The sequence below is a fragment of the Sebastes fasciatus genome, chromosome 17 (genome assembly GCF_043250625.1).
Source record: "Sebastes fasciatus isolate fSebFas1 chromosome 17, fSebFas1.pri, whole genome shotgun sequence".
NCBI classification, from domain to species: domain Eukaryota; kingdom Metazoa; phylum Chordata; class Actinopteri; order Perciformes; family Sebastidae; genus Sebastes; species Sebastes fasciatus.
In genome coordinates, this window is record NC_133811.1 from 15,435,025 (window position 1) to 15,572,524 (window position 137,500).

General features: G+C 41.2%; 7 protein-coding genes and 1 long non-coding RNA gene across 14 annotated transcripts; 2 read left to right on the forward strand and 6 right to left on the reverse strand.

Moving 5' to 3' along the window:
* Positions 1-14,401: 14,401 nt before the first annotated feature.
* Positions 14,402-18,381, reverse strand: polr1f (RNA polymerase I subunit F). The gene is made up of 4 exons (XM_074612770.1): positions 18,034-18,381; positions 16,236-16,377; positions 15,899-16,107; positions 14,402-15,745 (listed from the first exon to the last, which is right to left on the reverse strand). Exons 1-4 carry the CDS (start codon positions 18,342-18,344, stop codon positions 15,226-15,228), a joined length of 1,182 nt encoding a protein of 393 aa, XP_074468871.1. The 5' UTR covers positions 18,345-18,381; the 3' UTR covers positions 14,402-15,225.
* Positions 18,382-26,083: 7,702 nt separating this feature from the next.
* Positions 26,084-27,084, forward strand: LOC141754715 (uncharacterized). 2 transcript variants are annotated; one of them, XR_012590708.1, is made up of 5 exons: positions 26,084-26,254; positions 26,353-26,434; positions 26,556-26,630; positions 26,740-26,869; positions 26,981-27,084. It is a non-coding gene; the product is annotated as an uncharacterized LOC141754715 (long non-coding RNA). The 2 variants fall into 2 exon arrangements; XR_012590709.1 differs by having other exon boundaries at positions 26,366-26,434.
* A 12,067-nt stretch (positions 27,085-39,151) lies between these two features.
* On the reverse strand, positions 39,152-42,190 carry LOC141754727 (uncharacterized). 2 transcript variants are annotated; one of them, XR_012590712.1, is made up of 5 exons: positions 42,009-42,188; positions 41,829-41,910; positions 41,633-41,707; positions 41,394-41,523; positions 39,152-41,292 (listed from the first exon to the last, which is right to left on the reverse strand). XR_012590712.1 is itself a non-coding variant. In XM_074613989.1 (5 exons), exons 1-5 carry the CDS (start codon positions 42,022-42,024, stop codon positions 40,476-40,478), a joined length of 1,107 nt encoding a protein of 368 aa, XP_074470090.1. In that variant the 5' UTR covers positions 42,025-42,190; the 3' UTR covers positions 39,152-40,475. The 2 variants fall into 2 exon arrangements, 1 of the variants encoding a protein (XP_074470090.1); XM_074613989.1 differs by having other exon boundaries at positions 41,829-41,897; positions 42,009-42,190.
* Positions 42,191-43,792: 1,602 nt separating this feature from the next.
* On the reverse strand, positions 43,793-87,241 carry tmem196 (transmembrane protein 196). 4 transcript variants are annotated; one of them, XM_074612774.1, is made up of 6 exons: positions 87,071-87,241; positions 52,562-52,835; positions 48,289-48,345; positions 45,233-45,368; positions 44,669-44,787; positions 43,793-44,539 (listed from the first exon to the last, which is right to left on the reverse strand). In XM_074612774.1, exons 2-6 carry the CDS (start codon positions 52,724-52,726, stop codon positions 44,468-44,470), a joined length of 549 nt encoding a protein of 182 aa, XP_074468875.1. In that variant the 5' UTR covers positions 52,727-52,835; positions 87,071-87,241; the 3' UTR covers positions 43,793-44,467. The 4 variants fall into 4 exon arrangements, with proteins under 4 accessions (XP_074468875.1, XP_074468877.1, XP_074468874.1 ...); XM_074612776.1 differs by lacking the exon at positions 52,562-52,835; XM_074612773.1 differs by lacking the exon at positions 87,071-87,241 and having other exon boundaries at positions 52,562-53,029.
* On the reverse strand, positions 53,421-55,916 carry LOC141754020 (4-galactosyl-N-acetylglucosaminide 3-alpha-L-fucosyltransferase 9-like). The gene is made up of 2 exons (XM_074612771.1): positions 55,840-55,916; positions 53,421-55,540 (listed from the first exon to the last, which is right to left on the reverse strand). Exon 2 carries the CDS (start codon positions 55,531-55,533, stop codon positions 54,439-54,441), a length of 1,095 nt encoding a protein of 364 aa, XP_074468872.1. The 5' UTR covers positions 55,534-55,540; positions 55,840-55,916; the 3' UTR covers positions 53,421-54,438.
* LOC141754298 (4-galactosyl-N-acetylglucosaminide 3-alpha-L-fucosyltransferase 9-like) lies at positions 56,184-58,743 on the reverse strand. Its single transcript, XM_074613254.1, has one exon. It carries the CDS (start codon positions 58,741-58,743, stop codon positions 57,658-57,660), a length of 1,086 nt encoding a protein of 361 aa, XP_074469355.1. The 3' UTR covers positions 56,184-57,657.
* Positions 87,242-90,501: 3,260 nt separating the features above from the next.
* Positions 90,502-109,536, forward strand: itgb8 (integrin, beta 8). Its single transcript, XM_074613170.1, has 16 exons — positions 90,502-90,819; positions 92,831-92,916; positions 95,108-95,279; positions 95,442-95,548; positions 96,945-97,084; positions 97,468-97,633; positions 98,426-98,584; positions 99,981-100,076; positions 100,205-100,297; positions 101,341-101,481; positions 103,370-103,781; positions 103,885-104,107; positions 104,209-104,312; positions 105,383-105,499; positions 106,244-106,407; positions 107,769-109,536. The coding sequence occupies exons 1-16, from the start codon at positions 90,726-90,728 to the stop codon at positions 107,895-107,897; spliced, it is 2,403 nt and encodes an 800-aa protein (XP_074469271.1). The 5' UTR covers positions 90,502-90,725; the 3' UTR covers positions 107,898-109,536.
* A 1,023-nt stretch (positions 109,537-110,559) lies between these two features.
* sp8a (sp8 transcription factor a) lies at positions 110,560-115,757 on the reverse strand. 2 transcript variants are annotated; one of them, XM_074613918.1, is made up of 3 exons: positions 115,628-115,757; positions 112,359-113,394; positions 110,560-112,328 (listed from the first exon to the last, which is right to left on the reverse strand). In XM_074613918.1, the coding sequence occupies exons 1-3, from the start codon at positions 115,646-115,648 to the stop codon at positions 112,171-112,173; spliced, it is 1,215 nt and encodes a 404-aa protein (XP_074470019.1). In that variant the 5' UTR covers positions 115,649-115,757; the 3' UTR covers positions 110,560-112,170. The 2 variants fall into 2 exon arrangements, with proteins under 2 accessions (XP_074470019.1, XP_074470018.1); XM_074613917.1 differs by having other exon boundaries at positions 110,560-113,394.
* Positions 115,758-137,500: the final 21,743 nt, after the last annotated feature.

A 137,500-nucleotide genomic window follows, 5' to 3' on the forward strand; every position in this document is an offset into this window, starting at 1 on the left:
GAAGCTGGAGGGTCCCTGCCAATTGATGCTCTGTCCTCCTGGAGGCCCTTAATGAGCTTCTGAAGAACAGAGGCTCTCCACTGAGGGTCATACAGTCCTGTTTGCACTCTCCCCTCCGCTTCAGAGGCTAAATAATGACACTTTTATCACTTAAACAGGCCGGTGGAGAAGACCAAATAGAACATTCCCTAACAGTCACTATACACCACACGCTTTTCTGTTGCAAATTAAAGCAAATAACTGTCCGTTTCCATGGCAGGACAGAGTCCACACTGCAGAGAGACACTGCTGGTGTGTATCTGTGGGCTTTCTGCCTCTACAGAGAGTGCAGCTCTGCATTACTGAGACCAAACTTGTTGGTGATGATGATAGTGGTGATGAAAAAGATGCTGAGAAAAGAGTTGAGTCTGATCATCATCATCATCTGACCTGAATACAATTTGCTTTCTATGTTAAAGATTTACTGAGACTATAATTTCATGAACTCAGTCACTATAGGGCTGGGCGACGCGGAGAAAATCAAATATCACTATATTTTTTACCAAATATCTCGATGTTGAAGCGATATTGTAGGGTTGACCATTGGTGCTTTCACATAATAATATAATAATCATCATCAGTAATGTGGATATAATGACTGAAGTGTAAAAGGCAAATAATAGAACAGCTAGAAAAGTCTAGTAAGTTCAGAAAATAACATAACTTTACTGTAATGTAGCCTTTAAAACCAGAAAAGGCAACACTTATGCCATATTATGATATTACAATATTCATCTAGTCTCATGTCACGATATCAATATAATATCGATATATTGCCCAGCCCTATCAGTCACCCATTCCTATTGCTCATGCTTTTCTGAAAACCAATAATGACAAAAGTTCTTGATTAATTTATTGGTTGTTTGGTCTATAAAATGTCATAAAATGGTGAAAAATGTCGATCAGTCAGTGTTTCCCAAAGCCCAAGATGACGTCCTCAAGTGTCTTGTTTTATCCACAACTCAAAGATATTCAGTTTACTGTCATAGAGGAGTAAAGAAACCAGAAAATATTCACATTTAAGAAGCTGGAGTAAGAGAATTTTTGACTTTTTTTTCTTAAAGAAATACTTAAAACGATTAATTGATTATCAAAATAGCTTGTGATTAATTTAATAGTTGACAACTAATCGATTAATCGTTGCAGCTCTACACAATGTCCCCGCAACTTCACATGCTTCATGTGTGTACAGTAAGAGGCAATTTAGGGTGAAAGTAATACGCTGTGTCCATCTCCGTGGTTATGAGCAGGGAGACATTCAGACCTGCAGGGAGACTTTTATAGTGTTTCAGAGAGTTTATTTGAAATGTTTCACGTTGCTGTTGAGGTTATGTGGGGCGACACTGACTCCACATTTCACTTGCCAACTACATTTCCTTCTTGTTTTCCCCCCAAAAACGTTTTTCAAATTTAATTTTATTATACTAAAATCAGGCAGGTTGCATTTCATACATAAACACAGGTTCTGTCCAGAAGAAAAACAGTCTCCAGACTTTTAGTCTCTTGGGGTTAAATAACTTACTCGAGGGCAACTCCGGTGGTTTAAGGAGGGGAGACTGTGCTGTTCTAAAAGTTTCTGCGTAGTGCCGGTGGTTTTAAAGCCCACTCATGATGACAAATTGTTTCAGAGGAATGGAAAACCTAACTTTCAGCTTCACAGAACTAACTACTGTAACTGATCATATTAATACTGTAAAAATTGACTGATCCACGAGGATAACTTCTCCTTTGGTTGTGCTTCTGGGAGGTCAAGGGTTATGGTCGATCCCAGAACAATACCTCCGGGGCTGTTAGGTTTGAACGGTCATATTGAGAACTAGTTGTTGCTTTGGTTGCCTATTATGATGTTAGATTGCTTTATTAGCGTAAAATAGCAAGTTTGGTTTAATCCGCCATACATAACATTTATAAGCAGTGTTTGAAAAATGAATAAATAGTTTATGACCCATTATAACATGGTTGCAGACACATATAAGGTCACTTTTAAGTGTTTATTAATAAACAACTATATCCATTATTGGTGTATGAACAGTAATAATCTTATGTAGTGTTATGTCTTTATGGGTTTTGAATATATTTACGAGCAGTTTCAAACCTGTCTGTGAATGATTTGTATGTGTATGAACAATTAATAAATGCTTCAGACTGCGCTCATACGCTGCTAAGTAATTTGTATATACTGTATATCCCACGTAAAAAATGTGTTTGTAATCCTCGTAGTTGTAAACCAGGACAGGCGATAGTAGTATAAACTCCTAATATAAAGAGCAATAAAATCTGCGTAGGCCATAGGGAGGACGTCGGGGTCGATGGGTGGATCTAAAAACACCGGACTTTCAGCCAGGAGACTGTTGTTTGTGTCCAATGTGAAACCAGAAGTCAACGTTGACTTCTTTGTCACGTAACTTCTGTACTTAAGTAACACCATTTCTGTAGTTATTTTAACCCATACCGCAATCTTTTCCTAAACCTAACTAAGTAGTTTTGTTGCCTAAACACCACAGAGGCTTGCTCAGGCGCACTGATTGCTTGTGTTTTTGGACATTTGTAGGAAAACGCACAAAAAATGATTTCACACACACATACGGGCATTTGGGGTTGGCGCCATTGTTGTTGGAGGGCGGAGGGGCATGATATGCATTGTAGCCGGCGGCGGCGGCGGCGGAGGTGGCGGTGGCGGTAGAGCGTGGCGTCGCTGTGTGTAAAAGAATAGCAAAATAACTTTTCATAAGATTTCATACGAACTATTGTATAAGGATTCGTTGAATGCTTTATAAAACACTGTAAGAATTTGTCATATGTATTATTATACAGTATGTGTTTAAAGCTATGTTACACTTTGTTGCCAAGCATTCATTGACTCTTTATACCTTTGTTACGGATGCTCCGTTGCTATCATCAAACATATTAACAAACACTTAGAGATGCCTTAATATTTGCTTACAACAACATTATAGTGTTATAAACCATTAATCAATTCTTTAAACTCTGTTTATGAATGCTAAATAGAGGCAGGTTAAATTCCCTGGTTGAAGTATTAATCAACTTTCAGTAGCATGTTAGTGCTCCTGGTAGTGTGAACGTGCTCTGAAACCAACAGTAACTTTGTGCCTCCTGCATTCCTGTGTGATTATTCCATATACACAAGAGTGTGAGCGCACAAGTGTCCGTTTTGTATACACACTCCAACCTAAGTGTATCTTCTACATCTCCCTCCGCTGCCTCCTCTTCCTCCTCTCGCTCTCTGTTTTCCCGACAGGCAGATAAACATGATGGGACATTCCGCCGGTTGTCGTGGAAACGCTGAGAAAGCACAGCTGGGCGGGAGAATATGAGGTAATCTCACCCTGGGGCTGCTGGGTAAATATTGGTCTTAAATAAGGAGTAAAACCCCAAAAGAGGCACACAAACACACACACACACAGAGACACACACACACACACACACACACACACACACACACACACACACACACCTACAGGGGTTTATCGTCAGAGTGGAAACACACAGGACAGACCTTCACACAGAGACTCATAATGGCCCATTTCCTGCTCTGTTCTGTTATTATTGGTTACACGGAGTGAAATTAATGATAGTTTGTGGTGTGACTGAATGTTTGTGGAAGTAAACAGTGGTGGTTTGACGGAAACAAACCTCAGTGTGAAACCAAAAAGTCGGGATGTTCAATTCAGTAAAGTTTTTCTTCATCTTACAGAACAAGACTTAATGCCTCAATTTACGTTCTTCTGTACTTACACTTAATATTTTTAGTGCATAAGTGCATTCGCGCCGACAAGTATGGCAAAATACAGTCCACTATGAGAACCCGGATTGCACTCCCAAGCGAAAAAATCCCATTAACTTCTATTCAGTTTTAATACAATTGTCAAGTGAGTGGCAGATACTTTGGTGGGCAACAATCACGGTCAAATGTTGGTGGTCATGCTCCGTCCGGTTGCAATTTGAAGAAGAAGAAGAAGAAGAAGAAGAAGAAGAAGAAGAAGAAGAAGATCAAATGTTGCGATTGACATTTCCGATAAGTGCACAAAAGCCGTGTTCGATTTCAGACAACACTACCCTGTCTAAATTCACACACTACGCAAGTAATGCAGTAAAATGACACGCCTAAAGCAAGAACGGCGTTCTTATTGCACGCTTTTGCCTCAAGCATTATTGTGTCATTCATACGCCTTTTCGTGAGACTGGGCAGCCATTCTTATATCCAAATGCAACCTAGCACTTCGGTCCATAAATTGCATTGTTTTACAGCACACAGCAGAAAGACCATGTCAACACTAACCCCCTATTGGATGTTGGGTCCATTCATCATCATAATGCCACAGTCAAATCTAAGTATTGGTAGGCGGCTTGGGAAGAACGGGGGTTGGGAAACATGATTTCACTAATCTCACATGATGATTGAATGTGGAAAAAAAAAAAAAGTGTGGATTTCTAACATGCAAGTATCGTGTTTTCACGCTGAAGCAGTTGTCATTTAGTAGTTTTGTTTAAATATAGAGATCACTGGAGAAAAGTATGTGTCCAGAGTGCTGCTCCAGAGCAGCCAGAGCTGTTCTCACCATGTAAATCTGTCTTCCTACTCCTCCTCTGGCTCTGTCCTCAGTGTGCTGCAAGAGCACAGCCAAATCTCTCCCACCACCACTGTAAATCTGAAACTAGACACTCTCTCGTTCTCTTTCTTTCTTTCTCTTTCTCTCCCGTTGACACTGTGTCCTCCTCAGTTTCCCTGAGTTCTCTCCACATATCCCTCGTTCATCTCTTCTACAACCTTCACTCCTCCTCTGTTTTGCACATTATGGAGTGGAGAAAGACAGCTGACAAAGGCTAAGCAGAAGCAGATTAATATAGTTGTATAGTGACTGCATATACAGACTCAGATTTACATTGTAAACTTTGTATAACATTGGTAATACTGTCCTTTATCAGGGTCTTGCCAATAAAGCAAGGGAGGGAGTCAGTGGGAAGCAGTGGGAGTGAGGGAGATGAGTTTAACTCCTGACCTATCTGCCTCTTCTTCATTGTGTCACTGGGACTCTCTTGGCCTCTATTTCCTTCTCTCTCCACACCCAGAAGCTGACTCATTGGCTCACTTGTCCCACCTTCCTCTACATCCCGCCCTCTGATTGGCTTGGCACTTTAAGCCAACATCCAGTCATGGGGTGTTTACACGGCCGGGTGGCCAGCAAAATGTATGGGTTCATGCATGTGTGTGTGTGCTGAAGTTGGATAAACCCCAATACCACATCATATATCTCCTTGCTCCCCCCTCTTTCTCCAAACCTCCCACTCGCCAAACCGCTGCGTGCCCTCAGCTCCTCCTTTCAAAAATTACCCTCCTCCTCTTAATCCAACCTCTCAAACCTCTTAGCTCTCCCTCTCCACCGCCGCACTAAAAACATCACTGCGTGGCTCCCCCACCCACTGTCACCCATGTCAGCACCTTGCCTCAGCTCACACCCACCCACCCCCCTTCTGCAGTCTGAGTAATGTCTGTGTTTATTTTCTGAAAGAAGGTCACCCACTCTTTGCTGTGTATTTTAAAGGTGCCATGTTTCATTTGTTTTAACGCTCATATTCTGAACTCTGGTGTACGCTGAGAAGACTGAACGGCCGAAGAGACCGATGCCACTATTTGATGATGATGATGATGTTAATGATGATGATGACGATGATGTAGAGAGGAGCAGTGTGCCTTAAGCACTTTGGCACTACAGGTTTGTCCTCATGCCATAAATAGTGTTTTTGTCGGGGTTTGTCCTGGTGTAAGTCATCTGTTATCTGCCATTGCAAAAAGCAGTTACCAAAGTAAGCTCATCGAAGCTAATCAATAAGGTTATGAATAATGTGAATGCTAGCACTAGCTGAGTCGACGTTAACTGTGCTAAGTTTGGAAATAACTGAAAGGGTTAGGATTTGGGTTGGATGTTTTGATGTTGGGATTGTATGTATACTCCCGTGTTCTGCGAGGTAAAATTACTGCTTTTGTGAATGTAGTCTGGTGGCTTTGAAGAGAGCTATAGTTCCCCGACGGAAAGGGCTGTCTGACAGTGAGGTGGAGCGGCTGTGGACAATACAAAATATATAATTTTAAGTGTATATATATTTGGAATATTTTCAACGCTTTTTCTTGCTATCAGACAACCCTTTCCGACGGGGGACTGAAGCGGTTATATTGCGGTCTTCAATGCTACCAGACCAGACTCCATTCACAAAAACTTTAATTTTACCTCGCAGAACACAGGAGTTGTTGGTCGATCGGTTCGTTTGTTTGTGTTATTGTGTGACTTTCAGATCCGAACTAAAGTTGCATCCACACAGCAGTACATTGCTTAGCTTCCGTGTCGGTACTCTTATCTGCTTCTCCAAACTGGGAGCATGCTGACCGCCATCTAAGTTACTGTAATACACTGACTATGAGGATGTATATATACTGTACATGTAGCAGCGTTATCATGCAGAAACTTACGCCAGGTAATGAAGGCAAACGTTTTCAGAAGGGCTTGGGAAAATAGCCTTTTGACACTAAAACATATGTACTTCGACCAAAATTTGAAACATCACTGTGAAGCTACAGAATGATATACAAACCTAAAAAAACAGAAATAATGGACCCGCCCTTTAAGTCAGTGTTTTTTTCCTCTTTACACTGAGAGTGTTTATGTAAAATATGTTTACACATGACTGTTCCAGACAGATTCGACTTTTTTCTACTCACAGTGCCAGACCTACTAAGGACAGAGGTGAGTTGGAAAATATGGACGGCGCTGAGGAAAAATGTCACCAATTCTCACACAAACAATAAAACAAACCTTTTGAATCTGAATATTTATCTTCCCAGATGGATTTCTGATCATAGGCAGTTCCTGGAAGCCGCCCTGCTGCTTCAGCAAACCCCTCAAGTACTCCAGTCCAATTAAATGACAAAGTAAGAACTTGGGAAGAAGTAATTACGACTGAGCTGACAACGGTGCTTCGGTCACCAGCAAGTGCAGCTCCACGCTGTAAAAGTGACCATGATTCAGTATAATCAATTCAGTTTAAAGATCCTGTGTGTTCATACTGAACGCCTGTAGTGTGTGGATACCCAGCAAATGGAAATGTTTTTCTCTATCTGTATATGAGTGCAGGAGCCTCCAGGCAGATCACAGCACATTAGCTGGATTACAACTTGATGATTAACAGAGCTTCCCAAAGTCTTGGGAAATTCTTGGGAAATTCATGCTGGCATATCATATTTAAAATACGTGCTTACTTCTCTCATACAGCTTCAAAACGAAAGTGAATAAAGAGTTGGTGTTGTTTTGGAAAATTGCAAGACTTTGAAAAACCCCACAACAGCTCATGTTCACACTGACATGCTAATTACCAGAGCATATGCAGATGATTATAGTTGTTATTATAGATTAAAGATGTTTTATAGTTGCTTAGCTAACCCTAACCTGCGGCACAGGTTGATTATTTCCAATGCTGAACCTAGCTATAATTTCAAACATATTCCCTCGATTCTTATTATCGCCATGACAAAGTGTATCTCTCTAACTCTGTTTCAACAATGAAGAACTTGAGTTGCCTTCAATGACTTTGTTTACATGCACACTAATATTACACTATTATTCCGAATATGACATTATTCTGACTTTGATACGGGTCAACAGCATATTCCATTTGGATATTCAGAATTAGGCCTTATTCTCAATGCATTTCCGATAACGATGGGAGATATGCCGATATTATTCAGGTTTTAGGAGCGTTCTTTGGACATGTATACAGCGCATTCAGAATAGGAGTCCCAATTGGGATTTTTACCGCAGTTTGTGAGACACGGCCTCTTGCCTGTTTGTGGCCAGCTCTGTGCGTTGTGCACCAGCCCCCAGGAAGAGCGCCGGGCTTTGACGCAAATTTTAGTGGCCAAATGGTGGCATTATAACTTCTGTGTCCGTCGCCATTGGACCCAATAATACTTTTTCCCATAGATTTCAATTGATTTCCCAGAATGGACACCTGAATAGCCCTTATTTAAATCATTAGGTCCTAAAAGTTGTATAATAGCCGAATCCAGAGTTATTTCTCCTCCTCCGTTCATGTGACTGAGACCCAGACCGAGGCTGGAGCGAGAGCTGGGATAAGGAGTTAATCGGCAGTCGAGCCATTTTGGCTTCATGCGCTACTGAGCAACTCTCATAGCAATGAATGGGAGCCATGTACGGTTGTACACTGGTTTTACATAAACCAGCTTGCCGACAGTTTGCAGAGATGCGTGCCCAAAATAAGAGCCCACATATCTGGTCGGAAGGAGGAACACACCAACTTTTAAACATTATGAAAGACTTGGATATCAACAGGTTTTTGGATATGTGCAAATATCGCAACGGCGACCTTTTCAAGAAGGTAGCTGAAGGAAAGAAAGATGGAGGTTGTGTTCGCACAGTCAAACAAGTCCACCACTGGTTAGAGTCTATGCACGGCTGCATGTAAATAATATTAGGGGAATGTTAATTTTCATTAGCCATGTAAACAGTTTAGGAATATTGTCTTTTCCAGAATAAGGGCAAAAAACAGAACATTTTGTGCATGTAAATGTGCTGCCGTCTTTAGCGTGCATCTCTAAACTCACTGAGGAAAACTGGAAGAACTTTGTGTCTTTCTTTTAATATTAAACATATTTGTCAGATGTAGTCTTTGGTAATTAAAGCTATCCTGCTTGCCAGAGTCAGCGGACGGTTCACTGATCAGGGCAGTTTCTTTCATCTTCATGTCAATGACTTTATAAGTGCTTTTCCAGCAATCAGCTCTAACGTACACATCATCAGCAGCACTGTGGCCACCCAAGTTTCTCTCCCTTTCTTTCTTCTCTCTCTCTCTCTTGCCCTCTTTCCTATATGTACCTTCAGCTCTGCTCTGCAGTTTGACAAGGTTGTCATAAAAATATAATAATAAAATATTAAGTTGTGTCCTGGGTATTGTCCTGTAAAGCTACATGACTAAACATGAGATCATTTTTTCCAGACGCATTCAGGTTTTTTTTCTCTCCCGTTTGGCTTATTTATTTTTCTGTGGTTTTGGGAGGTTGAGGCTGAAAGTCTGATGATATGCTGTGTGTGTTCCTCTTCTTACCCCTCCCCACATTACTCCCCTCCTCTCGATTTATATGCAAAAGGTATAGGGAGTGATAAAAATACATTTTTTTACATTAGCTTGTTGTTCCAGAGTAAATCACTGTGTTGACTTTCACATGTATGTGTATGCTTTTATGATTTGGCCTCATTCTTTCAATATTAGCTTTGTCTCTGCGGCTGAAGTTACTATCATAATAGCTGCATACAGTTAAGATTAAAACTTCTTTTTTTTTTACCTTTTGTCCTTTCACTGCCATATTTCCTCAGTGTTTTTGGGTGTAGGAGTTTCAGTTTGGTCTGAACACTGTCTAGACGCCTATGAGCCTCCCATTACCTCCTGATTAAACTGAGCCCTATTAATCTCACTGGGCTGGCCGGCCAGGGCGGTACGCACACCCACACACACACACACACTCACACACACACAAATACACAGACACAGAAAATACAACGAAAACTCAAATAAACTAAAATATATGTGAGGACAATTAAGAATTGCAATGTTGTTTCTGTGTGCAAAAAAAGCTTAAAGGTGCAAATGCGAGATTGGGAACATTTGTATTGCCTCCGCACGGCTCTCAACATGGCGACGGCTGAGCCCGCAGCTCGCAGCTAACTGTGCTAACAGTGAAAACCAGGACGATAGTTCTGACAGAGCTAACAGTGTTAACCTGAGCAGGATCTGGAGGGTGGGTGCTACGCTTCCGCAACGTCAGCGTCAGTAGGGACGGCTTTATCAGCTGTAACCGCTGTATGAGAGCAGTGCAGATCGGCGGCCGTGAGCTAGCCAGTGGGGCACGCTCACATGCATAAACATGCACTAAAAGCAAAGACCGTATATTGCCAAGAAGTGAAAGTCAAATGTTCGTTCCATTGCAACATCAGCGCCCAAAAGCAAAGCTATGCTTCCGCCATTTTGGACTGAAAGCAACTACTGGACGTCAGTAAAAAGTCCGCCTAAAATGTGCCATACAAAAGTAAAACAAAATTATTTCTATTCTATTGTCATATTTTATCAAAATGGTCTGTGTTGAACAATAAAATATTATAAATATAATAAACGTTTTCAGTCCAAAATGGCGGCAGCTGTTGTCAATAAAACACCAGAGTTTCGTCTCTTTGCTTCTATACTCTTTGCTAAAAGGCATGCAAGGCCGGCCCGGCTTTGTCAACAAAGCACGGAGAAGCTCTGATTACAACACACACAGAAAGGGAGAGCGACTTCATTCTCTACTCAGGTAGACATTATTCCTTTATATCTTTACATAGTAAAGAGTTGTTTGCTGCTATATTAATGCTCTGGATATCATAGAGCACCTTTAATGAATGCTAGATTATGTAGATGTGAACAATGTGAATGGTTAAATATCATATATCAACATGAGATGTATTATGTGCATCACATTTAGTTCCAGTGAAAAGCATCGATATTAATAAACTATCATTACATTTGAGCAAAACAACATTTAACTGATCCGGAGAGCAAGCTTTTGACAAATACAGCTGATTTTGTTACCCTGCTCCCAATCTTCATGCTGACCTAAGCTTATCGTCTGCTGGCTGTAGCTTCATATTTAAAGCATCAGTATGCTTCATCAGACCTGCTTGTCAAATGATCGAAAAGCTTCGGGAGCCCCCTCCCTACACACCTTTCTTACGTCGGAATTCAAGATGACTGTGTCCAACCATTTCTGTAACTTTCCAAAACCGGCAATCCGACATTCACACCCAATTAGCCAGCTGTGTGGAGGTGAGAAAGCCAGCAGAGTTTGAACTTCCCTTTCCAGCCGTCCCTCTTCATTCTTTACATAAACAGTTCTTTCACTCTTCATGTGAACAACCCGAGTGCAACACTATACAGGAGGGACTGAAAATATTCTCTCTATTGTCACCGACTCTTCACTCCACCTTCCAGTGTGTGTGGCCTTTGCCATGGAAGCAAAAAGGCGAGACCTACCACCAAAACTACTCCTCCACCTACGAATACCATATCAATAGACCCTGTGGATCCAGGATTTGGATTTACAGCCATCTGAAGACCCACAAATAATCCATTTCACCTACAGGAGGACAATCATACTGAACCCCGAGTGATTGCTGATGATGATGATGATCACACACTTTTGATTTCTGACATGGTGGGACAACGAACCTTTTCTCTTCTAGCAATATTGAAAGCTCATCAGTACCTGAAACTTTTATTTATGTCGACTACTGTCCTTTAAAAAATTTATTTTGTTACTACCTCTGTCCACCTGCACAATCGTGACACAGAGAAGAAGAGGTCAGATGACCAGTGACTCTCTGAGGTATCTAAAAGATAATAAGTGTTTGAAATTGGACAAACACACACACACACACACACACGCACACGCACACGCACACACACACACAGACCCAAACACAATTCCCTTGAGCGAAATAGTGTCACAGGGTCGCCAGGGTTACCGAGGGAAGGACGGTGGGTGTCGGGTGCCAAGGAAACAAACTAACTATGGGAATCCAACTCACCAACCGTTTACTTTTGGGGTTAATAGTGTGTGTGCATGTGTGTGGACTCTGATCCCTTGGGAAAGAGTTTAATGCTCGAGCCAGTCTGACTCTGTGTGAGCTACCTGAGGGAGCATAAAAAACAGAGATGCAAAGCAGAAGTGCCAAAAATCTCTTAGAAATGCCTTTGAAAATGCCATAAAGGGATTTCGTGGATGTCAGTAGGCCTGTGAGAGATAGGCCTTGATACGACTCGAGCCCTGGCTGGGCCGCGTTGGAGGATATATGGCCACAGTTGCGCGGCTCTGACTGGTGGAACACTTAAGGTTTTATGACCCGCTGCCATTTGGGGCTCTGGGACGGAGCAGAGTGCCGACCACATAACTAATTAGGCCTGGCCAACGGGGGTGTGCAAGGATGGGGATTTGTGGATTGTGGGTTGTGGATGTGGTGTGTCTGCATGAGGGAATGAGTGAGTGTGTGGCATGGGTCGCTGTGTGTGTGTGTGTATGTGTCCTGAACCTGGAGCGTTTGTTCTCTATAAAGACTTCAGGGGCTCTTTCATGTCGGAGCCGTCAGGCCTGGAAACTTTGACACAGGAGATAGACACACAGCCAATCCACACACACATTAACACACACACACACACACATCAGAGACCACTCCCTGAGAGGCAGACAGAGGTGGATGAACAGATAGTCTGGCCCGCTGAATAAAAAACAACACTCCTCCTATTGTCTCATCTCTCTCGCCCTCCCTCCTCTTCTTCTCTCCGTCGGAGGATCATGAAGATGAACGACCGTGCCTAGATATGAGGGTCCAGTGGCAGGACGAGGGGGTGGGGGTGTCAGAAGTGGAATGTGTGTGAACTGCACACCGCCTCCGATAAATCAGGGAGACAAGTAGGAGGAAGAGAGAAAGCAGGATCGGGGAAGAGGGGGAGTCGGCGTGAGGGAGTGATAGGAGGAACGACAAGATAAATGAGTGGTGATGGAGGGAGGGGGCACAGGTGCAAGAAGAGAGGTGGTGCACACGGGCGAAAGAGTGATAATAAAGGCGGAGGCGGGTCATGGGAGGACAAATGACAGCGAACCGTTTAAAGTCCACTTGAACTGTTCAGATCACTGTTTTTAAATCTCTAAGTGTTTTGTATATTTGTACAGTTGAAACAGCACAATTTGAAGTGATTCAGAGCATCCTGGGAGCAATTTGTGATGACTATGTGATTACAAGCACATTGGATTGTCAAAAGAGTTTTAAATGGAGATAAAAATCTGCTAACATGAGCTTTTATCTGTTTATTCTGTGTGTTCTACTGGAAGCAGGTTTAGCCAATTTCAATGAGTTCATTAAGAGCTCAAATCTTATTTCAGTACTACTTTATAAAGTCCTTATAGTTTGTAACTATGTGTTTGTTAATAAGTAATTAACTGTTACTTGTAAGGCATTATTAAAGGAATACTTCACCCCCAAAATGACCATTTGTATATCAATTACTCACAATGTCTTACCTTGAATTCTTAAAGAGAAACGTGTTTTTCTCGCATGCATCCATGATGAAAGACGAATCAGAATATTAAGGAAAGTCTTGAAGTAAATGGAGGCCGCGTTAACAACAGACAAAACTATATTAAAACATCCATTTATAAACTCACACAACTCGTGCTGTATAATCCCAAGTTTCATGTATCCAGTCGTATGCTCACTACTTCCCAAGCACATGCAATTCGCTAAAACAAGTGACAAAAATCAAAAATCCTTTAATAATAATGCAGATATACATTTAGGGAACTACTGTATATGCTTTCATGCTTGAGAGTTAGAGGAGAAGTTTGATACCACTCCCATGCTTTAACCTTAAAAATATAAACAGTTTCTTGGCGGTGATGAGTTGCTCGGCCGACAGAGACTCCAGGAAGTTAGTCTTGAAGACAGACAACCCCCCATACAACAGCAAACTGTTGTATTTATACTAACACGAGATATAATGTGTTAGGGCTTAGAGTTTCTCCACAAAGAATGACACAAAAGCACCACTTTAAATCTTGTGTTTACCAGATACTGTGTGTGCTCATAAGTTTCTTGGAAATAAATCATTCAGCATGAAAAAAATCACAAAAAATGAATAATCAACTAAAGAAATCTTAATTGACTAAGACCAAAATGATTGATTAGTCGACTAAGAGGGGTCGGTCCTATAACATGTTAACTAGCTGGCTTTAGAGGTATAAGAAAATAAATGTACTCCGCAAAACTATTCATTTAATAAATACTTAGGGGTTGCTCACTTTCTAATAAGCCTTCAAGTCTGCAGTTATAAATGTGAAATCATTATTAAAGCACAGATGTGCATGCTCAGGTGTGACAGATGAAGATGAGCCATGTTAATTGCAGCTCCTTATCTGTCCTCTTAAGGCAGCTCCCGATAAGCTCTCTAACTCTTAGCACCTCTCGGCTAATGAGACTCCCCGCTGAAAGGCAGGGTGTCTCTGTGTGTGTGTGTGTGTGTGTGTGTGTGTGGAGGTGGGGGTAAAGAAAACATTAAGATCTTTAGGCCGTCTCTCAGCACTTTATCACTCGACACCCACTGGCCAGCATAAAAGAGTTTGTTGTGTGAGGGAATTTGCCATGAAACACAAGAGATCCTTATATTAACAATCATTACAGGGATGTGTTATGTGATCAAAAATCAAGGGTATGTCAAATGATTCTGAATGAAAACTGGAAGCAAGGTAAACATTTCAAAATATAGAGCTCTTTAATTGGGATGACAACTGAATATTTAATGTCCACATCTTCATGTGAAAACAGTCAATGCAACACTGGAAGGAAGACAGTGAAACGGCACAAATAAATCATGACTGCACAGTTTTGTCACCGTGCACGATGCATTTCTAGGATGCCGAGTGAATATTTGCAGCTATTATCAAAGACAACCTTTTCAAAGAGGCACATGAGGTATGAGAAAAGTTCCTTAAACTGAGCTCGGCAGTTTCAGTTGTCTAGCTTTCCTCTTTCAGTATCCAAGCAGAAGAAAATATACTCTACTTGACACTCCTCTGTGTTTTTGTGTCTCAGTGTTGACGTATGAAGCAGTTTTGCTCCCCCCTCAGGCTGTGTGAGGGATTTGCAATCCTTATGAGGACTGATCTGTGGAGCCTGTTTATATCCTCGTGTGCTTTTCCCAAGCTACAACATGTAAGGGATAATGTACAGGCAGAGTCCGACATCAGAACTGCACCCATAGCAACGGTCTGTTATACATAGCAACGGTCTGCTATAAAGAAATAAAAGACCGTAGAACGCCGTGATTGACCAATCAGATTTGAGTATTCAACAAAGCTGTGTAATAAGTGACTGTAGAAAGGCTCCTTCTGCAGGTCTGACCCTCTGTTTAAAGGATTTTAGAGGAGCTGAGAAGAATCCACCAGACATGTCACTTACTAAAACATGGTGTTTAATTGTTAAGGCACGTCTCCTCCAGGACCACTGATGTTATTAATGTTGTATCACCTCTACACACAATTAACCTGATTTCCAAACAGAATATGATACATTTTCAGGCAAACTGCTCAATGTCACTTTTCCTCTTCTTCTTGGACTTTGGCGGTTCACTAAGACTAGATGTGACATCTGTACCAGTCTCAAGTCTCCTCTTTTTGCTTGGCTTGTCACTATGGTAACCGCTGGAGTCGCTGCCGTGGACCTCCATGGCAGAGAGCTGAACCTGCTCCTCCTGCTCCTCCTCTTCTTCTTTCACATGTTCTTCCTTTTTCTTCTTCTTCTTCTTCTTCTTCTTTTTCTCGCCGGCTTCGTCGCCGTTTGCTTCGTTCATTGTTCCGTTCAGCTCTGGCGTTGCGTCGCCGTCCAACTGGCAGGAGGGTGCACTCGTCACCTCCTCTTCTCCCTCCTCTTCTTTGACTTTGTCTTTCTTCTTTTTCTTCTTCTTCTTTGGGGTTGCTTCAGGAGCCTCCTCCTCCTCCTCGGTGGGTTCTGGGTTCGGGTCTGTCTCTGGTGGTTCTGGTTTCTCGTCTGCAGGGACGCCGGCGCTCTCGCCCAAAGCCAGCAGCTCTTGAACCCTGAAACACACACGGATGAAACACAGAAATCAATCAGGGGTTAAACCACGCCTTTAAAATACATTTTACAACCAGCTCATACAACAAAAAACTCACACAGTCAATGTTATTAAAGTTTGATTTCATGAACATAAATCTCCACCACACACATACCTGGTCCTGTCCAGCCGTCCTCTGATCAGCAGCACCCCCGCAGTGTCAGCGTCGAGTGCAGTCACCTCAAACTCCAGCTCTGCTCCGATCCGCGGCCCTGCGTCCCGCCACGTTTCCACAGAAACCAGGTTGGGTTTGGGGATGCTGGCATTGAAGCAGCCGTGCACCAGGCAGCCAGCGTGGCTTACTCCGAGTTTATTCACTTCACCCTGGGAACAGAAACACAGGAGGAATAAAATGACATGCATACACGTGGGTTAGAAATAAACTGACTGGACTGTACTGCACATCATTTTTTTGTTTTTCACATACAGAGTGCAGTAAATGTAAATCTTACCAGCAGTTTCTGTCCTTTTTGGGGCTGGAAGAGAATAAAGTTGGCCTGTATGTCCATGTGGATGTAGCCGCTGTCGTCGTAGATGCCTCCATGCTGGCCCACTATCCTGATGTTTTCATAGGCCAGGGGAACTCCCTCTAAACTGCACGAGTCAAATAGGTCAAGTTGAATTACTTTGATACCGAACATTTTATATATTAGGACATTTATGGTCAGATGAAACATGCAAATTGTTGTCACACCAGCTCCATTTGAAAGACAGCACAGAAAAATCACATTTGCACATAATTACAACAGCAGGTCTGTCTTCAAGATGTCATCTTGCACTTAAACGAATAGTTGATTAATCAATTAGTCGATTGACAGAAACAATTCACAGAAGCTATTCGAAGATGTCATTCACTCTTTTGGATAAGTTCAACTATTGTCCACGGAGCCCCCCTAGACGAAAATTTTTATTATCTCGTTCCCCCGAGTTAGTAACTCGTTCCCTCGAGTAACTTCATACAGCACTTCTTCCAATCATTCCTGACTGTCCACACATTGCTGATGTACGGATCACCCCTGGATGATGTACTTTGGTAAAGTTGGAAAGATATTGACAGATTCAAACTTCCTGGATCAATAACTCATAACCAAAACATTGTTAAAACACAAACAACGGCTCTTCCTAACCGTAGTGAGGTAGACAACGAGCTACAGCCTCATTTTAATCAACACATAACGTTGGTCTCTATGTGCAGCCGGCTGAGAGAGGAGAGGTCAGGGACCGTCTACAAAATGCAACAAGAAAAGAGAAAAATATTCAATAACTTCAGTATCATACAGTGTAGTACCACCAAAATCACATCACACATCAATGGTCTCTTCCTGATTATACTTATTAAACTAATTAAGACATTTTGATGGCACTACACTTCATAAAAGTGAAACTATTAATTATTATTATTATTAATACTTTAAAGGGACTGTTTGTAACTTTTTAAGCGTATAAATGTACCGGGTCGGGGCACATGCGCGCTCACATGTGGCCGGAGTCTTCACTCATACAGCGCGCGTTCTCGCTCCACCTCTAGACGAGCATGCGCGCTAACTACACACTGCAGGAGTTAGTAGCTCTGAGAATATCTAGTGAATGTATAGTGGACGACAGACCAACAGAGGTTTTCCGTGTCTTGTGTAGTGACGGGGTTCCGCAGCGAGAAACGTTATCACCAGCACCCGGTCGGAGACGGTAACGTTTCTCATCCTGCAGCAGGGCTGAAGTAGGAAGAGAAACGTTACCGTCTCCGACCGGGTGCCGGTGTCTCCCCTGTTCTCTCCGGCTGCGGTCGAAGGCGATAGGTGAAATATAGAGTGATATTGTGGTTTTAGCTGACGTGTGTCGCCTCACTGTTTTGAGCGATGCTCGTTCATGTCTATTTAGAGCGAGCACAAGCGTGAGCCCGACGCTGACTTTCGTTGACTTAACGGCCACAGGTGTCGCTGTTAACAAGCATTTCTGAAAGATACAAACAGTCCCTTTAATTGCATTTTGCTTGTAGTGAAGTATTTTTTACCTAGAGTCACCTGCCAGGTGTGAATACTTTCTCCACTACAGCCAGAACCAACACTTGCTTTTAGTTCATTAACAGTGACAGGGAGGTGAAAACATGTCCAGTAACTACAAACCTTAACCTCAACTCAACAAACACAGTCTGACAGTCAGAGACAGGCTTAACCTCACACGATGTTCAAGCATGTCAACAGAGCTGAAGGAGTTGTGTGACATAAAATAAAACAGTCCAGATGTTGTTACCTCTGGGAGAACTTGAGCAGCTCTGCCTCCAGCTCCTCCTGGATACCTGTCCTCTTCTTGTTCAGGTACATGGGCGGCAGGGCGACGTGTCTCCGGTGTGTGTTCATGACCAGACAGGAGTACGGAGCTGACAGCAGCTCGGAGGCGGCGCTGAACGACGGGATGGAGCCGGTGAACGGGAGAGCACCGGGATCTCTGCCCGGTGCAGAGAGCTCCGAGGTCGGCTGGACTACTAAAGCACTGGAGGCGGAGATCTCACCGGACATGTTCACATGTTTTGGGTCGTCTTCTGCATGCTCTAAGTTCGCCATGCTGTTTTAGGAAGACAGGAAGAGGAAAGACAAGCGATTTCCGCTTTTAGGAAGGAAACATCTGTCAGAATATGTCTTTATATCGCCCCCTGCTGGTTAGGAGGTGCAATTACAGGTGAAAGAATAGTTAAATTAGTGACAGCATTCAAAAATTCACAAATACCTAATAAATTACAGCTATATTTGCATATATATAAACAAAAAGACTTGGACTCAATGATGAAAAATAATGATTTAATAATCATTGTTAGATATCATTCATTCTCACTGTGTAATATCATTTTCCACTATAGTGCAATTTTGTTAATAGTCTGTTTATTGTCAGTACTGTATATGCTGCTCCTATTTTTATACTTCCTTCTATTTAAATGGTTCATATCTTGTTACACTTTGTTTAGCTCTTTTTTACTGTGTTAGCTGATGCTTTTGTTTTTTGCACTATTCCCTTTGCTACTGTACACTGCAAATTTCCCCACTGCGGGACTAATAAAGGAATATCTTATCTTATCTTATCTTATCTTATTAGGGCCCGAGCACGAAAGTGCCAGGACCCCAACGGTGTCCTGGTACGAAAGTGCAAGGAAACCTATTGTTTTTCTAAAGATTATTATTTTTCTGCTGCGAGATCGCGTTTTTGACAACTTTAGCCATCCCCAAAACTCACCAAAATTGGAATATGCGTCAGAAGTGGCGAAAATTGCAATATTCTGTAGTGATTGGGCTCGGGTGTCACCAGGAGGCTCGATAGCGCCCCTTAATGAAGGCAGGTTGCCAGAAAAAGTTACTTCAATCTTCACGAAATTCAAGTATGTCATTGCTCACATCCTCATACCCGGATTAAATATTTTCTGGATTTTTTCGGCAAACAGGAAGTCAGCAATCTTGGACTTCCTGCGTTTTTTTTAATTTACGAACACAAAACTTATGTCTTTTATCCTTTGAACATGCCTTTGACGCCCTTGGGATACTCGAAAACTCATGAAAGTTGGCAAAAACATGGACACCTGTGAACTTTACGTGAACGTACAGTTTTTGGGTTCAGCATGTTTAGTGGGCTCTATAGCGCCCCCTTATGCGTGGAAGGCCGTAGTTTGGTCAAAGTTGATCCTATATTCATGAAACTTGGTATGCATATCCCACTCATTATTTCAAACATATTCCTCAATGGGTTTCATTAGCTCCGCCCACCCGGAAGTCGGCCATATTGAATTTTGTGTTTTTCATGTAATTTATGTATTTTATGCATACTTTTCCGAACTCCTCCTAGAGACTTAACCCGATCAACTTCAAATTTGGTCAGTAGTATCTTAAGACCTTTGTGATGAAAAGTTATCCAAAGATTAAAAAGTTATCGAACTATGTTGCCGTGGCGTGGCGGCGAATAACCGCCTTTCGCCAAAAAACAGGAAGTTGTTGTAAATTGACTATACATAGTCCAATCTGCTCCAAACTTCACAAGCTGGATAATAGTCCAGGCCTGAAGACATATATGTGGTATTATGAGTGAACGTCATAGCGCCCCCTACAGGAAACAGGAAGTTGTTGTAAATTGACTATACATTGTCCAATCTTCCCCAAATTTGACATGTTTTAAAAGAGTCTTGGCCTGTACGTGCCTGGACCCCCATGGCCCGCCCCTAACGCCGACACTGCTGACCAGACGACGGTCTCCCATGAATCAATGCTGATTCTAGTGTTGGCTTTTCCTGCCTCAGCCTCCCACCCGCGGCCGGAGGGAACAGGGGATCTCAGAGTTTTGGTCGGAGACGATAACCTTTCTCTCTGTGGAGCCCCGTCACTTCACAAGACACGGAAAACCTCTGTTGGTCTGGAGGAGCTGCAGCAGTTATTTCTGCACAAACGTCCACATTCACTAAATATTGTCAGAGCTAAACTAACTCTTCTGCAGTGTGTAGTGTGCGCGCATGCATGTGAGAGTGGAGCGAAAGAGTGAGAACAAGCGCGGTGTGTGAGTGAGGGCAGGCAAAGCAGGCAGAGGAGCAAAGGAGCAGAGACTCCGGTCCTGGAGACCAAATCTACGGTCTCTGTCCGCAGCCAACACTTTGTGGTTTTGGTGCTTCCGTGTAGTTTCTGTTGGAGTCTTGTCTGAACAGCGTAGCCACACGTGAGCGCGCATGAGACACCGACCCGCAATGATTTACACGTGTAAGAAGTTACAAACAGTCCCTTTAACTTTTATTAATGATACTATTAAAGTCAGAGAGAGACGGAGAGTCTGTCTGTCAGCAACAAACGCGTTTTACATTATTTATCGTCATTTCCATTCAGTCACATGTGAGGCTGATAATTCCTGAACGTCGGGTTTGATATGAGTTACATCATTTACATTTTCCCTGAAACATTCAGCCTAATAATTTGGTCTCCAGGACCATAGTCTCTGCTGTACTCTGCTCCTCTGAACTGCCTGCCTTCACTCAGCTGTATATTGTACTTATTATTCACATATACTTATAGGCAGGGTCTGAAATTAGCAACCGCCACCCGCCAAATGCAGGTAAATTGTTGGCGGGTAAAATTGGCAGGCCATCCGCCATTTTGGCAGACAGTAAAAAATGTTAGGGGAGGGAATAGAGAACAGACTCCTTATTGTCTGATTCCTTGGTATCTCAAGCCTCCGTAACTACTGATTCCTCTGTATTGATGCCCTTCCACAGTAACGCGTGCACAATGACGCATAAGCACATTGTATCATGTTGCTGTTTGTTTTGGACCGGAGACACTGCCTGAGGGACGCACCCTGTTTTTTCCTTGATAATGCAACACTGTGAACAACAAACCTGTTGGCCAGGAGGAGAGTTAGTAATGTTACCTGTTAGCAGCCGGTGGGCAGCACAGTCCTGCTTGGTTAAATAACAGATCTACTAATGTTAATGGAGGTGCCATTAGGCACACTAGGCATTAGGCAGTTGTTATTATTATGTGGCGTTCAAACTCAAGCTCAGGAAAAATGACTATTGGTAAATTACGTTATCGTCTTGTTCAAATGTAACCTCGTAAAATTATGTTTTTGGCGAGAAACTTGAATAAATCCAGTTGTTTGAAGGAGATGTTTTCACAGCAATATAAAATAGATAATAGAGAGGGAATTACAGTATGACCTGTTTAACATCCTAACACTAGCTCTCAACAGCTTGCCAAGATTTTTCTAATCAAAGCAAATATTTAAATAATCATAATCATTTGAATTGTGTGTTTTTATGCAAACAACCCCTATAGATGACAATAACAAAGTACAGTACAGTACTGTGTACAGTACCCTCCCTGCCCCGAAAAATAGGGCTCCCCGGAAGCCACGGTGTAATTCGAATATTGTAATTTACCATGCATATAATGTTTTTTGTGTAAAATATATTGAACATTGAATGACATCAGATCTAAGATGTTATTATACCCCCGTAAGTAGTTGGGGATATATAGCGTTCCACGTGCCCTTCCGTCCGTCCGCCCGTTCACCTGTCACATTTTCGTGTCCGGAGCAAAACTATTTAATTTAGGAACTTCAAATTTGGTATGATGGTTGACAGTGTGGTCTAGTTGTGCCTTTTGGGGGTTAGAAGTCCACGGTGCCCAAACCTTTTTTGAGTTTTTCCAAAATGGCAAAACCTTTGGTGTTACTTTAGTAGGGATCAAGCAGTGAGCGGGGGTATCTGAGCCATGCTCACTTTTGCCTTGTTCCTTCATTTGGCGCAGAGATTTCAAAAGTGGCAGATAACATTTCTGAGTGGCAGACAAAAAAAAAGGTACTTGTTTGCCACAGTGGCAGGCAATGAAAAAAGTTCATTTCAGAACCTGCTCATAGGTCATGGCTGCTGGAGTCGGACTACTTGATGTCTTTTGCACAAATAATTGCACAGTTCACTGTACACAGAAGTACACAGAAGCTATAATCTAAAATATTAACGTGACGCTTAAGAGGAAACAACGTCTCATTTCTCTTAAAACATGTGACTTCCTGTAAATTTAGTGAAGGCTGCTTCAAACTGCAAACTGTAGCTTTTAGTCACCGCCCTGCTGCTGCTGCCACCTGATCTCATCTACAGTTTGATTGTAATCTGAGTTCACATCAGTGAAAAATGTGTCTGAACTGGTCTGACAGCTTGGATCAACTTGACTGAGGTCGACCGGCGTCTCGCCAGTACCCCTAACGTGCAGGAAGGTGCGAGGGCCCGTTCATCGCTGCTTGCAGCTTTAATTAGGGCCCGAGCACGAAAGTGCCAGGACCCCAACGGTGTCCTGGCACGAAAGTACAAGGAAACCTATTGTTTTTCTAAGGATTATTATTGTTTTTCTGCCGGGAGATCGCGTTTTTGGGACCTTTCCCATCCCCAAAAACTCACCATAAGTGGAATATGCGTCAGAAGTGGCGCGAAATTCAATGTTCTGTCGTGACCCGGCTCGGGTGTGTCCAGGGGGCGAGATAGCGCCCCCTAATGTAGGCAGTTTTTCAGAGGAAGTTCCTTCGATCTTCACGAAATTCAAGTATGTCATAACTCACGCCCTCATACCTGGATTAAATATTTTTGAGATTTTTTCGGCCAACAGGAAGTCAGCCGTGTTGGACTTCCTGCGTGATTTTAAAATTAACGAACACATGTTTGAAGACTTTAGGATGCACAAAAAATTATGAAACTTTACACGCACATCCAAACTCGTAATTACTTTATTTTAGTGGTGAAATTTTGCTTGGGCGTGGCATGTTGGCTCACTAGCGCCCCCTTATGTCTTTTATCCTTTGAACATGCCTTGGATCAACTTGACTGAGGTCGACCGGCGTCTCGCACTTGGGATACTCGAAAACTCATGAAAGTTGTCAAAAAGATGGACACCTGTGAACTTTACGTGAACGTACAGTTTTGGGGTTCAGCGTGTTTAGTGGGCTCTATAGCGCCCCCTAATGCGTGGAAGGCCGTAGTTTGGTCAAAGTTGATCCGATATTCATGAAATTTGGTAGGTACATCCTGCTCATTATTTCAGACATATTCGTCATCGGGTTTCATTAGCTCCGCCCACCTGAAGACATGTACGTGCCCCGACGTGCGCGTTCCCCAGACGTGCCTGCAGGGGCGAGGGCCCGTTCATCGCTGCTCGCAGCTTTAATTACATTTTAGTTTTACTGTTGTGAGCAAACCCTTGATAGTAACAGAAAATATTTATAACTTTTCTCCTGTTAGTATGTATATCAAAAGACCTGTAATGGTTAAATTAATTATTAATTCATAATAAACATGTAGCTGCATTTAAATATATGTTTTTGTATTAGTGAGTTTTTGAAAACATTATATATTTTTTGACCTGTTTAATTCGCATGTCATCAGCTGAAGTTCGTGTGGTTTATTCTGAATGTTTTTTTCTTTTCTTTTTAGTGTGGTTATAAAATGTATGCATGGCTATATGTTAGTGTATGGTTGTATTTGTAAATGTGTATGTATGAGTATGTATGGTGCATGTGTGTATGAATAAATGTATCGTTTTTATTGATGTACAATCATGTATAGATTTCTATTTTTTTTTATCTGTGTAAATGCAGCTTCTATTCTGTTGTTAACTGTGAGCATAAATGCAAATAAAGCCAACTCTATGTCAAATGTTAATCTACAATGAAATGAAAGAACTCAAGTGAATAGTACCAATGCCTCAGAATTGTATTTACTCAACAGGCCAACAGGGAAAAGCGGGCAACTGACTCGAGGACCCTGAAAGCCCCAGGCTCACAGTATGGCAGTGGCAATGTAATTAATTGTAATTAAATCTAGATTTAAGACCATTATTTCAGGTGATGCTGTGCTTACTTGGTGCATATAATCACATTAACTTGTGTTTAATCAGACAGACAGAAAAGCTGGGGCCATGTAATATTCCTGCATAGTGATACTGTACACACTGCACAGAGAGAGGGCGGAACAGGGAGTTAATAGGAGCCCAGCAGGGCACACCCAGAAGGTAAATCCGGTGATTCTAAACCACATAAACCACATGCACACACACAGAGAAGGCTTCTCATACTCTTTAGGACATTTTACCAAAAGGGTTCCTGGAATTAAATGCTTGGGGCAGTATTTTAATATTATTTCTGTCATGAATCTTTCCTGTTATTATGCATTTACTCAACAACATGCCCTTTGTTAAGTGAACTGCAAGGTGTGCACCGACTACCCTGGCGAGGATGCTGTAGAGCTGTTCACCTGATAAGAGACGTTCATTGATTCTGTATCCTGTTCTCACCTACGATGGCACATTAAGATCATTAGGGTGACCTGAGGTGTCAATTAGTGCAACTAGTGCACACACAAATAGACACACAGTCTAATCTAGTGTTACTGTTTTCTGACAGAGCAGCACCACAGGAGGTCACATGATTCAGCATCTCTCAGGCGCCTTGGCTGACTCCTTTCTGTTGTCACGGTGATAAATTGTGACGTGGTTTCTTAGTCAGCAAGAGCTCCCAGCGGCTTCTGCTGCTTTGGGCCTATAGTTAACACACACACACACACATACACACCGACACACACTGTGCGGTGCTTCCTGGAGTAGGCAAACATCATAATGAGGTATTGAGCAGCATGATGTTGTCAGAGCAATTGTACATCTTCATTAAAGGTCAGAGGTGTGTGTCTGTCTGTGTGCATGCATGCGAGTGTATATGATACTGTTTATTATTGCTTGATAGGTGCCGTAAAACAGATTTACCTCCTCACTTAACTTTACGATGAGTGTGTGAATCTTGAACAGAGCCAACGGCATCGCTGAGTTAAACTGTGGTCCCGTAGGAAGGCAGTAACTTCCTAAATGTTGCTCCGCATTGATTATGTCGACAGTGTGGTGTGCAGGTTGCCAGTGTGTGATATTGTACATTTGGCATTTAAGATTTACTACATGCATTTATCGAAAATGTAACGTTTAGTGTGTTGATTAAAATGCTGTGAGAGTAGTATATAGATGGTGGCTTTGCGCGTGCACGTGAAAAGCGCGTGCACGTGCGTGCGTGTGTGTGCATGTGCGTACGTGTGTGTGTGCGTGCGTGTAATGTGCCTGTGTGTGTGTGTGTGTGTGGGGATGCAGGCGCACCCTGGTGACCCTGGTGACCTTTTTGTAACCCTAGGGCTGATGTTAATTATTGGTAGTTGACCAAAGGTGTCTGCTGTAGGTGTTATCAGTTGCTCCACAACAAAAAAAGAAGACCCCATCCTGTGGATCCTGATGTAGTTAAAAAATACAGTTGTATCCCAATATGTGTCTTTATTACAGTACCATTAAAAGTTCAAACAAACCCCTGGTTCCTGTGACCAAATGTTTTTGCCTTTTGATGTTGCCTCAGAAGACCCATACTGTTGATCCTGATTCAGATAAAAAAAAAAGTCGGTTGTATCCAAGATGTTATCAGTTTCTCCGTAAACAAAAGAAGACCCCCTCCTGTGGATCCTGATTCAGTTAACAAAATACAGTTGTATCCCAATATGTGAACTCAGTTGTATCCAAGAGGTGTCTTTTTATTACAGTACCCATAAAAGATCAAACAAACCCTAGTGTGCTGTGGTCAAAATGTTTATGTCTTTTGATGATGTGGTGGTTGGTACTGTTTGCAGGCTATATCAACATGGCTCCTGTAACCATATGTTTGTTTGTGAGAGGGTGTATGGGTTAGTGTTATTCGTAGAAAAAAAAAAAAAAATGTATGTAGTGTGAATGGGGCAACCTCAAGCCCTGTCAACCATGCTTATTCATGAGATGTCCTTAACTCCACCTTCATAGTAGGTGTGTATATATAGTCACCATTCAGCTGAGGTCGTGTTTACCAAACTTCACCAACTTTTGAAGAGGACACTTTCTCCTAACGCATCTCTTGCATTTTCACATCTCGGGGCAATTTCTACCAATGGCGTCTTTTCCCTGTAAGTATAACCATTTTTATTTTTTTTATCTACCACAGTTATTTTTTCTTCCAATAATACCAGTTTGTTTTTATAGTAAAAAATGTTGTTCTTAACAGTTTTATTTATCAGGTTACATGGCCAGTGGTAGCAACCGCCACGACAGAGGTATTGAAAACTTTCAACCTGGTGATAATGAAGGTATTTAATTCATTATACTTGTTTTGTATTTTGTTCATTATATAGAACTATTTTTTTATTTTGTTTTAGACTAAGTGTATGTTGTTTTTATTTATTTTTGTTCTGTTTTTTTTACATCTAGTGCCTTCAATCAGCTACTGGGGAACACCTTTTCAGCGGAGAGGGATCTTACAACCCCTAAACCAACTTTCAAAAGGTATGTACATGATAAAATGTAGATGTTAAAATAATACTTTGATAATTAATACATATGATTATTATACCTAAATACTAAAGTGTGTGTGTGTGTGTGTGTTTGAATCTAGAAGAAGAAGAAGATTCGGACTTTGAGGAACCAAAGAGCAGGCTTAAAAGACCGAATAGACTTCAATCGGGCCCAGTAAAAAAGAGGCAAAAGGAAGAGAAGGAGCGCCATAGGGTTCTAGTGCATACAAGGTATGTATAAGATTACGGTATTCTATCTGTATCTACGATTATTTTTTTTTATATATGTACTAAGTCTTTTTTTTTTTTTTTTTTTTTTTTTCACCTAATGTCTTGCATCAGACCGGTGATTGATGAGGACACCATTGACTCAACATTGGATTCAGTTGTGTTGGCTTCGGTTACCGAGACGCTTCGACGTGAAGAGGCAGAGGACGTGTGTGCTGTTGTGGATCAATTGAAGTCGTTATTAGCAGCGCAGAGACAGCCGACCGCAAAGCTTGTGACAGATATTTCTCAAGAAGAAGATGGCATTCAGCATGGTGAGTGGGAACCATACAGTGAATGGGGGGAGAATTTGAGTGTACCATGTGGTTATCCTAAGCAGGATTGGTTTGATTCACTTGTTGATTTTGAGGAGAAAACCTCTGACACACTCCCTGCGACACAAACGTGTGTGGGGGAGGATAATGAACAGCCTGGTTCTTCAGAACAATTAGAATTACTCGTCTGGAGCGACCTCGAGGATCTGTTGCTATCCTCACAACGACAGGCAATTCATCCTGATCAATTACGTACCCAAAGTGTGGTTGACTGTTGTGCCACTGAGGATTTGTCATTAGGGGGTGGGGTTGATATTGGCAACCGATTTGATAAATTCGAATGCATGGTGAACAGTAAATTAGCAGAAATACAGAAGGATAACAAAGAACAATATGAGTCTTTGAATAGTAAAATAGCTGAATTAGAAAAACAAAACAACAACTTATTAAATACTGTTCTGGCCGGGTGTAAATCCGATCTATTATATAGAGGTATTCTGACTTCTGACATCTGTGCCCTGCATGCAGCCAGTGGAGAACTGGTTAGAATCCAGAATAATATGGTTACGGGTCTATCACATATATCAAACATCCTAAAAAGCAGGCCTTCATCATAGTGCTCAAATATTAGCTGATAACATGTCACCTCTGTAATGGAAATTCTTTCAGTATTCCAAGATGAGTTCTAATGAACGTTGAAATCAAGATCCCAAACAGATGAAATGTCTTTGTTGTATTTTATTCTTGCAAGAAGAGGCACTGGTTATACAGAGTCGCACAAAGTCTGCAGAAGAGTGCGCCCCCGGAGATTATTACAATGTGACTATATAGAAATCTACAACAGGGACTGTGAGAAAAGGAGTTGTTTTGCACAGATAAAGAGTTGTTTTACCCAAACAGTGTCCCAGTAAAAGTCAACACTCAGTACTTTCCCACTACATGAGACGAAGAGCACCCAGACAGTAACTTTCCACTGTTGCATAAAGAGACATCAGTACATACAATGTAATTTTCCATCACATTTCCCCCTTTTGATCATTCTATTGATCAACATAAAAGTATGTACATATGATGTATCTGGATAGTGCTCCATCAGACATAATAATTCATTGAGATTCAAATTATATCATAATAGTAATACATCACAGAAAGTATCGAGAGCCATACTGTGAATTAAGTATTATTTTAGTTGCATATAATGATACATGATTAAAAAAAGGCTCACCCTTAACCTCTAGCAATGACCTATGAGTTCTGTCTTCAAGCCAATTAAGGCCTCCCAAGGAAAATTACCAAGTACTGGTAAACCCCCCAAACCCTGTAAAGGTTTAGAGAGCTCTTTGACAGAGGTCGCAGGTCACATGCACCTACTGACAAATGGCCAAAAACTCCGCCTCGGTTTTACAGGAGATGGAGCAAAAAGACCAGATGCGCTAACTACTCTATCTGGACAGGACAAAGGTAAAACCTCAAATGACAAAAGAGGGAAAACCCATATTGCCCCTTCCGTCCAAACCGATCATCATCAGGGTGATGTAGGGTGATTTACCTGATTAAGTTTCAAATATACCCCAACACACTTGATTAAATGACATCACACACTAAATTTTAAACTTAATATAAAGTCAATCTTCATTCTTATACAATGAAACAAGATAGATAATAGAATAAGAAATAAATGGAACAAAATCTAAGTAAAGAAGTAAATCATAAATCATAAACCATTTCATTTTTTTTTTTTTCACTAACAGGAAGGCTTGTATTCCTAACTTGAAATAGTATTTCTAATGTCTTCACACGCACAATATCCAAAAATTTTAAGATACCTGACTTTATGAATAATGGATTTGTAGTTTCACGGTAAGAAGCTTTATGTATTTATTCTAAAAGCTCTTTTCTGGATTTTAATTATCGGGTCTATATTTGTTTTATATACATTTCCCCAATCTCAACATTATATAACATATATGGCATTTTAAGTGAGCAATACAATATATACAAACACTTCTTATTCAACAGATCCTTTGTTTTGTAAAGAATAGTGGGGCAGACATGGTGGTAATAGAAGAGTTTGCAAAAGAACCAAAGTCCCAGATACGAATCAAAGCACCGGTATAATCAACTAAGGATTAATTTACCCAATTGGCATAGATTGTCATGTTACCCACTCTATTTGGACCGTCAGCAATGGTAAGCGCAACCATCGCTGAGAGCGTTTCAGTAGCGTTTAAGGCCCATGGTACTAGCGGCGTCGACTTAGTTGTAGCATGAGGCATAAGAGAGCAAGCATAACAACTTTCATTAGTTATCTGTCGTACAGATATCGTGAGGGCTTGATACCACAAATTACTGCCAAAATTGTGTGTCTCTTGCCAAATGTGCCTTTTACTCACAAGGTGGATTGTGTTCTCCGTGGGAGTGGTCATCAAAGCATAAGAGAACAACATTAATGTAACACCAAAAATTAAACACAAGATTGAACAGGATGTAACCGCAGTTCTGCGTTCCATCGTAGTCCAACGAAGATGGGTGTCGTCTGTAGAATGTTATCTCAGAAACAAATCAGTATGTGTTATCAACGTGACAGGAACAAGGTGGGGCTTGACCCCACCTTCCTTACTCGGGTGTGTCTGAGTAAGTGTGGTTTTTGATCACAGATATGACTTTATTATGGTCATATATGTGTCTTACTCGTCGGAGTCTATTCCCTCCGTTAAGACAGGTGGTTGAGGAGGTTCACTGGGAGGAGGAACGCGTTTGCAGTGGCTGGCATGGATCCACGTGGCTCTCTCAGCTACCTTGACCGCAGTGTGGGTAGCTAGGAGCACCTGTAATGGACCCTGCCACCTCTTAGCTTTCCAGTGTTTTCTCCTAAAGTCCTTCACCACCACATAATCACCAGTCTGGAGCTTATGCAGGGGCGTGCTGGCAGGGGAATGTAAGGCAGCAGTGATCTGTTTCCTGATGTCAGAGAGGGTACGAGAGAGGTTAATGCAATATGTTAGCATAGCATCTTCACATAGAGCAGTGTCTGGGGGAGGTTCTCCTGGTGGTTCAACTCTAACGTGAGGAGGATCTGCAAAGAGACACTCATAGGGTTTTAGGTTAGTTTGTGCTCGTTTCCTCATTCTCATATACATCAGGACAATAGGTAGAGCTTTGGGCCATGGAAGATTTGTATCTTCACAGCACTTAGCCAGTTTTTGCTTCAAGGTCCCAGGTTGCGCCATCGGTCATTTTTGCTGTTGGAGAGTGCAACATGTGGACCAGAACCCTCTACCTCAAACAGAGACAGCTGGTCAGGGGAGAGGGAGACAGAAACAGCACAACGTGAGGTTGAAACATACATGTCACATGTATTCAATGTGTCATTTAGGTCTTTAAAGAATACTTCTTCAAAATGTCTGTCAGGTCCATGTGATACATGTGCATTGCAGTGCCGGTGTTCACGTGACATGCTTTCTGCTTGCGCGTGGGCCAAATTGTGTGTCAAGGATGTCATTTTCCTGAGCCACAAGATGGGGATAAAAGGAAAGCATGTTTCACCTGTATCAGAATAATTGACCACTTGTTTTTGCCGTGGGCAAGCATTTTAACATTATCACTGAATTTGTTGCTCCGGAGTCCACTAGGAAACTTAATGTTACCCTGAATCATCTGAGCTAAATCAAGGTTAGTAGGCAAAGCATCTTCTACGTTGCGTGCAGCACATGTGTGTGTGTGTGTGTACTTCCCTGTTCAGTTGCTGTGGTTGAGTGGGTTCCCTTCTCTGTACACTCCATCTCCTCCCCCAGCCCGGAGACCTGATCTCAGTCTGCCATCTTTAAACGTCATGCTGAGTGGAGGGAGGTCAGCACGTGCATTCTGAATGTCTGTGGCAGTCCATGGGCGGTGAACAAGCGAGGGGCCTCGTGGGCCTGCCACTTGTATCATCGGCAGATTGACAGTTCCAGGCGTATCCTCAGCCATGGTGCATTTTTCTTTCTCCATCTTTGTCTGAGACCTCGTTGTTATGTGCTGGCCTCCTCTGACGGCCCCATCCACCCCTGTAGAGGAAGTTGAGCTTCCTCCTTGGGTGGATGAGCTGGAGGAGCCTGCTATGGTGTTGGTGTTGTTAGGCGGGTCGATCTCCTTCTTTCTGAGCTTGGGTTTCTACGGGAGGAGGAGGATAGATGTCTTCGGGAGGAGGAGGATAGGTGTCCAGATCAGGGTCCACTTTAGACAGCTCCTTAAACAGAGGAGAATAGGGAGATGATGGTTTATCTGACTTCATCTTAGAAGTTACTTTAGGCATTTGTTTGCTGTAACTTTTCCTTTCCCTACGTTCAGCTTCTCCCTTTGAGTGCAACACATCTTCAACATCTTCAACTGTTGTTTTAGATTTTCTTGATAATGGTTCTACCATTAGGGCTACTGTTAACCAGCCCTCTCTATTATCTATTTTATATCTCTGTGAACACATCTCCTTCAAACAACTAGATTTATTCAAGTTTCTTCACTAAAAAAAACATTTTACAAAATTATATGGAACACCTCATGATAATGCTATAATTCACCTTTGCCTATTAATCTATTGGCATACCAAAATTAGTAAATGAGTTAGCTGAATTCCTTCAGCCTCTCCCCCTTACTCTGGACACAAAACCTGCACCCTGTAGGTGTGTGTGTTTGTGTCAGTGTCTCTGTGTGTTTCTTGACTCCGCCCCTCTGGTGGATCATCATTGAATTCTGAGCCAGTTGCTCTGCTGCCCCCTTGCAGGGCAGCCACGTCTGCCCCTCTCCGTCTCTCCCTTTCAACTGCAGCAGTGATCAAAAAATATCAACTCTTGTCTGCTTTTTTTTTTCCTAACTCTGCCTCTGAAGCTTTTGCTTTATCGTTATCTTGGGGTAAAGTGAAACAGTGAATTTGTTCAATTAAATTCAATTGCTCTGAAAGTGGGATTTTAGCTTCAGTCAACACACTCAACAAACACTGAGGGGACGGAGTTTTACCTTGGCGTTTAATCCTATCATTAATCATCGCCTTTGTCTGATTCTCACTATCTCAGCCGCTTTGGTCTGCAATGTGATCTTTAACAATGGCCTGTGACATGTTGCAATAAATGGTACGCATTCATCCACCATTTTTTCTCAATTCATCTGAACCCCATTCACAGCCATTCTCACTCACTCTCTCACTACAGATTTGAAGAGCGGTGACTTTCTTCCATACCAGTGCACACTTTCTCATAAATGCAAAATCCCAGTCTGGATTTCCAATGTCTCCATGCCCATTTAGCTCAGTCAGCCGCAGTTTCTCCATCTCAAGCGAGCCTCAATGCGGTCATTCACCATCCGCCCAATCACACATCAATACGGTGAACGGAACTACATACTTCCACACGGCCTGTCTGCCCACTATTCCAACGGGTTTATCAATGACAGGTTGACTTTTGACTACTGTTTTTTTTACTCTGTCGGTCCTTTGACTGATAAAATCTTTTAACCTTGGCTGATTTGGGAACGGTCGTATGTGTAAAATTCTCTGGTTTATAACACAGTTATTCAGCAAAATTCAGCAGCGTAAGCCCGCAAAGCACTTGCACATCAGTAAACAAGCAGCAGTCACAGCATAGACACACAAAACGGGTGCATGCACATCAATAACACCTCTCTGCATCAACAGCTTCTCCAATTGATTTATGCTGAATGAGCCTCCAGAAGGAAACCCATAATCTTTAATCCATGTAGAAACACATTCTATGCTATCCTCTCCGTATTTGGATCTCGTGGCATCGATACATCCTCCCTCAGGTGGAGATTCCTGAGGTTTACTCTTCCCTGATCCCATTCTGGACTTTCAGGGTACGTGTACACGTCACTTTACAACACGGGGCGTCCCTCGTGAGGTCTAGGTTACTATAGCTTAACGAAGATAAAGCTGTAAGGCGGAATGAATCTCGCTTCAGGTGCGGTCACTTTCCCCTTTTCTCTGAGTCAACAGACTTTGACAATTGCTTCAACCAATTGCTTCATATGCTTCATACATATGTTTTCTCTCAAGCACTGTGCGTGAACAACAGCCACCCAACACAAATACTTCTAAGGTCAAGAAACTACAACGTTCAAAATTGATTTAATTTTGAACATCCATTTCTATTTTCCAGTTCTCCTTTTTTATCACTTGTTCTATGGAGGATAAAAGATGCCACAAAGAATCTCAAATCACGTCAGGAAATTACTTCAACCCAAAATCCACAACAATCCAGTTCTTACTAGACAAGTGGAAATTATTATGAACCTCAAGAAACCTCAATTTTAATGTTCTAATTAATTATTTATATTATACTGGGTTTCAACATCGTTATAACAATGATTAAAAGACATCAGAATTTCAACGTCTCACCCGGTTAATAGTTGATTTGTTGGACTCAATCAGGTCCTTTGGATCCCAGTGGAGACGGTCCAGAGTCGCTGGGGATCGGTCCTGTCGTCTCTTAACTTGTAAAGGTACAGGCAGGAGGTTTCTCCTGGATGATCAGTCACCGGTCTCCCGTCGTCTCAGGACGATCTTCCACGGGATCCTGCCGACAACGCCAAATTGTAATGGAAATTCTTTCAGTATTCCAAGATGAGTTCTAATGAACGTTGAAATCAAGATCCCAAACAGATGAAATGTCTTTGTTGTATTTTATTCTTGCAAGAAGAGGCACTGGTTATACAGAGTCGCACAAAGTCTGCAGAAGAGTGCGCCCCCGGAGATTATTACAATGTGACTATATAGAAATCTACAACAGGGACTGTGAGAAAAGGAGTTGTTTTGCACAGATAAAGAGTTGTTTTACCCAAACAGTGTCCCAGTAAAAGTCAACACTCAGTACTTTCCCACTACATGAGACGAAGAGCACCCAGACAGTAACTTTCCACTGTTGCATAAAGAGACATCAGTACATACAATGTAATTTTCCATCACACCTCCTAGAAAAATTTTCAAATATAGTGATGACGCTGGTCGTAACGTTGCTAATGATGATAATGATGTTAATGAAGTTGATAGTGATGAAATCTCTCATGTCCCTCATACTGTCGAAGAATATATTACCCATAGTGACCAAAATGCAATGGGCCATGGGCTACCACAATTACCCGGTGTAAAATACAATACTGAAACTATCAGACAGTGGGCTGAATTCACCAATGCTAGGCTTGATTCTATTTTAGGTGATTTGTCTACTATTATTCCCGCTGTAAATATTCCGCTTTCTGATGCTGCTGCTGCTGCTGCTGCTGTTGCTGTTGCTTCTACTTCTGCTTCTGCTGCAGAGACATTTGACATTGTGTCTGTCTGCCATGATTATAACAATGCTTTGATCACTGTTAATGATAGTGTTGATAATCATGATGACGATGGTCGTAACGCAACTAATGATGATACTGTCAATGAAGTAGACAGTGATGATGAAATCTCTCATATCACTCACACTGTCGAACAATATAACGCCGTTAGTGACCAATATGCTATGAGACATGGTTTACCACAATTATCCGGTGTAAAATACAATACCAAAACTATCAGAAAGTGGGGTGAATTTACCAATGCGAGGCTTGATTCTATTTTAAGTGATTTGTCTACTGTTGTTCCTACTGTAAATGCTCTGGTTTCCGGGGCTGCTGCTGCTGTTGCTGCTGCTGCTGCTACAGAGACAATTGACACTGTGTCTGCCTGCAATGACGATAATAATGCTTTGATCAGGGCTAGTGTTGATAATCATGATGTGAACAGTGCTACTGCTTTGAATAACGAACACCAGGGCTTTGTGGGTGGCAATGTAGAAGCTTCTCCGCGTGTAGACAGTCTTAGCAGATGCGTACAGGATGGGGCGGGTAGACTTGTAGAAAACACCCGTGTCCCTGTTAGAGATATACAAGTTAGAAACATACCCGCATTTAATGCCTCTGAATTGCGTCAGCGTGTTGATTTTAGGGATATTAATCTTGATGATCCCGAGCAGGTACCTAATCGAGTTAGAGAGAGACTGTCTGGTGTGCTAGAGAGAGCCTTAGAGGATTCCCCACCCACCAGTGTTTTAAATGTCATCTTGAGGGGCCCATCACTGGCTAGCGATGTACAAGCCGTCTTAAACGCAGATAATGAATACAATGTGGATTTGTTCATGGAGGAAATATCACAGGTCTTACAAAGCAATGATGATTCTATGACGGATGATGAATTGGAGTTTATTGTTACAGTTGCTAGGGATAGTCGTGGTGGAGCAAGGCGTCTGAGATTGGGTCATGTTTCCTATGAGGAAATTTTGACCAAAAAAGGTCGACATCTGTACAATCCTGACAACATGGGGGCCAACAATCTATGTTTTTCTATCTGTCTTGCACATTTTGTTAACAATGCTATGGCTGGAGATGAAAAATTGGAATATGCAAAACAGTTGTACACTGCAGTCGGTTTTGATCACATGCACAAAGTATCGTTCTCCGATGTCACCAAATTTGAGAAACACCTAGACATGAAAATAATAGTCTTCCATCATGGCACTGCGCGTAAACGCTTGCAGTGTTTCCAAACATGCGACGCACCACACAAGCGTACAGTCTGGTTATACTTACACAATGACCACTACTATCTGATTGAAAACCAGACAGGGTTTTTCGGGGCTTCATATGTGTGTGAGTATTGCTATGATACGTATGAAACGCCTCTGTACCACAACTGTAAGCATAGATGCAATGTCTGTTTTACACAGGAGTGTCATACGTACCAAGGTCGCACGTTAAAGTGCCCTGACTGTAAACGCATATGTAAATCACAATTCTGTTTCAAGCAACACAAAGTACCTGAAGTAAAACACAAAGTTATACCATGTACAGCATTAAAATACTGTGAGGCATGTGGAAAAACATACAGGCCTGGTAAAAAAAAAATACACAAATGCGCATCCCTTGTCTGTTCACACTGTGGTGAACAAAAATTGGAAAGCAGTGTGCCCCACGAGTGCTTTATCCAACCAATCGAGAAGGGTGATCCACAGAGAAAGTACATCTTGTTTGATTTTGAGACACGTTTTCACGATGGCAAACACGAGGCAAATTTTGTGTGTTCAATGGATATTGATGGAAACAAGTTTTGTTTCAACACATTAAAATGCGTGGATGCCTTTGTGAAACGGTACAGACAGCCAAAATACCGGGGGTATACGTTCATTGCGCATAACGCATCTGGCTTTGACAACTACATTCTGCTTGAGTACTTTGTCAAACAAAGGATTACGCCTATGGTGATGATGAGAGGTAGCAGGGTCATTCTGATGCACGACCATACATACCAACAGAGGTGGATTGATTCGTTCAGTTTCTTACCCATGAGACTGGCCAAAACACCTGCTGCTTTGGGGTTTGAGGATTTGGAGAAAGGCTATTTTCCCCACAAATTTAACACTAGAGAAAATGAGCAATACAAAGGCTCATACCCCGACCCATCTCAATATGGGTACGAAACCATGTGTGAAAATGAGAAAACCTCGTTCATGCAATGGTATGACACAGTCCGAAATGAAACTTTTGATTTTCAAGCGGAGATTCGTCGCTACTGTGTTAATGATGTGGAGGTGTTGCGCCGGGCATGTGGGGGAAAATGCCACACTTCATCAATGCTGACAATCTGGTAACCCTTTTCTACCGCTTTCTGAAGCTCAAACGAGACCCACACACCTGACAGCTGTCTGTCACTGTCACTATGCACACAATCAGATGTTTGGTTCAAACTTTCAGCACACTTGCTGCACAGCGGGAACATGAGCTTGTTTTGACACCTGTAGGGCAAGACTGGGTGGAACAAACCTCTTGGCGGGAGCACCGTACACTTTACAAACCCAAAATAATTATCGATGGAATCAAAGTCCCTATGGATAACCTGGGGATGTCCAACCGGGTACAGTTTCTTTGCCTGAACTGTGGGATACAGACTTGTGAAGTCGTAGTACCTGATCTTTTCATCATTTTCCCCCTTGTGGTACAGTTTCATGGCATTTGTACGCCCACCAAAGAGAGCCTGCCTGGGATCGAGTCGTTCCGGTTTTTTGTATGTGGTCAGAAATGTTTGTACTACAGAGTTTGATTTTGACAACAACCCCCATTCACACTCCCACATCACTACAGAGCGAAGGCCATGTAGTGTTTCCAACTTGTTTATTTTTTCATTGAAAGCCCAGTATAGCTCACCATAGGAGACTTGAGTGACCGGATTTAAATCTCCCGGTACATGGCATTTGACACATCCGTGAAAAAAACATCCTGCAAACTCATAGCAGGTGTTTGTAGCAGGATTGTACCCATCCACAAAGTATGGGCCAAATTGCTGTTCACCACGATTGAGTGCATGTTGCATCTCAATGTTTTCTGTATGGGCCACATATTCAAGCCACTGCATAGACACATCTGAATATGTCTTATTCTGTTTGGTGTATGCACCTTCATATGTGAGGGCTACAGTGTCTCTGGGCAGGAACAGTGTTTTGAATACACCCATACAACTGGAGGGTAGAGTGGTAAATGAAAACGGGTCAAGCTGTGTACATTCAAGAAATGTTTCACGATAAATGGTGCATGCCCGGCGCAACACCTCCACATCATTAACACAGTAGCGACGAATCTCCGCTTGAAAATCAAAAGTTTCATTTCGGACTGTGTCATACCATTGCATGAACGAGGTTTTCTCATTTTCACACATGGTTTCGTACCCATATTGAGATGGGTCGGGGTATGAGCCTTTGTATTGCTCATTTTCTCTAGTGTTAAATTTGTGGGGAAAATAGCCTTTCTCCAAATCCTCAAACCCCAAAGCAGCAGGTGTTTTGGCCAGTCTCATGGGTAAGAAACTGAACGAATCAATCCACCTCTGTTGGTATGTATGGTCGTGCATCAGAATGACCCTGCTACCTCTCATCATCACCATAGGCGTAATCCTTTGTTTGACAAAGTACTCAAGCAGAATGTAGTTGTCAAAGCCAGATGCGTTATGCGCAATGAACGTATACCCCCGGTATTTTGGCTGTCTGTACCGTTTCACAAAGGCATCCACGCATTTTAATGTGTTGAAACAAAACTTGTTTCCATCAATATCCATTGAACACACAAAATTTGCCTCGTGTTTGCCATCGTGAAAACGTGTCTCAAAATCAAACAAGATGTACTTTCTCTGTGGATCACCCTTCTCGATTGGTTGGATAAAGCACTCGTGGGGCACACTGCTTTCCAATTTTTGTTCACCACAGTGTGAACAGACAAGGGATGCGCATTTGTGTATTTTTTTTTTACCAGGCCTGTATGTTTTTCCACATGCCTCACAGTATTTTAATGCTGTACATGGTATAACTTTGTGTTTTACTTCAGGTACTTTGTGTTGCTTGAAACAGAATTGTGATTTACATATGCGTTTACAGTCAGGGCACTTTAACGTGCGACCTTGGTACGTATGACACTCCTGTGTAAAACAGACATTGCATCTATGCTTACAGTTGTGGTACAGAGGCGTTTCATACGTATCATAGCAATACTCACACACATATGAAGCCCCGAAAAACCCTGTCTGGTTTTCAATCAGATAGTAGTGGTCATTGTGTAAGTATAACCAGACTGTACGCTTGTGTGGTGCGTCGCATGTTTGGAAACACTGCAAGCGTTTACGCGCAGTGCCATGATGGAAGACTATTATTTTCATGTCTAGGTGTTTCTCAAATTTGGTGACATCGGAGAACGATACTTTGTGCATGTGATCAAAACCGACTGCAGTGTACAACTGTTTTGCATATTCCAATTTTTCATCTCCAGCCATAGCATTGTTAACAAAATGTGCAAGACAGATAGAAAAACATAGATTGTTGGCCCCCATGTTGTCAGGATTGTACAGATGTCGACCTTTTTTGGTCAAAATTTCCTCATAGGAAACATGACCCAATCTCAGACGCCTTGCTCCACCACGACTATCCCTAGCAACTGTAACAATAAACTCCAATTCATCATCCGTCATAGAATCATCATTGCTTTGTAAGACCTGTGATATTTCCTCCATGAACAAATCCACATTGTATTCATTATCTGCGTTTAAGACGGCTTGTACATCGCTAGCCAGTGATGGGCCCCTCAAGATGACATTTAAAACACTGGTGGGTGGGGAATCCTCTAAGGCTCTCTCTAGCACACCAGACAGTCTCTCTCTAACTCGATTAGGTACCTGCTCGGGATCATCAAGATTAATATCCCTAAAATCAACACGCTGACGCAATTCAGAGGCATTAAATGCGGGTATGTTTCTAACTTGTATATCTCTAACAGGGACACGGGTGTTTTCTACAAGTCTACCCGCCCCATCCTGTACGCATCTGCTAAGACTGTCTACACGCGGAGAAGCTTCTACATTGCCACCCACAAAGCCCTGGTGTTCGTTATTCAAAGCAGTAGCACTGTTCACATCATGATTATCAACACTAGCCCTGATCAAAGCATTATTATCGTCATTGCAGGCAGACACAGTGTCAAATGTCTCTGTAGCAGCAGCAGCAGCAGCAGCAACAGCAGCAGCAGCCCCGGAAACCAGAGCATTTACAGTAGGAACAACAGTAGACAAATCACTTAAAATAGAATCAAGCCTCGCATTGGTAAATTCACCCCACTTTCTGATAGTTTTGGTATTGTATTTTACACCGGATAATTGTGGTAAACCATGTCTCATAGCATATTGGTCACTAACGGCGTTATATTGTTCGACAGTGTGAGTGATATGAGAGATTTCATCATCACTGTCTACTTCATTGACAGTATCATCATTAGTTGCGTTACGACCATCGTCATCATGATTATCAACACTATCATTAACAGTGATCAAAGCATTGTTATAATCATGGCAGACAGACACAATGTCAAATGTCTCTGCAGCAGAAGCAGAAGTAGAAGCAACAGCAACAGCAGCAGCAGCAGCAGCATCAGAAAGCGGAATATTTACAGCGGGAATAATAGTAGACAAATCACCTAAAATAGAATCAAGCCTAGCATTGGTGAATTCAGCCCACTTTCTGATAGTTTCAGTATTGTATTTTACACCGGGTAATTGTGGTAGCCCATGGCCCATTGCATTTTGGTCACTATGGGTAATATATTCTTCGACAGTATGAGGGACATGAGAGATTTCATCACTATCAACTTCATTAACATCATTATCATCATTAGCAACATTACAACCAGCGTCATCACTATATTTGAAAATTTTTCTAGGAGGTGACATGTTATCAGCTAATATTTGAGCACTATGATGAAGGCCTGCTTTTTAGGATGTTTGATATATGTGATAGACCCGTAACCATATTATTCTGGATTCTAACCAGTTCTCCACTGGCTGCATGCAGGGCACAGATGTCAGAAGTCAGAATACCTCTATATAATAGATCGGATTTACACCCGGCCAGAACAGTATTTAATAAGTTGTTGTTTTGTTTTTCTAATTCAGCTATTTTACTATTCAAAGACTCATATTGTTCTTTGTTATCCTTCTGTATTTCTGCTAATTTACTGTTCACCATGCATTCGAATTTATCAAATCGGTTGCCAATATCAACCCCACCCCCTAATGACAAATCCTCAGTGGCACAACAGTCAACCACACTTTGGGTACGTAATTGATCAGGATGAATTGCCTGTCGTTGTGAGGATAGCAACAGATCCTCGAGGTCGCTCCAGACGAGTAATTCTAATTGTTCTGAAGAACCAGGCTGTTCATTATCCTCCCCCACACACGTTTGTGTCGCAGGGAGTGTGTCAGAGGTTTTCTCCTCAAAATCAACAAGTGAATCAAACCAATCCTGCTTAGGATAACCACATGGTACACTCAAATTCTCCCCCCATTCACTGTATGGTTCCCACTCACCATGCTGAATGCCATCTTCTTCTTGAGAAATATCTGTCACAAGCTTTGCGGTCGGCTGTCTCTGCGCTGCTAATAACGACTTCAATTGATCCACGACAGCACACACGTCCTCTGCCTCTTCACGTCGAAGCGTCTCGGTAACCGAAGCCAACACAACTGAATCCAATGTTGAGTCAATGGTGTCCTCATCAATCACCGGTCTGATGCAAGACATTAGGTGAAAAAAAAAAAAAAAGACTTAGTACATATATAAAAAAAAATAATCGTAGATACAGATAGAATACCGTAATCTTATACATACCTTGTATGCACTAGAACCCTATGGCGCTCCTTCTCTTCCTTTTGCCTCTTTTTTACTGGGCCCGATTGAAGTCTATTCGGTCTTTTAAGCCTGCTCTTTGGTTCCTCAAAGTCCGAATCTTCTTCTTCTTCTAGATTCAAACACACACACACACACACACTTTAGTATTTAGGTATAATAATCATATGTATTAATTATCAAAGTATTATTTTAACATCTACATTTTATCATGTACATACCTTTTGAAAGTTGGTTTAGGGGTTGTAAGATCCCTCTCCGCTGAAAAGGTGTTCCCCAGTAGCTGATTGAAGGCACTACATGTAAAAAAAACAGAACAAAAATAAATAAAAACAACATACACTTAGTCTAAAACAAAATAAAAAAATAGTTCTATATAATGAACAAAATACAAAACAAGTATAATGAATTAAATACCTTCATTATCACCAGGTTGAAAGTTTTCAATACCTCTGTCGTGGCGGTTGCTACCACTGGCCATGTAACCTGATAAATAAAACTGTTAAGAACAACATTTTTTACTATAAAAACAAACTGGTATTATTGGAAGAAAAAATAACTGTGGTAGATAAAAAAAATAAAAATGGTTATACTTACAGGGAAAAGACGCCATTGGTAGAAATTGCCCCGAGATGTGAAAATGCAAGAGATGCGTTAGGAGAAAGTGTCCTCTTCAAAAGTTGGTGAAGTTTGGTAAACACGACCTCAGCTGAATGGTGACTATATATACACACCTACTATGAAGGTGGAGTTAAGGACATCTCATGAATAAGCATGGTTGACAGGGCTTGAGGTTGCCCCATTCACACTACATACATTTTTTTTTTTTTTTCTACGAACAACACTAACCCATACACCCTCTCACAAACAAACATATGGTTACAGGAGCCATGTTGATATAGCCTGCAAACAGTACCAACCACCACATCATCAAAATACATAAACATTTTGACCACAGCACACTAGGGTTTGTTTGATCTTTTATGGGTACTGTAATAAAAAGACACCTCTTGGATACAACTGAGTTCACATATTGGGATACAACTGTATTTTGTTAACTGAATCAGGATCCACAGGAGGGGGTCTTCTTTTGTTTACGGAGAAACTGATAACATCTTGGATACAACCGACTTTTTTTTTTATCTGAATCAGGATCAACAGTATGGGTCTTCTGAGGCAACATCAAAAGGCAAAAACATTTGGTCACAGGAACCAGGGGTTTGTTTGAACTTTTAATGGTACTGTAATAAAGACACATATTGGGATACAACTGTATTTTTTAACTACATCAGGATCCACAGGATGGGGTCTTCTTTTTTTGTTGTGGAGCAACTGATAACACCTACAGCAGACACCTTTGGTCAACTACCAATAATTAACATCAGCCCTAGGGTTACAAAAAGGTCACCAGGGTCACCAGGGTGCGCCTGCATCCCCACACACACACACACACACAGGCACATTACACGCACGCACACACACACGTACGCACATGCACACACACGCACGCATGTGCACGCGCTTTTCACGTGCACGCGCAAAGCCACCATCTATATACTACTTGTGAGGCTGTCAGTCGATTAAAATATTTAATCAGGATTAATCCCAATTTTTTATCTGTTCAAAATGTACCTTAAAGGGAGATTTGTCAAGTATTTAACACTCTTATCAACATGGGAGTGGGCAAAAATGCAAATGTATGTTTATATTTATTATTAGAAACCACTTAACAACACAAAACAATGACATATATTGTCTAGAAACCCTCACACTGCATTTAGCATTAAAAATAGGCAACAACAGCTGTCAGTGTGTCAGTGTGCTGACTTGACTATGACTTGCCCCAAACTGCATGTGATTATCATAAAGTGGGCATATCTATGTACCCATAGAACCCATTTTCATTCACATATCTTGAGGTCAGAGGTCAGTTTTTCCTCCCCAAAATTTAGCACATGTTTGGAGCTTTATTTTACCTCTATCCTGACAAGATAGTATGACATGGTTGATACCAATTGATTCCTTATGTTTTTTCTAGTTTCATATGCTGCCAGTATCTTCACTCTCTCTGCTACAACCACTGAAAAATTGATTGCGTTAATGCATTAAATAAATTAGTGGCTTTAAAATGAATTGGCATTAATGCTCTATTATTGCGTTAACTCTGACAGCCCTAAATAAAACACTTGCATACCCACAGAAACATGCAAAAAGTATTGTTCAGTGTAATGAGAAAGGCCGAATCTGCATATTTTGGGATCATAAGATCAAACTCATCTTGCTGCTCGCTGTGTGTGCGCAAATCAATCTATCAAACATTGCAGAAATCAAAATATAGCACTAAATTCCACTGCAATAATCCATGTAAGATAAACCACCACTCAGATTGGTCATACTTTAATTGAATTCACTTTTATAAGAAGCGTTTATAAAAATATGTTTGATTTATAGGGACGGCTAGATTCCTGATATACAAGCATGGATATACAATATACAGTACATTGCGCATGTTTTCATATTAAAGCATTCCATTATGGGACGATACATACAGTTTACCGTAGGCTATCTCAAGATCTGCATTCCATGAACCCATAACAAGACAGAGATAGAGAGAATAAAGACATTGAGACTGAAATAGCAGTGGCTCTTCAAGTGCATGCTTGGTTTGTGCTCATCAGTTTAGATAAAATCCTTCCTGCTCGTTAGCTTAAAGGTCAGATGATGCCACGCAGATTTGCTTGTCACCTGAATTACGATCCCAAATGGCAGCTCTCCATCCCTGCTTTGGATTGAGCTGATCAGAGGGGGTTTGAACCCATGTTTGCATAATTATTCAGAAGCACAAACGTCTCCCTCTTGTTGTCAAAACGTCCTTCTTTCACTCCGGCGGCGGAGAAAAAGGTCCCAAGGTGAGACACCTGGAGGTTTCACTCTCCACAGTCAGGATAGACTTACAGCGTACGTCGCAGGATGTGCAGAAAGAAGTACATGCTGTATTTTGTCGTCTGACAGCGAGCGATTCATGAACTGTTTCAGTATGTATTGGTGATGCGTTGTCATGGTGACGCTGTGGTGTGTCCGTTGTAAGAGATCTGAGGAATGCCGTTACTGGAGTTGTCAAGGATCTCCTGTTAGGGGGGACACACAAACACACTTGATAGCTTAACATACACATCCTCTTAGGTCATGAAACATATTTTCCTATTCGAGCTAAAGGCCACACTGTTGACAAGCTGACCAATCATAAGCTCTCCTACCTTCTCGGTCATCTCGTGCGAGTGGTGCAGCGAGTGTTCCCTCTCCAGGAACATCCTCTGCTGCTCGGAGCTGGCCAGGCGACAGGTGAGCCATGTGGATAAGGTACAGGAGGAGATCCCTGGACAAGACAGGAGAAGAGAAACCAGCTGAAGACACAATGGAAGAGTTCTTAAGTATTTTATACTTTTTTTAGCCATGCTAGTGACGTGCCACTAGGATGCCAACGTCGCTCTGTTGGTTGGTCCATCATTTGGGTCCAAACTATTGGATGGACTGCCATGGAATTTGTATAGATGTTCATGATCCCAATTGGATGAATCCTAATGACTTTGGTGATCCCCTGACTTTTCCTTTAGCACCACCAGCAGGGCAAAGTGTTCACTTATCCCACTGAAATGTCTTGATAACTATTGAATGGATTGCTGTGAAATTTAGTACAGATGTCCGTGCACCCTCAGGTGACCCCTTAACTTTTTATCTGGTGCCAATATCCAACACTTTCTCATCTAAACTCGTCACATACTGATGCTTTGTTAGACTGTGCTGTTATTTTTCTTGTTTACCCAGACAGGCCAGAGTCATGGCAGCCAGATGAATCGAGTGCATGGAGTCGGGTCGTTTGTTCAGCGCCCGAACAAACTGGAAGTTGAGGATCCCACCAATCAGACCGCAGATACAGCACGCCGAAAATAGGATCATCTGAGAGACAGAGAGAGAATGGTTTATGTTAATGCAAACGGCAGAATTGATATCTTATCAACAAAACTGTAAACAAACTGACAAAATGGGATGAGATGAGGAGATATATAAACTACCATTGAGCTTCCATCTCCATCATTCTGCTGTTTTGGACGGCGGCTGCTCTGATGAGTAATGCGTATCAGTCAAAATAAATCTTGTTTCCTATTAGAAAATTGGATCGCTCTCAAAGCACACTGTCTCCTCCAGAAATATGGCACGGCTTGTAAATATGCTTGCATCACTCACTTGTTTTTGTGCTTGTGTGTGTGAGTGTTAGACTGTTGGTGAGATTTTCCCCTTAGTATTTAATCAATAACATTTAACGGATTACCCTACTTAGGATAGTAAAGCAGCAGGAAAACTCAAACCCAGTATGAGAATCACATTTTTTCCCAGCAGGATCTGATGGGGAAATGACTGCAGCTCTGTTACTTTGCAATCAGAATAATAAAAATCCAATTCAATTCTACTCCCTGTTTATTGTGCATGCACGTGTGTGTGTGTATTGTGTCAAGAGTTCAGGTTCTCTTTCATTGCTCCCAGTGCAGATGCCTTTAGTGCCTTTAACCACATGGAAAAGGGCTTCTCCAATTTCAGTCATTACCCGGTGAAGTGTGGAAAGCGGCTGGCAGGACTCCGGAGCCAAACCAACCTAATGCAATCATCACCCCGCAGGCAAACAAGGAGGGAGGGGACGGAAAGAGATGAGGAGAGGGAAGATGGAGAGAGTCAGAGCATCGAAACGACTGCAGAGGATGAGATTGAACAGAGAAGGTAGAGAGATGAGAGCGATGGAAAAGGGAGAGTCACGAAGATAAAGAGAAAATAAGCGGGGATGGATAGGGTGAGACGGAGGGAGAGAAAGGTTGAGGGATGTCTCTGTTACAGCAGATTGTGCTGACATTGATCCATCATTAGTGCCCTCCCAGCAGGAGACAGAGAGAGTCAGAGAGAAACACGAGGACTCGGAGACACAGAGAGACTGCGACGTGATCGCTGAGCAGAAAAAAGATGGACAGAACGACAGAAAGAGAAGAGGAGGAGAGGTGACTGTTTGTCTCCTCTGGTTTCCTCAGATGTCTTTTTCAGAGCGCACCTGCAGGACAGGACAACACACACACACACACACACACATACACACACAAAAGCACCTTTGGGTGTTTGACACAATTAGACAGTCTTTACTTGTAAACTTCCAGGGGTAGATAACGTGTGAAAGTTCATGACACAGACCATGCGTATATTTGCATTGAAGAGGGCAAAGTTTATGCGTGTCGTCGAGTCATTTTATTGGATAGCAACAGTATTTGGTGTTCAAAATAAATCATCTTTCAAAGGCAAACACTTTTAAATAGATAATAATGAATAATCAGTCATCTTCATCAACTCTCAAAGGCTCTTTTGCCTCTACAAACGCCAATCATATCAAAAAGTGTGTGTCTGGATCTACTCTGATTTTTGTTTCCAGTTAGAATTTGGCATCATGAAGTCTGCAACAGAGGACACTGATATGAAGACAGTCTTTAATGAATGAATGAATGAATGGGCAACCGATTCAACTGTTATCAGGCCATTAAATAGGCGTTATCAGTCGCTGTTAGCACCATAGATATATAGGGCCTACTACATCTGCTACATTGTAAAAGTGAAAGTGAAACTTAAAAACAACACGTTCTAACATGTAAAACTGCATGAAACATCCCGTTTTTAACACAAACAAAAAAGCTTCTTTAGGTTTAGGTAATAAAACTAAAACTTTTTTAGGTTAAGGTAACAAAACTACAACTTCATTAGGTCAAGGAAACAAAACTACAACTTCTTTAGGTTTAGGTAATAAAACTAAAACTTCTTTAGGTTTAGGCAGCAAAACCTAGTTGGCATAAAAGACAACCATGGGATGCAAACCCTGGTCTCCTGTGTTCTGTTTTGTGTTTTGTTTTGTGTCCCATCCATTGCCCTGACCCCCATCCCATATGGAGTTTGACGCTGTCTATACTGTAGCACCTGACTTCTGCCTCTGCTCATAATTACTACGGTTGCTAGAGGTTGCTGTCGTGTTCTTTTATACCTTCTTTCGGCGATCTACCATGTGAATAGATGATACAACCTAATATTGGGTGTAGTAGGCCCCTACTGACCCACATCTATGGCTCTAATTGTGACCGATAACACCTATTTAATAGCTTGATAACAGTCTCAAACCTCGAGAGACAAAATAATGTAACATTCTTCAGATTTAAATTTTCACTTGTGATTTTTCAAAAGCACAAAATGTTTAAATATCCTTAGTCGCTTTCTTGCTGAGAGTTAGATGAGAAGATTAATAGCATCTTCATTTGTTTGTTAGATCTGAATCTACAGCCAGCAGACAGTAAGCTTAGTTTAGCTTAGCTTAGCATAAAGACCGGACACAGGCAGAAACAGCTATCCTGGCTCTGTCCAAAGGTAACAAAATCCGTCTACCAGCATCCCTAAAAAGTTCACTAATCAACACTTTATAATTTTGTGAAGGACTATTTCTTGGCCGGGTACCAGTTGCCAGGCAACCAGCGGAAACTCCAGAAAGTTACTCATCCCAACCAATAAATAGTTTGTCACATTCTTTATTTTTGTACGGATTAAACAAACAAGATATTAATCAGTGGATTTTAGAGGGTGGTATCGATCTCATCTAACACTTGCCAAGAAAGCGAATAAGTATATTCCCCAAAATATTGAATTATTCCTTTAAAACACTTTGACTCGCCCATGTGTCACATCACATCACTGGAGAGCAGCAGGAAAACAGTGTTTATAGAGAGAGAGCGAAAACTAATACACATAAGAAATGACAACAAAAGAGTCCAGTGGGAAACAGAACAACTAAGTATATACTTACAATAAGACCTGTCCTCTTGCGAGCACACAGCACTCCGCACATCCCACAGACCAGAAACTGGAAAGAGAGCGAACAACAGATGAGTAAATGAGCAGTTTCTGAAGATGAAGTCTTTAGAAAATTACTGGTTAAGAAACCAAATGAAATTGAATCTATTTTTATCACTCCATCCTCCCCGTGTCGACAACAGGAAAGGGTGAATGTATTCTTTACACGATGCAACTTTCTCCCTCTAAAAATAGAGTGTGTTATTGTGGGCTTCGAGCAGGAAGCCACGTTGTCCTGGATGTCAATGATTCAGACTGAACTGGAGCAGCACGGTGGCGGATTACGCTGGCACACAACGCTTACAAGTGGGGCGGCTGCACAGTGAGATGCGAGCTGCATTGTTTTGCTGAAAGTTGCTGGAAGTGGTAGTCAACGTGTGTGTGTGTGTGTGTGTGTGTGTGTGTAAAAGGGGAGGGTGTGATGTCATTCCTTGGCTTCCTCTCATTTTTTTTTATCTTTCCGCTACAGCATACCTGTTTTGAATTGATTTATTGAAGCAACTTAAAATCAAACTATTTCAGTTAAAGGCAGGGTTGGTAAAGATTTTAGAAACATTTTTTGTTGTATTGGTTGAAATTCCCTTTAGCGACAGCATTTGACGAACAGGCTTTCAAGTAACTCCAATGTAAAGCGGTGGTGGATGGGTCAACAGGTCACAGGACTTATAACCAGGAGGCCGCTGTTTGTGTCGCGTGTGAAACTAACATCGACTTATTTTGTCACGTCTCAGGAGTCACGTGTGACTTGTTGGTATCGTCAGACCCGTGAGTCACATGAGTCGCTAGTCAGTGAAGTTACCGACAACCACAACCGTTTCCTAACCCTAACTAAGTGGTTGTGTTGCCTGAACCTAACTTCCTGTGAAAACATAAGTTTATTTTGAAAGGACACTATGCATGTAATGAGCGTATATTGACACTCTGTTCCTGGTCTGTCCAAAAGTAACGCAAGAGGGATACCCCGTGCGTCGGTCTCTGATGCAGAGGGGCGCTGACCAAGTGGCGGTATTTGACGGTTTGGCAGTGAAAATGTTTTGACTCATTGCGCGTCACTGGAGTCTTCCACAAACTGTGAGTTCATTATGATGTGTTTATGTTCGTAATGATAATTTTGGGGGAGTGGTTTGGAGGGAGGCCTGAAGGGACGGACCATCAGTGTTGCCGACTTTCTCGCCAGATTTAGGGACTTTTGGAGCTAGTGCTGCAAGCTACTTTCATTGGAAAATAGTTGGCCGGAATGGACTGGGTTTTTTGGTTGGATCACTTTTAAAAAATCTATTATTGTTTCTGTTTCCCCTTTAAGGTTGAAGGTTTTGACCTTTGATATTATTAAGTGTAGCTCAAGGTGCACTTACGAGATTTCCTGCGGAGCTTTCAGCCCTATTTTGTGTTCAGTGGATGGAGTTTGCTAGGTTGAGGTTTTTGTCAAGTTACTTTCAATTAGTTTTCTTGATTATATTGTTAGACATTAATGGGAATTTGAGTTTCTCAGTTTCACTTTTAAATGATTCTTAGTATTCCAGTACTTATAGATAAAAAAAAAAGGAAGAAGCCATAATCCTTTGATAAAATACAATACACAATGTCTGAATTTTAAGCTTCTATCTGCCTCTAAAGGCTGATTGGTTTAAATAAAGATTGGGGCTTTCGATTTAGAAATAACACCCTAAAAAATCATTGAATGTAACAGATGACCTTCTAGTTATCGAAAGGTTGCCCATTAACTTGGACAAATATTATTTCACAACTCGATATGTCCTGACAAATATGAACGAGGATCACTTTCCAGCAGGATACTTGGACATTCAATCTGCTTTTTGGGGACAGCGGTCAGCCCAAGTTCCTGATAGGAGATCTTCTTTAACCACGAGACACAGCGGCTGACTCAGCAGACAGCATTCAACAGCTGTGAGGTTAAACACACACCTGTCTGTCACACCGCATAACAGCTTTGCAGCAACTTTATACACACACACTCTACATGCACTCACAATATACAACCTATAATGTAATATCACTAATTCTTTCTTTCCACATCACACACACTTCTTGGGTCTTTGAGATACTGCACACTTTGCAAAAATCTGATACAGATGTGTGTCTTTATGACTCATGTTGCCTGAGCTCCAGGCACTTACAGTAATTCTCTGCAATAAGACAGACTGTTATATCAGCTGGAGGAGCAGTCATAGTTGATTCAAGGTTACATATACAGTATTTATATACAGTACTGTACTAAAAATGTCAGAAACTCAACTTTTGAAATCAAGACGATGAGCCCGAGAGCGTCAGTGTAACAGGAGGACACGTACTGTATGCAGAGGAGTGAGGGGATGATGGTGCGTAAAAGAGCCCAGATAAACAACTCAAGCATGAATGAATGAAACCGATCTTTAGCTCCGGCCACAGAAGCATCTAGCAGGTCAAATGGCTGTGAGTGTGGCTCTCTAACATCTAATGGACAAACACATTAAGTCACATAAAAGATATAACTAAAATATTTAGTCTCATCACCACACCCCGGGTCTTAATACTGGGGCATGAGTCACAACTTCCAGTTAGTGATTCACATTAAATAAACAACCATCAGTATAAAAACAAAAAGATCAATTTAATACCTTTAATGAAAGCTGTTTACTGTGCCCTCACAAATAACAATGTGTGATATAAATAGCTTGTTGTTACAAGTTGTTACAGTTTTGTATTAATTTGAAGCATTTATATTAAACTCATTTTAAAAAAGGGATGTATTGGAACACAACTTCTACTAATATCTTCCAGTCAAAATCATAATAAAACAATCTTATTTCAAAGTAGTCAATCATGCCTTTCCATGTATAAGAGCCAAATTGTATTCATATACTGTATATACCTTTGTTTACATTTTATTTATTACATCTACTCTACCTGTTTTACAAGTGCAATTACCTCTGTTTACATTACATCTATTTTCATATTTTATACTTCTAGTGTAACACTTCTGTTTATATTTATTTATTTATTACATCTACTTTACCTGTTTTATTTGCTTTATAACTGTGTTTGTTTTACCTGTTATATGTTTTATCTGCCTCGTTTAGTCTTGTCAAGTATTTGTTTTAAAGCACTGACCAGAAGTGGCAACTGTGAATCTCGTTGTATTTAATACGATGACAATAAAGCTTTCTATTCTATTCTATTCTATGCCTTATTTTAATATGCAGATGTACAGATCTACTGTGTGAGGAATGTTTTTGAGATACACTCAAAGGTGTAAGTTAAAAGGTAGATAGTGCATGTTTAAATGCAGATAGTGCATGTTTAAAGGCAGATAACGGCAGATAGTGCATGTTTAAAGGCAGATAGCGCATGTTTAAAGGCAGATAAAGGCAGATAGTGCATGTTTAAAGGCAGATAAAGGCAGATAGTGCATGTTTAAAGGCAGATAAAGGTAGATAGTGCATGTTTAAAGGCAGATAAAGGCAGATAGTGCATGTTTAAAGGCAGATAAAGGTAGATAGTGCATGTTTAAAGGCAGATAAAGGCAGATAGTGCATGTTTAAAGGCAGATAAAGGAAGATAGTGCATGTTTAAAGGCAGATAAAGGTAGATAGTGCATGTTTAAAGGCAGATAAAGGCAGATAGTGCATGTTTAAAGGCAGATAAAGGTAGATAGTGCATGTTTAAAGGCAGATAAAGGCAGATAGGGCATGTTTAAAGGCAGATAAAGGTAGATAGTGCATGTTTAAAGGTAGATAGAGCATGTTTGAAAGCAAATAGTGCATGTTTAAATGTAGATAGTGCATGTTTAAAGGTAGATAGTGCATGTTTAAAGGCAGATAAAGGTAGATAGTGCATGTTTAAAGGCAGATAAAGGCAGATAGTGCATGTTTAAAGGCAGATAAAGGTAGATAGTGCATGTTTAAAGGTAGATAGAGCATGTTTGAAGGCAAATAGTGCATGTTTAAATGTAGATAGTGCATGTTTAAAGGTAGATAGAGCATGTTTAAAGGTAGATAAAGGTAGATAGTACATGTTTAAAGGTAGATAGTGCATGTTTAAAGGCAGATAGTACATGTTTAAAGTTCTTAAAGTCCTAATAGTTTTCATATGGATACACTCAAAGGTGTCTGATAGTTTTAGCTGTGCCTCTCTACCCTCCACATCACCACCTGGAGATATTGAACCTCTCTGGTAAAGTAAAGAAGGTAAAGTAAGGATAAAAGTAGTTCCCATGCAGGACGTACACAGAGTCCGCTCCACACCGGAGACGCGTCTCCCTGCTGTGGTTTGTGCTCTCCCCGGACCCAGCTGATGCCCACGGCTCCCAGGACGATGCTCGCCACGCCGAGGCCCACCTCCACCACGGACAACAGCAGCAGGCTCCACAGGATCTTACGGCTGGAGCACATCCCGCCGCGGGCATCTCTCCAGCTCCAGCAGGCAGGAGGAGGAGGAGGAGAGAGAGAGGAGTCCGGAGCTCCGAGGAGCAGCTGCGGCTCTACTGCTTCATAGAACCGGCTGGAAATAAAGAGAGATTATCCGAAAAAGTAGGTCCAAGTAGAGTAGAGAGGTTAGAAGTAAACAGAAGTGGAGGAGTGATGCTGCGCTGCGGTGGGATGATGTTTATAAAGAGAGAGAGAAGAGAAGTTCCTCTGCTTGCTCCAGTGCGTGTATGTGTCGCCTGGTGCTGTCCAAGGTACTTAAAGCACCGCTGCAAACACAAACACACACACACACACACACACACACGCACACACGCACACACACACGCACACACACACGCGGTGCACGAACTCACGCGCGCTATGCAGGTCCGTAGCCAGGAGAGCACGAGGCGCAGCATCCGCCCACATGAGGATGGAAACACTGAAACACCATAATAGGTAGAAAGCTGACAGTCCTAAGGCTCATTGAATGAAGCTCACAGACTCTGGATCAGTTGAACAACAAACAGTGAGTTAAGGAAAGGTATAAGTTTACCTTTTCAACAAGGCAACTCGTCTTTTCATAAGACATAAAAAAGGCATGAAGATGGGATAAAAAACTAATAAGACATATTTTTTTAATACATAGGATTTTTTTTATTTAAATTTTTTTTTTATGAATACATTTTAAGTTTTCCAACACAAACAACAGAAGCAAAGAAACAAAAACAAAAAAAAAAGATTACTTGTAGGATAGAAAGTAATACGATGAGCAAAACAATCAGGACCAGCCACTAAATGGATGACTAGAATATATTTAACTGGGTCGTGTCTAGAAGGGAGCCCAAAAAATATTTTATGAATACATTTTAAAAGGGACTGTTTGTAACTTCTTACACTTATAAATCACCCGGGTCTGTGTCCCATGCGCACTGGCATTGATTCATGGAGAGACCTTAGTCTAGTCAGCTAACATTACTGCCAAGCAGCTGAAATATAGAGTGATATTGTGGTTTTAGCTGACGTGTGTCGCCTCACTGTTTTGAGCGATGCTCGTTCATGTCTATTAGAGCGAGCAAGTGCGAGCCTGACGCTGACTTTAGTTTACTTTGACGCTTTTTGTGCATGTAAAAGGTCTGCAACGGTACAAAGTCCAAAGTCCAGGCCAAAGGGAGTTACTCTCCCCCACAGAAACACTGCTACTTGACAGTTTGATGGGAGTTCATGAGTTTTACGAGCAGTGATTGACAGCTGATTAGAGACTCCTCAGCTCTGATTAGTTGTTTTCTTCCGGTCTTTGAAATCTTGCAGATGCCATTAGGAGCACAGGAGGACACAGAGGAACATGATTTTTTCACGGAGTATCTGTCTCATGCACTACTGTCAGGATATAGTGAAAATAACTTCTTTTTTTTATCATATTTGCTCAAAGTTACCAATTTCAGCTTTAAGTTATGGGTTGAGGAAATTCTCCTACCTTTCAATCTAAATAAACCAGCTGTTGGATTATGTGAAAAAAATGCATTGACACAAAACTAAACACAGGGCTATTTTTCTTTATGAAAATTGTCATGAAAAGGTCTGGAGATATGTACATGTAGCCTACTTATGTTGAGCCAAAAGTTGAATTGTTTTTATAGACAATAAAAGAATATTTATCTGTATAGCATGATTTGAACAGCAGATCAATAAAGGCATCACTGTAAGAACCACTTGTACAGATCAGGTACAACTCTGTACGCCTTGTTCATGCCCACGTGTCGACAGGCCTGGCAGATAGCGTGTGCAAACTCATGATTCTCCTCAGTGAGATGACGTCTGGCGGTATAGAATCGCCGCCAATTAAAGTATCTCATATAAGCCTCATTATCCTTATCCAGCTTCAGGAGGAACTCAGCCAGTGTCGTGGCATCAGGGAAGTCATTTACATGAATGAAGGAAGTACCTGGAGCAAATTCCTCATAGTTCCTTCTCGGTGGGCCCAAAACTATCGGCACGGTGCCGGCCGCGAGAGGTCCATTGAACGTTTCGGTGATATAATCTCTGTGAATGGAATTCTCAAAGGAAAGGTAGAATTTGCAGCTGCTGATAGTCATGAAATAGTCGTCACCCTTCGAGAACTCGGCAGAGGAAAAAACATCCACCTTGATGTGTTTCACAAGTTCTCTGTAGTAGTTGTATCTCTCCCCTGATTTTGTGAGGAGGTCATCGCTACCCACAATCCAACAAAGCAATCGTTCCTTCTTGGGAAGCATGAAATCTTCATCTGTGTTCTTCTTGGGAGTCAGTCGCCAGCGGACGTGGATGTCTGCGTCTTTCCTGTAGCTCAAGGTTAAATTAAAGAGGCCTTGAATGCCTGCTATCCTGCGCGTGTTGGTAGGCGAGTCCGTGTTGAACCAGATCCACCTCTGAAATCTGGCTCTAGGCGCGGTGGGGAGGTTGGAGAGATCATCCCGGATAGCTCTGTGAAACACCAAAACGCCATGAGCTCTGGAGTATAAAGATCTGTCATCTGTGAGGTGGCAGCTGTCAATGTTGAAAAGCGTCTCACAGTCTTGAAAATCAAACCTTTTGTTTTCAGGCCAGAGCCACAGCAGCAATACAGGCTTGTCCGGCTGTTTTGACGTGCCGGGAGAATTAGCTGGCTTTTTCAGCCGCCCTAAATGAGCCGGTGGAGGATGGCATTTTGGAGATGCAAATGACTTATGGTACATTAAAAACAGAACTATGACTCCAGCCAGCAGGAGAACCAACGTCAGGGTGGCTCGTAAAACATAACAAACAGAAGCCATATGAAACCTGCAAGGAAAGAAGAACCCTCATAATCATTGGCAACACATCCACTCAGCAAAGTATTGGCAGTGTGTCACTTATTAAATTCTCAAAGAAGTCTATAATAACTGTTGAATCAAAAGCAGGAAGCCATTTAATAAATCATAATCTAAAGGTCGCCTAAAATATCTAAACTAGTATAACCACATGTGGCATGAAAAGCTACAATTTACAAGTTTGTTTGGATCAAAATGAGCATAATTTCTGCAAAATGTCCCTTCACTAAAAAGTGTAATGCAGGTTGAAAATCTGGTTAAGATACTTACTTGTTCCGTAGAGTTGAAGGTGAGCATAGATATTCTGCAGGATTCAGACTGAAGCAGCACAGGACGGGTGTGACAAGTGAAACTCACTCATGCAGTGCAACAAAAACTAGCTGGTTTTTCTCTCCCTTGCAGATGTGCATTTGACTGATGCTCCACCTACTCACCAGCTCAACCAGTACTGTGTCAGACCGGGCAGTCAAGCATTTAAAAACATTGAGATTTTACTTTCAAACAATTTGTTTTCATAAAAGTTGTGTATTTGGTTGTAATGCATTTTGAAACTTGATGTTGAAACATTCAAAATCCCTCTAGGAGACAGTCTTTATATTTAGTCATTATTCAATAACAACTATGTTGATCAGTATAAATATTCCAAGATGTTGTTGACTGTAAAATTTCATAAATTGGTGGCATACCCATACATGAGTATTTATAACTTTATCATGATTATAAGTTATGAAGAAAGCAAAACGATTACATCTACAGAGTAAAATAAAATAATCAAAGTCGCCTTACTCCTTTAAAATTCCTAGAAGATATTGGCATTATCAGCCAGTACCAGACATGTACACTGATTTATTTATGTAGACATTACATGAGTAAAAACAGAGAATCAGTCCCTTTGTATTTACCAAGCTAAACAAATCATGTTTTAACCCTATATATTTGCATAACCATCCCCCTGACCTTTTACCCACACTGGGGTGTGTGCTTGAGAAGCAGAAAGAAAGCATGACGTGAAAGCAAATACTGCACACAAATGGTCAGAAGCATTTTTGCCTCCCACCTGGTCCTACTGGATCACCTGAATAATGCACAAACGGATAACAAGTGACAGGAAGATGGATTGACCTGCGTGGGATGGACTTTTGCTTCCTTCGGCAAACACTTCTGAACATTAGAGTTGGAGATGATTACACAAGAAGAGTTAAAAAGAAGACTAAAAAAATTATTATCAAAATTGTTACATTAATGTTATTAATGTACTGTCGATCGACTAAACATTTCACCCCTTATCCACATCCCAAAAAAGTTTTCCAATTTTTTTCCCATTAGATTACACTTAAAAATATATTTCTTTTGATAAAATGACTGATCCTATGAGTTTTACATTTTTTGACAAAATTACGGCAACACCATTTTCTGTTATGGTCCTGTTCCAGAAACTCAACAGTAGATGGGATAAAGGAACAGTTTGACTTTTTTGGGGAAATTTGCAAATTTGCTTTCTTTGCGAGAAAGAGATGAGAAGATCGATACCACACTTCTACTTTAAACAGAATACAATGTTCACATGTGCCTAATTATAGGTAGAATATTAAAGTATCTTGTATATAATGTGTGCATTAATGTGCATGTATGAGCCACTATCCAGCCTGTTTGCATGAACCGGCATATGAGTGACACGATAATGAGCAAGGCTTTTAGCGTGCAATAAGAACGCCTTTCTTGCTTTTGGCGTGTCATTTGTATGCCATCATGTAGTCTGTACTGACTGCAATGAGACCAGTGTTTGAGACATTTGTCACAGTTCCATACAGTACTTATACTATGTTGTTTCCGTACATATTTTACTTAGTTTACGTACTTAATTTAAGCCCAACCATGATGTTTTTCCTAAACCTAACTAGGTGGTTTTGTTGCCTAAACCTAACTGCGTACGTTGCCGTAGTTTTGTTGCGTGGCATACAAATGACGAAATGCGAAAAGCCTAAAATGCGTCCTCACCCACACAGAATGTTTGTGTATTGTCGTGCTATTTATACCCCTTCCCGTGAGACCGGGCTGCACTATCAAAGGACGTTCTCATTGACGTTATCATGTAGAGTACCACTTATAAAGGTCATGAACTACATGGAAATCCCCGTCTCTTGACATGTGGTCACAGGCGAGGCAGATGGGCTGAATGAATTCCTCGTTCATTGTCAGGAGATGAGGGGTGGCTGTGTAGAACTTCCTCCACTCAAAGTAACGCGAGTACGTCTCGTTCTTCATGTCCAGCAGAAACTTAGCCAGTGACTTTGCATCAGGGAAATCATTTATGTGAATGAAGGCGTCGGAGGGAAGAAACTGCTCGTAGTTTTCTCTCGGAGGACCCAAAACTACGGGGACCGTCCCCGCCACGAGGGGCCCGTTCACCTTCTCTGTGATGTAGTCTCTGTGGATCGAGTTCTCAAATGAAAGGTAGAACTTACAGCTAGCAATGGTTGAGTAATAGTCTTCGTACCTCAATCGGTTCCCAAAGGCTGCACCAAAGACGTGGATCTTAATGTGTTTGGACAGTTCACGATAGTATCTTTCTCTCACAGCGGTTCCAGTGGCTGGGTTTTTGTTGCTGACAATCCAGCACACTAGTTTGTCTTTCTTGGGCAGAATAAAGTCCTCTTTCATTTCTGTCTCCCTAATAGTGAGCTCATTCCTCACCGTGATGTCAGCATCTCTTCTGTAGCTCAGTGTTAAGTTGAACAGGTTGTCCAGACCCGGTATCTTTGCGGTGTTAGTTGGGGATTCCACATTGAACCAAATCCACTTCTGAAAAGCTGGACGTGGCCCCCGCGGCATGTTTTGCAAATGCCAGAATATGTCTCTATGGAAGAAAATGACCCCCTGTGCTTTGCTGTAGAGGGATCTGTCGTCTGTCAGAACACAGCTGTCGATGTTGAAGTAGGTAGAGCAAACTTTGAAATCAAACTTCTGACCGAGAGGCCAGAACCACAGCAGGACTATGGGCTTTTCATTTGGATCCATGCCTTCATAATTTCCATCATCAGCTAATGTAGATGTAGGTGGGCAAACAGGAGATGGAGGCTCAAAATACAGAAAGAATGCAAGAACAGAGCAGATAAGGCCAAGAGCGGCTATATTTGCTAAGTACAATGTTTTCTTGGAAGCTGATGTCATCATCTGTGGAAGCAGAAAGAGAAACTGAAGTGATAACGACATCATGAGTTGCAGCAAATAGAGTTCAAACTGCTCAAAATGTGCGCCGCTAACGACTGGCGGGAGCTAAAGATTACAGTGTTGAGAAATCTGATATTACAATATGCACAAATCACTTCACTTTTAATTTCTGGGTTTATTCAGCAACTATAACACTGTGTTTTGTTTACAGCGAAGTGTTTTGAATTCGGTACCACTCCGATTCTCGCCTCTGACTTGCTTCTTCTCCGTAGCAACCAGTGTGCAACCTTCGGGTCTGAAAAGTGAAGCCAATGCTGAAGTGCCTTAAACCTGCATTCTGTCTAACAGCCAGCAGGGGGCGACTCCTCTGGTTGCAAAAAGAAGTCTGTTTGTATAGAAGTCTATGAGAAAATGAGCCTACTTCTCACTGGATTTATTACCTCAGTAGACATTGTTAACATTAGTTCATGGTCTCAAACGCTAGTTTCAAGTCTTCTTCAATACAGCATGATGTTCATTTAGTAAATGATGGTCCCATTTAGAGTCAAATAGACCATAAAGCAGGGTATGCTTTAGGGCGTGGGTACGTTGTGATTGACAGGTCGCTACCATGACGTTGTCCGGTCTGGGAGTTGTCCGTGTTTTCGTCTTACAACTTTAACTCGTGTGTTTCCAGTTCATGAAAGTTAATTGTGACATTTCTATTGCCTAAAAATGTCTTATTCAGCGTTTGGTTGTACTTAGCTCCACCCTCTCGTGTCACTTCTGGTTGCAAAAAAACAAAATGACGACGGCCAAAATGCAAAACTCGAGGCTTCAAAACCGTAGTCCACAAACCAATGATTCTTCTTATATACAGTCTATGGTAGCAACAGGGGCCGAGTCTTATGGGTATTGTAGTTTTAAGACCCGTCTGCCATGCCAAAACTACAGATAAAACATGACAAACAAAGATGAAAAAAACAGAAAAAAGGTGTCCATAACATAAAGATACAGGGTTGTAAAGTAATATTGAGGATATCATTCCAAAACCAGCGACCCCTACCACTAACTTGCTTTTTTTTAGACCAACAACCAAGAATTTCAAGTCGTAGGCCCTAACTATGGGGGGCGTGGCTTATCGAACGATCAATTATGACATTATTTAATGAATGCAATTCAACACAAGAGACTTACATAATAATGCTCACGACTTTGAAATCCAACATTACAGTCAATATTCTCATGAAATTAAGACTATCACACATCACACATAACATGCTGTTCCTCTCACCTTTCCACAGAGTATAAGGGCTGGATGTCTCTTTCTGGTAGTCAGTAGACCAACTGAGGCCTTTGACACTTGAACACACATTTGAATACTGAGATATGGATAACCTCCTGAGCCCAACAAGAGAAACCAGTTGTATTTGCTTACACTGCGTCATCATCGTGCTACACCTCTGTCATTCAGTATGATGGTGGTCAAGGTGGTCCCGATGATAGTGATCATATTCATAGTGTTGTACGCACAAACAGAATCAATGAACAGTTTTCAAAATGACAAACCTTATGTGAACTCGCGCTCAGAGCACTTACAACACATGGAAAACCTGTGGGAAACAAAGTTGTGATTTATCTCCACCTGCAGAGGCCACACAAACCTGTTTACCAATGTTTACATAGTCTATTTATGGACACTTACAAGTCAAAGGTGTAGTTCAAGGTAAAACTTGCACGTCATTGTCAGCTTTTGGAAGAAAAATGCTTCTATGACTTGTAGACAATTCAGGAGAGTAATGACTTGGGAGGAAACAGTGATACCACCAAGACCAAACAACGGATGGTCTTTAAGCAGCAAACAAACCCTGCCTTTAAAAGCCTTACTGTGGTGAGCATACACCCTCGGAGACATGCAAACTGTAAAAAATATCACTGAGAATGAATTGTCTCTGATCGGCTATTCCTGCGCTGAACATACATGTGATCAATCATGTGATCCCCTGAGAGCTGCTCTTAAAGGTCACTCTCACACTTTGCTTTAAGTAGAGGTAAGTCACTTGATAAATGTGTGTTTTTACACGGCTTTGTTGAATACTGGATTCTGATTGGTCAATTACGGCAGTCTTCGCCGGGTTCCTGCATCACCTTGTTTGGGTTAATTTTGCAATAATGACCCATGTAACGGCAATTTTCATATCTGCAGTTTAACACTGTACCTTTAGATAATCTCAGGGCCTCACATGTTCAACTTCGTCACCATAGGACAGTGACCTGACATTTTAGTTTTCTGTAACTGCAAACAACAGATTGCTGAAATACCTGTTATGTCTTGTGATGCTCTGTTGTCTGCTGTGTGCTGACGCAGTGATACACTTTCTATCCTTCTCTTCCTTTCTTCTTTGCACTTATCTTCATGTTATGCTTTAAATGTATAAATACTGACTACTCTTTGTATTCGGGGCTCACTTGCCACAGTCCACAACAGGTGGCTGTGCTCGTGAGTCCATCTGCAGTCCATCTGCAGATGTTTTAGTTATTAATGTATGCCTTTTTATTAAATTCACTGAAAGACAAGTTGTTACGTTGGTTTGTGTCTTGTTTTAACAGAAACTGCCACCACACCCACTCACTGTACATTATCCTTCACACACAACAAAGAGCCCTTCGAGAATTTACAATAATCATAATATTAAAGGGGACCTATTTTGCTTTTGTGCTTTTTCCATTTCCATTAGTGTGTTTTATAGTTTTTTGTGCATATAAAAGTTCTGCAAAGTTACAAAACCCAAAGTCCATGCCAAAGGGAGTTACTCTCCCCCACACAAACATTGCTCCTGAACTGCCGGAAAAGCCTCGATTGAAGTCCTGCCTTTTCTTCAGCGACGTTGTGATGTCACCAAGTAACACATTTGCATAACAGCTAGTTCGGCACGCCCTCAAGAAAAGCTAGTTAGAGCGGAGTCTGAAGAGTTTGGTTGGGTTGACTAATCCCAACAGAGGGCCAGCTGACCAATCAGATTTGAATACCATCGAATATTTCAAAATGGTGTTCGGGATAGCCCTATTCTATTAGAAATATAAAATACAAGTATTCCCCTGAAAATAAGCACAATAGGTCCTCTTTAATAGTTTGCATTTTTATAACGCCTTTCCCAAGGATGCTTTATATATATGGGGGCACAACAAATAACTAAAGAACAGAGAATAAATTCAAATGGCCTTGGTTAACAGGTCTGTTCTCAGGAGTATTTTGAAGGTGTCCATAGATGCAGCGTTAAAGATATCTGCCGGGAGAGAGTCCTAAAGGGTGGGGGCTGCCACACTAGCATCATTTATCCATATGGAGACAGTGTGTCTTAAATAAAGCTCCCCACTGACAGCATTCATTTCCCAGCCCTCTCTAAAAAAAGCTAAAAATTCAATACACCCACATGGGTTCCTCTCATCCTTCTTAAATAATATAAAAGCATTAGAACTGAGACTGTAGCAAACACAACCCAATAAATATACATCAACTGTCTGTGTATTTGTGCACATGGAGGTTTTTAACTGATCAATGATCAAATCGACTCGCTCCAGAGTAAAAGTGGCTACCGCAGGATACAAAATCATCGAGCTGTGTGTTACAATAAGCGTTACTGTTTCAGGGGTGTGTTTACATTTGGAGTTCAGGTCTTCAGCACCAGTTCCAGGATTCTTAAAGTAGCTGAAAGCTCTCAGCTACAGCAGAAAAAAGAAGCGACGACGCACCTGATTAAAACGGACCATGCTGTATTTGAACACATGGGTTATGCATGGTTTATTGCTCTTTCTCCTGTATCAATGATCATGTTAGACCTGTTTTATTCAACACCTCTCTGAAACAGTTTCAACAAAAACAGAGCATTACAACCTTCTTGATTTATTGCAGGACTGTTGTGTTAGACTACATTAGTTTTGTTAGGTGTACCTAATAAACTGACAACTGGGTGTAGGTGAAATGGCCTGATATACAGCATTTTACTTCCCTAGAAGTATGTAAAAGGTTTCAATGGTGGTCTTTGTTGAGCTGCTGTGGGTAAACAAAGGCAGGTACAACAAGCTAATACTGGTGTTTACATATGTATCCCTTTTAGAGCCAGCGGGTCAGTCAGCGAGGTACTTATCTTCTGTTTCTATTGAATGAAAAAAAGGTCAAACAAACCGATATGGGCAGGCAAAGGGCATCTCTCATTGATGCCTGCAGAATGATTGGCATGTTGTTGGGTCATGACTCAACAAGGCATTTATAATGTGGTAGAAGAAGCATAAACTGTGTACAAGAGGTGGACTTAGTAACCGTGACGTCACCCATTGGTTTTGTGGACTGCCGTTTTGAAGCCTCAAGTTCGGCATTTTGGCTGTCACCATCTTGGTTTTTGGTTGTTGCCATCTTGTTTTTTTGCAACCAGAAGTGACACAAGAGGGTGGAGCTAAGTACAACCGAATGCTGATTTTTTGGCAACCAAAATGTAACAATTAACTGTCGTGAACTGACAACACACTGTGAAAGACAGAAACACGGAAAATTCCCAATGCCATGGTAGCGACCTGTCAATCACAAGGTAGCCACGCCCTAAAGCATCCCCTGCTTTACGGTCTATTTGACTCTAAATGGGACCGTTATTTACTAAATGATCATGCTGTATTGAAGAAGACTTGAAACTAGCGATTGAGATCATAAACTCATGTTAACAATGTTTACTGAGTTAATTTATCAAGTGAGAAGTAGAGTCATTTTCTCATAGACTTCTATACAATCAGACTACCTTTTTGCAACCAGAGGAGTCGCCCCCTGCTGGCTATTAGACAGAATGCAAGTTTAAGGCACTTCATCATTGGCTTCACTTCTCAGACCTGGAGGTTGCCACCTGGGTAGAAGAGACATAGGTAAGACGAAAACGGTGATAGATGTAAGAGGTGTCTAATTTTATATTGATATATATAGCAACAGCAGAACAGGTAGAGTTGCTTATAGAGAGCTTAAGTGAAACTGGATCTTCAGATCCAGAAGTAAGAATGCCAACAAATTCACTGTGGTGTCCTGTAACTGTGTTAAAGGATAAGTCTGGCATTATAACATATTTTTCTTACTGTCAACAAATCCCATGAAAAGACCAAAAAACATCAATGTGTTAGTCTATCTTGTAATACTTTCTGACTTCCGTACCATGACTGTGGCTCTCAGCCCACTTGTTCCTACTGAAGACGTAAATCTATAAAACAGATTTTTCTAAAGAGGCTAAGTACTTTCCTGAAACAGATGGACACTGTAGCTTTTAGCCAACGTTACACAAACAGGAGTAAATGGAACATTTGTTGTGATCAATTGCTACGTGCTAGCGAGTAGTCCTAGCAGCAGGACGGTGTATGTGGGACTGACTCAGAATAATACTTTAGTCGTTTCACAGGATTCATTGACAATAACAAAAATATAGAATATCATCAGATTTATCCTTTAACATTTCTGTTTTTGACAGCCTTTGGTAAACACCATTTCTCACAAGCCCAAGGCCGACGATGTAGACGTTTTCTTTGACAGATTACAGTAAAAAATTGGGAAGACGACATTAGAAGTGAGTGAAACTACACTTGCAGCTGCATCAATGAATCTTCATGGGAGCTGTGGTTTATTTAAAATGCTAACAAAGGAATAGTTAGACTAAATAATCTCAACACAATGTTGATTTAGTAGCTATTCTGGGTCAAGAATAAACTTTCAGTCTTAAAGTCATTGTTGTTTGATTCATGAAAAGTTCCGGTTTTAATAGTAAGAGCTGTGGAGGATACTCGTTTATCTAGATGGATCGTAAACCTCATGAACATGTTTCACTTTGCCAGAAAGACCTCAATGAGAGACTGAATCAAGTCACTTCTGGCCGGCTTGGATGTGGCGTCAGGAGATCGGCTCTCTGTCATGTTTCTGGAACGTTTGGTTACATAAGCATGTTTTATAGCAGCAGCTTCAATAGAAAGTTGCTATTCACTTGGCCCGACAGACTTTTATTAGACTGGGATGAGATGCAGCCTTTGGCACGTTGCCTGAACCGTACAGTAGCTTCTAATCAATGGCAGACTTGATGACACACTGAATTTCTCTCTCTCTCCCTTATTGCCTTTCAAACCAAAACACATTCAACCTCCAGCATCTATGTTCATTTTCTATCATTGGCATTGTGGTAGGGGCTGTAGCCTTCCTCATGTACACTGCAGTGAGTTAATAAAAGTGCTTAATGTCAGCAGGTCCTCTGGCCCCCCCAGTGATCTCATTGACGACAACAGCTCCAGGTGGCTGGGTGGGTCTTAGTCAGACAGGAACCTCCATGCTGAAATGAGAATATGTGAATAACACTGTGCTTGCATTGGTGTAAGTAATGATCCTTGTCACTGAGCCACAGATTACTGGAGGTCAAAAGGATAGTTCAACATTGAGTGTGTTTCCATATATTGCAAAATCTTTTTATGCTTGGCCTTTACATCATGACGTCCACTCAAGCCAGGAGACAGTTTGCTTTGCTTATCTTAACACATAGACTGGAAACAGCTTGCCTGTCATTTTTACTCTTTGGCTTTTTTGTTTTTATTGATTAATCTCTTCCACTCCTTGAGGGTGCCGGTGCCCTAACCTGAAACTGAAGAATCCGTTGGTACCAAAAAGTTGGGCTAAAGTTTGGCGAGGAAAAACTGGCATTGCCTTTTTCAAAGGGGTTCCTTGACCTCTGACCTCAAGCTATATGAATGAAAATGGGTTTTATTGGTACTAACGAGTCTCCCCTTTACAGACATGCCCACTTTATGATAATCACATACAAAGACTGACTCAAATTAATCTTCATGTTCTCAGCTTTCAGATGATGTACACCACTTCTAAGTGACATCTACTGTTGACCTGCTATCTCCCCCTAAAAACCCCCTGCCCCCCCTAAAAAAGACAAAAACGGGTCCATGGTGAAGAAGGGTTTAGTGGAAAAGGATATAACGTGTTGAGTAGTGAGCTATAGTGAATTTTGTTTCCTGCAGACAGAGACAGGCTAGCTGTTTCCCCTTGTCTTTATGCTAAGCTAAGCTAACCGGCTGCTGGCGGTAGCTTTATATTTAGGCCTACAGTACAGACTTGAGCGGTTGTAGGCAACTATTTTCTAGTAACAAGTTATTTTTTTGGAAGTGATTTGACTTGCTAGGATATAGTGAGGAACTATATTGAGTATTTAACTAAGTTTAATTCCTTTAAGGGTTTCCTCCTTTTAGTTTCTCTTGTCTGCCTGTGCAGCTTCTGTATTCAGTCCACTTAACAAAGACAGAGAAGAAGAACGTTGTCGTGCTGAAGTCTGTTGCATTAATAAAAAAGCAGACGACAAAGCAACATGATTGTTGTTACTCCCAATTTCGGCTCAACACATAAGTCAGTCTCCCGTCCATCCCTCAGATGTGGAATAACAGAAGACTAACCACAATAGTATTGATCTTCTCATCTAACTCTCAGCAAGAAAGTAAGAAAGCGTATTTCCCAAATGTCAAGCTATTCCTTTAAGGCTGTCGGCCTGTCCTCATGCAGCAAGGTACATGATGAAGAAAAAGAGGGCAGTTTCAAAACATGTCACATTCAATCCATCAAAGACAACTCTCAAACTTTCTTCTGACTGAGAAAGGGATAAAGAGATTTAGGTTAGGAAGTCTCACTGAATCACAGGAGTGGGCATCTCGCTCTTTACCGAGACTCATCTACTACTTTAGAGCCATAATGTTTTCAGTTTGGCTGTTGTCTCCTTGCTGTTGCAAGAAATGCGGTCGAAAGAAATGCGTCAAATCTGCGTGGCTCATTAGAGCAGGTTGTCATTTTAACTGTGGATAATCACTCCTGCACTTTACAGTAAGCTACCATATTTACAATGAAGACAGCTTGAAACTCCTGGAAAACAATGACACATCCAGTCCTGCTCTCCCACACATATCTCTACTGTTGGCCCCGAGGCAGCAGAGTGAAGATATATAAACTTCTATCCGGCTAAGTGGATAAAGAGAGGAGTTAGCAGGAGGTGCCTGGAACTACGGTGTCCCCAGAGACCCATTATAAGCTTCTCAGTGGTGCCATCCACTCTCAGCGTGGCTCTGAATCATTAGGAGATATATATGGCTGCCGGCCCATAATGAGTGGAGCATCGGGCGAACGTCAATCTGTCATCGCTCCCGGGAGACGGAAGGAGCGAGGGAGATCGAAGGCACCCGCGGGCCACTTGGAGATTGCCTTTGTATCTCAGATACTTCGCTGTATAGCTGTGACAGCATCAGGTTAGACAGGTCGACTCTGCTGTTAAATTGTCTCCTAAAGGAATATTTTGAAGTGCTCTGACATCATGTTTTCTGACGCTGGATCGTTACATCTTTCAGTCTGTTAGTGGATTGCACCAATTTCCCTTGTTGTCCACAAGAAGGACAGAGATTAAACACCTACTCTACTTCCCACAGAGCAATAGTGTTGCTACAGTATCACAGTGAAAAGCCAACAGTGTCTGCAGGGATGCTCAGGCTGACACCTCGGGGAGAAGATAATTGGTATTAAGACTTTTTAACAGAAGGAAGGTACTTAAAAGTTGTTTAAATTTCATTCTTTGCCAATTTGAGATACTTTTGTCAAATGTTATCCACCATTCATTCATCTAAACATTGTCTACATCTCGTTCAAGTCTGCTCTCTCTCCGTTTTTTTAATTTCTGCACGTTTACAAAAGAAAATGTAATCAAGAGGCACATCTACAGCTATAATATCGTCCCATTTCTTCTTTTATTCTACATGAACATGACACAGATTTAACCATGTCATCCCACCTGGATAACAAAATGTACTCATGTAAAATAAATGCTGTGCATGTTTGTACAGAAAACAGATCTCTACATGTGTTCCCTTGCTCGTGTTGTCACCATCATGACCTCCAGACTGGGAGCTTTTTCCACCATGACAGAATAACATACAGTATAGAGCAGTCAGCAGTCTGCCACTTCAGTCGGTCATGTGAGAGGACCCTGTTACACTCACATCATTAACTCACAGTATCAAACTCACACAATCACACGGAGCAATTTTCAGGTATTATTAACCATTATTAACCGCCAAATCTACTACATATCTCAGAAAAGCCTGATAGTGTGTGTATGTAACATTTTAAGTGTTTCGAGTCCCACTTTTGTCTGTTCAAAGACTCCAGATGGTGTGTGGCCACGCCTCTTTATGTTCCGGTTGGAGGGGATATGACGAGCTGGTCATCCATCACAATCCTGAGCTCCAGATGTTTCTTAATACACAGACACACACAGACACACACACACACACACACACACACACACACACACACACACACACACACACACACACACTGTAACTGCTTTGCTGTCAAACAGGAGTTTGTATTATTCATTGCTTATTTCCTGTTCCTGCGTTTTTTTGGAAACATTTCTTCGGTCAAGGAGTGAGAGTAAGACAGGAGAGGTTGTATTTCACCTCCTATACTGATGACTTAGGCAAAGTGGCCGAACCTGAGAACACGGTGTGTATCAGTGTGTGTCTGTGTGTGTGTGTACAGAGTAGGGTTGGGTTGGCAGAAAGAGGAGGAGAGGGGAGGGAGGGGAGAATATAGAAAGCAGTGTAGAGACCCCTGTAGAGGAATGGAAGGACGACGGAGGACAGCAGAGGAATGAAGGAGAGAGTAGCTGAAGAATGAAAGAGGAGGGAGAGGAGGAGGAGGAGGAGATGAAGAGCGATTATGCAATCAATCAATAGATTCTTACCGTGTGAGCTCTGACAAAGACAACCAATTCTAAAATCAATTCACCCTCTGGGGCTCACAGCAAGGAGGCACTTCTTTCTCCCCTACTGTCTCTCCACCCTGCTCTGCTTTCACCTCCTGACTCCAAGCTGTAGCCAGCACTCCCTCTGTCAGCTCCTGACAGGACGCTGAACTCGCTAAGCACACGATGAGACATTGTTGGTCACTGAAGGTCAAAGGTCACACGGGTGGCTTGCTTAATTAGTTCCTTTGCAGTAAGAAAGGTTAACAAAAAGGACCTGCGTGCTTTTAAGAAAAGGGGATGCTGTAGGACCAATTAGCGCTTCTGTAAGCGAGTGTGTGGAGGATTTCATCGCTCCACCTTGAATGCAATGTGGCTGAGCTCTTAATCAGCTGTGACATCTGTCAAAAAGCATGAAGTAGAGCGATAATTTCCTGTTTCATAACGCAAGCACAGCACTTTGTGGGCGCGTGTGTGCGCTGGCTCAAGCGGTGAGCACGCAGCGTGAAAATGTGCATTTCTTCCGACTGCTGGGCATGTCGCTGTAGTCGGTGCCAGGAGACCGGTGGAGGAATGCCCTTGAACTCAGGACAAAAACAACACGCCACACATGGGCTGGCATCACTCCCAGTGTCCCAACTGGAGTCAAAGAAAGAGAAAGAGAGGGAGAAAGAGAGGGAGAAAACCTCGTAATGCCACTCAACATTCACTCTTACGACATGGGTAAATGTGGGGGATTACTCTCCTTGTTTCCTGTTAGTTACCAAAGCAATGGGAGAGTGACACAGAAAGAAAGTGAGGCATAACCAAGACAGAAACTGAAACTGAGAGGGGTAGCCTAGAGCAGTGTTTTACAAAGTGGGGTCCCAGGGGGTCCACAGCAAAAAGTGGAATCTTTTACTTTCATTATAATTACATCCATTAGTAACACAATGACAGAATGTATGACTATTTTAGTCATGGGTTTCATACACTCTGCAATAAAACATCAACAACAACCAAAAGCAAAAATCCTATCTGATGGAGGTCTGTGGTCTAATTTGTGTCAGTTTAGGGTTCTTGACATGAAACAGTTTGGGGAACGACTGGCAGAGATGACATAGAGTAGGCCTAAAAGAAAACTGGAAAGTTGGTAAAAGAAACCGTTCAAAAAGACAAATAAAGAAAGAAGGAAAGGAAGAAAGTTTGACATTTGGGGAAATACAATTAGTTTGGTTAGTGTGCTGGAAGTAAGGGGGGGGACAGCTTGCCTGGCAGTGCTTCTACAGCTCACAAATTAAAGGAATACTTGTTGTCTTTCATGTTTTGCTTTATTCAGTTTCTTGTCGAGACTTGGTCACACACAACCCCAACACCATCATTAAGTTGATGATCACGACGAGATGGCGTACAGAGAGATCTTGGTGCCAGGACAACACCCTCCACCTCCACTTAACAACAGCTGTCAGTGTGTCAGTGTGCTGACTTGACTATGGCTTGCCCCAAACTGCATTTGATTATCATAAAGTGGGCATGTCTGTAAAGGGGAGACTCGTGGGTAGCCATAGAACCCATTTTCATTCACATATCTTGAGGTCAGAGGTCAAGGGACCCCTTTGAAAATGACCATGCCAGTTTTTCCTCGCCAAAATTTGGCATTGTTTTTGAGTGTTATTTAGCCTTCTTTGCGACAAGCTAGTATGACATGGTTGGTATGAATGGAGTCATTAGGTTTTGTAGTTTCATATGATGCTAGTATCTTCACTCTAGCTTTAAAACTGAGCCCGCTACAACCTAAAAATCGCACGGTGCGTTAATGTGTTAAAGAAATTAGTTGCGTTAAAAGGAATTTGCATTAACGCGTTATTATCACGTTAACTTTGACAGCCCCAATTTATCTATGTATATATTTAAGGCCTGTATTTTAATTTGCACTATTTTAGGTCTTAGTGACTTATGTGATTTTCCTTTTTATTTGATGAGCATTGTTGACGGGAACCTGAGACACAAGACTTTGAGTCATCTTTCTTTTCTATAGCCCATTGTATATACTTATACACTGTATGTGTGTGTATCGTCTCACATACAATTGAAATCTTGGATAATAACATCTTTCCTCCCTGTGGACACACACTTAGACACACAGTTGAGCAGCTAACAACACACAGAGGTGTAGATGCCATCATTAAAGCAGAAATCAATGTGGTGCCTTTCATCACTGTATTCTCACACTTATTAAGGTCATTAGTCAGAGAAAAGGTGCTTGTTAGCAGTCAAATGTGTGTTAAAAAGTCAAAGGTGGTGTCTAATGATGCTGCAGCACTTTGTGGTCGATACTCTTCTTTTGACACGCCATGTTTCAGTACGGACAGAGCAATAACTATAGAGGGGTAATGACGAAAGGGAAGTGGATAGAGGGAGATTTGTAAAGATTTTTATTCTGCTTTTCAACTTTTAATCACTTAAAATAAAGGAAATCTAACAATTACTGTGTGAAATATCCTGATAAATTCATAATATAAAAGTATGTAATTTACTCTCCCTCATCAATCTAACTTTAAATGAATTTACTACCACCAGAAGGAAATGTTTGTTTTGTTTTTTCATATTTTCATTGTAATTTTTCTATTCTATATTTATGTTCTTTACGGTACTTTGCCTCTATTTTTTTTATTTCCTCTTGATATGTTTATTGTATGCACCAAACAACAAAGCAAATTCCTTCTTAAGTGAATAACCTACTTGGCAATAAACCTTAATCTGATTCTGAAAATGTTTCTGCAACAAATTTAAACAGCTGAGACATTATTTATCATGAAAAATTTAGTGTTTCAATCAAAATTTCAAAAGTAGCAGCAGAAACTCAACCGCTGTTAGTTCGCTGTAAACCTTTTATTTTTTAGTGCAGCTGTGTCAGATATGCACAGTTCAACACAACTAAAGCCTCTTAAAATATTATCACATATAGAATAGATACTTAGATAAACATGACATCCATTATCATTACTCATAAGCAGATATTGTGATTAAAGAAACTACATTAGTTAGTGGTCTCACAGACTGTTTATTTACACTGAATTACAAGAGAAACTCTACACCTGCCTGTCCATTAGCATCTCATGCTGTCCGTCTGTGTGCTTTTGTTCCTCACATTTTATTTGTTTATTCGCCTCTCTCTCTAACATCCTCTCCCCTGATGTGAGCTCGCTCACCTGTCAGTAAGAGCTGATTGTTTTGTCGAGGTCACATTATCACCCTCATATTTAAAACACCCATTCATGCATCATCTCTCTTAAACAAACACACAGGGTGCCATGAGGCTAGTATGCCTCTCACCTTATCCTTACATGACCTCACTGGTGGTTTAATGTGTTTTAGTACTTTTACTATTGAACTGATCTTTATGTTGGTCTTTAAGTTATAAGAAAATTAATGAATTAAAAGCTTAAACAGCTACAAAATACTGTCAAATTATATGTTAAAGACAGATTTGGCTGAAAAGGTGTAAGTTTAAGCCAGAGCTCATAAACATTACACCTACCAGGTCGTGTCTAGAAGGTAACCCGCAAATTGTGAAAATTTTCAAAAACGTGCAACAACTCTCATGAGACTCGCTGCCCGACAACCTACCCTAACCTTAACTATTCGAGGTTCATGCCTAACCTTAACCACTGTGAGAGTTTGACAAATTGTTGGTTACCTTCTAAATGCGACCTTATCACAATACAAACATGTTTTTTTTATTATTTTTTTAATGTATACAAACTACACAGTACAATATGTACATTTGACTACAAGTAATTTTGTTGATGATTGATCAGTTTGAGTAATTTTTGAAAGAAAGAAAAGTCATAATTCTCTGATTCCAGCTTCTTAAATGTGATTTTTTTCTTGTTTCTTTACTCCTCTATGACAGTAAACTGAATATCTTTGAGTTGTGGACAAAACAAGACATTTGAGGACGTCATCTCGGGCTTTGGGAAACACTGATCGACATTTTCTACCATTTTATGACATTTTATAAACCAAACAACTGATCGAATAATCGAGAAAATAATCTACAGATTAATCTACAATGATAATAATCGTTAGTGGCAGCACTATTTTCATGGCATAGTAAAATAAATGAATACATTCCAGTCAACCCATTGCTGCTTAAAACACATAAAAATGTGCTTTATGTATGTATACAAAATGGGCTGAAACATGTTAAACACAAAAAAAAATATCCAATGAAACTTCAGATTTTTGAACAACAGCATTATGTGTAACTGAGAATGCGTGTATGTGTGTGTTTTGTGTGTGTGTGATGATTAATGGAAGTGAATAGTGAGCCAGACAGCTGCTATGTGCTATCTCTCTGGAGGAGATCCCCGTGGGATACATTTTGATAAAGAGGCCAATTGACGAGGGGGATTCATTTCCTTTGTGACTACTTTGTGTGTTCGGTAGAAAAATGAGACGATCCTGGTGAAAAGCGGTGCAGTACATGTGCTGCTTTCTTGGTGGGTTTAACTTTAACTAAAATTACAAGGTTGAGTTGCGAAAAGTCATCTTTCATTCAGTTAAAATGTTAAAAAACACATCTTTCTAGCGATCTATACAACATGTTTGCCCTCTTAGATTTAAAACAACAAGAATATTCTCTAAATTGTTCTCAAACAAGTGTGGTAGACTGGTGTGTTGACACTGTTAAAATATCCAAACTATGTTTTGTATCTATTTCCTGTATTTCTGTAAGTTGTATCTCAGCATTTGAGCAGAGTCTGCTGTGTGGGCAGCAGCCCTGCCAAGTAAACAAGGCTCTTATTAACTATTAAACACTTCACAGCAGGGACCACAAAACACACACACGCGCGCACTAGCACACGCACACACACACACGTATTTACACAAAGATGCACAAATGCAAGTAAGTTGGGAGGAAGCGGGTGAGAGTTCCAGTGCAGAGTCAGTGGCCTTTTTCTTTCCTCTAGTCACAGTGAAATTGGATCTCTCCCTCCATCCTCTGTGAGGAGATTGTACACTTAAACAGCAGCCGATTGGCGTCCCTCTCGGCCTCTAATGGACGGACAGATGAATGACTTAGTAAGCAAAGTGCGAGCCAACCTGATTCAGCTCCACTACAGACATCTGAGACCTTGAAACATGCGAGTTGTTACACAAACCATCTTTTAGCTGAATTAAGGGATCACTGAACTTCTTCACTGAGGCTACAAAAAGCTGACCTTTGACCTACAACTGTAAAGTCACTATAATGGTTATCACATTATCATCAAAGGCAGAAAAAGGCTCCTCCATCTCTTCCTGTTTGTGTTTCCCTCTGAAACATCTTTTCATTTGTAAGCATGAAAGTGTAGGGAACACAGAAAGGAGAAGAGGATGCGAGATCCACAATATTTTTGTCCCTTTTCCGTTCATCATCTCATGACTTCTGTTTGCAAAGTGGCACCACAAGAGGGCCCTGTCACACAGTCAGAGCCTGTCAACGTCCACAATAACAATATAACAGCAGCCCCACAGCAAAGATGTAAAAGATTACAATCTAGAGGAAGAATGACTCAGCTTAAATCAATTACTGTGCATTTAAATAAATGCATTTATTTTATTCTAGTTGTATACATCTTGGAAAGTGGTATCAAGCTGAATTAGATACTGTATGATTGGATTTTGCTTTAAGGCTGCAACTAGCATTTATTTTCATTCAATAATCTGTAAATTATTATATTAACTGTTTAGATTAAGAAATGTTAAAAAGAAGTTATGTGAGCCCAAGATGAGTTCTTAAAATGTCTTGTGTTTGAAACCAAAATATTTTCAATTAACAATTATATAAAACACAGAAAAGCTGCATATCCTCACATTTGAGAAGCCTTAACTGTGGTATTTTTGCTTGATTAATTAACTAAAATGATTGATCGACTGTCATAATTGTGGCACGTTGATTTTCTGCTGATACTAATAAATTGAACAGCTAATTGTTTCAGCTCTATTGTGTTTTATTGTCAGATTTTTCTGAAACAAATTTGCCTGCACAATAAAAATGAACAGTGCTGCAGTGCATTTAATTTCAGTGCTTGCTCTCACAATTAGTAACTCAAATGCACAACATACAATGCAGTAATATTAAGTAAGTAACTGCATGACAGTGGTGGAAAGTAACTTTTATTTAAGTATATTTTGAGGTACTTTACTTGAGTATTTTCGGCTACTTTATACTTCAACTCCACCACATTTCAGAGGCATAGTCATGCTGCAGTTGTTCTTTCTTTCCTGCAATATTAATCATCTCATGACGCATTCGATTTTCCTCATGGTGACCTTTTGGAGAACTGTATCTAAAGTAGATAAGACTAGACCAACCTCAAGCAGATACAATAGCACACTGATGCATCAGTATTAACAAACTAATAATGTCATATATAATAATATATCAGTCAGAGGGGTCATTTTTCTGCAGAACAAGTACTTTGAGGCTTTAAGTAAATTTTTCTGTTAATACGTCTGTACTTTTACTTAATCAGAGTTTGAATGCAGCAGTTTACTTGTAATAGAGCAGGCTGTTCTCATGTACCGTTTGTAGCCATACCTACGAAAAGTAATGCACTGTAAGTCGCCACTTACGTATTTATTAAGTTACACCACTTCCAGGGTTATCTTAAGCCAAACCACGATCTTTTCCTAAACCTAAGTAAGTAGTGTTCTTGCCTAATTCTAACCAATTGATCTTTTCCTAGGCCTATAAGTAGTTTTCTTGCCTAAACCTTTTTGTTGCCTAAACATAAGGAAGTTGTTTCCTGTGAAGACGGAAGTTTATTTTGAAAAGACTGTAAGCATTTAACAAGCGTGTTGCTGGACATTTGTAGGAAAATGAACAAAAAAGGAAGAATTAATAATTCGAAAGGTATGAGAATACGTTGACTATAGTTTTTTTTTGCTGTTGTTGGGTACTTCTACTTAAATAAAAGATCTGAGTACTTCTTCCACAAATTAGTACCGTTTATTTTTGATGATTGTTTGATTAATTATGCCCACTGATTCATCCTCATCATCTGTGTTACAGCTGTTTTTATGGGCGAAATAAACCTATAGGGAAAGACGAGGACTACGTGTGTCAGTATAAAGCAGATGGGAGGCTGATTTTGCTGAACATCATGAATGTGTGCTCACTCTGAAGGTGAAAAGTTTGCCTTGATGTTTTCATTCTCCACCTCTCTCTGACCACAGGAGCAGCAGCAGCCCACTGAATGACACAGTTCACCCAGGAAGGAAACTCCCTGCTTTCCCCAAAGGACGTCAGTCCAAAGTCCACTACAGCAGCTGTGTGTTTGTGTGCATGTGTTTGTGAGAGAGACGGAGGAAAGAGGGGGACTGAGTCAATAGACACACATTAGCTGACTCCCTAAGGTGTATGGCAAAGCATCAAAGGCTGAGTTTTATAGTGATACTGGCAGCAGTTTGTTTCAATAAAAACAATTCTTCCTTTCTCAAAGCGAATTCTTTAGTAGTTGCAGGTCTGAAACAGATCAGAGAACTGCTGAAATGCAAACTATAGATGAGTAGTAAGGATGACATATCCATGAATGACGCATAGGGAGGGGGCGGGACACACACACAACCTCACACCATCAACCCTACTTGGACAAATAAATTTACGGATCGGCACACACACCCACACACAGTTGTAGAGGTGATGTAATGGCTTCCTGTTTCCCAGAGTGAATATCTAAGTGTTGGCCTCAACCAACTGTAGGATACTACATACAGTGGACACAGAGCAACAAAAGAAACTCTATTTACACCACTCCCATTATACACCCAACAATACTCTGTGCCGTCAGATCCACCTCCCTGACCTGCCTGTTTTAACCAATTGTGTTTAATGACGCACATCAACTTCTGCCTCTCACTGTAATGCTGCACAATAACAAAATAAAGACAAACATTTAAAATGGATCCCTATATCTTTTAATCTCACATCAATGCTTCAAGCTATTTTACTAAAGACTGTATAAAAGAAGTGGACAGTCACCGTGACGTCACCCATTGGTTTGTGGACTGCGGTTTTGAAGCCTCGATGTCAGCATTTTGGCCGTCGCCATCTATTTTTTTTGCAACCAGAAGTGACACAAGAGGGTGGAGCTAAGTACAACCGTAAATATTCAAAGACTAAAATGTGGACACTTCCTAGACCGGACAACGTCGTGGTAGTGACCTGTCAATCACAAGTAGCCACACCCTAAACATACCCTGCTTTATGGTCTATTTGACTCTAAATGGGACCATAATTTACTAAATGAACATCATGCTGTATTGAAGAAGACTTGAAACTAGAGATTGAGACCATAAACTCATGTTTACAATGTTTACTGAGGTAATAAATCAAGTGAGAAGTTGGCTCATTTTCTCATAGACTTCTTTACAATCAGACTTCTTTTTGCAACCAGAGGAGTCGCCCCCTGCTGGCTATTAGACAGAATGCATATTTAAGGCCCCTCCTTATTGGCTTCACTTTTCAGACCTGAGGGTTGCCTACTGAACAATCGTTAACTAACATAAACTGTCAATGGCCACAACAAACGCAATCACGTTCAAAATTACGTTTGTTCAGTTATGTTTTGCGCTGGTCAGGTTGTACTTGGCTGGAATAATATTTCAAAAGGGTACGTTATTGAAAAAAGTTTGAGAACCACTGGTTTAATAGAATTAAAATCATTGTGTTAAAAGCATTCTTTGACATCTTAAAAGTGTTTTTGTGGGTGACAAGGAAATGGTATTGAAAAGGATAAATTTGCAAAATTAGTGGAGTGCATCTTGTTCATTCTACTACGCATCAAAACATGAATAAGAACATGAAGTTCAGAAGAAGAGCCTGTTTCTGGGCGTTGATGGGGGCCACTGTACGAGGCAGTGGGTCCATGTCCAATAGGAGAAAGAAGAGGCATAATGTGGGTGGTCGGTCGGTCGGCCAATTTGAATGGCGGTGATTTGAGATGCGGCACTGCAGCTTAGTTACACATATAAGACATAAAGAGATAAGCACAGTTGAAAGAGTAAATCAAAGGAAGACTAAAATGAAGACTATCTAACTAAATCACGCACAGATTTCTGTGGGCCGCGGTTGTGAGTTACTCCTAGTTTATGAACTATGCAATCTGACCTGACATTTCATAATCAGCTAGTAACAAGTGCTTTTGAACTCGCTACCTGCATCGTTAAAAACTAGCTTTAGAGACAATTTATTTCTACTGAAAAAATGGTGAAACTGTCTGTGTGAAGTCGCTATCTTTGTTGATACTTATTGTTTACAGTGATGACTGTCCTTGGTATCATGTGGATGAACTGGAATGCTTGCTGGGAATGAAGGAGGGAAAGTGCTGGGAAGTGAACCAGAAAACTGATTCAGATGATAATGTGATGGATTTTCCCGTTCATAATTTTCCCTGACAGTGACACCACTTTCGAACAAGGAACAGCTTTTGCGGTGATGGTCTGATATGATTAGTTAGTTTTTAGATTACTTGAGGCTTTTCTCCACATTGTTTCCATCTTTAACAAGATGCCAAAAAACATTTATCATCCTCTTCCAGTCCATTCTCATTCCCAGGGCATCAAATACCGACGCTTTGTCACTGCTGTCGGCATTCGATACCGCCGCACAAGGTACCTTTTAGCACCTGTATGAGACACACCAGGCTTTCCATTCAATACAATGTAAACCCATCCGTGGCAGTAAACGCTCAGGGAATGTGTTGTGGTGATGTAGTTTAAAGACTGAAAAGACATACTAACGGCTGGAGGGAGGGCAAGGGTGGATGGTCCAACAAACACAGGGCTTTCATCCAGGAGACCTCTGTTTGTGTCCTGTGCGCATCCTCATACAACGGTTCGTATGATATCTTACAAAAAGGTTATTCCTCCTTTTTCCTTTGTTTTCCTACGAATGTCCAGCAACATGTGCCAATTTACGCTCATTACATGTATACAGTCTTTTCAAAATAAACTTCCATCTCACAGGGAACAACTTGGTTAGGTTTAGGCAACAAAACTACTTAGTTTGGTTTTGGAAAAGATCATGGTTTGGCTTAAAATAACTCCGGAAGTAGCATAACTTAAGTACATAATTTACGCCACAAATCAATGTTGACTTCTGGTCTCACACGGGACACCAATGCCAGTCTCCTGGGCGGAAACCCAGTATTTCTTGGGCTTCTTTTCGCTTTCTTTTTCACTATTAACAGAATTTAGCTTTTGTCCAAATTACAATAATACACACTGAAACCACCTATTCCTGCAGGTCTTATGTGTAACTGTGTTGCCTTCGGGGGAATAAGAATCCGTCACTTCCCGACTCTGACTAAGAAGTGGACACAATGGCCTCATTTAAAACCAGATTATTCATCTTCAGCAGAACTCCCTTGCTGCATTGATAGTGGGAGTATTACCTGGAAATCAGAGCTGATTTCCACATGAGTGCTGGGCCACTTCACATCACACACCGCACAGTTGTGTCAGGGAAATATAAGCCGGGTGGAGATCCTAGAGGAGCCGGTGGTGAGAGTGGGTGTGTACGTGCGGACTGGACTGCAAACTGAACCACAGGATGGTATATCATTGTTACTCCTCCCTGCTGCAGCGCTGCAGTCCAAAATGTGTTATTCCCCTGAATATAGACACTGTGGCTGAAAGTCCTTCAGACCAGCGACCTTTCTTTCTTCCTCCCTCCATTCCTCCCTCCCTCCCTCACTCTCTCACTCTCTCTTTCTTTCTCGTGGCGAGGCTGGCACCGAGCCAGAGAGCCGCTCTGTTGGCCTTGATAGAATTACAGTTGCAAAGTGCACAGCAGCTGGCACCCAGGATGTGGGTGAGAAAATCAGGGACTCTCCAAGACTCCCTGGTGAGTGGAAAAGGGCACGATGAGGAGAATAGATAACCAGGCACTCTCTTCTTGCATTTCACTTTCACATTTCAAGGACAAGTGAGTGAGTGTTTCTCTGAAATGTGCCATGAAGATTACAGTAACAGGTGGTCACCCTGCATGGTCTCAATGGGAGGAATGCAGAATGTTTAAAGGGAGAATTTACTGTTTTATTTAAATCTATATATTCTGTTATTATTTATCAGATGTCTTTTAGTTGAATATCTTCATGTTTGTCTCGTTTGCACTACTAGCTGACCAAAGTAATCTCACAATCCACCGATTTTACACATTAAGTTCAGTTCACTGTCTGAGCCCATGAAAACACTTGCATAATGCCTTCTGGGGAAAAAGCTTTGTCAAGTCTGGGAAAATAACCAGCGCAACACTAAATCGTTGAGTACCCTTTAACTGAGTGTTTTCCAGAACTTTCAACTAGGGATGTCACGGGGAGGATATGTTCCCACTGGTCAATAAACTTGTGACAACACCGGTGTTACCGATTACACTGGACATTTCACAAGAGAAGATGACACTCAATACATGCAGAGCGCTTACTTTGATCTTTAACGTTTGATGGCTGTGTGTCTGGACTCTCCGGTCCAGCTTTTGCTGATTGCCTTAATAAGATTATGGTTCCCTAGCAATGGGCTTTAAATCCGAAATATTGACAAACAGGCGCTTCTGCTTTTCGCTTTGACACCGAATCCTCCGCCATCGTCTGGTCTGTCGACTCTCATCCCGTGTGTGTAAAATCAAACTCATTCTGCTCTGTGCTAAGACTGTGTACGTCGCAGACACTTTCACTCTCAGTTTGTGGTGTCTGTCGTCCGGCAAAAATTAACTAAATGGGTTTTATTTCTATAAAAAAAAAAAACGTGTAACACCGACTTCCGCGGCAAGCCTACTTTTAACTGCATCTCATAATCTTTATCAGTTTGCTCAGCTCTCATCACATGGCACAAGTATATGGAACTGCAGTCACATTATATCAGGTGATCATTACAGGGAGACCTTAACTTCTATCTCTGTTCAAAGATGATGTTGGATGTACAATATGATATAATAATATCCTCCTCGATCTTTCTCTGGTCGTCCACTGACTTCTGGTCAATGACCTTTGACCCCTTCGCAGTCAATGCTTTGACCTATTTTGTTTTGTTGTTCCCAGACAGCTGATGCTTTTCTGTGTTCACTCAGTCTCGTGTCCGGTGCCTTTGCAAATTCAATAGTGTGTGGTTAAAAGACTGTGGCTAGATGTTCTGAAAGCACGGCCGCTATATCGGGAGTCCCACATGAGGCACTTTAGGTCATGTTCATGAGAGATCGCTAGTGGCCTGGAAACTGGTCCAGACCAAAAAAAAAGTCTGGCACATAATTGCCCGAGCCGTAAATCATCAAATTGTTGTTTATGCCACTTGGTTTTTAAAGTGTGGTTTCAGAAACAAGATACTTCTTTAGCTTTAGAGGTGCTGGTAGGTGGATGTTGTTACCTGTGGTGGACACAGCCAGGCTAGCTATTTCCCCCTGTTTCCAGTCTTTGTGCTAAGCTAAGTTAGCATTTAGACAAGAGAGAGGTGACAAGAGAGAGGTATCAATCTTCTCATCTAAAATCTAGGCAAGAAAGCAACTAAGCATATTTTCCAGAATTTTATATGAATATTTTCCTTTAAGAATGAACTTTCAAGCTTTGAGTTTGTTTGTTTTTGAATTGTCCATGCTTTGTTGTCCTGAATGTGAAATTTCAGAGAGGTTTTACTGTACACCTAAAATGTCTCTTAGGCTTTTTGTTTGGCTGTTCACATTATTTTTAAAATGTGGCCAACATCGGATTCCAGTGTGAACTGGTCATAGTTCTGAACTGACCCGCATGCTCAAAAGAACAATAACAAAGACGTCACACACAGCACGCTGTCGTACGGAAGTAAACATGGAGGCCTATGAAGTCATCGTTTACGGTTTCATTTATCAGTTAATGTGCAGTGGCAGCCAGCGAATTCATGAGTGTGAACGAGGATGAGGATAAAGAGAGACTAATTTTTAATTATGGCATTTTGTGGAGCAATGGCTGCTACTTCTGTACGAAGGTGTGTGGGAGTGGTGGAATCGGGTCGTGAATGGCTTCACTGAAATAGATTTCATCCAGAATTTCAGGATGTAAAGGGCTACTCTTGACTACATCTGTCAGCACCTCTCCACGAGATCTAGAGTGACGTAAAAGTCCCATGAATTCCAATATGACTGAGGTTGCATTGCAAAAAAAATCAGACCTGTATCTGATTTAGGACCACATATGAAAGTGTTCCAAATCTGAATTGAAAAGATCAGATTCCATATGATTTGTATTATTCACATTGTTCTGAAAAATGCACATCTGAGTCACATTATGTGCAAAAAAAATAAATCAGATTTGGGCCATTTTTGCCTGCAGCCTGAACATAGTCGTAGTACTTTTATCAGGTTCTAAAATGAATTGAGTCATTTGGGAGACTGCTTACTGAAATTGAATTTCCTTGGGACTAAAAGGGAGTAAAAACAACAACAAAAAACATGGGTCACTGTGGTCTTGGAGTGTCTGTTCCAGTATGTGCAGACAGTCATGCTGGTGGTTGAGTGAAGCGTAGGTGTCTGCATGTATCTGTGCGTGCGTGCATGACCACAAGTTGGTCAATGTAAATGTCAGCACTGACACGATAAGAACCACGGGGTTTCCTCGGTCATGTCCAGGATGCAGAAACGGATGTTTTCCGAAATTCAAGTGCATGCCACTATTCCAACCATGAAACCACAGCGGGAAGATTTGATCCTGTTTCTTCCCACTCTCAGATATCCCAATTCAAACATCTTAAAGTTATTTTTTGAACACACAAAATAATGTTCTGCAAGGGCAGAACTTAAAGTCAGTTCATGTTCCTCATAATGGCAGTGACACAAATGAAATGTCTATGTGCAACATAAACTCTGACATGTTTGTAGTCTTTAGCAAAGTGAAAGATGGAAGGGGAAGTTGGCCGAGTTGCAAAAATGTTTTTGCAACAGTAAGCTACAGGGTTGATATTTTAAAAAAGTTACACTATACTGTAATTGTTGTCTCACTGCCACTACTGCTGCTATAAGGACTGAGTGTTTTCCAGTGAAGCATATAATAATCTAGATTCAACAGTGAGAGAAGACTGGGGTCAGTGCTCAGAGGTATTTTTACTTTTGTTATCAGCCTCAAATTATATGTGTCATATGGTATACATATTACAGTACTAGGCCACAAGTATGCCCCATGATGGATTGTTATTAATCATCAAACACTACTGTTTAGCTGTGACATTTTAAGTTGAATAGAAACTAGAGGTTGACCAATTTGGACTTTTAAAGGCCGATATAATAACGATAGTTCGGAGCAGGAAAAAGCAGATAGACGATTAATTTGCTGACATCTTCTTTACTTCTGAATGAAGATGTCTGAAAATCCTGAAGTGTGATTTCGTTAGGGCTGTCACGAATACCATTTTTGGGCTTCGAAGGTTTGGTGAGAAATATTCAAAGATATTCAAAACTTCGCGGAGCGGCGTGGCAGGCTGACATGTTCTTCTGTCTGTCTCCATCTTCTTCGTTTCAGTGACCGGGACAGTGGCGCTGCCGCACTACTGTACACACAACAAACAGTGATATCCGTCTGAGAATAACTAATAATAATTAATGTTCAATATGAATAATGTTGTGGGATTATCCCTTATTTCCTGGGGATTTATACTTTATTATTACATACTTGTATTTAAAAAAATTTAAATGAAGCATTTGAATAGTGATTTGGAGGTCGATTACCATGGCAACGGTCGAAGCTTTGAATCTTCGAAGCATTCGGGTTAGCCCTAGACCTGGTGGATTACATCGTTGGAATATGTTCTATTTGTTTGCAATGGGCGATGCACTGTTCTGTGGTTTACAGTACGACTGGGCAGGATTATTTCTGTTGCACGTCCCGTTACATTGTTAAATGTCACTCTTACAAATCATTAATGTTCATGCATATTCCCGGGCTAAGGAAGATCGTGACAGTAGTACATGAAACAGGTAAGCTGAAAAAAATCATGTGCCTCTGTGTCCTCCGGTGCTCCTAACGGCATCTGCAAGATTTCACATACCAGAGGAAAAGGCAGTAAGAGCTGATCTGAGGTCTGCTGTCCATCACTCGCAAATTCCGACCAAACGGTCAAACTAGGCAGCGCTGATCAAATATGAATCAATATTCTGTTACGTTAATGCCTATTTCTCTCCTCAAATGTTTGCAGAAACATCTTGTAGTGCACGGTTTAGCTGTAAAATGGTAAATCTGGTGAAGGAATGCCAAGTTCCGGTCACATGACCGGAGCACAGCCAATAGGAACGCTCTCTCAATGAAATGCCCTCTGATTGGTCAAAGTCTCCCGTCACGGGCTAGATTTTCTAAAGCCTGAAAACAGAGCCATGATGAGGTGCAGAAGTCTAGTTTTCTCTCAGAACACTTGAATTACAATATGCTGAAAGGTTTTTATGAAATTTTTGCCCAATGATGCAAAAAATATACTGCTTACTGCCACTTTAAAGTGTGTGATTTCATTTTATGAATGGATAGTTACATGGCTGGATTATTTGGAAGACAGAATGCCAAATTGGTAAGCAAGTTAAAGTAACAGGGAATGATTTATTTTCCTCCCTAGCTGCCTGTCTTGTATCGTGGATAAAGAGACGATAGTGTTGCATTATATAATTGAGAAATATTTCTTTTTCCTCCCTCTCTATCTTGACTTTGTGAATGGAGCCTCTATGCAAAACGGTGATTTACGTCACCGCCTGACTGGAGGCTGCGCGGCCATCCGCAACTATCAGAGCCCAGTTCCACTGATCACGATGGTTTGTAAAACGTCTCATTGGCGGCAATTAATCGGCCAAACCAATAAATTGGTCGCCCTCTAATAGAAACCTATGCATAAATGTGTTCTAGGTCAACGAAAGGTATTAATTAATGCTTTAATTGTCATTTCATGTAATTACTAAATACATCCCTTTGTCTTGAAGATTTATTTGCTAAAGGAGTACCTGCCAAGCTTGCAGTATTTTTAGTACATTTGCTCTCCTCATTTATGTTTTTCTGTAGACTCACTGCTCGGCACTGAAGGTCAACAAATACATTATTCATGAAGAACAGATGCACATTTATTTCCCAAAAGACAAACAAACAGGACAGCTACACGACATGGATTTTAAATAAAGGAGCACAAATCTCCCTTTGTATGAAAAGGAGAAGATCTCCACTACTGTCATCACTGCAGATTAGAGACGCACCAATACCGATATCAGGCCGATACTGACTCAAATAGCTGGATCGGGTATCAGTGACAATGGGGCCGATCTATTCAATTCAGTTCTATGTTTACATCCTATATACATTATATACTTTAATTTGAATTCCTGTTTCAGTTTTGACCAACTTGTTGCTGCATTAAAAAGGTTTACATTTGAATAGTAATTCCTGATAATTTTTAAGATTTTTTACCAAGTTGCTGTTGCACGATTTATTATTTTAATGATAATTAACAATTAAGTAAATGTATACCCATGTATTAATTTTTGGTTGTTCAGCACATTATACCAGCTGAGTCATCTACAGTCAAGACATTCATCTATTTCATTATTTGCAGAATAAGGATCAAAAACAGATTCACCACTTCACTGGGAATTCCTGTAGTCAAGCAATTGGGATATAGTTCACACAACAACGTACAGATTGTTGCCATTGTGACATTCAAAATAGTGAAGTGGTCACAACAGAAACACGAGGACCAGACAATGTGACCATGTCTGAACAAGCAACTGTGTCTCACTATCACCTCAAAAATTTCAGTTCTACGTTGAGTTTCCATGGAGGACACTCTTAGACTAAATCGGTAGAAATACATGAATACACACACAGAGAAACAGGAACAAAAAAGCTTCCTCTGCTATTTTTGGACTTTCATGACATCATAAAGTGAAATGAGTTTGTCTGTGGGTAGCCAAATTTAAATCTCTGTTACCTCATTCCTGATTTTTGGATGTGCAGTTTTGACAGACGCTGCACATAAACTTCAACTCTACTTCATATGAAAACAAACAATTCACTATTCAGTGTGTGTGTGTGTGTGTGTGTGTGTGTGTGTGTGTGTGTGTGTAAATGGGCTGCATGTGTGGGAGGGAAATACGCTGCTGAGGGGGAATTCAGTCACTAAATGCCAGATCATGAGATATGAGAGGGGAACTCATTGATATGTCTATAACTGAATCATGATGACATATACTTCTTTAGGAGAGGACATTCTAAATAATTTATAATATATATATATATATATATATATATATATAATTTTATTGTGTGATTGTCAGGCTCCCACCTACAGTTAATGACACTGAGAGTCTAGGGATGCACCGACACCGATATTGGATCGGATATTGGGCCGATACCGATTCAAATAGATGGATCGGATATCGGTGACAATGGGGCCGAGCCAACTCAATTGTATGTATATATAATATATACACTATATACTGTAATTTTACATCCTGTTTAATACGTTTTGACCAATTTGTTGCTGCATTTAAAAGGCCCACACTTGAATTGTAAAGATTTTCCACCAAGTCGCTGGTGTATGATTTATCATTTTAATAATAAAGAACAATTCACTAAATGTCTATGTATTTATCAGGGATGGGTCATAATTTTAGATTTTTGTTAATAGTCGTTAACGACTAATTTACAGTGATTTTTTAATAGTATTTTTGCTTGGAATGCTCATCCCTTGTATTTATTAGTTACATTTTGCTTTACAAAGTTAGGAAAGCAATGATTAAGTCAAGCCTGATGTTGTCTTACACATAAAAGAATGATCCCAATCACTTCCACACAGTGGGGCATACAGTTTATTAATTAAACACTGGTATCGGACTGGTACTCGGTATCAGCCGATACCCAAAGTCCAGATATCGCTATCGGCATTGGGACTAAAAAAGTTGGATCGGTGCATTCCTATGATCACAAACAAAAGTTTTACCCATATGTCTTATTTCCTAGTCACTCACTTTGTACACTTGTGGAGGTGGAGAGAGTACTACAATAGTGTAGGCTACTCAAGTAAATGTACGCTGTTACTACATTTTACTCAAGTAAAAGTAAAAAGTTCTTATGTAAAAAATGTAATTAAGATTGATTCAAGATTTCAAGATTCAAGATACGGACAAATAGATTGCATTAAATGTGAAATTATACACAAGTGGAACAACATCATCAACAAGACTCCCTCTGCTCAAACCAACATACGGGCAATCTGCAGTCTGTGCATACAATACAACTGATTATCAATTATCCAATTATACAACTGCCTTCCTCAAGACAAAACTCAAACAATTCAACAAAAATGATAAACTAATTTTAGAATCAACAGAAGAATAAAACATCACCAGCAGACTAGGTGGATACCTGTAAACAATATAAACTCCACTGCAGCTGCACCAGCACTTACACACTGGGAAGCACGCATCACGCAATCACAGCACATTGCTAAGCAACAAATTGGTTGCTGGGCATTCTCATCCAAGTTAAGCAGTGTGTTGTTGTCATGGATACAATGGATGTTTAACTCACCTGTATGAACGGTGCCAAGAGGCCCTCCACAATCTTGTTCAAAAGGTTCAATTGTCTACTCGTTCACAAACATCCTGGGTCACTTAGCGTGGTCTCCAGGTAGTGCATTAAATCAGCCATTAATTAAGATGGCTGCAACATTTCTATAACCACACCTGCAGCTTCTTCTTCTTCTTCGGTGTATATTGGCGATTGGCAAACCATCTTAGACTATCTGGACTGGAGTGTGGAGCAGGAGATTGTGCAGAAACAAAATAAATAAAAATAATAATAATAATAATAATAAATAATAATAATAATAATGATGAAAACTCTAGATTCGTTTCACTAAATCAGTTTCTCTTAAAAACTGAATAATTTCACAGTATATGTTATCTGCTGTATTCCCCCAATAGACCTGACAATGAAAAGTCCTGATGTTTTGCCTTCCTTAGTGACTGTAAAAGGGGATTCCTCTGGATACTGTAAATCCTGCAGTGTATCAGTACATGTTCGACAGTTTCTGGTTGACTACAATATGTGCATTTCCCAGTTGGGTGCTTGCCTCTTCTATATAATGCATGGTTAAGACCTGTATGTCCGATTCTCAGTCAAGTGATAGCTGCAGCTTCTTCTGTGCTGCAGCTGATTTATCTCCTTTCCAATCACAATCAGATTTATTTTGCCAAGTACATACAGACAAGAAATTTGATTTTATGCAACTCTCTCTAAATGTTCTTACACAGAATCTAAATAACAGCTATAGGAGCAAGGACAGATAAAGGTGAGGAATAGACAGGACTGTTATGTAAGCCCACAAAAGTCTGTAAAGGGGAGACTTGTGGGTACCCGCGTTATTATCATGTTAACTTTGACAGCCCTAGTTAATATATATAAAAAGCACCAATGACCAACAATAAAAAATGAATACAATAAAATAAAATGTCTATAGGCTATACGAGTCAGGTGTTCTGGAAGTTGTAAACAATACAAATAGTGCAAATAAATAAATACTGGATGGACATACATGGACTGGATGATTGTGTGCAACATGTACATGTAAAGATGTCTTCTGTTCCATTGTCACATCTATCAGGACTTATTCATGTGACTTTTGTTTTTACTCAAACGGATGCAACTCGAAATGTAGCAAAGTAGGCCTACAATACTTGAGATAAAAAGTAGGCTAGGCTACTTAAATAAAAGTCAAATGACAGATTTAAAAGTAGGCTACACAAGAAACACAACTTTGTTAGAGTAACGAGAGTAAATGCAATTTGTTACTTCCACTCCTGTGCATTGGGAATCCCCACTTGGCTCCCACATCACCTTTGACCCCTACTTTGTCCTCACATCAACTCAGCCAAAGAATGTGTGCAGAAAGAAGAAATGTGGGTCCCACTCTCAAACACTGTGGGAGAGTGACTATTAAAATCAGTGAGATGACTCGACTGTTAAAGGGGGCGACTCGGAAAGACAGTTGTGCAGGTGTTAGAGTGGGAGTTGTGGCTTTGAAAGTGGACATGAACCAAGATTGTGTGTGTGTGTGTGTGTGTGTGTGTGTGTGTGGCTGGAGTGTAATGAGACCAGACCAGCATGATGGAAAGCCCAGCCGACTGCTAACACAAACACACCACGGGGAGAGAAAGAGAAACAAGGGGGGAGGGCAGGAAGGTTAAAAAGGTGGGGGAGGAATGATAGAGAAGAAGAGTGTTTTGTGTCAGCTTTACAACGACGACATTAAGATGCTGATGTTGACCAGTATTGACAGGGTCGAGCGTGTGTTTACACTAGAGTCCATTATCAAGTTTGCTCAGCGGAGAACACATCCATATTTTGTCCTCCAGACCCAACCCTCCTCTTCCACCCGAGCCCAGAGAGGAGAGACTATAGGCGTCTCTATGAGTGGAGGGGCTTTGAGTCTGGGTTTCAGGGATGTTTCACACACTTAGAAAACAGTGTGGTGTGTGTTTGCATCATTACCATAATTGAGAGTGCTGAGAGGGCGCGCACGGGGAGGTGTTATAGCACTGCCTCTTCCAAAAATTGACAAATTATGTGAATGAATGAGAGTAGAGGCTGGCTCAGGCCCCATGCAGCTCCTCTGAGCGACAGACGGGGTCAAACAGAGGAGATAAGGGACTATACTGTGAGAGTGTGAGCTTTACTGGTTGGCACAATCACAGTTCAGGCTGCGTGCCAAGCAAAACTTTACAAGCACATATAGGATCATGCCAAAGATGGTAGACTATTTAGTAGTCTTTTGTCCCCGTCACGGCGGCTCTGTTTTCCTCCAGCTTAAAATGTTGAGTTGTTTAGTAAAAGTTTCTGGCTCCGGCTCAGCGGAGCAGCCGGCGAGGCGAGGTTACTCAATGTCATTGGAATCTGTGCACAATGGACGCAAACCCCCTTCTTCCTCCTCCTCCTCCTCCTCCTCCTGAGCACCAGCTTGTGAACCCCCTCTCTGTAAGAGCTCTGCTTTTATTGACCCCCACCCTTCCACTCTTTTACCCTATCATCATCCACCCACAGTTTGGGTCTCCCCCCTCTCACACACACACACACACACTCACACACACAAACGTAATTTTGTAATGGGTTATGTATGAATAATGGTGATGTGTTTTGTTTTTTTGTCTGATGGGTCTTACTTGTCTGTCTGTTTATGGTAACAGTATGTTTATTGTATATGTACTTTTTCTCAAACTGAGCTGCCTATGGATGCAAAATGAATTTCAGTGCAAACTGAAAATAAAGTTGTATCGTATCGTATCGTGTCGTGTCGTGTCGTATCGCGTCGTATCGTGTTGTATCGTATCGTGTCGTATCGTATCGTATCGTATCGTACGCACACACACACTCACACTCTCACACACACACACACACACACACACACACAGACTCTCACTCTCACACACACACACACACACACACACACAGACTCTCACACTCACACACACACACACACACACACAGACTCTCACACACACACACACACACACACACACACAGACTCTCACACACACACACACACACACACACACACAGGAGCCCTCAGTGTTCAAACAGCTCCCTGAAGAAGAAGAAGCAATATAAACATCAATTCAAGGCCATGGTTCACTTGGAATGCACCCCACCACACAACTACTTGTAGTAAGCACTTTATGCCTCTCTCTCTCTCTCTCCTTATTTGTCTCTCTTCCCTCCCTCTCTGAGAGAGAGAGAGAGAGAGAGAGGACAGCGTCGTTGCCATGGCACCGCCTGCCTGAGTCAGTCAGTCCAGCGGTTAAAACACGGTCACTACTCCTGCTCTCTCTCCTTGTGGGATGTTCACTCAGCATGTTTATGGTGCGCACCGGCTGAGCGCAACGCTGGTACTCGTGTAACTCCGCTCTGTCCCGGGATGAGACCTCACCAGCGGCTGTGAGACGAGCTCCACGTCGCACACACCTGCGGCTGGCTGGCTGGATGGAAACAGATGGAGCGACGACGAGACGCAGCCGCTTGCTTCACCTCCTCTCGTGGTCCACGCTTGTAAGCTGATTTAACCCGGGTTGGATGTGACTACCTCTCCGGGAGATTAGAAGGTTATCGGGTGATTCGACAATGCCCCGCGGCTCTCCAGTAGCTGCGTGTTCATCCTCTGCTGCTGCTGCTCCGGTGTGGAGAGGATAATATGACTCCCTGGCTCCGCACATACGGCAGCGCTCCTCTGTGTCTCCTGCTCTGCTGCTCGGTGCTCGCTGTCTGCGCACAAGCCTCCAGTGCCGGTGAGTAGTGGAGGCTCATTAAGGGGCCAATTAGCTCCATCATAACCCAGCAATTAGTCTGCATCTTTTTTTTTTATCATCTCATGTGTAAAATCAGCTCCTGCTGTGCTCTCTGCGGGGGGTCGATGGTTTTCCCCAAATGTTTAATGTAAGCAAGCCACTTGTAAAGATATTTCCACACAACTTTTAATTATGGCATGTTTCAGGGAGACTGTGGCCCCTTTGAAAAAAGCAGTCATGGTCTATTAGGATTTTAAAGGTCCCATATCGTGCTCATTTTCAGGTTCATACTTGTATTTTGTGTTTCTACTAGAACATGTTTACATGCTGTAATGTTAAAAAAAAAACTTTAATTTCCTCATACTGTCTGCCTGAATATACCTGTATTTATCCTCTGTCTGAAACGCTCCGTTTTAGTGCATTTCAACGGAATTGCAACAGAATTGCGTTGCTAGGCAACAGTTTGGGTCCAAGTTTACTTCCTGTCAGCTGATGTTATTTACATACACTGCAACAGGAAATAAACTGGGACACTTTAAGAAATGTTTATGTTTAAAACCGTGTAATGGTCTAAATATTGTTTATTTGTGACATCACAAATGCACAGAAATCCTAACGGCTTGTTTCAAACGCACAATTTCTGAATACTTGCTGTGTGTATTTCTCCGTATATTGAGCATTTTGATAGTTTACCAGTATTTATATAGCACTTAAACCTGCTTTATAATATAAAAGACATGAAAATCTCACTTTTTAAAATATGGGACCTTTAAGAACTTTAAACATGCACTATCTGCCTTTAAACATGCACTATCTACCTTTAAACATGCACTATCTGCCTTTAAACATGCACTATCTACCTTTAAACATGCACTATCTGCAACCATCTTGGACTCTAACCACTGGCGCACTTCACACTTACTTTACACTATACATCTTATATGCCACTTTATAGACTGCACATACGCACATATTACATTTATTTATTGCACATACTACATTTATTTATTGACGGACTGCACACACTATGTTCACCAATTCACTCTGTGGATTTTATATCTCTATTATTGTTTTTATAATTTTTGTATACCTTTATACCTCTTCTGTGTTTTACTCTGTTTGCTGATGTTGCTGCTTTGACACCTGAATTTCCCTCCGGGGATTAATAAAGGTTCATCTTATCTTATCTAAAGTGGTCTCATTTAACATACATTAAAGCACAAACTACTGGAACTATTCATTTTTTAAGGGAAACCTCTAAACCCACAAGCAGGGTAGCCTTTATACCACATCAACCTCTTGTTCCAGCATGTATTGATCAGTTATAATTAGAAGTTGAACGCTTCACCTATCCTGAGGTTTGCCAGAGGCCAGCAGGAGTGCTAATTGGGTCAAAGCTGCTTGTTAGTGGGCTGTTAGTGATGCTATATAGGACCTGCAGCATTTCTCTGTCCTACATTTCCACCCCTGTATAGCTCACTGAAATGGCTCTGGAAAATTGGAATTCAGCAGATAAATCACGTCAATGAATCATTAATCCTGCTACAGTAAGCTCAAAGTGTGCTTTTTTTACTGTATTTTTTCCCCCAACAGTTGCGTAAAAACTATCTTGCATGAGTGATTTGTAACAGCCATTAATAGGTTACATTTGTGCGCACATAAGCATTCACAGATTGACTCACAATTACATAGTCTTCTTTTGGGAAATGATCCATTGCACCACTCCAACAACTCAAGCACCTGTTCCCACACTCCCAGTCGTTATCCCCGCTATACACGGCTGGCTGATTGGTACTGAATAGCCTCATATGAGATGCTAAGTGGTGCTTCCATCATCAAAAAGTGTGCATGAGGTCTCTAAATATCCACAGGGGCTCGGCTGCATGGCTAATGAGTGTTGACATGCACATTCTTTCATATGCTAATCACAGACTCTTCATCCCATCTCTCCTCCGCCTTTGGCTGTCTGTCTCCTTCACCCATCTCTCTCTCTCTCTCACTCTCTCTGCAGGTGACAGTGTGTGTTGGTCTCCCGGTATCACTTCTTGCACAGAGTGTCTCAGACGTGGACCACAGTGCGCCTGGTGCTTCAAGGAGGTAGGAATGTGTATAAAAAGTGTGTGACAGAGAGGGGAAAAAAAAGAGAACGTGGCAGCATTCCTCCGATGACACAGCAACGCTTTGATGCCATCCGCAGATGCGAATATAATGCGTATGTTCGGGCTTTAGTGGCCTGCCCTATGACCTGTGTGTGTGTGTGTGTGTGAATGTTCCCATGCGTGCTTTCTCAGAGCCACTTTCTATCTGTGTGTTTAGTCTAGGCGCTCCCACATATCACTGCGTCTGTCTCAACGTGTGCATCCGCCTGTATCTGCTGCGTCTGTCTTGTAAAGAGCCCACCCTGAATCAGCTTTGAGACGCTGTAAAGCCTTCACCAGTCACAACACACAAGAGCTGCACCGTCTAGACCAGACTGTCAACATGTGTGTGTTTACGCACTTCAGGTGCTTTCCCCCAACCTTAACTGACATCATTAAGTAGGGCTCACTGGTGTGTGAAAGCATTCAAACATCCACCTCTCTAACCTCCCACACACACACACACGCAATGTCACAGAGCCATGGTTGGACAAGCTCTGGAAAGTAAGCAGGTACAGCGCTTGTAAACATGCTTGCCATTGACATTTAGTGTCAGTTGAAACGGCAAACTCTGTAAGGAAAGTCCCGTGAAGTCAATGTGCAACTTTTTGGTATTCAAATTATAGCCACAGGGACAGCATGGGCTCGTATTCAGCTGCAGCTTCAGCTTGTATTGTAGACTGTCTACGTGATCTTGTTGGTTATATCACACTTATACCATTCAGGCCCATGTCACGCTGTAAACAAACACATTTAATGGTATGTTTCCAGTGCTGGTGACTGTATATGTGAGCGTGTTTGTCACAGACGGAAGTACCAAAGGTCACTAATCCACTCCAAAGCTGCAAAGCATGACGCTGTTGTTCTGTACTGTTGGAGCAAGTTGCTATTAGGTGGCGGAGAGGTTAGATACAGCGAGATTCATTCAATGAAGCGATGATTAGATCATATCCTAAGTAAGAAAAAGCCAATTAGACCATCTAATCTCTTTTCTATCCATCAGAATGCTACTTTCATTTTAAAGAGGACCTATTATGCTTATTTTCAGGTGCATACTTGTATTTGGGTTTTTTACTAGAACATGTTTACATGCTCCGATTGGTCAGCTGGCCCACTTTGTTATGATTGGTCAACAGAACCAAACTCTTCGGACTTTGCTCCAGCTCCGCTCTGATTAGCTTAGTTTGAGGGCGTGCCAAACTAGTCGCTAGGCAGGTATTATGCAAATATATTACTTGGCGACATCACCACGTTACGGAAGAAAAAGCAGGATTTCAAGCAAGGCGTTTCAGGCAGTTCAGGAGCAGTGTTTCTCCTTTTGGCGTGGACTTTGTAACTTGGCAGATAAATATATAACACACTAAAGGAAAGAGAAAAAGCACAAAAGCATAATAGGTCCTCTTTAACTCTCCTTTCCTATGCAAACACTTGGTGATACGCTAAACTGATGAGTAATGTCAGAATCACATAATAACATGGTAATGGTTCTCATGACTGTATAACTACGTCACAGATCAATACAAACATCATAGAAATAACAGAAATGAAACCAAGGTGAGTAATTGTGAAACTGGGTGGAAATGAAACAACATGTTTATAGCTAAAAGGTTTATCAGAGAGATCAGGAAATGAAAAGAGAGAACACATGCATTACAAACTGTACGCTGGGGGATGTGTGTGTGTACTCCTACAGTTGACATTTGTGAATGGATGTAGTGGGAAATACTAGAAGAGGAGTGAGTAAATAAACTACAGGAAATTGATTCTTCTGACCTTGAAATCTTCTACTTCATCTGCTTCACAGTGACTCAAGGAGATGTGGGAAGATTAGAGCAGTATAAACCCAACACACAGAACAGATCTGATGGAGCATACATTCACTATGGTCATTCAGTATATCTGGCAGCGTTAGTGCGTCTTGCCCGTGGGGTCACAGAGGATAACGCGGCGTTCAACTTGACCCAGTTGAATGTTCTCATTCATGAAATGCGATTATCGTGATAACATCTTAAGAGACGGCTTAGTTGTATTATCTTTGCCTGGCAGCTTTTTCTCCTTTGTCTTGTTTATGTTTTTATGTGTCGTTTTAAAAAAAAAATTATTGTAAAATTAAAAACACTTTCCCCTCTTGACCTTGTGTGACCTTTTAGGGCTTTCTGGATGGGGCGGGGCCGAGCCAGCGCTGCGACCTGCCGGTGAAGCTGCTCAGGAGAGGCTGTGGACCGGAGTTCATGGAGCAGTCAGAGGTCAAGGTGGAGGTCGACGCCACCGGCAGCAGCACACAAGTGTCCCCGCAAGACATCAGCGTCACCCTCAGACCAGGTAGATGACGGGCACCTCAGGATTTGTTTCCTCGAATGCAACTTTAATGGTGTATCTCCAGTTTGCACTGTTTTCTTATTGTTTTAGTGTGTGATGAAGCAGCTGTGGTAAAGTTTTAAATTAATTATTTTATTATATGTACGTCTGTGTGTGTGTGCCTAGGTTCAGAGGCCAGCGTCGTGGTGGCTGTGAAGCAGCTGGAGCGTTATCCTGTGGATCTGTACTACCTGGTTGATGTGTCGGCGTCTATGCAGGAAAACCTTGATCATGTAGGTGTTCATCAGTGCTGAAGCATTTCACTTATTTTTCTTAAAGGACCGGTGTGTAACATTTCGGGGGATCTATTGGCAGAAATGGAATATAATTTTAATAACTATGTTTTCTTTAGTGTCTATTTACCTGAAAATAATTGTGTTTTCGTTCGCTTAGAATAAGCTGTTTATGTTTACATAGGAAGCGGGCCTCTTCACAGAGTCCACCATGTTGCACCGCCATGTTTCGACAGTAGCCCAGAACGGACAAACCAAACTCTGTTAACTTTTCCTGCTTGGGCCGGAGTCGATAACGTCACTCGCTCCTGTCGCTCCTGTCGCCGTTGCTTTCTCGCTCTCTCTCTCTCGCTTCTCCACTCACTTCCCACGTACACACACTCCCTGATGGTACATGTTCACAACCTCTGTCCTTTCCACGCTTCCCATTCATTGTCTATGTAAGCAGCCGTGCAATTCATTCTGGTAGCGTGGCGGCGCGATTCGAGAGACGTACCGTCAAGTCGCCCGCTCCTCATTTGCATAAAGTCGAGGTCTACGTTACTTTATGCAAATCAGGGGCGTCCGGCACGACTCGTCGCCAGTGAAAACTCCCTAGAAACTTTTAAACTAAACGTTGTAGATCTAAAATAAAGACAGATTTAACAAATGAGCTTATTTCTCGCATAAAAGGTTTTCAGAAACACATCTTGGAAAACTATTTTCATGATATATGTGAAGAAAGTTTCCAATCAAGCCGCCATGTTGGTTCTGGTTTGAAAGCCGGGAGCAGCACCCCACGAGGAAAAGAAAAGCGTTCGTCCAATCAGGTGCTGAGTGTCTAGTGGCAGCCCATCAAGCGTCCAATGCTGGGAAGCGAGGTGATCCTGTGCGGTAAAAAACGCCCCCGTGGACATGTACCATAAGTACTCTACTGTTACAACAACTGGCTCTAGAGATGCGTTTTTGCGTCGGCCACCATAGCAGTCCTACACGCTTGGCACAGGGGAGAAGTTGTAATCTGCAACCTCACCTCTAGATACCACCAGATCCTACACACTGTTCCTTTAAGGAGAGATGGGATTTCCAAAATCTGAATCATTGCAACTTTTTTACACAAACTCCTACATTGTTTTTATGACGTGGGAAAAACCAAGACTTATAAACACAGATAAAACACAGTGGTTTGGTATTACATCATTGTTTGGTATTACATCATTGGGGCTTATGAGATGGCTACTTCCTTTATATTTGGCATGGAGTAAACTGCAGAAATTGTATTCTTTCTTTGAAGAAAGAAAATGTTTTCTTCTCCTGGACCTTCACCCTCTACCTCTTCATTCTTCTCTACTTCTCCCTCTTAACTCTGATCTCCCATTCTGCATCCACTTACCTCTGCATGTTTCTCGTGGTCCAGTTGAAGACGGTGGGTGTGGCGCTGTCTCTTCGAATGACGGAGCACTCCTCGGATCTTTGGCTGGGTTTTGGCTCGTTTGTGGACAAACCCGTCTCCCCTTACATCAACGTACATCCCTCCAAGATCAACAACCCCTGCAGGTAAGACACACAATTTGTTGGTTGGATTATTGATTACTAAAAATGAAGAAAAGTGGGGTTAATCCTCTCTATACCGTTCATTTTGTGAATTGTTCTTGCTTTGAATAGAATATTTAACACATTCAAAGATGGCCATGTTATATTCCTCAGCTTCTTCTTTTAATGAGACAAGAACAGTGAGGATTTGAGTGATTATTCAAAAATACATCCAAGCAAGTTGCTCCCAATTTAGTGTGACTCAGGGAGAGATTCGTCAGTTGTTAGGGCGGCCACATTATTACAATGATGAGCCGTGCTGGGAGACAGAAACAACAGACAGACATTTTGACATTCATTTGTCCTGAGATCTGCAATTAAAAACTCTCATGGCCGTCTCTCACCAGTGATTATGAGATCCGCTGTCGTCCGGCCCACGGCTTCCACCACGTCCTGAGCATGACCGCAAACACGAGCGAGTTCACGCGTGTGATCAAACGCCAGCGCATCTCAGGAAACATGGACACGCCTGAGGGAGGATTGGATGCTATGCTGCAAGCTGCCGTCTGCCAGGTGTGTATATACATACAGTTACTGGCTCACAAGGGCTACTTGAGAAAGGGAGTTAGCAAAACATTTTTGTGGCCGGTCATTTTCAGTTTATTTGAATGTATTCAGAAAAATGAGGCATAACCCCAAATTTGGTCGTAAGCCTGCATACTGGTGAAAGAGGCATTTATTCTGGGAGAATGGTGGCACTCTGACTCAGCGCTGGATATTACCACTGGAATCCCACTAAGCAATGACACCACTGTTGGAGTATGGCAGACAAACACACACACACACACACACACAGGGTTGCTTATACTATGGCTGCAGGAGGTCTGTGAATCACACCACATAGGGGGGCCCTGAGTAACCAGCCTGCAGGGAAACACCACGGTGGTCATCGCTCCAGAAATAGACTCTCCATGATGTCAGGCCTACTTATAAACTCACTGGGTTTCCTTAAATACACACATGTGCACACACGCTCACATTTTCTCACACTGTCTATGACAAGTCACAGACATAAAAGAGTGACTGGTGGAGGGATTTCTGCTGCGTCTCCTTTAATTGGGTATTACAGAGAGAGCTGATCACCACGGGAACTAATGTAGCTCAGATGAGTAAAAAGTTTGAATTTGCAGTTTCTCACCACATGTGTAAAAAGACATAAAGCATGCACATATTTTCAGTCTGTGTAAACTAGTGATAAAAGGGGATAAAAATGGGAGTATCTGTAAAACTACGCCCCAGAGATAGAATACACATGATTTAACTCACATTACACAATGTACTGATTCCTTTCCGTCTCTCTTTTAGAGATCGGTGGGGTGGCGACCGGAGGCCAAGCGTCTGCTGCTCCTGATGACCGACCAGCCGTCTCACCTCGCCCTGGACAGCCGGCTGGCGGGGATCGTGACGCCACACGACGGCCTGTGTCACCTGGAAAACAACGTTTACACAGGGAGCACGAAGATGGTGAGAATAGGAGGAAACTTACACATGCTGGGAGGTCGGGTTTAAAAGAGCTGAACCTTTTAACCGGATGGTCAATAAGGGGATTAAGGGGATAGTTCGGGTGTTGTGAAGTGGGGTTGTATGAGGTTCTTATCCATAGTCGGTGTCTTACCTACAGTAGATGACAGTCAGCATGCCCCCAGCTTGGAGAAGCAGACAGGAGTTACCACACAGAACCAAAGTAATGTACTGCTATGGACGGGGCCGGCAGCAAAACGTATTTGATCCACCTAAAAGAAAGGATCACCTCAAAAAATCAATATCAGTTGAAGTGTACACTATATTTAGAATATTTTCGTTGGTTTACCTTGCAGTGAAACAGTTATAGAGTCTATGTTTCCAACGAGGATCTGAAGCCGTTATCAATGCTCTCGCCAAAGCAACCAGACTCCATTGAGAAAAACAGTTATTTTACCTTGCAGAACATGGATGTTGCTGGTCTACCGCTGCCTCGATCGGTTAATTTGTTTGTTATCGTGTGACTTTGGTTAGTTCGGATTCACCAAAGTCGGACAATAGCAGAAACAAACTAACCGATCAAAGCAGCGGTAGACCAGCAAACCTGTTTTCTGTGAGGTAAAATTACAGGTTTTTTTATTGTAGTCTGGTGGCTTTGGCGAGAGCATAGATGATACAACGGCTTCAGTTCCCCATTTATTATAAATATAGCATCCATTTAAACTGATATTAATCTTATTAGGTGAGCCTTTCTTTTAGGTGGCTAAAATATGTTTTGCTGCCGGCCCCGTCCACAGCAGTACGTTGCTTTGGTTCCGTACGGTAACTCCTGTCTGTTTCTCCAAACTGGGGGCGTGCCGACCGTCATCGACTGTCGATAATACACTGACTATGGGTAAGTACCTCATAGAACCTCACTTCAAAACAACCAAATTATCCCTTTAAAGCTCACTTAGTCTGACAATGCTGTACTCCAATTGCAGATTGACACATTTAGGAAATCATACTTAAAGGAATAGTTCGACTGAGTTTTGTGAAATACGCGTCTTTGCTTTCTTGATGAGAGTTAGATGAGAAGATAAATGTCACAATTTGTCATTTTTACATTTTGGTTTTTGTACGGATAAAACAAATAAGATATAACGTGTTAATTTGTGAATTTTAGATGTGCTTGAGGACAGATTTTATTACCTTTGGACAGAGTCAGACCACCTGTTTCCCCGTGTTTTTAGTCTTTGTGCTAAGCCAAGCTGCTGCTGGCGGTAGCTTCATATTTACCGTACAAGAAAACAAATATGTTCATTTCCCAGAATGTCAATCTACATCAGGGAGGGAACAGAAATGCTTTCTTGATAAAACATTTTTTTTGTATTTATTCTGTTGGTTGTCTCCTTTTCAGGACCATCCCAGTTTGGGTCAGTTGTCAGATAAGCTGCTTGAAAACCATATGTACTCCATCTTCGCTGTGGAGAAGCAGCAGTACCAGTGGTACGAGGTAATCACTCCCACACATGTGCACAAAACAACATGTATAAGTGAGAAAACAAATGTTGCCACACCTAGTTTCCAGGGTAAGGGGAATCAATTTAAAATCCTTACCCTCATCTCCCTTTTCTTCTTTAGGAGTTGGTACGTTTGCTACCCGGGTCCTACCTGGGGAAGTTAGGCCTCTTCCAGGCTCCGAACCTTATAGAGCTGGTGGTGGATGCATACAAGGTACAGAGCACTCACCTTCTTCCTCTGCAGCTTCTTTCTCATTTGTGTCCTCACTCCGTATTATTATTCATCCTTTAGACAACAGGGAGAAGGACAGGGATAAGTGAAACGTTAGAGAGAAGAGAGCGGCAGCACAGCATGAGCTGAATTTATGAGCCCACGCAGTATCAGTCAGAAGTGTTGAGGCCTTAGTCCGGTGATCTGCTGAGGCAACATGAACTCGACTCACAGCAAAAAAATGCCTCAGAATCAGTGATACTACAGAAAGTGTGTACTGCTTATACTTATCCAGGAGATAGAAGAAGAAAAGGCACAAATACGAACGTAAATTCTGAAGTTGGAGATGTTTTTGGTCGCCGAAGGCCTAATGAAACAGAAAAACACGGATGAGAACAGGAGGTTAAGGAGGGGTAAGGCCTTGTGTGTGTGTGTGTTTGTGTGTATGTGTGTGTGAGACTAGGGGTTTGTTGAGTTGGCAGCAGTCTCGGCTAAAATCTCGCCTCAGGCACAGCGCTCCATTGTTTGCTCCGAGAATCTGCCGAATCCACAGATCCGGGTGCACAGCCATGTATATGTGCAGACACACACACACACACACACACACACACACACACACACACACACACACACACACACATGCATGCATACACAAGCAGCAGAGCCCGAACAGAAGCTGGCATTATAATGACTATCAGATCCCCATAGAAACCATGTGGCCTAGTCATGGACGAACACAAAGATGCTATTTTTGGCCCCACCTCCTGGTTCCCATAAACCCCCCCACCCCTCTATCTCAGAAAGAAAGGAGGGCTTTCTGGGGACATGTGACAACTTTAATTAATCATCTGTCTCTCTTTCTCGCCTCATTACTTTTCACTCGACACAGATTACATTTTTAAGCTGTCACTGTTCTTCCCACTCTCTTTTCTTCTCTTCGTAACCCACATTCCCTTGCAACCAGCATAATACATTGAGTTTCTTGTTATCAGACAGTAAAGTTAACGATGCTTTTTTACCTCTCTCTCCACCCTCGCTTCATCCAGAGGTTGTTGTCGGAGGTGTCGGTGTCAGTGTCAGTGGAGGACAAGGCAGTCAGCAGGTACTGGGTGTCTGTTTCTCCTCTCTGTCCCAATGGATCCACTGTGAAGGACCAGACCTGCTCGGGGGTGCAGCCCGACCAGACGGTAAACAACCTTAAACACACAACAGCAAATACCATACATGGTTAAAACAGTGCAAGAACTTAGCTGAAAGTTAATCGTATTTACACAGAAATCTTTGATTTAAACTCCCAGAGATGTCTCAGGACATTTATTGGTTGTATTGGATTACTCATACAAGCACACTCACACACTGAGAGCTAAAGAATTAGTAAATAATCCAGGTTGAGCGGATTACAGGCAGTGTTTAACAGGAAAACATTTCCATGTGATTCCATGACCTATTCATCCTAAAATCCTTACCTTGCCCAATATGAGAGCCGTTTTGCAAACAAATGGGACATTTATATTTAGAAATAGGTCACTGGACAGCCACTGTTTTCATACCTGTTCCATTTATATCCACAGAAAGAGAAACTTTAGTCTGCACCACTGCAGAGGAGCTTTTCAGCTGCAGTAGTAGTGGTTATACAAAAGACTACTGTCGAAAAATGTTCAACTATAACGACCAAACAACCCCCCTTTTTGTGCTAATTATAACATTTTCAGTACTGTTCTGTTCACTCCCTAAACTGCCTATGAGACTCCTCTCCTCTGAAACCTTTTGGGGCTCTTAACTTTGTCCAACACTAAGATGCTTAATGATTGCTCTATAGTTACTCCATTGTGCTAATCGACTGAAGTTCAGCCCTTTAATCCATGGGTGGATTAAAGTGAATTATGGAAAGTACCCACATTTACCAGAATGGCGATACAGATCTAGGAAAGGCCTTCCTGTAGATCCAAAGCTTTGGCACGCACAATTTCCCAACCACATGAACGGAATAATTATTAACATTAAGAATCACACTTTGTTCCTGTTTACTTAAGTTGGATAAGTAACCAGGAAGTATTTAAGTCTCATCATAATTATGCAATGAGAGGTGGCTCATTGTACATTATTCCTCTTAGAAAAATCCATTATTACACACTGCTGCATTTCTCTGGAACTGTTTCAGATCTCTAAAGCAACAGCTGGCTCCTGAGAAAGAAATGTTTTTTAACCTGTCCTGCTTTACATGAATATTTGTCACCCTTTCCACTTACTATCTGGGGCAACAACAGATATACGCTTTAAGCTTTATTGTGTATTTTATCCATAACTTTTTTTGTATTTTACTGCATGTCAAGACTTGGGGATTGCAGTCTTATATTTACATTTAATATTGTCAGATAAGTCTAACTATATATTGACTAACTGGACTAAGAGACTGCAGATATGCCAGCCGCTCTGTGAGGCTGTACCATGGATGTGTAATGGGTATTGCAACTGAAAATCCCCCTGCAGCCCAAAAAGCCTTTCCGCCCATAGACCACCATTGTAAAAGAGACGTCTGTAAAACTGTTGAAAGGACACTTAGAACTGCAAACCAGGTTGATTGTGACTCTTTCTATTATGAATCAGTCCAGACATGTTGGAGGTTTTAAATTAGTTAAAAAACTTTCCTGGAGCCGAGAAAAGCAATTTAAACATAAATTAAGTTAAGTTAAGTCTGTCTAGCATTTGGACTGGGGCTCATTCACATGAACGGAGGAAGGGAAATAACTCTAGATTCGGCTATTAATGCATTTTACAACTTTTAGGACCCAACAATTTAAATAAGGGCTATTCAAGTGTTAATACTGGGAAGTTGATTTACCTCAAAAAACGTATCCTCTGAGTTACAGACGTCTTTTTCCCAATGTAAATCTATGGGAAAAAGTTTTTTTGGGCCCAATGGCATCACATGATGAACTCTGAAGTTGTAGTACCACCTTTTGGCCACTACGTAAAATTTGCTTCAAAGCCTGACGCACTTCTTGGGGGCTTGGTATGCATCAAGCAAGGAATTCTCATTGGACTGAATGGGTGTCATCTTGTCTTCCTGTGCAGGTTTACTTCAATATCACCATTGGGATGCGCTCTTGTCCTGACGACGGTGAAGATGAAGATGTAACGGTGATGGTTCGACCTGTGGGTTACAACGAATCCACCGTCATTAGGATCCACTCTAAATGCCGCTGCAGTTGTGGACCAACGAGGCACTGCAATGACGAGAACCAATCATCATGCAGAGGAAGCCCCAATCAGGAGCAGAGGCCGGCTCATGGACTAATGAAGGACTCAGACAGAGATTCAAACTGGAATTGCAGAGCGGACGGGTCTGATGTGGACTGCAGTGGTCGGGGAGTGTGTGAGTGTGGGAGGTGTGTGTGTGAGCAGACCAGACTTGGGACAGTATATGGGAAATATTGCGAGATAGACGACTTCTCCTGCCCATACGAAGGGGGAGTGCTGTGTGGAGGTAAGTGGGGAACACTTCAAAAAATGAAGTATGTGTCAAAAAGTCAATTTCTTTTATTGCTTCTGTAACACTCTTTCCTCCCGTCTGTGTCTGTCCCCCTCAGGGCGTGGTGTGTGCGTGTCAGGTGAGTGTGTGTGTGAAGACGACTGGACAGGTGATAGCTGTGGTTGTCCCGTCTCCACGGTAACCTGCCAATCAGCCAACGGCCTGGTCTGCAGTGGGCGGGGCAGATGTGTGTGTGGCAAATGTCTGTGTGACGACCCCCGACGCTCTGGAGACTTCTGTGAGAGATGTCCTGCTTGCCAAAGCACCTGCCAATCATACTGGTACATGTCCGTTTCTGTTTGCTACCACAAAGCATGATGGGAGCTCTTACAGAACTATTCGTAGCTGAAGCTGACACTGTTGTACTCTCTCTCTCTCTCAGGAAGTGTGTAGACTGCCACCTGGCTCACGGTCTCACAGAAAAAGAGGCAGGACACTGCAACGACACCTGTGCATCATTGGTGGACTACATGGACGATGTATCAGGTACGGCCAGTTTAGCCAATAGAATCTGCTCTGAGCGCAATTTTACACGTGGGCTTTGCACCATTTGCAGTTTTGTGGATCTGAGGAAAGTCGGACTATAGACTATAGCCGGGTTTCCACCAAGAAGTTCCTGGTAAATTTAGTCCCGGGACTACTTTTCAAGGAACTATTTGAGGTCAATGCCTAATCTTAACCATCTCGCAAGAGTTTTGCAACTTGGGGGTTACCTTCTAGACACGATCGAGTGGGTCCTCTTCACGGAGCTGACTGCTATGTTTCTACAGTAGCCCAGAATGGACAAACCAAACACTGGTGTTTTCATGTCGGCCGTTGTAGTTCTCCTACACGTTTGGCACATGGGAGGACTTTCAGTTGGTTGCGATCTGCAACCTCACCGCTAAATGCTGCCAAATCCTACACAGTGCACCTTTAAGCCAAACAAGTTAACAAACATGCCTATTTGCAGATACAACACCAAAAACACCATTAGCATTGATTTCAAGTCAGTGTTTCTGACTCGAGTGATATAACTCCAATATGCACTCACCTTTTAGCTCTCTTTTGGTCTCCACCAACTCCTGTAAATCTTATTTGGCTTAAATGTTCACCTGCTAGGCACTAACTTTGTCTGTCTGCTGTTCGGTGCTGGGGAGGTAATGCAGTGCTGCTGCTGAAAATGGGTTGATAAAACCAAAACAATGAGCTAAAAGAGACAAAAAGGTGCGGTAGAACTGAGGGTCAATGCAGAGTTGGGTGATCATTTTGTGGATTTGTCACTACCAGCGATACATTTCACATAACACCTAGTAATTTGATTCATTGTTACTGTAGTATACAATATTGATTGGTGCAGCTTTAAGGTGAAAACCCAAAAGCTGTAAAACACAGCAGCTCTCTTGTAATGCCACTCTCATTGATTCTTTTGTTTTCAGTAATCCTGGAGGATTTTCACTAGTGTTTGAAGCTTAACATGTCTGGACTGAATAACATCTCACTTCAACACTCTCTCTCTCTCTCTCTCTCTCTCTCTCTCTCTCTCTCTCTCTCTCTCGCTCTCTCTCCATTTTCAGGCCAAGCAGGGGAGATGTGGATTCAGTGTATGTACATCAGTAATGACAGCTGTCGCTATCGGTTTCAAACAAGCTCACAGTCTGGTCAGCCCCAGCTTCACATAAGCACCAGACCAGGTATAATGTCAACACACACACACACACATACACACACATAACTTCATCAGAGGTCACTTCCGTTGCTACTATTGCGGCACTACTGCACCCTGGTGTGTTTGAGTCAGCAAGCCTGCTGTCAGTGTTACAGCTGTATTTTACATTTCCCCTCAGTTCCCAGTTCACCTTCTTAATGTTCACACACACACTAACCCCACTAATTCACACATGTCCTGGGTTACACACACACATTATTGCACATCCAAGTTTTACAGTTCGTCCCCGCCTTCCCGAGTTTTTTGGAACAGCACCGTTCATTGTGCGTTCCCCCCCCTGTCCTCTCACCCTCACCCCTCCAACCCTACACCCCTCCACCCAACGGGACACTCTCTTCCGGCTCACGCCCACTCCTCCCGGCTGCAGCAGGAGCCAGGTCTCCATGGTAACCCTGTTACAAAATGTCAGAGCGCTCTTTGGGCTCTTTGTGCTGAGCGATGAGGCCGTCATCCACACATGCTCCCCAGCAGATACACAGCCAGCTGACTATTCAGAGCAGCACCGCTGGCACAGCTGCCACTGACTGAGCTGTGTACGTGTTTGTGTTTGTATTGAAAGTAACCAAGTATATTTACTCAAAGACAACTTTGAGGTATTTGTATTTTATGCTACTACTTCTACTCCTCACTTTCAGAGGTAAAAGTATGAGTGTAACCTTTTTGCCCTGTCCCAGTCCTCCACAGTGAAACCTTATGTATGTGTCCACAGAGTGTGCCAGCAACAGCCGGCTAGTAGGAACATTCCTGGGTGTGTGTGCTCTGACGGTGCTGTGCGGGCTGGTGGTGGTGGCCGTGTCCCGGCTGCTGCTACAGAAGAGAGGCCTGTCACCGGGGGACGCTGCTGAGGACGCAGGCTATCACTGCACTGGAAAGGTTAGCTCTCAAAAGTCAAGCATGTTTGAGGCGGTCATCAGCACAACAGGGTTTTAATTGAGATGTCCCTAGAGAAATATTAGGGACTCATTAATTCTTCAGGATATTTTTGTTCATGTGTACTCTCCGCTGAAACCATGAGCGAGAATTTTGAGTCTGCTGTTAGAGGTACAGCTGTATTTTACATTTCCTCTCTCAACTCCCTGTTCGCCATCTACAGTGTCCAGATTTGTTCCTTTAAAGTGATGTACAGCACCTTCGAGAAGAAGGAAATGATGGAAATTACAACAGGGGGCTTTCTGGAGATGTGTGTGCCTAAACTGGTGTGAAAGTGTTTAGAAACCACTCATTTATTGTTCATCGTTCACCGCAGATCATTTTCATGACACTGCAGATTATAGGCTGTGTGAATATAGTTGCTTCTGTTTTGGTAACATTTGACTTCTTGCATGGAGCGCAATCAACCTGTTGATGTTGCAGAGGAAAGGTCGTTCATATTTACTTTGGCTGGGAGTTTTAAAAGTGTTGTAAAGCTGTACATACTTTCTCAAAGACTACATAATATAACAAATGGCTACTCTCTACTTCTTAGGTTGAACATTTAAGAAATCCACCTAAGCTGCTGATATTAAAGGGGCACGTTATTGGTGGTTATAAGCCTCATAGATGTGGGTCAGTAGGGCCCTGCTACACACACTAGTAGGTTTTGTCATCTATTCACATGATAGATCACCGAAATAAGGTATAAAAGAAGACAACAGAGACCTCTAGTGACCGTAGGAATTATGACAGGCAACAACGTATAGTTATCTTTGTATCCACAAGTGTTAAGTTTCACTTTTGAAACGTTATTTTAAGCCAAAAACACGATTTCCCTCTTAACTTAACTAAGTGGTTTTGTTGCCTAAACCTAAAGAAGTTGTTTTGTTTTTGTTCTAACATGTGGCCTGATAACAGTGGAATCAGGTTTATTTGTATTTATTTAACCTTTATTTAACCAGGCAAGTCAATTAAGAACAAATTCTTATTAACAATGGCGGCCTGGCAGGTGGCTGGTGATTCAATAGTCACATGGATAACAACACAGCCTGTGAAAAAATTTATATAATGTGTGTATAACGTCTTCTGTTGCAATTAAACCCATATAAAGGACTAAAGGTCAAGATATTTCAGCTTCTGCTGCATTGAAATTGATCTCTTGGGAATCCCTACATCTATAGCAATGCAACACTAAAATGAGTATCATGTTTTGGTTTTGGACTTTGTCTGTGTATATCCAGGAGGCATGCATGCGTGTGTGTGTGTGTGTGTGTGTGTGAGAGTGTGGCTATTACTGACTGCATATTTCTGTCACTCCTCAGGACCTGGCATTCATCCCAACAACCAATGAGAAGACAGTTACCTACAGGAGGGACCGTCCACCTGACCGTCCCGTGGAGATGCACATCCAGATTTCCAAGATGCCCCTGGGTGACCCCTGGCAGTGCTAGGAAAAGATCAAAGGTCAAGGTTAGAAGGAAGTCAGTAGAGACATATAAAAGGAGAGTCAACTGAAGGCTTCTTTTCTGCCTCTAAACCTTCCTAAAACTTCAACCAGCTGCATGCAGAGACTCTGATAATGATAAACTAAACTATGAAACCTCACATGGATCACATTTGTAAAAATGAACTGACCAAACTCTCATCGACTGTGTGACTAATGTGGCCAGTATCCTGGAAATCGAGATGAAACAAAGAGCACATGTCCCCCACCTCTTCTTTCTCTGTAGCAGCAGGGAGGCTGCTTCCTCCGCAGGGTAAAGGGTGATCATTCCTCGCTTTTTAGTCATTCAGCAAACATTGCTCTAAATTATGAGTGTGTGTGTGTGTGTGTGAGAGAGAGAGAGAGAGAGAGAGAGAGAGAGAGAGAGAGAGAGAGAGAGAGTGTGTGTGGTGCAGGTAGATGCATTTATGCTCTATCTAGGCTTTCTATTTATGATTTTATAGTAAAACACTACATATTTTTCGGTGTATGTGATTGTGTGACACTCCAACTGAACTATCTCCCTGTCTTAGTCTGCCCCTGTGTGGCCAGCTTGAGGTACGGCATTTGTATCTCCAATAATACTGTCAACACATTACTGACCTCAGCTGTACTGCCTTGGGATTTAATTCACAAAGCACACCAATGACTATGTATGCCTGTTTAATTGTTTTCATCTGTGGCATACCTTGTCTTCTAGTTTATTTGTTGCATTTTGTTTTTGTTAACCAATCAACTGCAAATTAGTGTTACATTATGGCATTTTTCTATAAGTGAGAATATAGTTTCATGTGTTTTTGATAATCCGGCTAGACTTGCACTTGAACAATTGTTTTGCATTATACTACTGAAAACGGTGGGGCATGAGAGCTGTGATGGTGGGTTTGCTATATGATGGGCATTAAAACGCATCTATCCAAGTGCATTTGAAGCTAATGTAACAAATCCACAACACTGGAATAACAATAGACTGAGAAATCATATTTAAAAAAAAGCAACATACTGACAATTAATGGCAAACGCATCATCAAACGCCTGCACATGTGGCGTCTATCACAAGAACTGTGTCTGCATGCATGTGCTGATCATCCCTGAGCCATTACTGACCAGTTGAGACTCCTGTTCAGAGGTACGAATCAGCTCTGAAGGTACTGAGGTCAGAGGTGGAGTTACACTCCTCGTGCACTAGACCCTCTCGATCCAGAGCGCCAGTTGCATTTTGGGAGACTTTCGCTTGTCCTGTTCCTCTTTTTGAATCTTATTTAACACAATGTTGTTTACAGCAATAGCTGCTCTCTTTTACTGTAAGTCAGGAACACTAATTTTTATTTATTGTGATTATTTTCTTTTTATTTATGTTAATTGTGCTATTTTATGATACTTTGGTGGGTTACAGGTAGTGAGTAATGTTTGTGTTTATGAAGAGCGGTCTCTCTCTATCTCTAACCATGAGAATAATTCAGCAATAATCATCTCATCTAACCGGGCCCTGAGTTCGGAGTAACAACAGCACTTTTTCTGTGTAGTTTTGCTGTCAAATAATGTGACTAGTTGTGTAGCATGAATGTTTTCATCAACAATAAAATGTGCAAGATTTTTTTTAATTAGTTCTTGAGTTCTTTCGTTTTTCTGTACCAACAGATTGTATTTGAATTAATATTTTTTTTTATGGAAATGTGGAAAATTAGTAAGGCCTAATCCATTTTAGTATGATTTATAATGTATGACTTAAGGCAGTGCCAAATTAAGCAACACTATTGTCACATTTGAAAGCCAGCCTGTATTTTAAAATAAATATAAAGTCAATATTTTCAGTTCTGTTTAATGTACAGTTTTGTGCAGAGCTGGCAAATATTTTTTCTGATTTTGTGATGCAACCAGTGATGTAATGTAACTAAGTACATTTACTTAAGCACTATACTTAAGTACACTTTTGAGGTACTGCTTTACACTTTTACTCCACTACATCTCAGACGGAAATATTGTACTTTTTACTGCAATACATTTATCTGACAGCTTTAGTTACTTTACAGATTTATATTTTGTATTATTAATCTGAAGCAACTATTACATTATGATACATCGCTTAACCTGCCCAGTAGTAAAGTATTTCAAATTTGCTACACCATAACCAGCTGCAATGTTAAATATGACATATGCAGCAATAATTATGATCCAACAATATAATATATATTATTCCAAAATGGGCCATTCTGCATAATAATGAGTCGTTTTAGTACTTTAAGTATATTTTGATTCTAATACTTTTGTACTTTCACTCAAGTAAGATTTTGAATGCAGAACTTTGACTTGTAACAGAGTATTTTACACAGTGGTATTAATACTTTTACTTAAGTTAAGTTGAGTGCTTTTCCCACAACTGGATGCAACACAGTGTACACAACATCAAAGTGTGACCAACCCATGTGGTCCAAACAACTGGTGAGTGTATAAACTGAACACTAGGTGGAGATGCACACTAAGGCAACTGAGATGAGTGTTACTGATCATTGTAAATATAGAAGCAATAGACAGTTGCAGAAAGTGTGCAAAATACAATGTTTGATAAATGATCATTCTTTCTTCAACAGTGCAGCTCACACACAAATCATTTCAATACCTCAATCAGGCGATTTTAATTTATTTTATTTAATGGCAAATGTCTGTACTAACAATGTCTGATATAATGAAGACCTACAACAAAAAACAATTCATCAAATCAACAGTTTTTTTTTGTTTTTTTTTATAAATACGCTGGATGGATGAACTTCAGGTACCTCATAAAGAAATTCTCATATACAGTGTGATTAATTCTAGTAGTTATTTTCTTATGTAATTTGTCCTGGTTTAGAATAGTCAAGATAGATAGACTTATACTGTTTTATATTTTTAATTCTCACAAAAATATTCTTTATTCTCATAAAATAGAATATAAAAATAGGCTAAATCATACACCTATAGCAGATTTACAGAGAAACGAAATACATATGTCCAAAAATCCTATTTTACTGATTTATAAAATATAATCATGATTTACAAGCAGAGATAAACCATAATCTAGTCTTTAAACAGAACATATTTTAAAATAACCTGTAGCAATATGGAATAACCTTGAATTAAAAATATATATATATTTTTAACTCTACTCTTTCTTTTTGTCATTATTATTATTGTTATTTATTTTCTTGCTTTTGTTTTGGTTTTGAATGTTGAGGTTGTTTTCGCTAAGTGTACTTGATGGGTTTGTCTGTAAGGTCATGTACTTAAAAGTTGGTTTGTAGACTGTTGTAATTACAAACAATGGATTGCATATATGGAAACAGCCTTGAAAAAGGAAAAAAAGAAAGTATAAAAAAAGAAAAAATTAAATTCAGGGCAATTATGTCACGAAATGACCCAGAAGGTGACAGAACAGGCCACTTGTTTAATTCTAAATAGAATAAATTAGGCGCATATAACATGTCTTCAAATAAAACAAGTCTGACAAACTGTAAAGTAGAAATTCATTTTTTTAAAGAAGGCTACAAACAAGGTGAGGTATAAGGACAGTGTTCATCATAAAGTGCCATTTCAAGGTTTTTTTAAGTGTCAGAGAAGCACACACTCCACACATACAGGCTGGCATACAGTGGAATCAAATGCCCACGTGTTGCTTTGTTAAATTATTATGTAATTTGTCCTGGTTTAGAATAGTCAAGATAGAAAGTAGATGTATACTGTTCTATATTTTTAATTCTCACAAAAATATGCATTATTCTCATAAAATAGAATATACAAATAGGCTCAATCATACCCCTATAGCAGATAAACGCACAGAGAAACGAAATATATCCAAAAATGGTCCTGTTTTACTGAGTTATAAAATATAATCATGATTTACAAGCAGAGATAAATCATAATTTAGTCTTTAAACCTAACATATTTTAAAATAACCTGTATGGAATAACCTTAAATTAAAAATTCAGGGCAATTATGTCACAGAATAGGCCACTTGTTTCATTCTAAATAAAATGTGTAGAATAAATTATATGTCTTCAAATAAAACAAGTCTGATAAACTGTAAAGTAGAAATTTATTTTTTTTAAAGAAGGCTACAAACAAGATGAGGTATAAGGACACAGTGTTCATCATAAAGTGCCATTTCAGTTTTTTTAAGTGTCCAGAGAAGCACACACTCCATATACACAGGATGGTATACAGTGGGAATCAAACAAATGCCCTGCACGTGCTGCTTTGTTAAATTATTCCACCTTGGTTTGGACAGTCTCACACACCACGTTCACACCGGGAGACTGTCTCGGGCTACAGCCAGAGAGGCTGTTGTCCGTGTCGCTGCTCCCTTTAACAACGAGTCCCGGTTCTGCTCCATCTCCATCTCCATCTCCATCTCCATCTCCATCTCCATCTCCATCTCCATCCTCCTCGCCACCCTCCGCGCTGTGCGTCCTCGCGTGCTTGCTCAGGTGGTCGGAGCGCATGAACCGCTTGTGGCAGATCGCGCACTCAAACCGCTTCTCACCTGTGTGCGTGCGCAGGTGTCGCTGCAGCTCGTCGGAGCGCGTGAAGCGTTTGCCGCAGAAGAGCCAGTTGCACACGAACGGCCTCTCTCCGGTGTGCCAGCGCAGGTGAGCCTTCAGGTGAGAGGTTTTCCCGTAAACTTTACCACAACCCGGGATGTGGCAGCTGTGCATGCCTCTCCTGCGTGGACTCGTACCTCCTTGGCCGAGGCTCTCCAACTCCTGGCAGTTCGGGCAGTCGCACGTGGCTCTACCTGAGTAGCGCCTCGAGGAAGAGGAGCGAGAAGATGCAGGTAGAGAAACCACGGGGGTTCCTGTGACAACACCTGTCGTGGTGGACTCCGAGTAAGGAGCTTGCACAGGTGGCCTGAAGCCGTCGAACAGGTGCTGCGTGGCGGGGTGCAGGTGCTGAGAAGCTCCGTAGCTGTAGTCAGAGCTGTATCCGCCCAGAGGAGAGGGTAACCCGGCTGCGCTCTGCGTGTCCACCCAGCCGGTTCCCATGTCCCACCATGCACTAGACGCGTTACTGACGTCTCCAACCGGTTTGAACCAGGACTCATAGGGATGCATCCTCGGGTAGATCCCCGCTATGCCTTCCACCGAGGAGGGGAACTTGGTGAGAAACACAGACCTCTGTTCAGGAACACTGTTGTTGTGTTCTGATGGCACAGAGGAGGTCTGGTGGTACATGGAGGAGAAATCATTCCCAAAAGGAGAGTTGGTGACTGAGAAAGCGCTGGAGGAGGTGTCCGTCAGTCCGGTGCTGTTACTCCTGGAGGTGAAGCAGGCACCGAGGTTTCTGGTACCTGGTGCGGTGGAGCCTCTTCTCCACGGGTGAAAGCCTTTCGCGTCGCAAAGAGCAGGTGAGCAGGACGGGCTGGGCTCACCGATCCTGCTGCAGGTGGCTGCCAGCATGGCCAGAGGTGCGCTGCCCAGCCGGGGCTCCTCCTGTTTGGAGACAGACAGAGACAGAGACAGACTATTTAGGACCATGTCACTCCAGATTCGTGGCTGAACATGGCCCGTGCGTTAAGACGCACCAAAATATTGGATACATTTTATTAGACACGCGATTTGCGCAAAGTTCTAAAACCTCGCAGATTGAATTAAAGTCATGTAATTTAATAATGTGACATGCACTATAAAAATTTGTTTACATTTTTTTGTCTGTATTTCAAAATGACAGAAGTTTTTTTTTAAATGACATGTTACATTTGTGATTTATATGTAAATGGTCTAAGATTTACAGTATTTTTTGTAATCACAGGCGTCCCTGAGTCACACACAAAAATACATTACTATGTAACTTAATAATGTTTAAAGTTTATAAAGTAATAAAGTTTAATAAAGTTCCACAAACAGTGTGCCTCTGACTTGGATCAATCAGAGACACTACCAGTGGCGGCCGGCCAATAGAGGGCGCTAGGGCTAGAGTCCTCCCTGACTCACACGAAAAAACATTACTACTACTACTACTACTAATAATAATAATAATAATAATAATTATGAGAAAAATTATACAAATTGTCAATATTTGTGTTTTAAATATGGAATGCACTCAGTAATATGTGTACTTCGATTGTAATGTGATTATATTTTGCATTAATAATCTGAATCTGTAAAGTAACTAAAGTTGTCAGATAAATGTAGTGGAGTAAAAAAGTCTAATATTTCCCTCTGAGATGTAGTTGAGTAGAAGTAGAAATTAGCAGAACATGGAGATACTCAAGTAAAGTAGAAGTACCTCAAAATTGTATTTAAGTACTTAGTTACATTCCACCACTGAGTACATTTTATACTGTTGTGTTTTTCAAAAGCATTATTTACTCTTCCTGTTGGAATAAAATAATTGTTAATTATTTAACTGCAAAGTAGTATTTTTGATACCTTCACTTTTTGCATTAAATCATACCGGGATGTTTGCTGAAATTGATTGGATGTGGCACAGCCCTACCTAGAAACATTTCCACCAGCCGCCACTGCATTTAGGACCTGTCACTCCAGAGTCATGGCTCAACATGGCTCGTGCGTAAAGACGCACCAAAATATTGGATACATTTTATTAGACACGCGATTTGCGCAAAATTCTAGAACCTCGCAGATTTAATTAAAGTCATGTAACTTGTGATTGATAGTGCACAAGATTAATTTTGGTGATGCTATGCAAAGACAAACAGCTTCAGACAGCTTCACATGGTCTATTCTTTAAAATGTTTTAGGAGATGGGCAAAAGGTTGGCACCTCTAATGTCTGATATTCAGATAAGGACTGCAAGATTAAGGCAAAAATGCTAATCGCGATTATTTTGATCAATATTGAGATCACGATTATTTATCACGATTATTCATTGATTTTAGTGACAAAATATTTGTATTGCCTCGCAGATTTAATTAAAGTCATGTAACTTAATAATGTGACATGGTTTAAGTTTCACAAACAGTGTGTGTCTGGCTTGGATAAATCAGAGACACTATAGAGGAGCGTCTCCAAGTGTTTTGTCAGCTCACAGCACCGACACTATACAGCTGGTACACTTTTTTAATGTTAATAACAAATACAATGTGTGTCGAGCCTATAATAATGACAAATTACCGTCATTACTTTAGTAACATTACAGCGAGAGAGTGGTTTTAAAATCAAAATGATTACTTCCTTTCACTTTAACAACAAGCTTTTACTTCTGATAGCTCGTGGATCAGTTTTTACTAACAAAAACAACAGGTAAGAAAACTGTGAAACAAGTGAAAACAACTGCTGTCGGATTAATAAAGAATAAACTTATTACCACATGTAGGCCTATTATAGGCTATATGCACATTATTGGTTTATTTATATATTTAAAAAGGATCCCCATTAGCTGATACCAGTGGCACCAGCTAGTCTTCCATGGGGTCCGAAATCAAGTACATTAAATCTATCACATAAATACTATATACAACATCATATTTGTGTTATACTAATAACATTCAAATTTTCCAAACATATATAAATTTCACCTTCATACACATCTTCCATAACTTACTTTAACGTTAAATAACCTTAAAGTACGACGTTAACTGTGTTCCCTGAACACCACAGACACGCTGAGCCCTTTAAGGATATTATCACAATATTAAACCAATATTTGAGCGACATCTCGGATAAAGATGTTGCAACAAAACACATAGAAATGTAAACTTACCCCTAGCAGTGTAGCAGCCATGGTCTGTGCTGTGTGATAATGTGTGTGTGTGCTGGCGGTGACTGCACAGTGCTGAGTGTGTGTGTGTGTGTGTGTTTCCTCTCTGGTTGCTTTAGTAGTTGTAGCTTCTTCTTGGCTTTGAAGTGCCGCTGAGGACCAATCAGAGAGCAGCTCGGACTGTCACTGAACATGTTGCGCTCGAGGTCGTCGTAAATTTGAAAGAAGAAGAAGTGAGGTCTGGCGACTCTGGCGCGCTCCAAATTGCAACAAGTTAGAAGAAAATATGAAGTTTAGAGACCATAAATTCAGTGGAGACCAGAACACACCCTTTACACACTCAAACAGTCATGTTGGCTGAGAATGTAGCCTACATCATTTGGTTAATATAGGGCTGTCACTCCATTAAAATATTTAATCACGATTAATCGCACATTTTTTATCTATTATTATTATTTATTATTATTACTATTATTTTGTATTTATTTATGTTTATGTTAGGGCTGTCAATCGATACAAATATTTAATCAGGATTAATCGCATGATTGTCCATGATTTATCTTGATTAATCGCACATTTTATATCTGTTCAAAATGCACCTTAAAGGGAGATTTGTCAAGTATTTAATCCTCTTATCAACATGGGAGTGGTCAAATATGCTGCTTTATGCAAATGTATGTACATATTTATTATTGGAAATCAATTAACAACACAAAATAATGAAAAATATTGTCCAGAAACCCTCACAGGTACTGCATTTAGCATAAAAAAATATGCTCAAATTATACATTGCAAACTCAAGATCAACAGGCAACAACAGCTGTCAGTGTGTCAGTGTGCTGACTTGACTATGACCAAACTGCATGTGATTATCATAAAGTGGGCATGTCTGTAAAGGGGTGACTCGCGGGTACCCATAGAACCCATAGAACCCATTTTCATTCACATATCTTGAGGTCAGAGGTCAAGGGACCCCTTTGAAAATGGCCATGACAGTTTTTCCTCGCCAAAATTTAGCGCAAGTTTGTCGCGTTATTTAGCCTCCTTTCCGAAATGCTAGTATGACATGGTTGGTAACGATGGATTCCTTCGGTTTCTAGTTTCATATGATGCCAGTATCTGAGTCCGCTACAACCTGTAGCCACTGTGGTAATCAATTACATTTAAATTTGTGTGAAAATATGCACAATTTCCCGAACAACAAAAAAAAGATAACATTTGAAAAACTCAAAAGCAACACTTTCCAGATAGAGGGGCAACTTGTAGACAAATCAATTTTACAAGTGTGTTCATAGGTAAAGGTTGCCATGCAAAGGTCTTGATTGTTTCAGGCAGAAAAGCTTTGTTTTAGCTCCACGGCCTGATGTTTTTGTTTTACTGATGTTGTGAAGCCATACAGAGGGAGAGGCTGATGAATGAGAGGCAGGCCCGGTCCGTCCCATCCTGTCCCTTGGGCGTATCTAGTCAGCCCTGGGGCAGGGAGGGGAGGACACCACCACTGCCTCCGCAATTTCATCTCATTCAACACTAAACAAATGTTGTCTTTCAAAACAACACCTCTTCCTGTGCTTTCCTCAGTTTTATAGATCGTTTAAATACTCGTCCAAGCTCAGACTCAAAGCTGTAAAGAAAATTTTTGAATGTAAACAGGTAAATAGGTAAATCGTACTCTTAAATCATGGTGGTTATCCAATATGATGACGCACGCCCCTGGAAATAAACCTGAATTTATCTTCAGCTTCTTAATATATGAGCAAAACCACAGAGGGAGCATTTCATTTGAATTTCAAATTTAATAAAACAGCAGGATTTAATCCATTTCCTTCATTTGTTTGGTATTAACTGCTTCCCTGCCCTTTCTTCATCTCTCTTGTTCTATCAGCAGCCTGAATGAAGTCAGCCGGACACACACAGACGGAAAAGTTAATCACATTCCTCATCCACTCAACCCCCCGACACACACACACAGTTTACACCGGGTGATTGATAGTGCACAAGATTAATTTTGGTGATGCTATGCAAAGACAAACAGTTCACTCCATCAGACAGCTTCACATGGTCTATTCTTTCAAATGTTTTAGGAGATGGGCAAATGGGGGCACCTCTAATGTCTGATATTCAGATTGCACTGCTTCCACTTTCATGTTGTGCTACATTCCTGTTAATTAACAAATCTTTGCATCAAAATAAGACGGCATTGCCGCTCCCTAAAAGTGAAGCCAAAATATCTGGATCGCCCCCTGGTGGCTGGCTGTTAGTTTACGAATTTGATATGATATACAGCGGAGTTTTCTATGAACGGAGCACGCATTTTAAACGTTAATATCACAGTTGATAATGTTCATTTAATTGTGGGAGGCCAAAATCGTGATTAATATTTGTTTAATTGTGCAGCCCTAATAAAGATGCAATCAATTTTACAATTTGGGACCAATTTCCCCACTCTCTTAAACAGATCTCTGTGCAGGTGTCTACACATTGGTGAAAGTGTTATTATGCCTGTGTTCACCTTAATCTGTGGACTTTAAAAGAAGCTATCGCACTTACTGCATGTTGTGCCACACACAGCTAAAACAAGAACGCTAGAATATGAAATGTAAGCTATGGCTAGGCTTACGCTAAAGCTAAAAGTAAATTGACATATTTTTCCCGTATCTTTCTCCAGCTATTATTTACGAATGAAAAATATCTGTAATTCAGTTTTTTATTCCACATAGCCAAATGAGAAAGTAGCTAAACTGAGTCACTATGGAGAAACCAGGTCTCTCGGGAAGGCGTATAAATAGCACGACATTACACGGTAATTCCATGTGTAATGAGGACGCATTTTAGCCTTTTCGCATGTCATTTGAACGCTACGCAACAAAACTACAGTTACGTCCACAGTTTATGCAACCACTTAGTTAGGTTTCGGAAAAACGTCATAGTTGGGCTTAAATTAAGTACGTTAACAAAGTAAAATACATACGGAAACAACGTAACATAAGTACGGACAACACGTATCGCTTTTTATTCTGCGTCACTTAGCATATTTACACAGATGTGTTTACATTGCAGTCACTATAGAATACATGACGTACAAATGGCACACCAAAAGCAAGAAAGGTGTTCGTATTTTCATGCGAACGGGCTGACAATAACCCAGTTTAACTCCTGCTAAAGCTAACTATCTCAGCAAATCTCAGTATAGATGCAATCTCAGCTTTTGACTTTATTGGAACACATAAGATTTGGTGTGGTTAAGCTACCTTTAAATCGCATAATCAAATGAATTAAGTTGTAAATTATTCTATTATATTGATTTCAGTATAAATATGAATAGTAGAGGGACAGAAACAAAAAAACTGATTATTATAAGCGGACTATAAACAATCGAAACATTATTTTCTTAAACAAGCTGAAAGAACATTTTGTTTGAAGATGCTGCATTTTCCACTTGAATATCCAAACAGTGCAGCATCTGCATTTTCTTGTATTAGTCTATTATGTAGGTTTATGGCAGTAATTTGGTAACATAATCAGCCTAAAGGGAATAAAATGACAGCATTAAAACCTTTTTATCTGTCACGCAGTTTGCCAGTCGGAAAGCGTTAAACTCTTTTCACTCAACTATATTGCTTCTGTAGTTACCGCTCTCTGCCTTTGTAGATCAGAACTGTCCACTGTAGTTATTATACAGTAATTTAACTGTAAATTAGAGGTTTTTAGGAGAATTCCTTATGACAAAATCCCATTTATGAATCTATTTGGGTGTAATTTTGGAAGGCCCTGCACAATATTACACACCTCCCAGTGGACTGGACCAAATCACAGGCTCCCACGCCGCCCCTCGCTTTCCCCCACAGCCCGAGGCATGGCCGCATGCACAGGTGGAGTTTACAGTAGTTGGCCATCTTGCCATCCTCACGAGCCACCCAAACAGCTGTCCCTCTTTTAAAAGCATTCTTTTCCCACACTGAAAGTGTGTGTGTGTGTGTGTGTGTGTGTGCGCTTTAAAGGCCCCCAATGAAACCCTGTCTGAGCCCCAACCTGTTCCTTTGGCGATGATAATGACCACATTATCACGCGCCATCGAACGTCAACAAAAAAAGATTGTCGTGTGCTTTCCAAACACTTTGTGGGCACTGAGACAGAAAAAGCGAAGAGAAAGGAGTGAAATAAAGATCTGGCACTTCTCGGGGAGAGGGGAGGGTGAAGTATTTTATTTCTCCTTGGTGTTTTCCTCAACTCCTCTTTTGTTTGGCGGAGTATAATCGCAGCCATCCAGAGGGCAGAGCAGCCATCTTGGTCAGCTGCCCTGCTGGGACAATTAGCAGGAGAACCAGAGAGTCAAAAGACAAGCTGCTAAACATGACACCAAAAATATTCATTACAACCAGGGGGTTAGCCAAGCAATTTGTGTAAAAAAAAAAGCAAATAGGTTCCAGATTTTGAGCCTGTTTTCAAGCCGTTTGTGACAATGATGTAGCTGCTTGGTGTGAAGACTGAATCCCAATCACTGGTGCATGATAAAGCTTCAGAAAAGTGATGTATATACTGACCTTTGCTTTAGGGTCTTTAATAACAGCACAAACAAATTATAACCATTCAGTCTGCACTGACAGAAATCAAGACGTTATCTTCAGAAAATAGCGCAGTTACATTTTAAAATCACAATTTGGCTTTTGGGTGAATCTTCTGAGAAGAGAGACAGACCTACAATATAATCATGTTATTTTATTCAGTAAAACTAAGATACTCCACCTAAAGTATTCAGTCAGCTTGAGTTCAGTCAGTCATAAGTTTCCACAGTGAAAAAAAGCGTCTATAAAAACGTCTCTGCTGTACACTTGCATATTTACAGATGGTTTTATTAGCTGAACCTAAGCAAGTGTTTACTACGACTGAAAAGTGACACCGAGGGCTCGTTAAGCTCGTGTTTATTGCGACTGAAAAGAGTGACGTCGAGGGGTCTGACAAAGCGGCAGTATATGGTGTGTTGGGATGAGAACGTGTTGGTTTACCTGAGAGGGAACCGGAGGGTGGGTGCTATACGCTTCTGCGATGACGCCGTCAGTTGGGACGGCTTTATCAGCTGTAACCGCCGTATGAGAGCAGTGCAGAGCGGCGGCCGTGACCTAGCCAGTGGGGCACGCTCACATGCACAAACATGCACGAACTTGCACTACAAGAAGCTCATTCTCTGCTCAGGTATGTTTGCTGCTATATTAATGCTCTGGATGTCATATAGAGCACCTTTAACCTACTTTTGTAGGCTGACACAAAACTTTAGAAAAATCACAAAATATGTCCTGTGTATAAAAAGTACCAGAGTGTCTTTTATTTATCACTACATCTCTTGCCACTGACAAGTATCTCTGACTGACTGACCTGAATTTGTCTTTTGATGCCCTTTAAACTCAACCCCTAAAACAAATTGAGAGCGGAAAAAAAGTCATCCAGGTGAGCCGTGTGTTCCAGGATGTGCCTGGAGCAGCTCCTCCTTGGCTTCCTGTAATTACTGCATGGAGAGGGCACGTCCGCCGTCTGTCAGCGCGCGGGGGCTGATGGACGACTGTGGCAGCAGAGCTGGGAAAACGTGTTCGGGTTGCCGTGATGAAAACTTTCACATAAGCGATTTACAAGGTCCCATTTCATCCGCACTTACGATAAAGGATCAATAAGCCTCTCTATTTCACATGCAAACCCTCACTTCTTTTTTTTGCTTTATGCATCTTGTGTGTCTTTACTGCACATGCACACACATGCAGGGGTCAGAAAGGTCATCTCTCATCAGTCTATCTATGCCGCAGACTGAGGGAATCCTGGCCAATGTAATTACACTTCATTCACATTCATGTATACAGCACATCTACATACACCAGTAGACACACTCATTCATGAAATGAAGGGGAGGAGGGAGAGGAGGGGAGAGGCCTCTCCTGTGTGCTTGCTGGGCACAAGTTTGGGCTGAAGGTGAATTGAAATTGTACTTTATGAGTAGCATCTCTCTCTCTCTTTGTTCCCCCCTCACACACACACTTAGGCTAGGGTTGATGGATGCCTGGGGTTTGTTAAGTCATACATCACAGAGGTCATTTAAGCTGCCAACACATCTGCTGTCTCTGCCCTCAGAAAGAGAGGAAGAGGTGGAGAGAGTGGAAAGATTTATAAAGGCGAGGGGGAGAATTATGCAGGCTGAGAGAGAATGAGACTGTGATTAGTAACCGGAGTGGATGAAAAGCTCTCACACACACACACACACACACCCACACACACACACACACTCGTGCTTGTTGCCGAAGCTGCTTGCGTTATGAGTTTCTCTGCTCCTCCATCAACTTTCGTCTCGTCTCTGTTAACTACCGACAATAAAGTCGCTGATTTATGCCGACCAGCCTTTCTGCGCGCCAACGTATTAATGAGATGCGTCTGAAGGAGGAGTCTTCATTGATTCCGTCAAATGCTGGTGACGTTTGAGAGGTGGCTTTATCTCAAACGTTTCAAACGGAGCGTGTTGACTGCAGATCAATAGCTTTTATCCTCTCACTATGCTGCACCCTGTTGACTTACTACAGCTGCTTCTTAGACACTAAGTTATGTGTGTTAGTGTTATCTGTTGCCATGAGGTCGCCATCGCAATGAGGAATATTCTACTTTTATTCATGAAATAGATGCTAGGAGGAAGAGGGAACACGAATCAAGATTCTGGCTTTAAATCTTTCACATTCAGAATAAAGTTCTGGATTTGATCCATGGATGTTCTGTATAATAAGAACTGGATACCGGACCCCAAGATAGCGCCTATTCAGTCCATGAGAATTGCTCGCCTGGCGCATACGCCAAAAATTTTTTTTAGCTTCCGGGTTTACTTCCGCGGTATGCGGCCCACTGAATATGCACGGTAGTGTTTGTCCCGCTGGCCACGCCTTCGAGCTCCAGCTCGGCCCACAGACTTTACATTGTGATGACGTCACAGATTTTAAAGTCTCTTTTCTCTGCTTGAGGAAAGTTTTACAAATATGAAACCTCCATGGATGAAAAATTCATGACAGGAAGAGTCATAATTGACCTTGCTTGCAGTTCAAACTGTCCTGTCAAGTGGATTTTTCGCTGCAAAACCGTGAGGGACCACTGGACAAAAACTGGAAGCAAGGCTGAACAGCAGCCTCCTATCCAGGTCTTAATATATATCCATGATTTGATCACATCTAACACCAACGTCACTCTCTGCCGCTAGGAGTTTACGGAGCTGCCGACCGCTTTTCCACTGGTGAATTGGTCTCCTAATAGCGGGTAGTGAGGTGGAGGGACTGTGGTGCGCTAGTTCTCTAATTGTCTCATTTGTGGTCTGATAAACAGTAAATTCATCAAATTCAGTGGTGGCAAATGTACAAATAGGCTACTAGTTCACCAGTCACCGAAACAGGAAGAGCAAACGCACCAGTGTTCAGTTCAACCGGAGTAAACAAGGCTGGTGTGAATGCACCGTTATTTAGCAGCCTGTGACATTAAAATATGTACACCCCACTGCTGAAGTCTGTCTCAGTGCTGCATTCTCACGTCCTGTCCTGTGACGTCCGTTCTGTCACCTGCTATGATTTCATTTTTCACATGATGACATGGCGACCGCTTAGTTTGCAGAACATCACAAGTTTCTGATCACACACATTCACCTCCCTCCTCCTCCTTACCTGCTTTCTTGGTGTTTTATTTTCTGTTAGCCATCATTAATATCTGCTCTGATTGACTCCGCCAACGTTTTCATGGCAACAGACCTGCAGGAAAACAAAAACACAAATTACATATATATGTTACATCACAGCTAACCATTTTTTATTGCTTTGTTTTAGAAATCGAAATGTATTTTTCCAATATTCCACACTTACCTTGCACGGCGTCTGGATTCTTGCGATGTCACGAAATCACGCGTGAATATCAGGATCAAATGACACACGAAAATCCATCTGGTCAGGCTTCAAGTAATGCGTTTGTGTCCGGCCAGCCAATGACTGGACCAATCAGCTCCCTGTGAGGAGCTACTGGCAGCTACAGACGGAGTCAGAGTGGCGTTCAAAACAACAATGGCATCTCCTAAAGAGGTTAAATGCTGCAATAGCATCAGTTATATCAGAACTGGAGAGTATTTCTTCAATGAAAGAAGAGCAAGGAACAAAACTGAATGCTTTTTGATAGAAAATATGTTTTCACTCTTCTCCCGACTGGCTTCGGTAAGAGTTTGATTGACAGGTGCCACATCGCCCCATCAGGGTTTATTTCACAACAATGACCGGCTCGCTGTACATTATCCCTTACTTCTACTAAATTACCAATAACTAGATACAGAATGGTTATAAAATATGGTAATGATTGTTTCTCTTTGTCAAAATGGACATCCCACTTTGGAAGCTCTCCAGTTCTTTGTTTTGCTCTGAAAAAAAGGGGAATCTTCTTCAAACCTACAGTATACGACTTCTCCTGTAGATAAACAGCGGAACCAGTAGCACTTTTGTTCATGTTTCATGTGCCGTGTGGCGACTGTCGTAGGGGTTAACATGATAAGTAGGAGCGGATGTGGCATTTAAAGTCTGTTATTATGGTCTATTTGCCACAGCTGGCTCTGACACACAAATTGAGGCACATCCAACACACACACACATACATCACCATTTCTGAATTACACACTCCAATAGAGCCGTGTTTCGCTCACCAGGGAGGAAGGGTGATGCGAGGGCGAGAAGAAGAAGAAGATGATGATGAGGAGGAGCGGGGGATGAAGACATAAGAAGAGAAAGGCCGGTGATTCCACATATGTCACACTTGTTTGGATTTCTCGAATCTCTTTTAAAGCTTGTGTACGTTTTTTTTTATGTTCTTCAGCATCGACCAGTGAAGAGCACTCAGATAAACCTCAACACACTCACACAAACTTCTCACCCTCTCCTTGATTAAATCCTGCTCTGACCGTGGTCTCTTCACCAATAACTCTATTCATCCCTCTTTCTGCTCTTCACCAACACACACACACACACACAACCTCTCAGACAAGGAGATTAATTTACTCTTGTTCATTTTTCAAGTTCTGCGTCTTCTCTGTGGTTAATGTGTGGTCGAATGTGTGTGTGTGTGTGTGTGTGTGTGTGTGCGTGTGTGTGTGTGTGTGTGTGTGTGTGTGTGTTTGTTTCCGTTGATTGATGTGTAGAAGCCCAGGAGCATAATCATACACTTCCAGACGTCATTTTTCACTTTCAGTGCTGATGGATGGACTTGATGCATCTGATCACTGCTACCTCAGCGTGGGGGGTCTAGGTCATCTTCGAGGTGTGTTTGTGTGTGTGTGTGTGTGCTTATGTGTCTCATTGGCCAGCGGTCCATCTGTCTGACTGATTGAGTGGACTCCCCCATCCCACAAGAGGGTCTGTTTGTGGGGTCTCTTCTCCCTTTGCTACCCCGAGGACAACCACCCATGACAGCTAACTGTGTGTGGATGTAAGTGTGCATTTTTGTGTGTCCAAGTGTGTTATTTAAAGGGTAATTCCACTATTTATTCCACTACTCCCCCCCCCCCCCCCCCCCCCCCCCCAAACTGGGGGCGTGCCGACCATCACCTACTGTAGGTAAAACACTGACTATGGATAAGTACCTCATACAACTCCAATTCAAAAACACGTGAATTATCCCTTTAACTACTTTTTAAGGAACAATGTGTAACACTTAGGAGGATCTATTGGCAGAAATGGAAGATAGTATTAATAAGTATGTTTTCATTAGTGTATAATCACCTGATAATAAGAATCGTTGTGATTTTGTTACCTTAGAATGAGACGTTTATATCTACATAGGGAGCGGGTCCTCTTCACGGCTCCGCCATGTTGCAACGCCATGTTTCTACAGTAGCCCAGAACGGACAAACCAAACTCCGTTAACTTTTCCTGCTTCGAAAACGTTACTTGCTCCCATCGTCGTCGACGCTATCCCTCTCTCTCTTGCTTCACCACTCACTTCACACGTACACACACACTCTACGCACTGGCTCTGCTCCAACTGGCTCTAAAGAGGGCCCTTCGCATTTTCGCGTCGGCCACCGTAGCTCTCCAACACGCTTGGCACACTGGAGAGGCTCCAGTTGGTTGCAATCTCCTCATCTCACCGATAGATTATGAAACTTCAGCTGTTTAATGTGTACGCACTATTACCTCCAGCGCTTCCACTTCAACTACAATTTCAACTACTTTCACAGCTTAAACTTGAACTGATAACTCAACTGCTTTCAGCACGTACAAGTCAACTGGCGTTTCAAACAACAGTTCAAATTTACTTAGCGCTTTGACGTCAACAGAAATGTCCATGATTAACCCATAATTGTCATATCATCAATATAATCGCTTCCTTTCAGTGCTTCCACTTTGATTAACACGTAAACTCTTAAAGTGCTTAAGTGCACTGAAGTGCTTCAACTTCAGTACAGTGTATAATACTACATACATGCATACATATAGTATTTTTTAAAGCTACGTATGCATTTGTTCTGCACACTGCTGCTGTGACACTTCAGTTTCCTGTGTGGGATCAATAAAATGTGTCTTATCTTATCTTATATAACACGTCACTAGCAAATAATTACAATTTAAAATATTTGAACCTGTTTACACTAATTCAAACGCTCGAAATAATCATAATCTTCAGATATCTGAGTGTGATTCCAGTTTATGTGGGCTCTAGAGAGTCTTCAGAAAATGAAGCCTTTTCTACGTAGCTATGTGTACTTACTTTTTAATGTGCGGTGTGTGAATCGGGTAACCATGACTTATTCTATGTGGACCGAAGCACTTTTTCAGCCCAGCCATGCACATACATATGCATGCAGATAGATATATACAAACACACACACACCAACACACACTATTCATGCTATGTCCCTGGTTAACTAGCGCTCCTCCCACTCATTGCGCTTCACCTCGCCACAATGCCCGCCATAAAATTCGGGGGGCTTCGGGGAGCAGAAGAAGAGAGGGGGTTAAGAAAAGCAGTGGGAGATGGCTTGATGTTAAATTGACTGGAAAAAAGCTGCTCGCTTTTTCATGCTAATTGCCGTGCAACAAATTGTTAATTTATTCCACAAAGAAATGCAAAACCCCCCCCAGATCTGGCTGGAAATGTGTGCGCTATAAGGCAAGCTTAAATCAAACTTTGCACACACAAATTCTACTTTACGTGATCATCAATTGGGTGGACGGAGGCGTGAAAGAGAGATTAGAGAAAATAACGCAGGTCAATACACATCCTTTGTCGCTCACTCTTTCTCTCTAACATACACGCTTACATGCACACATCCCTGCGCACTCTCTCGGACCAGGTTCAGGTGGTTTTGAGGTGATTTCATGGTTGCTGTTTTATTGATGGTTCCCGTCAAACATGAAACGCTTCTTTTTCCCACCTAACCGCACACACATGCACTGCCTCTGGGCTGTCATTCAGGACATACACAGACAGCCAGGAACAAGGGGTTGGCGTCAGCTCTACCGGGCCCGCAAGTCATGTCAGGTCCTGCACTACACACACACACACACACACACACACACACATTTACACACATTTACACACTTATCTTGGATCTTTATGGAGTGCTGCACCCACCACTTACAGCACTGCTGTAAAGGTCTTCCTGAACTCGTACAAGAGAGCCATCTTCAAAGAGGTCCACGCACGCAACGCACAAACGCACACACCGAAGAGCCACACAGACTTCTAAGCGGACTTAATCATTTCACATTTGGCTTCAAAGAGACTGCTTAAACACATGCTTGCTCACTGTCTGAAAGCACAGCATGGGTCCCGTCCTCTTTAATAGTCTTTCGATTCAGCTTAATTCTGCATCTTTTGAGTTCAGCGGCATTCGGGGGAGTGAAGTTATAACTGTGAAACAACTGAGATAATGGCGAGCACATGTCCTTTTCAACGCATTTCTCAATAACACCCGCCCCTCATTAACAGAGAGAGTTTTCAGTGTCTTGAACTACACAATACATCACCAGGAATTTTGTTATTCTTGCAGCTGACTGGAAATTTGTTTTTTGCGACCTCGAATTTGAATAATTTCAATATGCATTTTACTGCCTTGTTTGCCAACAGCAATCTCATTATACATTTCCAACTACATTTAAAACTTCAGCATGATTTACGGTGTCACGGTTCAACTCAGAGTTCAGTCTCAGTTCAAGGTTTTGCTCCTATCTCTCCAGGAATGATGTTACATCTTAGAGCATCTCCTGTCCTCTTTGTCGTGACCTTTGACCCTCTGGGGTCATATACCTCTGCAGGCTGACCGCAGGTTGACTTTTCCCCCTTTTCTTAGTGCACATGTAATGTCTCCAGTGTCATCTGTGCATGTATGTGTTGATGAGAGGGAACTAAAAGGTACCTGACCTTCTGCATGAACACACAGATGTGCTAAATGCATAAGCATAGCACGCACACAGCGGCACGGATGAATGCACATAGTAAATACCTGCAGTTGTCACCGAGGTGCACATTCTGCACATTCTGGTCGTTCAGACTCCGTCTTTGAAGACGTCTTCTGAGTCGCAGGACTTGTAATTAGGTTCAGCTCTCGGCCTCATTGTTGTTGTTGGAACAAAGCTGCAGACAGAGCAGTAAACACTTTGTTAGTACTTGAAGTGCTTTGACTCGGTTTGCACGCACTCTCGTGAAAAGCAGCTGTTCAACATGTAAGTGACCTAAAGACGTTATCTGTTGGTATTTCACAATCACTCATAATTGACTGTATACTAAAAGAGCTGTGAGTCATATTTGTGCCTTGAATACAAAAACGTGAAGTGATTCACATGTAAGTATGGATGGTAGTCGAACAAAACATCTCTTGATTGATTATTGGTTTGGTCCATAAAATGTTCGAAAAATAATGTCTGCAACGTACTTCTTCCCAATTTACAGTGCTTCCGACCACTCTTTACACTACATGTCAGCATTCACCAATTCACACACTCATTCATACACTGATGGCAGAGGCTGCCATGCAAGGTGCCAACCATCAGGATCTAATCTAAATACTCATTCACACGCCGATGGCACAGCAATTTTGGGTTAAGTGTCTTGCTCAAGGACACTTCGACGTGTGACTGGAGGAGCCGGGGATCGAACCACCGACCGTCTGATTGGTGGACAACCTGCTCTACTCTCTGAGCCACAGCCGCCTCAACATGTGAAGTTAGGGAATAAGGGGGGTTAAAATCTTTAAAAATAATTTAAACTGTAGGTTGTTTTTATCTTCTTGGTACCTATTCTGTTAATACGGGGTGTATACTGTATATATGTATATACCAATACTGAGAGATAAGACATGGAGTATTGATTAATCAATTACTTGTTTCAGCTTTAATGAACTGCAGCTTTAATGGACATTATACATCACATGTTCACAGATAAGGGTTGAGTTCAAAGTGCACTTATTGATGAATTTCAAATCATGCGATATTAAAAAGCCATGTTGTTATCTAGAGCTGCCCCCTTTTAGTCGAATAGTCAACTAATCGGCCGTTTTGGTCTTAGTCGACTAAGATTTCTTTAGTCGATTAGTAATTTTTTATGCTTTTTTCATGCTGGCTGAACACAAGATTTAAAGTGGTGCTTTTGTCTGATTCTTTGTGGAGAAACTCAGTTTTACAGATTGTCGATTAAATCAACTGGGATGAAATCGACTAAGAATTTCTTTGTTGGAGGACAGCCCTATTCTTATCTTGTAAAGATGTTAACTTGGCTCAAAGTTGGTGTCTTCTCAATCAATGTACTGTATAAATGTAATATTTTATCATTTCATTAATATGCCTGCCTGTGTTTATATTTTTAATCAGCACCATCTAGGATATCCCTATTTCCCGTTGTGCAGCATTTCTTAGCTTCTATGATATTAAAAAAGGCCTTTTTTAGAAATGTGATCTCATATTCATTCATATAAGATACCAAAATTCAGCAATCACTGAAAAACTTTTCGTTTTAGTTTAGAGTTTTGTGCAAACTGTCATTTCCAATTAAAACTATCCCCCCCTGCAGTGAGCCCTGATTCACTCGTTAATTATTTCACTGCCCGACATTAAAGTTAGAGGCAGAAAAAGAACTTCTTATCTGAATACAATATACACAGAGACGGACTAAAAGCACACATGCCTTCAGATTCTCCTTGGTGCATGGATTTTGATCTGTTGAATGGGATCTTTGGAGTGTTCAAATGTAACAAGTTGTAAGAGTTGTTGGCATGAAAGAAGAGTTTTTCTTCTTGAAGGTCTGCAAGAGTTTTATTTTAAGTCCGAGTTGATGCTCAGCCTCTGTGATGCGTTACTATCCAGCCACTGATTGGCCGTTTCTCTGTTGGCTACGATGACAACGGCGGTTATCATTCTGCTCTGCACTGTGTTCTGGGTAATTGCGAAAGAATTCTTTCAGAGACACTTCTGTGTTTACACAGGCACGCCCCTCACACACCCAGACACACTCTCTGGACCAGAAATTATATATTTATATATTATATATTTGTATAAATATATTCGGGCAAATACTTCGGGCACTGACAGAATCTGTCAAATTTGTATCCCGATGACACACACTCACGGAAACTCATCATAATGTACTTTGACAGACACGCACGCTCCTGTCAGCCTTATCAGTCTTGTAACATTTCCAACAGACATCAAACTGTGGAGGGTGTGACAACCAGCATCTGATGTCACAAAACATGTTTCTATATTTGGATGACACAGGAGTTCACAAGGTTTTCTGTTAATTACAGTATCACTTCTTCATTTCCACCCGACACCCTGTTTAAATTGGCATGAGTTGTTGTTTAAAGGTGATTTGACCTGTTTTGAGGCAAGTGTAGATGCTCATCAATTCCACCAACAGACAATACATTTTCAATCAAACCTCACTTGTTAAAGCTATCAAAATGTGTGTGACTAGATTTAACATTAAAGCATCTGGGTTGAGGCAGCTTTTTGTATAGTATGCTCATTTTACTTTAAGTGATTATTTTCTATTTCTTTTGTACAAGCCCTATAAGTGTAAGATTCCTTCAAACAACAAGTCATCAATGACTCTCAAAACATGTTTAAAGGAATAGTGTGTAGGATTTGACAACATCTAGTGTTGTGGTTGCAGATTGCAACCAACTGAGTACCCCTCTGCTCACTCCTCCCTTTCCAAGACGGTAACGTGAGCCGCAAAACCGCGGTAATGCTGTTCGCCTCGCTCAAAGGCCAGTACACACTACTTTAGGAGCAACGGAAGTCAGACGGCAGCTGGCGGTACCACGGTTTTGCACTTTGCAACTCACGTTACCACAGTTTCACAAGCTTGTCGGAGAACTATGGTGTCCTTCAGGTAAAGTAAAAAACGTAAAAGGCTCTCTCTAGAGCCAGTGTTTGGTTTGTTCGTTCTGGGCTACTGTAGAAACATGGCAGAGCAACATGGCGGACTTTGTGAAGACGACCCGCTCCCTATGTAGATATGAAGGGCTCATTCTAAGCTAACGAAACCACAATTATTTTTAGTTTCAGATGATTATACACTAATGAAAACAAATGACTGTTATTAGGGCTGTCAATCGATAAAATACTTAATCGTGGTTAATCGCATAATTGTCCATAGTTAATCGCAAATTTTTTAATCTTTTCAAAATGTACCTTAAAGGGAGATTTGTCAAGTATTTAATATTCAACATGAACATCAACATGGGAGTGGACAAATATGCTTGCTTTATGCAAATGTATGCATATATGTATTATTGTAAATTAATTAACACAAAACAATGACATATATTGTCCAGAAACCCTCACAGGTACTGCATTTAGCATAAAAAATATGCTCAAATCATAACATGGCAAACTCAAGTTCAACAGACAACAACAGCTGTCATTGTGTCAGTGTGCTGACTTGACTATGACTTGCCCCAAAAAGCATGTGATTATCATAAAGTGGACATGTCTGTAAAGGGGAGACTTGTGGGTACCCATAGAACCCATTTTCATTCACATATCTTGAGGTCAGAGGTCAAGGAACCCCTTTGAAAATGGCCATGTCAGTTTTTCCTTGCCAAAATTGTGCGTAAATTTGGAGCATTATTTACCGTCCTTCTCGACAAGGTAGTATGACATGGTTGGTACCAATGGATTCCTTAGGTTTTTCTAGTTTCATATGATGCCAGTATCTTCACGCTAGCTTTAAAACTGAGCCCGCTATAACTGAACGAATTTGCCCTAAATAATACATTCCAGTTCTGCTAGTAGATCCCCCGAAACAGTGCACACTGGCCCTTTAGTATTGATATTAGATAGGAACATAGTAGTGTAGCTTTTGACCTATTTGTTTATGAAATGCATTGAAAACAAAATGCGTAGTTGTAGTTGTGGCTTTTTTTTCAAGGAATCACAAGCAAATAAGATTGTAAAGCATACCATCACTCTTCAGCTGGCTTTTCAAAACATCAACAACTGATGCAACCTGTGAACTCATTTTGTGACATGTGTGCTCAATAAATAAGTAAAATATCCAGCCAGAGAGAGATAAAAATGTGCTTAACAAAAGGAGTGGGTTAGACACACGCCCCACCTACACCCTGAACTGGCACCGGGCCCACTGAGACACACCGGTTGTTTTCCACTTGAACCAGACACCAGGAAGCGTCAATCAGTCAACTATCATTAAAGCGAGACGCTGCCAACTTTCTCGGAGCTGCATGCCCGTCCTGTTCAGTGCAATGTGATGTGTCATGTTTCCAGGAACAAAAAAAAATAAAACTTTCATCACGCCAGGATACATCTCCCCTCAGGTTATTGCGCTCGTACTTCATATAGAGAAACAATTTAAATTTACAACTATCGTTTCCCAATCATCCAAAAGTGTGTGTGTGCGTGTGCATATGCTGTATGACGATGATGGCAAAGCAGTGACATCACCTGTTGTCATTCACATTTACTGGCACTAAATATCTATCCAACTAATAACAGCTTGTAGCTTGTTAGAGGAAAGTTATGTGAAACATGTCTGTTATCACCTGTCAACAAGTTCTCCAGGTGCGTGCACATACACAAACACACACACATACACACACTATGAACAACAGAGGCATCTGCCAGAAGCCTAACTCATGGTAGAAGTCATAAATCTCTCCGTCTTACTTAACCTTTAGGAAAGGGAGACATTCAGACGCCGAGGCCCCGTGTGACAAACGAACACCTACGCATACGACTGCACAAAGACAGCCATAACTGCACGCAAGCGTGCACTGACTCAAACATGGCAACATGCTTATGCATAGGTGCATCATTTCAAATTCACATTCCTGCGCACGCACTCATGTCTGATACTCACGAGACATCTGGAAGTGAGGAGGTGGACAACGCAATTACCTCCCAAAGATGCATATCAAATCCATCAGAGGTGTCTGAAGTGATGTTCTGTCACTTAGAGGAGCAACATTATGTTGATGTCTGGATAATTACTCTGAAATCTGTTTTATTTTTCACTTTGATTTAGCTTAGGAGTCTATCAATAAATAACTAGGGCTGTCAATCCATTAAAGTATTTAATCGTGATTAATCGCATATTTTCTATCTGTTCAAAATGTACCTTAAAGGGAGATTTGTCAAGTATTTAATGCTCTTATCAACATGGGAGTGGACAAATATGCTTGCTTTATGCAAATATATGTATATATTTATTATTGTAAATCAATTAACAACACAAAACAGTGACAAATATTGTCCAGAAACCCTCACAGGTACTGCATTTAGCATAAAAAATATGCTCAAATCATAACAAACTGCAGCCCAACAGGCAACAACAGCTGTCAGTGTGTCAGTGTGCTGACTTGACTACGACTTGCCCCAAACTGCATGTGATTATCATAAAGTGGACATGTCTGTAAAGGGGAGACTCGTGGGTACCCATAGAACCCATTTTCATTCACATATCTTGAGGTCAGAGGTCAAGGGACCCCTTTGAAAATAACCATGCCTGTTTTTCCTCGCCAAAATTTAGCGCAAGTTTGGAGCGTTAATTAACCTCCTTCCTGACAAGCTAGTATGACAAAACTGAGCCCGCTACAACCTCAAAATTGCAAGTTGCATTAAAATAAAGAAATTTGTGTCGTTAAAATGAATTTGCGTTAACACATTATTATCACGTTAACTTTGACAGCCCTAAAATAAACTATTGACTGGGCTCTAAACAAATTGCGGCTTTGATCAATCTCCATGTCAGGATTGTGGAACATGCAAAAACACATGCATCATCTCATTTACATGTTCAGTAGGAAATCTGTTTCAGTTGATTCTGGGCGCTTAACGTATCAGGATGACACTTAACTTTCACAGTCAAATCAAAGGCATTCTGCTCAGCTCTCAGTTGGAGTTTGCATGCAACTGCCAAAACTGAGAGTGCACAGCTTTAAAGATAGAAAGTAAACCCTATACGGCTTGCTAAAAAACAGAGTCACACGATTTTTCTTGTGGGCTCAAAACGTCTGAAACTGTCACAATTCTGGCTTCACTTGCTCTCTCTCCATTTGATCTGTACTCATCTGTTCATGCACATTCTCAAATCTTGACATGCATTTTCTTAAGTTGTTTTTTTTTCTTTGCTTGCTCAGTATTTTTGTCATTGGTGTGTTTCCAAACACTGTAACAGGCTGTACTGGAGTCAAAGGAAACGCATACCGTACATTTATTTCTGCTTTTATGAACACAAGCTATGAACTTAGTCCTTTATTCTAAGGTCAATGCGGTTAGGTTAGGTTAATTAAAAATGACAAATGTCATGATTTATGACTTTGAACACAAGAAGGAAGAAGGAAGCAGATTAAACATGGTCGTTTTTGTTTCTGTTTCTGCAGTTACTGGAGTTATGGCATGCTCGTCTATTTTTCTTTTGAAAGATGCAAGGTCAGTAGGGAAATTGACTAAAAGTACATTAACTCAAGTACTTATGTACAATTTGTAAGTTGTTGCATTTTGCTTGAGTATTTTCATTTTATGTCCGTCATACTTTTCATCACATTTCAGAGGGAAATATTGTTAGGGAGTTAAATCTATAATAATGCATCATATTTTGAAGTTTTGACTGTTAAATCTTAAGTTGTAAAGTAACTATTGGTGTAGTTACTAGTCATTTTCTAACTTAAGACTTAAAGTGGCAATCTTGAAGATTTCCATTTAATTAAATGTCTGTTAAGTGTCTAACTATCCCCAAATGAGGTACCACAACAGTGATTGAGCCTATGGCCCACTGATGAAATTTATTTATTTGCAGTATTATGAAATGGGTGTCAGTGTCAAGTTTTTCTCAATTGTATACACATGTAAAATGGAACTATGCACACAATTTTGAAAATTTGAAGCTCATGTACATAGAAATATAATTTTTCTATTCTTTTTCCATGTTCATGTATGAACAAAAAGACGCCAGACTGCTAAACTCTGAGCACAATCATTGTTTTCCCTCAAATTAAAATTTAAAATCAACCAGGACTGAAAACTTTAACAGTCAAAACCTATAAAATATGATGCATTGTTATAGATTTGTACTTTTTACTTTACTCTGACAGCTTTAGTTACTTTACAGATGACAGTTTTTAATCCCCTTTAAACATAATAGTAAAAGATCAGAGGTGGAAGAAGTACTCAGATCCTTTAATGCAATAAAAGTACTAATACAAACTGTGAAAATACTCCACTACAAGTAAAAGTCTACCTAACAGTAAAGATTAGCTCCACCTTGATGAGCTTCAACATTGACATGCTTCTTATATATGAATTAGTAATAAAAATGCAATAATAGGGTATAAAATACATATTAAAAAATTACTTTTACTTTGAAACTTTAAGCACATATTGTTGCTCATACTAGAACTTTTACTTGTATCTTGTTTTTTCTACATTATAGTGTTTCTACTTTTACATGTATATATACAACTTATGATTCCACCTGTATATACAAAATCTTTTCTCTTATATTCATCTTATATATTTTCACTTAGTCCCATATGCATATAGCTCTATTTACATAATCTCTCTATGTATAGACATAAATATAAATAAATAAATATAAATATATAACTCCACCTGTAAATATAATTTATTGTTTCTTATACACATTTTTTTATACAATATCTTATCAGTATGCAACTTATAGTTAAGCTCTTATTCATCAGAATATAACACATTTCGACCCTTTGCACCTTAACTACAATCTGTATATATGTATATGCCTATAAATAGACAATATCCTCATTTGTATATTATTGTCTTAATCAGCAATTTACTAGTTTGCACTTTAGATGCAAAACTTAATTTCGTTGCACTTGTACTATGTGCAATGACAATAAATTTGAATCTAATCGAATCAAACCTCTGAATACTTCTTCTACCACTGAGAAAGGTGGAGGTATAGTAGCCTATACAGTCTAGTTTTCTATTTTTTCACAATTTTTTTTTATACATCACAATTATTTTTTTTATTTTACTTTCTCTATTTATCTGTACTATTGCTGAATCCCCCCTCTGGGGATCAATAAAGCTTTATCTTATATTATTATTGTGGTAATAATATTGAAGTCCCCATATCTGGTGTATGGCGCCATCTAGTGGCAGCAGCCGGAAAACAAGTTTCACTTTCTTCACATAGGAGGAATATTCATTTATTGACCTTTCATATTTCAGCTTTTGCTGATCCTACATTGATCTAAAATGTGTTGAGCCCTTTAAAGATTTCTGTTATCAGTATGATCACTAAGTTAAATGTAACTTTAAAGAGGATGTTGTGAATAAATGCCTCATTTACAAAATTCTGTGTTATAGCTCTAAATATTGGAAACAGGCTTCCTTATGTGTGGCATAGTTATCTCTAACAGCCTCCTCTCTGTCACCACACCCCCTCCCATCACCACCACCATACAATCACACAACAACCCTTCTTCAGACCAGACCTCGTTGCTTAGCAACGCCCTGCCGAGTGGCCCAGGGGGCGGGTACAAGGCACTTGGCTTCCGCAGTAATTACAGTGCATGTGCATGTGTGTGTGTGTGTATGTTTCTGGGCCACCCCAGGTGTGTGTGTGTGTAGTTTCACTGTGAATACATGCTTATTAGACTACTAGCAGTCTCATGACCAGAGAGAAACCGCAGAAGTCGTGTATGCCATGTTCAATACAGCTATTTCTCTTTTGGCCTCTGATGAGGAAAGGTCAGATTTTAAACTCATAAAGTCTTGATAAGAAATGTTGCAGCATGATAACACTCACACGGACACCGAACAAACAATAAATCTGTGCAATATTAATACACTGAATGTGAAATACATTTGTCTGTGCAATATGTCGTTGATGCAATATACACCTCAAGCGCAACTATCTTTGTTTACATTTTATTTATTACATCTACCCTACCTATTTTACAAGTGCAATTACCTCTGTTTACATTACATCTATTTTTATATTTTATACTTCTAGTGTAACACTTCTGTTTATATTTATTTATTACATCTACTTTACCTGTTTTATTTGCTTTATAACTGTGTTTTACCTGTTATATGTTTTATCCGCCTCGTTTAGTGTTGTCAAGTATTTGTTTTAAAGCACTGACCAGAAGTGGCAACTGTGAATCTCGTTGTATTTAATACAATGACAATGAAGATTTATATTCTATTCTATTCTATATATACCCCCATGCATGATGAAATCCTATAATTTTAAAATCAAGTTGGATATTAAAGAACCTCAAAATGTTGAGAACTCAAATTTTACATATTTACACATATTCACATATTTTGAGGCATCACAACACAATATATTATAACACTTCATTTTACAGGTCCACAAATTTCCTGGTAA

Coding starts and splice junctions, on each gene's coding strand:
- LOC141754298 (XM_074613254.1), bottom strand. CDS start 58,743: ATGATGACATCAGCTTCCAAGAAAACATTGTACTTAGCAAATATAGCC.
- polr1f (XM_074612770.1), bottom strand. CDS start 18,344: ATGGCGAACTTAGAGCATGCAGAAGACGACCCAAAACATGTGAACATG. Junction 16,108..16,235: donor AAAAAGGACAGAAACTGCTG/GTAAGATTTACA, acceptor TTCTGTTCCCAG/GGTGAAGTGAATAAACTCGG. Junction 15,746..15,898: donor GGACGGCTGGACAGGACCAG/GTATGTGTGTGG, acceptor TGTGTGTTTCAG/GGTTCAAGAGCTGCTGGCTT.
- itgb8 (XM_074613170.1), top strand. CDS start 90,726: ATGACTCCCTGGCTCCGCACATACGGCAGCGCTCCTCTGTGTCTCCTG. Junction 95,280..95,441: donor CAGCGTCACCCTCAGACCAG/GTAGATGACGGG, acceptor GTGTGTGCCTAG/GTTCAGAGGCCAGCGTCGTG. Junction 104,108..104,208: donor AGCACCTGCCAATCATACTG/GTACATGTCCGT, acceptor TCTCTCTCTCAG/GAAGTGTGTAGACTGCCACC.
- sp8a (XM_074613917.1), bottom strand. CDS start 115,648: ATGGCTGCTACACTGCTAGGG. Junction 113,395..115,627: donor TGGCTGCTACACTGCTAGGG/GTAAGTTTACAT, acceptor GTCTCCAAACAG/GAGGAGCCCCGGCTGGGCAG.
- LOC141754727 (XM_074613989.1), bottom strand. Junction 41,524..41,632: donor CCTAAACCAACTTTCAAAAG/GTATGTACATGA, acceptor GTTTGAATCTAG/AAGAAGAAGAAGATTCGGAC. Junction 41,293..41,393: donor AGGGTTCTAGTGCATACAAG/GTATGTATAAGA, acceptor GTCTTGCATCAG/ACCGGTGATTGATGAGGACA.
- LOC141754020 (XM_074612771.1), bottom strand. CDS start 55,533: ATGGCTTCTGTTTGTTATGTTTTACGAGCCACCCTGACGTTGGTTCTC.
- tmem196 (XM_074612774.1), bottom strand. CDS start 52,726: ATGTGCTCCAGCCGTAAGATCCTGTGGAGCCTGCTGCTGTTGTCCGTG. Junction 48,346..52,561: donor CGGTGTGGAGCGGACTCTGT/GTACGTCCTGCA, acceptor CTCTCTTTCCAG/TTTCTGGTCTGTGGGATGTG. Junction 44,788..45,232: donor CATGACTCTGGCCTGTCTGG/GTAAACAAGAAA, acceptor TGTCTTGTCCAG/GGATCTCCTCCTGTACCTTA.